This window comes from Lepisosteus oculatus, chromosome 5, assembly GCF_040954835.1.
Source record: "Lepisosteus oculatus isolate fLepOcu1 chromosome 5, fLepOcu1.hap2, whole genome shotgun sequence".
NCBI lineage: Eukaryota > Metazoa > Chordata > Actinopteri > Semionotiformes > Lepisosteidae > Lepisosteus > Lepisosteus oculatus.
The window spans coordinates 52,631,759-52,775,937 of record NC_090700.1 but is presented as its reverse complement, the minus strand read 5'-3'; the positions used below and the strand labels follow the sequence as shown (position 1 = coordinate 52,775,937).

General features: G+C 39.7%; 4 protein-coding genes across 7 annotated transcripts; 2 read left to right on the top strand and 2 right to left on the bottom strand.

Moving 5' to 3' along the window:
• Positions 1–64,610: 64,610 nt before the first annotated feature.
• On the top strand, positions 64,611–68,470 carry LOC102683373 (ras-related and estrogen-regulated growth inhibitor-like protein). Its single transcript, XM_006628864.3, has 4 exons — positions 64,611–64,810; positions 65,034–65,087; positions 65,472–65,548; positions 66,291–68,470. Exons 1-4 carry the CDS (start codon positions 64,678–64,680, stop codon positions 66,714–66,716), a joined length of 690 nt encoding a protein of 229 aa, XP_006628927.2. The 5' UTR covers positions 64,611–64,677; the 3' UTR covers positions 66,717–68,470.
• Positions 68,471–69,005: 535 nt separating this feature from the next.
• On the bottom strand, positions 69,006–104,675 carry plin1 (perilipin 1). 3 transcript variants are annotated; one of them, XM_069190623.1, is made up of 9 exons: positions 104,557–104,675; positions 103,739–103,797; positions 103,136–103,334; positions 98,028–98,110; positions 97,286–97,550; positions 90,756–90,946; positions 85,181–85,324; positions 83,056–83,235; positions 69,006–72,396 (listed from the first exon to the last, which is right to left on the bottom strand). In XM_069190623.1, exons 2-9 carry the CDS (start codon positions 103,781–103,783, stop codon positions 72,028–72,030), a joined length of 1,476 nt encoding a protein of 491 aa, XP_069046724.1. In that variant the 5' UTR covers positions 103,784–103,797; positions 104,557–104,675; the 3' UTR covers positions 69,006–72,027. The 3 variants fall into 3 exon arrangements, with proteins under 3 accessions (XP_069046724.1, XP_069046725.1, XP_069046726.1); XM_069190624.1 differs by lacking the exon at positions 83,056–83,235; XM_069190625.1 differs by lacking the exons at positions 83,056–83,235; positions 85,181–85,324.
• Positions 104,676–106,984: 2,309 nt separating this feature from the next.
• pex11a (peroxisomal biogenesis factor 11 alpha) lies at positions 106,985–111,642 on the bottom strand. The gene is made up of 3 exons (XM_006628863.3): positions 111,262–111,642; positions 109,924–110,039; positions 106,985–109,038 (listed from the first exon to the last, which is right to left on the bottom strand). Exons 1-3 carry the CDS (start codon positions 111,315–111,317, stop codon positions 108,470–108,472), a joined length of 741 nt encoding a protein of 246 aa, XP_006628926.1. The 5' UTR covers positions 111,318–111,642; the 3' UTR covers positions 106,985–108,469.
• A 364-nt stretch (positions 111,643–112,006) lies between these two features.
• wdr93 (WD repeat domain 93) lies at positions 112,007–124,957 on the top strand. Of its 2 annotated transcripts, none has more exons than XM_015343748.2 (17): positions 112,007–112,097; positions 112,415–112,719; positions 113,163–113,364; positions 113,604–113,668; positions 113,924–114,002; positions 114,433–114,524; positions 115,337–115,421; positions 116,080–116,260; positions 116,987–117,060; positions 117,623–117,709; positions 118,312–118,443; positions 119,913–120,123; positions 120,425–120,485; positions 120,591–120,747; positions 122,513–122,693; positions 123,998–124,127; positions 124,751–124,957. In XM_015343748.2, the coding sequence occupies exons 2-17, from the start codon at positions 112,459–112,461 to the stop codon at positions 124,799–124,801; spliced, it is 2,049 nt and encodes a 682-aa protein (XP_015199234.1). In that variant the 5' UTR covers positions 112,007–112,097; positions 112,415–112,458; the 3' UTR covers positions 124,802–124,957. The 2 variants fall into 2 exon arrangements, with proteins under 2 accessions (XP_015199234.1, XP_015199235.1); XM_015343749.2 differs by lacking the exon at positions 112,007–112,097 and adding an exon at positions 112,183–112,283.
• The last annotated feature ends 19,222 nt before the right edge of the window (positions 124,958–144,179 follow it).

Here is a 144,179-nt window from a genome sequence, read left to right as displayed (position 1 = left end):
TTTTATGTTTTGACATCTTAAAAGAAGGAATAACTTGATATTCCTGTTAACCACAGCTTCTTGTTCAAGATTTGAACACAGGATTGAGGGAGAAATATTAGGCACAGACTCTTGCTATTTTTATCTCAGTAATTCGATCCTTCTGTGTTCATTCAGCACATGGAAACACAGCTGAAAAACTTCATAACATACCTTTCACGTAGAGTAGTTTAGATTCCATGAATGCAAGATCATCCCAGTTATTATGCTTGATAAACATTCATATTTTTATTTTTTTAGATTAACATTTTTTAATTGATATGAAGTGAAGTAAGGAAAAAATATTGAAGTCCTTTTCTGAATTCTACTTAATGAGCATTGTCACGTCTCTGTCAAATGATGGAAAGCCACTATCAGTAATTCATGGCATGAGTGACAGAAATCAAGCTCGAGATCCTCAAGTTAGTTTCCTACCTGTCTATCTGCTTCATACACCACCAGCTTGAAATACAGGAGTTGGAACTTCAGGAACGATGCTCCTCTTGCTCTACAAAAAGCGATGCGGTGCTACAATAGATCACAACACATTGATTCTGAAGATGACATCACTGCTCCCATGTGATACCCAGTGTGGTATATGAGTCCCATGTGGGGTGTTTGTCTTGTCACATGCAGATGCTTGAAGGGGTTGGGAGAGAGTGCTGAAACATCCCATTTTAATGATCTGCCACTATCTGGTCGAAGCCGACCTGCAGCTTCTCTCCTGTCGATGTAACGTACAGGCACAAACTGGTGCACTTTACGGCAAATGCAATTAACGTCTCCAGCAATTACAGCTTCCTCTTGATTGCTAATTGACCTGCAGTTTCTCTGGAAAATGGGAAAGGAAAGCTGCCACCTTGTGTTCTTATGTGTCGTTTTTCCTTGTCAGAGCTCCTGGTTCTGTTTTTCTGCCTTTCCTCACAGTCCTGGTCCATGGAGTATGTCTGCAGTTATGAGCAGGCACTGTAAAAGCCAGACATTAAAGTGCTCACTGTGCAAGTGATTTGTCCAGCAGATGTCAGGAGTCTTTGAAACACTTTTGTGCATTTGGCAACAGAAATGTCACCCGAAATAACACGTAGTAAAACTTCAAGAACCTTTTTGTTAATAAATCCTATATTTTTCCAGCAGGGCAACAGGTTCTGATGGCATTTGTCACAGATAAAAACATAGAAAAATGAAAATGCTGAGTAGGAGGAGTTAGCAGTCATGCATGCATGTATTTATCATATTTCAGGTGGTGTGGTGGCCCTGTAGCTAAGGATCTGCACCTGTGGCAGGAAGGTTGCCGGTTTGTATCCCTCCACCAGCAGGGAAATCCTACTCTGTTGGGCCCTTAACCTCAAATGCTCCAGGGGTGCTGTACAATGGCTGACCCTGTGCTCTGACCACAAGCTTCTCTCCCTGTCTGTGTGTCTCATGGAGAGCAAGCTGGGGTCTGCGAAAAGACAAATTCCTAATACAAGAAATTGTATATGGCCAATAAAGTGATCTTATGTCTCTTATCTTATTTTCACCACTGCAGATTCAATATTTACTGCACTATTCTACTGTATCTATATATTTCCATGAACAATATAAGGCAATTAGTTATCTACCGAATGTGGTGCCACACTTACTTGTACACATCTGGGCTTGCTTCATTGCTGTGTATTTGATTGAAGTACTGTATTCTTCGAATCAGGACCATTACACTAGCTGTGAATTTGACTACTCAATCATTAGGCATGCCAGCATCTAGATAATTTGTTTGTTGAGGCTAGTAAAGCACTGTTGCAGAAATCTAACACGCTTTAGATGAAAGACAAAAAAATAAACGACTTGATATAAGAGGGTTCTGAAGGAGTATTTGTTTTAAATCATTTTCACATACAGACGATACACACCTTTAGAGATCCACAACTGTCAATGAGGTCTGTCAATTGGGTCCTTTGGTGGCCTTGTATTTAATAACATACACTGCAACATCATGGGCAAACCCTGAAGTGTTATTTTAAAAAACAAAAAGATCCCATTGAACATAATAGCTTCTATGGTATATACATACAGAAGCTATAAAACCTGCACTGAATAATGATTAATCCTCAACAATGAAGCCCCAAAAACCCCGGAGAGCAGACAATGAGTGAAAGCAAAAATAAAGAGATTTTAAGCTCAACATTTGCAAAAACATCATCCTCTTCATACAGTTCCATATGGCTCGTGCATTTTTTATGCACATTGGCAAAGAAAGCGGTGGGAACCAACCAAAAGGACGAAGAATTGCTTTTGACTCCAGGGTGTCCAAAATCTATCATTATGCTATAAGACAGCCTGGCTTTATAATGGGTTCTGTGTCTTTATATATATGATATACATGTGGGACATAATGATACTTGGCTGCCATTATGTGTGAGTGAATTACAACAACAAAAAATTACCTAAAAACTTACATTGATTTCCACTTTGCTATAGACAGGAAAGACTGTTCTGTCAGTTCTTCGGTAATTTTAGGCAACAAAAATCTGAATTCAATATCCTTACCAAGAATATGGGATTTAGAGGCTCTACACTGATATGTTTCATATAAGATGTAACTGAAAGACATCTCAGCTTAAGAGGAAGTCAAACAAAAGCTTTAAAATTTTTTGTGCAATCAATATTGACTTAAGACAAGAAGTATAACCAAGAGAAAGAGAAATGAAGCTTAAAATGTAATTTATTCAGAGACACATAATATAATACAAATATAATTTTTCAAGCATGCATTTTCAATATCTTCTTAAGCGAAGAATGGTGTTCATCAGCACTTCTTCAGACCCTCTGATGCCCGTTATGACATGACCGCAGAGCCAGCACATAACAGTATCTGAAAATCCAAGCGCTCAGCTGCCCGTCCACTCTCAAACTGTATCCATAGCAACAGCTGTGGGATTAAAGCAGGGCTGAAGAATTAAGAGTGGATGCTGGGATTCTGGGACAGATGAGATAGGGATTATGGAGCATCCGTTTGGTTTCTGTACATATTCGGGGGGGGGTTCAAATCTGGACATATCAGAGCCATGCTGTTTTACCCATCCTTCGATTTCACACATTTTTTGCTATAGAAAAAAAGTATACTCATGCTCGTTCTCAGCAGTTCCACAAAGATTTTTATTTTATGTGTAAAATTATAGGAATTTCACTTACAGTTTAACATTCTCACGGTCCAAACAGTTTTACAATTTGCGTTCACAAATCAAGGAATGGATGCACGATTTCATGAAGGTCCGTATCCTCCGGGCAGCCTCCATGAGAGTTCAGTTCACAAAGCTAGAATGACAAAAGAAAAGAGACAAGTGAGACGAATTTTGTAATTATTTATAAATTATTTGAAGTTTGTTTGAGATTGCCAGAGTGTCTTTTAACCAAGCTCATTTAGAACCTCTGGTTATTCTCTAGTCTGGTCTCCAGACTGGTCTGGCCTCTTTATAATAAGATAATTTCACAAACTCCTAAATAACACTAAAGCAGCAAAGTCCTGATGATCCCTCCATGCTTAATTATGCACTAACGAGTTGCGGTCCCCTGATCAGCAGGAAGCTGAGCTTTCCATTCAATCAGTTGCAGTTACAAAATTCTGTCATAAACCTGCCACAAAAAGAAACTGAAAGAAAAGAGCAAAGTCTGGCTCTGTGAGAGATTTCACAGCACCTTTTTTTACTTTATGATAAAGTTCAATTGGTCTGCATACTACCCATGAAAACACACCAACAGCGTACAGGCGGTCATTGTCAGAGTGCCTGCATTCATATCTCCACTGTTGGTCCAATACCAGTGGTGAGCCAGACTGATGAATCATTAGATTCTGTTGATACAACGGAAATGGAAAAATATTTGGAGGTTCCAAATTTGGGAAAAAAAAAAACAGAATAGCAGTGCCAAGGCCTAGTCCATCCACATCCATGCCACTCATAACTGTCAACTGGCTGACATCATCCCCAACACCCTTCCTTCACTTTACGGGTGCTGAGCCCACAAGACGGCTTCACAGCACCATTTTGCCAGGTTGCATGGATGGGCCGGGCACCAGGGGTGGGTCCCAGTGCTCATCCAGGCAGAGCTCTCTTAGGTTTTAGTCGAACCCTCACGGGAATGTAGTTTGCATCGTTCTTCGTCTGGCTAAGGGTTACCCTACCAGGAGCACAAAAATCCCCGACAACAATGTTTTCTGGGGCACTCAAACCCTTCAACCAGATGAGGCTCTCGGTTTTCCAGTCCATCGCTGTCCCTATCCTCACCTACAGCAGTGCCTGAAACAATGAGATTGTGGGTACAAGCAGTGGAAATGAAGGTTCTCCATAGGGCTGCTGGGCTAACTCTCCGTGACGGGGTGAGAAGCTCGGCGATCTGGAAGGACCTTGCTGTAGAGTCGCGGCTCCTCCAGAAGTTGTTCGGGAATCAACTCTACTGCAAGAGTAGAGGATGGTGAGGATGATCTCTGAGCACCTCCCATTAGAGGGATTATCAGCTCCCAGCTGGCCTGGAAGCATCTGGGATTCCTTCAGGAGGAGCTGGTGAGTGTTGCTGAGGAAAGGGAAGTCTGGTCTGGCCTGCTTAGCCTGTTACCACCATGACCCTCACCAGGAGTAAGCGGTTAGCAATGTTATTTAGCTGATCCCTAAAGACTGATCTGAACAAGACGGTAAGATGGTTCCTGCAGGGACAAAGGGAATACCAAAGGTAAACACAAACTAATTTCTTTTTCCACATCGCTAGCTACAGAGATTAATTAGTTCAACAAGCTGTGAACAGTCTTAATATTCAGGATGCCAATCTCCGCATATATGCATTCAGTCATTCTGTAGGATTTGAGATGACAGCGATTATTTTCTATCAATGACACAGTGCTATTTGATGAGACCCTAAGCGTGGCTAATCTTATCACAAGCTCCTCATGATGAATGAAAATCCAAAATACTGCACATGCTCCCTGGTGCTGGTGTTGTGTTTCTCCTTGGGAGTGTAGGATGGTGTGTGATTTTGTAGAAAATTTGTAGAAATCATGCACAACATTAAATATACACTCTCATTTTTCATACAAAGCATTAAATGGAAGAAAAAAGCTGTCTTGTAAAATCCTTCACACAGAAATATTGTTTGTATAAATAATGGAAAAAGCATATTAAATGAATGCTCAAAACATGGATACCACCCTTACCACAAGCTGAAAAATATAGCAGTCTATTTTCAAAGTGCCTGTTGGTTTCCTGCCCTTTGTTTTCATGTACTTAGAAGAGGAGTCAACTCCACTTAAAGGACACTTTGGAAAATTAATTTGACACATTGCATTTATAGAGGAAATTATTTCAATTATCTTTTTGACGTTAAAGCAAAACTGTTTGGAAACAAATAAGCCAGATTAGTCTAATCAACGTTCACATTCAATTTCACAGATAGCACTGAGTCAGTTTGCAATAGCAAGAGTAATGGATGTGACAGGTATATTGAACGTTTTCTGCAGTAGATAATTTGAGATGGTGGTTATAGCAAAATGTTGATTCAATGATTCAGTTAACACAAGGAGTTTTCACCAATTTCTGAAGCACATTTTAATTATTTTAGACAAAGAAAGCAGAACTTATGTGTTTTGGAGATCAACGAGAGATCCTTGTGTTGTCTTTCATCCTGTTAATCTCTCATCAAAGTGTATTCACTATTGTAGCTTGTGTTTTAAAGGCACAGCAATATGAGACATATAATTGATATTTGCCAAATGTGAGTGTATGGAGGTATTCATATTAAACATTTCCAAGCATCAAAAGAAACATCATTGCACACAATGCACATTGACAAGATCTCTTTTTTGTGATAGTTACGGGTGAGTAGGTAAGAGGCCGCCACTGGAAACATTGCAAGCTGCATCAGAAATCAGGTACCAGCCTGTATACGCTGTGTTGTGAAATTGTGTTCCATTTCTTGTCTCATCAGGAACATCAGCAAACGAAAGCCCAGAATTTGACCAATGCAGTGCTGTAAAGACAAAATGCCATTAATCACTTTGCGTGGAGTTCTGTGATGACTAGATACTCCTACCTAGACCCTGGAGACCTCCCCAAGATTGGCCTGTTGCACACAACAATGATCCGCTATCATTTTGCACATCTGCGCTACGCTCACTTATGCCCAGAAGGGTGGTGGAATCAAAACCTTGATTTCTCTCTAAAGTGGACTTATCTCCTCTGCTGGCGAGTCCGCCATGAGGTGCTGCTCACAAAAGCTCAGTCAATTTCACTGATGGGCATTGGGATCATCGAACTGTAGTCTTTAGGCACTTAAAACCCGTGACCATTTACCAGCTCACTCTTAAACTTCTTACGCAGGGGCTATTGTGACTTTGTGTTTCCGATGCAGTGGAATCGGATGACAAAAGATGCAGGGTGATGAGTCTGTCTTGGTGAGGTGTTGCAACTCAAGATCTGCTAGACTGTGGATGCATCACTGATGGATTTGTTTAGAATGTCTTGCCGGGTCAGGAATTGCAGGCTGTGGGCAGCCCAGACAGGAGGTACTGTAGGGGCACACATGTTCCTAAATAATGAAACCCTCTAACTAGACTGTTGTAAAAATCGGTCAAAGACAAATTTTAAAAAATGCCCTTGTGTGTGGTATTCGCATGCAACATTACGACTAGATCGGGAGAAATATCAAGCCTGTCCAACTTAGCAAGGCTCATCTGATGTAGAAGAAGAAACTGACTGTCAGACTCAAATTCACCATGATTCTGATACTTTCTGACTCGTCAGCAGATTTGTCTCAGTCTCCATCTAAAGCAGTGAGGCTATTGGATGTTTTGTCACCCATCGTGCTTTATTAGCACTCTGGAATAGCTAACAAGGCAATTTCTTGAAAATGGTACGATATTAAAACATACGCTTTCTACAAATTATAAAATGCATTGTAATTAGGTCTGAATTTTATATATCTACAGTATACCATGTTTTAACAACTGTAACAGCTTGTGTATCAGGGCTTTACTGTCCCTTGAAGAAGGAGTATTCTGGTGCACATCCAAATACTGGGGGAAAAAAAGTTAAATACTCAAAATCTCAAGTGCATTCTATTTGTTTTATAAATATAACATTTTTTAAATAATTGGTCAATATTATCTATTGTTGCAATTTACAGTACTCTGTATGGATGGACAGATTCTTACAATATTTATTCTTACCACTGTGGTTACAAACCAATTTGGACAAAGCTTTTAATCTTAGTCTTCCCATGAGACTCAGTCATTGATTCAGACACTGACAATCTGTTGGTTATTTTATTCCAAAACCCTCAAAGCATCAAGCTGAAGTACAAATCATTAACATTAACAAGGTTCCATCATGTATTTTTGATAACTTCATTTTCAAATGCTTAACCTAATGTCTGTATTGTATATGGACTCTACAACTAACTTCATTTTACTTCTCACATTCCCATTTGATGAAAATTTTCTTTACAAAAGTAAACAGTGAATGAGGAGGTCCCAGGACATCTGACACAGTTCTCCCCTCATAGCCTCTCACTCAAAGAACTTCTCACTGACATGCAATTTTCTTTCAACCTCCTTGCTGCAGAGAGCCAGGTGGGACCAGGGATATTGAGTGTGAGTACACCAACTGGTTCAGGTTTTTCCTTGTTTCCTTTTTCCTTGTGTCGTGAGCTGCAATATGACAGCAGTTAACACTCCTTAAGGCAATGCATGAAACACCTCTGTTTCTGAATTAACTGTGGATGGGCCACAGTCTGTAGACTTCATAACAACATGGAAAACGTTATTTTGTTCATCGTGCCATTTTTTTTCAAAGTGTCATTTACTTTTGGGGGATTGTTTGTGCAATCTGCCCAATTGAGTCTACAATAATAGAAAGAAACTGTACATGAACATACAGAACATTGAAAAGATTGGCCTTTACTCTCTTAAAGAAAAGTATAAAGATTGACTGACCCCTAAAGTTTTGTCTTTGCAGGACTCACCCTAAAATATGTGTTGGCTTTGCCAGCACCAGGCAAAAATCTGTATTAAAGTCAACAGAACTGTATTAAAAATGTTTTCCTGTTATAATAATAATAATAATAATAATTGCTTACACTTATATAGCTTTTCTGGACACTCCACTCAAAGTGCATTACAGTTAATGGGGATCCCCTCCAACACCACCAATGTGCAGCCCCACCTGGATGATGCGACAGCAGCCATAGTGCACCAGTACACTCACCGCACACCAGCTATTAGTGCGGAGGAAAGCCGAAAGTAATGACGCCAATTCATAGATTTGGATTATTAGGAGGCCATGATTGGTAAGGGCCAATTTTTGGCCAGGACACCGGGGTTATACCCCTACTCTTTTCGAGAAACGACCTGGGATTTTCAATGACCACAGAGAGTCAGGACCTCGGTTTTACGTCTCATCCGAAGGATGGCGCCTGTTTACAGTATAGCGTCCCCGTCACTATACTGGGGCATTATTACCCACACAGACCACAGGGTGAGCGCCCCTGCTGGCCCCACTAACACCTCTTCCAGTAGTTTTTCCCTGATTAGCTTCAGTAGGTTGTCAGTTGTGAGTTGCAGAGTGATATGGCTGCTGGCCATGAATTTTAAATTAACATTTAACTCTCAATTCTTGGTTATTAGAATGCCTTTTACCAAAAGCAGGTATGTTGACTGTGAAAACTTATTGTCATACTACATGTGAAAATAATAAATAATATGCAAAAGATTTTTAAATATAATTATGTTCAAATTAATTATAATTTTATATTTGATAAATTATTATTGCATGTTGAAAATAGTATGCTAATTGTATTTTTGTTTTTCAGGGTCTTCAATGGCACATGTTGTTGTGTGTAATTGCCAACATCTGACAGCAAACAGGATATATTAATGAAAATGTGGAAAAGCAGACAGGAGTGTCTCTGCTAATGGATCCTTGCAGATGAACTTGGACACTTAATTACACTAATGTGTTGCAGTGTGCCCAAGCTGAATTATATTATTATAAGAGTTACATTCTGTATTCAGGGACAAATGGAACCACATCAGACTCATAACTACAGTCTATAAATATGCATTTAATCAAACAATTAACTTCAAATGAAAGACTCAGCATAATGCTGCAGTTTGTATTAGAAAATTGGTAGCATTATCTGATCAAATTCTCCTTGTTTTAAATCCTCATTTAAAATCTATTTTTTTCCATGGTCACAGACTTTTAGGGAGAACTAAAATTATGGGAAGTATTGATTTGATGTGCTTCAAATCTTGTTATAAGGAAATCTCAGGTATTTTAGCCTTTTTGACATGACATGTTTTTGCACAGAAATACAAGGTTTGAATGCGTACATAAATCAGCTTCTGGAGGAGGATGGAAATCAGATTGACTCGCAGGTCACTTTACCACGCTACAGATTTTTCTAGCCACCTCCTTCGATCTGCAGGGCTGTCTACTGGCCGAAAGGCAGGGTGAGAGAATATCTTGCCTCAGGCCTTTGCCTTGCTTTGCAGGAAAACTGGAATTTTACCTGGAGGGATGAAATCTGTCAACACTCCAGGGCTTGCATCGCGTGTCTATAACTCACTGCAGCACTAGCACAGTGAGCTGGGATCCACAGTATGTTTCCCTGCCCGCCTTTTACAAAATGGTATATGCTGTTGTGATACAGTATATGACCACTTTCAAATGTGATCATAATTTTGTAAAAAATGCCAACAACAATTTCAGTTGTGATTAATGTTAGAATTCTTCATGGAATTACCAATCCAGGGAACAAGCAATCTAGGGCTTTTTATATGTGCCCTAGATATATATTTATTCACAATATTTACATGTATTTAATATGTGCCCTAGATATATATTTATATAGGTATATACTGTATTTATTAATTAATATGTTATTCAATATCACTCGTTTGTGTCTGATAATGTCTTATGTTTTTCCACTCCGTGCAGCTACAGTATTAGGAAGCTCTTCCAATGTGAGTCAAGATAATGTCCGAGTTTTTCCTGCAGCTTTGGAGAGCCTTCGTGTCTCTTTGTGCGATAAGCAGTCAACTGGGAACAGCCAACAGTCCCTCCATCTGTTTTGCTTCCGTACATTATATTATATTATCTGTCCCATTTATCTGCACTATATAAGTCGAGAGACAGGGAACACATAATGACGTTTACTGTCAGATATAGATGCACCAAGCCTGCGTGAGGACAGCAGTAGCTTGTTTAACTTTGATTAGTTGCAAAGTTATATAATTCAAGGCATTTTCATCAAACTACTAATTTCTTAATGCTGATTAATGTGTTCTGAGTGGACTGCGGGTGTCAGGGAATTAAAGCAAAATCCAAATTTTATTTAACAGGGATGGCCGTACAGAGCTGATCTAAAATACGGTTGTTAAAAAATGACTGGAAGCTTTTTTTTTTGTTCTGCAATTGCAGGCAGGCTAAAAATAAACCATGACGACGGCGGTGTGCTAAAAACGGGGCACACTTACAGCGCCTGCTGTCTATTTTAAAGTATTCTCCACTACATGGGCAGCAGGTGATTTTTTAAAAGCTCAATCAACGGCAGAGCCTTCACTCAGTGCTGCAGATCTATAAAAAAGAAGACTTTGATCTTCGTGCTGAAGCAGGGCCTGCCAGTCGAGAGACTCCGGTTATTCCGCTCTGCTCTGGCTCCAGAGTGCAGACCAGCTCTTCAGCAGGTCCAAACAGTTATTTAAGGCTGCTGGCCAAGCCAAAGAATGATCTTTACATCAAGGATAAAGAAATACTTCTGTAACACTTCTGCTCAAAAATGAAACAATTGCACTCCTTTGAAAATGTATCTGTGCTCTGCATTTGGGCCTGTCATCAAAGTCAGAAAAAGGGGAATACCAAAGGTGCTTTTACGGGCAGTAGAGAGCACAAGCCGAACTCTATGATTTGAATGTTGTTTGGTTTGAGCCTGGTCCAAGACACCAGGCCTGGCAGTGTGACCTGGACTCTCCCAGCAAAAGAACAACCAAATCAAATCGATATCTCAGTAACAGCTCTTGCTCTCATCACATGTCAGTGTGCTTTATTAGTTTGGAGAAATTTCCCTGAAGGAGCAGAAAACTGCAGGAAAGCCTTCCCTCCTGATTCCGAAAGGCAGCACGTTCGACCACTTCTCTTTCAATCCCTTTTTTCCCTGGCGAACGGTTAATCCAGTTTAAATGTGTTGAGAATTAATGCAGTGAAGGATTTAATACTGTTCTAGTTGCATTATGGCTCATCTTAAGAACCTGTCAACTCCTTAAATGTTTCTTAAGACAAAAGTAGCAGCAGCAGCGAACAAAATCCAGGCAGCTTATTTTTATTAGAAAATGAATGAACAATACCACCTCTGTGTCTGCTTCTTCAAGCCCCAAAGCGTAACAGTTATAACAACAACAACAACAACAACAACAACAGTAACAATATTTTGAATTTGCATAGTGCTTTTCTTGCAAAGGATCCCAAAGCACATTAACACTGACCCACTTTATGACCCTCTTCATCCACCACTGAAGTACAACACCTACCTGATACCCTGCCCCAGCAGTTCATCTACACTGTGGATCAGGCAGGGTGAAATTGCTCTACCAATCAAATTAAGGGGGACATGTAGGAAGGCCAGATTATACAAACCTAGAATTTATCCAGGATGCTAGTTTACTGCTATGAGTTTGAACAGTCCCAGGAACCATTCATGATCAGATCATCAGGATCTCGGCTTCGTGTCTCATTTGAATAATCTCACGGCATCATGTCCCCAGACATCAGACCGAGGCACTGGTTTGGAATGTCTGGTATGGAAGGAAGAGTAAAACCTACTGGTCCACCAACAAAACTAACAGGAGCAGTGTGGTTTTCCCTGCCAGTGCTAACCAAGCCCAACCTTGTTTAGGTTCTGAGATCTGACGGTATCTGGCATCAAAGGGGTAAGCTTTAAGGCAGCTCAATGAAGGTGGAATCAGCAGATATCTCCAGGGTTTTTTTTTAACAATGTATAGGTGAGAAAACCTATTTCTTGGTATATTTGTTTAGTTTAAAGGACACCACTTTTTTATATAATTGGATCTCACACATTCGCATTTCCTTATATTTAATAATACTGGTTAGGTTGGCTTTTTATTTCGTGAATACATCAGTGTTAATGATGCTTATAATCAGATGCTACATATCCTGTGATTTTAGTAAGTTCCAGGTATCCTCAAGCTTTTTAGTGTGTTGGAGTGTAAAAGCCATTAAAAACACATTATGGAAGTCAGTCTTAGATGAGACAAAGACATTCTCTCATTTTTGTGCTTGACCTTTCCTTAATCAAAACAAGAAAACTGTTTTTGCTTGAGGTAACACAGGGTTTGAACAATAAAAAATACAAACTATAGTATATTGTTTTATTGATGAGATGCATGTAAATAAATAGTAAAAAAATAAGCAGTCAAAAACTGACTGCATTTTAGAAATATGTGCCATTAAAAAAGTTCAGTGCCCTTGCAGTGCCAAGACATTGCCTTAGCAACACAATTCTTCCAAGATTAAACAATGATTAATGTGTATGGATTCTGTAACTATGATAACATTAATGGAAAAATAAGGGATAAGGGGTATGTGAGTGAGTTGCTGACAAACACTGTTGAATAAGCCCCCTCTCAAAGCAAAGGGCACTGATGCAATTCTTCAGCAAGGGCATCAGGGATACAAGGAAAAGTCACATTATTTCAATAATCGGAAAAGGCAAAAAAGCTGTTGAGCCAGGCATAAAGGCACAATATGTTCTAATGGGCAGATGCACACAGAATGACCAGTGAAAACAACGTAAAAAGTGAGCCAGCTGGGATTAACAAAAGCAGATGCTTAATCAGAGTGTGCTGTCAGCTGTTGGAAAGTGTAGTTAACAGCAAGCAAGTGTGGTTAACATCAAGACAGCAGAGTCAAGCAGATAAAAGATAGCACTAGACTGATGGGATAACATCTAATGTACATCAGGGTTCCCTGTCTTCAGCTTGACTCTTAGCTACTTCATAACTGGCTGGATTGTCAAAAGTGCATAAGAATGTAAGAATATACAGTAAGAAAGGCATCAGATGAGAGTAAACCATTAGGAACATCTTGCTCATTTGGTTGTACTGGCTGTTTGACCCAAAGAACTTCATGCAATTATTTCTTGAAGGATCTCCTGCTGATTGTTTCCAAGTCTTTTAGCATTTATGATCCCGTTAGCTACGAGCCCTGTGGTTCTCCCAGGCCTGTACTGCTTGTGTACTGGCAGGCACCATTATGTGGTACACTATACAGTTTACTTTTCTAATCACTGGTGTGTGTGTGATTTGCCAATTGTGTATGACTTATGTGATGCATTAGTTCAGAGTCACAAGCAAAGCAACAGAATTAATTACTTGGATTAGATCATTCTTCCTCAGAAATGTGGATCTTCTTAGTTTGCCCAGGTTCAGCTCTTTTGCCTTCACAGGACGCCATGACTGAAAGGACTCAAAGGTCAAGTCTTGCAGAACACTGCTGTGTTGGGTGGATAAATGATTAGGATGGACATTAGGCTCTGACTGCAGGAACTGCACTTCCTCAAGAAAGATCTTGGATGTACTCCCAGTTTTTCATTTCAACAGACTAATAATCTGTTTCATTAAACACTCCCTACTCTGGCAGGGATGGAACTGGCAGCCTGTATCAAGCAGCAGGCTAATAAATCAAACAATATTTTAAGGACCAAACAAATCTGAAAGAGAACTAAAAAAGCCTCTGTTCTGACTTCAATAAGGATTAATCATCTTTTTTCATGTGTTTGTTTCTTGTTAATTAATATAATAGAAATAGAATAACTGTAATTTCAGGACATATCTCCAATCCTAATTAATGTGACATGGAGACAGAAGCATTGGATGTTTATTTAGTGTAACCTGCTTGGCTAAAGGAACAGCAGCCTGGCTGCAGGTTTGAGGCAGGTCAAATTACCTCACTTTCATGAGGAATGAGCCAGGGCGCAGCTGCAAGGGAAAGGTTGGAATGTAGTAAGGGTTAATTATGTTTATTTTCAGAAAAACAGACTGGCTGAGATTACAATTAGACCTTCTCCTGAACTTCTATTATAAAAATCTCCATTTCATTTAGTGTGCAGTCTTGATTCTCTGATGTCTGAATACAAAATGGATCGTGTTTTGCTGATGTTTTTTTTGCTTTTAAATTTTCCCAGTATGGAAAAGTCTGAAATTTCCAGCTCTAAATCCTTACACTTTGTTGCAATGGAAGAATTACATACCGTATAAGCTTATGCCTTTATTAATCTATTTACAGTATTCATTCATTATTGAATTTGTGTACATTTACAGACATGTACTGTACCTGTACTGTATTATTGATTGGTCAGAAAATCATCTATAGAGAGTTTTATGTTTCATGTAACAGCAGTTTACTTATCTCAGAAGAGGTTACTTCCATTGAACATTATCTGCAAATGAAGAACAGTGAGACACTGTTTCAATGTTGAACATTATAAGAGGATAATGAGAGATTATATTAACTGAGTGTTGAAAAACAGGACAGTGTGGTCACAGCTCCAGAAATGCAATCAGTTATCTGTTGAACAAAGAGGCAACTGGGCTTGAGTGTGGAAATTGCCATGACGATATTTAAAGCTTTTTGTTACTATACAGAATTTTCTCATATTTTTTATTTGCGAGCTAAATCTAGGGAAAACTCCCAAAAGCTTTAGTTCACTTTTGCATGATTCATTTGTCTCGGAAAAAAATATTATTCTGATTTTAGACTTTAAGAAATGTTATGCTGACATTAGACTTTAAGAAGAAACAAATCTGATAAAGGATTATTCCAATTCCTAGTGTATAAATTCCAAAAGTAAGGAGATTTTGACATCTATCAAATCGTATTCTTTCATAACTGAACATGACACTGTCAAAAGCAGAATGAAATATGTGTTCAAAAGTTTTTTTCCCATTTTTACAAATCACAGAAACAGATATAATGGTACAGTACTTACTGTTTGTCTAGTTTTAATGCAGTACTGATCTAGCCATTGAAACAAAGCTGTCCTTGCAAAGTTTTCTTCTCTAAGCCTTCTGGACTGAAAAACTGTTACATAATTAATTGCACCAACCCATCACATGCGGAGCTCCTCCACAGATCAAATTTACACAGAATTTTACTGCAACTTTTTGTAAGGATCCAAGCACATACTGTACACAAAATCAGCATTATTTCCTATTCATGAGGAATAACAGCACTCAACAATTACAGTTATGGAATCAAATGTTAATTGAGTATTTAGGTATACAGAAGTGAGACTGGGTTTAATCCATAGGGCCAGCAGGCTAGGACCCTCATGCAGAGATAGGAGTGACCAAAGGGCAGCTGTACAGGTGAGATGGGGTGGAGAACAGATAAAGGAGAAAAAACTGACATCTAGCCTTTTCAGTTTTTTAATGGAGGAAATGACATCAGGAATGACTACAAGTTAGGACACTGGAGGCAAAATTGAACTTGACTGCTCTCATTCTTCCCAGACAAACTGGAGTACAAACGTACGGTAGTTCAATAAACCCTTCATAAGCTCAGAGATATGAGATCTGGGGAATTGATCAACTCAAATCTGTAAAGGTAAGACAGAATGTAGCATTGCTAATGTCAATTATTTATTATTATTAAAATGATTATGTATTATTTTCCTGAAAATAAACTTGACACCAGGCAGGTGCCGATCAAGAATAATAAAACCGTGTGTAGGGAGAATCCTCAAGGTGAAACTATAAGGTTTGCTCCACTATAAGTGGAGCAGTTCGCTAGCTGCGGCTTTTTCTACCACGAAAGGTTAACCACCACTGTCTGCTTCTGAATTAGGAGACTCAATTCCACGGGCAGCCCTGTGGATCTTGAACACTGATTACACAGCAGCTTTCAGGAACTGAAGGGGCTCCAGCTCATTTTCCTCCCAGCGAGATGAGGGATTTCGCTGCCTCCCAGACACGGTGCAGGCGTCCACTTCGGAAAATGAATGTGACAGGTGCAGGAAAAAGACAACAGGGGCAATTTCTGCCTGCTGAGCTTCCTTGACTTTGACAATTAGACAGATACCTCCCCCCCCCCCCCGAATTGCTTAATCCTTCATTATTGTGGATATTGGAGCTGGGATGGAGGAAAAGTGTAAAACTCTTGAAAACCAGAGTTAAAATACACCAGAATGCTTGAAGGTTTAGAAGCAATTATCCCAGAAGGGGAATAAAAGCAAGTGAAATGGCCTACTGCTGTTTTATATGTATGTATTTCATAGAAGTTTTTCAGACTACTCATAAGTGTCTTTATTTTTTATTAATCGCTTTTGCTTTTTTACGGATAATAGGATTTGTTTTGTCATCACATAGACTCTCATCTGACCAAGTATATGTATAGTATTAAGGAACAAGTAATAGGTTTATTCCATGCTGAAAAAAAGAAGAAAGAGAACACAACGTTTCGGCCGTGGAGCCTTCTTCAGGTGTGAGAGAGACAGGGCAGTAGGCAAAGGTAAAGTAGCAGGAGAACAAAGGTTGGGAGGGAGGAGGAGTGAGAGGCGGGAGCAGGGGACAGAAAGAGAGGCCAATCAAGAGGTGTGAAGTCAGAATGGGTGCAGAGAGGTGTGAAATGAAACTTCCAATGAATGGAGAAAATTTAAAAGAACAGTAATCTGTCGTTAAGGGAAGGGAGAATGTGTGATCCTAACTGCAGAATAATTTTAGTTTCGGTGGTCTTTCTGATGTATGAGTTCGGAAAACCGTCTTTGAGAACACAGACGGAGAGATTAGAGTGGTCGTGGCCGTCAGAGGTCCCCCCGGACCATCAACCCGATCAGGAACTCCCGCCGTGACAACTGCATTCCCTTGGTGCTTCCTTACCACCCTTACACACTTTCTATCCCCAGGACCATTAACCAGAACTTTTCCATCCTACAGGATGATCCCTCCATTGGGGCCCTCTTTTCTGATCGCCCTATCATCTCATATCGCCGACCACCTAATCTGCGTAACCTCCTTGTTCACAGCTCCCTTGACCGCCCTCAACAACCATCCACACCAGGCACTTTCCCTTGCAACAGAGCTCGCTGTATCACCTGCAAGTACACAGCCACCACCACACTCATTCAAGGCCCCTCAGGACAATTCCGGATCACCCAGACAGCATCTTGTACCTCCAGCAACCTTATTTACTGTATCTCTTGGAGCAAATGCCCAGCCATCTACATTGGAGAAACAGGAAGGAGACTCGGAGACCGCTTCAGAGAACACGTCAGGGCTGTGAAGATTAAAGATCTCTCCAAGTCCATTGTTTCTCATTTCACCTCTGACGGCCACGACCACTCTAATCTCTCCGTCTGTGTTCTCAAAGACGGTTTTCCGAACTCATACATCAGAAAGACCACCGAAACTAAAATTATTCTGCAGTTAGGATCACACATTCTCCCTTCCCTTAACGACAGATTACTGTTCTTTTAAATTTTCTCCATTCATTGGAAGTTTCATTTCACACCTCTCTGCACCTATTCTGACTTCACACCTCTTGATTGGCCTCTCTTACTGTCCCCTGCTCCCGCCTCTCACTCCTCCTCCCTCCCAACCTTTGTTCTCCCGCTACTTTACCTTTGCCTACTGCCCTGTCTCTCTCACACCTGAAGAAGGCTCCACGGCCGAAACGTTGTGTTCTCTTTCTTCTTTTTTTCAGCATGGAATAAACCTATTACTTGTTCCTTTGCAGCCTACGCATGCTGACGCAGCTACTCACCTGAACTACTATGTATAGTATTAGCCAAGTATACTGTACATTTAAATGTAGAATATAAATACGTATCTATTTCACTTTATACCTCTTTAATTTGACTCATACTCGTATTACAATCTAGCTCGCCTTAAATCTGCGTTAAAATATAGTACTTCGGGAAAAAAAGCGATTTACGATTGCTTCTACTCATGATGGAAAGAATAACTCTTCAAAACCCGCGGGTGCATTTATCATTTTAATCCCTTCATATCTGCCTGCAAGGCAGCAGGAAAATGTCTTTCTTTTAATAGCTAAAGATGCAGCTTCCCTGGTTTTTAAAAAGTTCTGTGTGCCGGTGAAAGAGAGTTCTCTAGGGGTTCGGAATCATGGCGACAGGGAAGTAGGATGAACCGGCAAGTGGCATCTCTTAATCTGGACTCTCTTTACCTGGAGAAAATCCTCTTCATATCCGTCGCTGTGCTTTACAAAATGCTGACAGGGCTCTCTGTTTTTCTTTCACCAGCTGCTCTCATGCCAAGAGAGAGAGCAAGATAAGTGCCGCCGTCAGAACCACCACTTCTAAATCCATTTGAATGAAATTGTTTGATTAAAAGGCGGGATTGGCAGTGACCATGGAAGCATACATGATCGACTGCCTGTCTGTCCAGCTCTGTGTCCATCTCTACACATTTTCCTTGACAGAGAGGTTCCACAGCATCATCAGACATTACATGAAGTCTGTATACATTACAAAGGAGAGCTTCAGCAGTGATAAAATAAGCTGATTTCTCTTTTGTTTGCTTTAAGCATCTATATTCATCTTTAGAATTTTTATTTAATCAGTTTTATCACCTTGTCTGACACTATTCACAGAAGAATTCTACTTAAAAGGTATCATTTTTTGTGTTTTTTTTAATTGCTCCCAACCTTATATAATTGCTAGTTTCCTAGGTAAGTTAGGTGATTTTAAATGAATAACCATCAATCGTTGTATTTTTTGTTTAAAATTGACACGAACAGGATATAATTTTCTTTTGTAGAGTTTTATCTCTGTCTCTTCACAATGTTACTTAACAAAAAGTGACCAAACTACTACAAACAACATTAGATTAATACTATTGTAACAGAACGCACTTACAGGATAATTACAATTATAAATGGATTTTTTCCCCACAATTATAGACCATGTTTGCAAACTCTCTTTTTAGAATGAAACTAGCAAACCACTCTGTATTACGTATTTCCTATGTTATACACTGCACATTAAAAGACATTTTATTTAAAAGAAAGATCTCTCAGTTTCGGTTGGTGTCAATTTAAGCTGCACTCTAAGAAATGAATAAAGTAAAAATAAATTTTATATATCCATATTTAAAAAAAAACAAAAACATTTCTTTCTGGGCAGACCTGGAATCTCCTCATTTCCTTTAATTGCCCTTTTCTGTTCTAATGGAATCCTTTTAGGATACTTCCTGAGAAGCTCATAATTTACAGGTTCAGAGGTTTGTAAGAACACAAAACATCAAATATTTATGGTATCAGGATTCAAGATTTTCTGGAGACTCTACATGCACACTGCAAGTATCCAGTTCCCAGCTGGAGTAGAACACGGATTGATAAACCCAGCTATTAGTAACACTCAAGACCCTTAAAGGGAGACCATTTAAATTGTCTTTATCTATAATTAAAGAGTTGCAACTCACAAAGGAAAACTCTAAATGTGTATTCCTGTCTAATTCATGTTTATCGTAATCCATCCATTCATCCATCCAGTTTCTAATCACTTCGTCCAATTTAGGGTCGCGGGGGAGTTGGATCCTAAATCGGCAAGCAATGGGGTGTGGCGCCAGTCCATGGCAGGTTTCTTGTAATCACCCTTCTCAATTTTGACTTCAAAACTACTTCAAGCCTCTTCAGCACATTTATTTTAAAGAAAATACTTAACCACATACTAAATAAAATGAGATGAAAAAGTGTTTATTAAAAACACGATATGAGGTAAAATTACACCATACTTAAGTCGTATATTCTCCTCTTGATTGAGATGTTTTAAATTACATTAGTGACACAGCAGAAATGACCAAGACTGAATGTTGATGTATGTTTCTTCAAGAGTTTTTTTTTACTAAGCTTAAACTCAGGATTAATTACAGAATGTTTTTCTGTGCTTCTGTTTTGTGTTTTCGAAATCTGTTCTTCCTCTTGCCTGGGGGGAAAGATATCATGATCCCTTGCTACAGCAGTTCTCCTCACTTCTCAGTAGGGAATACCAGCCTTGCTGGATGATAGGAATAATAATAGATACTGAATGCTATGATAACATTTTCTATAGATAATGAGCCCATTTTTAGCTGTACAATTTAAATATAATTCTTTGCAAAAACATAACTTCAGTACATTGCTTAACGTAACAGAGTATGACATTCCCTTAAACCAATCTTACCATAGTTAATGTAGGGCTGCAATGTCAAAGGTGGGTAACTCAGTGAACAGCACAGCTAGATCCTAAATGGATTCCACACCATTTGCACGCACACAACCTCTGACATTGTACAACACTGAAGAGCATTCTAGAGGTGTGTTGGCAAACAGTCAAGTAAAAATGTGGAGCAGGCATGGCTCATGAAGAGTGCTCATTTTCCCTATTAAAACCTAAATTGGGAAATTTATGTTTAAATGGAAACACCACATGTTAGCTGGGGGGGGGGTTATTTGAGAAGCTACTTCTCGTAATCAATAGTGCTGAGTGTTTTGGAACCACCCAAATCACCCCAGTCTCCAAGTGCCTAGTTTGGAGTACCTCGAGGCTCCCGCTCTCAGAGGTTTCTTCGAGGTGGGTGTGCCCTTTTGAATGGTACCTGAAGGCCTGTCCCACAATGTAACCCATTAACTCAATGATTCTTTACAAAGAAATGAGCCCTTCTAACTAAACCACACTGCCAGGAGGAAGCTCACTTCACAGCACCACAAGAGCATTCTAAACATAGCCATTCCGTCGCCGGGAATAACAATGACCAAGAATAAAATGCACTGGAAAGTGTAACTGAGTGGGTTGGTCATTACAGTACAAGATTCGGCTTAACCCAGCGGGCTGAGGGCCAACGCCCTGGCCATGACACAAAGAGACTGGGATCCCCAGGAAGACTGAGGAGTGAAGCCAGGACATTAGCACAGGTGGAGCAAAAGAGAAACGAGCTCAAGAATGATTACAGCTAAAAGCACCAGAGGTGAGAGTGGAATTGGCTCCTTCTCTTCCTCCCTCTGCACTTAAAACTGAGAATGGGAGGCACCAAAGGATTGTGGGAGTCCCGAATGAGAAACCCTACCGTGTTTTTGCAGCCAGTATCCTCTTCTTCTTTCAAGAAACAACTGTCATCCTCAGGTCAATTCACTACTAATTAACAAACTGTTGATGGACCAAATGACCTCCTCTGATTTCAAACCTGTCTTATGTGCTTATGAGTGTATTTGATGACTTGAATAACCACAGAGTTAACTTCTGCTAATCCACTCTGTGATGTTGATGGTGATGGACAACAGCCACCAATGAAAGGCTAAGGAATGGATTTTTAAAGTTGGCTGAATACCCTCCTGTGGTCCTGCCAGTCATTCGCAGGACCCGACAGGCAGTCTTGTCCCTGTCTTGGTGAAACCCATCCCTATTGCATGTGCAAAATCAATTCCCATTGAGCTCTCCAGTGGGTTCCCACAGTTTTGCCTTTTGCCTTTATGTACTTTACCATGCTGTGATTTCATTGTGCTTCACTGCATCGTTGCCAAAGCATATATATTTATTATAAGAGTAAACAGGCACACCGGGGATACCTTGACCAAACTATATATTAGGACAGCTAACTATGACATGTCACCTAGTTATATGTCCCAAAATTAAGGAATTTTTGGGGTTGGAACACCAACACATTAAAACTCAAAAGTAAAGATTTGAAGCATATATAGTTCTGATCCTTAAGGATGCAAACTGTTTTTTTTTTCATTTGCACATTATACACAATCTGAAGGTAAGTCTAAAGGCTTCAGAATGTGCACACCTGGCCTCCCTCCACCTGACAATTGACAGGTTCAGGCTTTCCGCAGGTCTCCAAGGGAAACACTGACAGTACAATGGATTGGAATAAAATATAAGATAACCACTGGAGGTTTTTCAATGTAACATTTACAACGATTCTGAACTCTGGCTTTCATAAAGCTGCATTGCTCTAAGCCATTATTTCTTCATTTGAAACAAATTGGATGGTTAATCATGCTTAATGTACCTACAATACTTCGTCTTGCAAATAAAATGATACTACGAGGTCTCTCATGAACAGCGGGAAAAAGCTGAGAAGAGCAATTACCCTCTTCCTTTTTTATCTCTTTCAAACCATGAATGCCTAATCATTGTGTTTTACTATTAACAGTTCTGTTCATAACCCTCAGGCTGTTTTCATGAGAATTTAAATAGCCTGATTCAGGAGACTTTAAGTTGAGCTACAGTCCTCTCAGAAATGAAGGGTCAGAAGGGGAAAATGAAGCCTTATTGCATTTGCAAGTGTCTATTAGAGAATTGTGCAAGACAAAACATGCTAAGGACTCTATAGTTTGTGAGGTTTACGACTCAAATGCTGCAGCCACCAAAGATCCAGTTTCAAATGTCATTATTGTTCTGCTGTAGGCAATCTGAAGGTAAAAGCTGCATTGAGCAATGAATGAGCAATTGCCTTTCAGCCATTCTAGAGACCTCTTGGTAAACGCCAAAAACCATCAGTGAAAGAACCTTAATATGAGCATAGATGCGAGTCTGACACAACCTACCCTGAACTGGAACATAATGGATAATCTCAGCCTGAAATAAGATTTGCCGCTGAATGCTCAGTTCGATGTGAGATTATTTAATGATGGAGAAAAAAAATGTACAAGCAACGGTAGACTGATCAGCTCATAAATTCAAGAATCATTCATTCAAAGGAGCTTGCGTATTGTATTGTATTTACAGTACAGCACCAGGCACATTTTAAGCAGAATCAGTTCTAGACTTAGCTTTGATGGAAATGAACGGGCGACAGAACTCTTGAAATAGGCAGGGAGCTAGTTTGGTGGTGGCAAGTGGATTTTTTCTTTTAACAACGTAAAATATTAGAATTCATGGATAACCAGTTCTAACCTTGAGGAGGGTGAGGGAGTGGGGGTAGATTGTCAGCAAGTGTATTCACTCCAGTTCAGCTCTTATTGACCTGAAAGAGCTCACATTGGCTTATTCTGACCAATTTAAGAACTTCTCCAAGCTGGTCACTCACACTACCCATCCAAGACAATGACTGGACACCCGGTTCTGAAACATTTTGGCAAAAAAGTAGGGCAGGATTCTCTATCTATGCTACAACTTTTCTCATGTTTATCCACTTTAAGTGACAGATCAGTCAATGTGCAAGGGTTCAAGGGCACCAAAGATTGTAATTGGCAAATACAGGTTAATTTCATGCATGAAAAATGAAAAAGAGAGACAAAAAATCACCGTGTTTTGTCTATGGAATGTATGTCAGCCATGGTCCAGTCTTCTTTTCAGTGAGGAGTAAACTTCTGTTCATTTCCTTGTGTTTCACATATCGATGCGGCTCCTCAATCAAAACTCTGTAGATTATCAATGTTTACTCAGAGGGGTAACAGCACTGATTTTTTTTTAACAAAGGATGTGGCAAAATTACTAAGCAAGTAAAAGGAGTTGTTAGGCCCTGTCTATGGTTTGCCCACTTTGGCGTTGGTTCAGGGGGAAGTAGAAGAGGGTATCTGAAATCATACATTGAGATGTCACTGTCAGTGAGTGCGAAAATAGGCACCATGCCCATCAACCCTGTTATTGGGAGTAAATAATAATGAACCCATAGCAAGAAGACGAGACCTTGTACAAGTTTACAATTTATTGGGTCTGGTGCAGTGGTTCTGTGGCTAAGGATCTGCGCCTGTGGCTGGAAGGCTGCCGGTTTGTATCCCATGGCTGGCAGAGGAATCCTACTCCACTGGGCCCTGAGCAAGGCCCTTAACCCAACTGCTCCAGGGGCGCCGTATAAATGGCTGACCCTGTGCTCTGACCCCAAGCTTCTCTCCCTGTCTGTGTGTCTCATGGAGAGCAAGCTGGGGAATGTGAAAAGACAAATTCCTAATACAAGAAATTGTATATGGCTAATAAAGTGATCTTATCTTAATCAGCTAGGAAACTTACATAAGGAGCAGAATGACTGAGCAAACGTCTTGAGGGCCCTTTCCATGCATTGTGCATAAACGTTTAGGGAGCATAATGGAGCACTTTAGACATCTGTACCATAAATTATTAACCCTCCCTCTCTCTCAGCAGTGCAGGAAGCTTCTGAAGTCAAGCAAAAATAAAGTCAGCCTGACACTTTGTGAGAAAACATACAATTTGTGGCCACTGGCAGGAGGAAGAAGTCACTGACAGTGCGTACAGTAGATTCATGGCCATTCCTTTTCCCTTTGTGGACTTTCTGATGGTGCTTGTTGGAGGCAAATATATCTTCAGATGCCTGGACTTCTCTGTTTATGAGAATTTCTGAGCTGCTCCATGGTACCTAAGAGAACATATGGAGAGATTTAATTACATCTATTGTGCATTTAAATGTGGAACTTTCACAGACTATTTCACAGCACTGACAAGTTTCCGAGTATGTTAATATAGATTCACATACAGAATGGCTAAACGAGGATTACAGAAAAAAGAAATGTAGAAGACATAAATAATAATAATTAAGTGATAGATTCTTAAAATAAGAAGAAGAAGGAGAAGAAAAATACATTATTTCAACAACACAGACCATGTATAAAATCATTATGGAAAGAAATTGAATCAGACTTAAGGAAAAACACATGTGCTATCCTACTAATAAACAGGTATAGGAAAACAAATGCAGACATTTTAAGTTATTAATCTTGCATCCCAGAAGATGACGTGACTGCTATAAGAGGAGGTTAAAAACCTCTTGGAAGATCACCTTGCTCTGCTTCAGATTGACTAAATTGGCCATTTGAATGATAAGGGAAGTTCACTATGCTGTATCATAGTGCCACAGTCTGCAGCCCTGGTCCCAGGGGGTTGCAGGCCTGTACATTTTTAAGTGAGCCTTAAATGAGCAGAAACCCAGAAAGCATATTAACTCCTCCTAATTACGCAATTGATTGATGAAATGAAATCTTTCAGAACTCAGCCGGAATGAAAACCCAAAGACACTATGCTTGGCGATATGATGAATAGTGTAGCTTACTCTGATTGTCCTTTCTGAAACCACAACAAAACAGGGTCATAATTTAAAGATGTTTTAGCAAACAGAATTATGCAATCTAGGTTAATTAATGATTTACCTACATCTTGAAGTCCAAGTCTGAACATTTATCTATACAGCCACTTGTTCTTAAGCAGTGTTTTAGCCACAGCTGTGGACAACCTCTCTTCCCAAGTTTTCTGAAAGATCTATCATAGGCCTTTGCTCTGTAATAAATCTTTCAGAACATGGTCACGCACCCTGAATAGGTCTATGGTTTAGTTATTCTGTGTGTGTTGAAATATCTTCAGCACAGTTGAAGCCCCATCTACACTAATCTTGCTGGCCATCAGAAGCGCACAGAATCCATCAGGCAAGATGTGGACTCAGCAGTACGATCAGCCATTCTTTTTCCTGAAAGTGAAAAGGAAAGCTCCAAGTGGTGAATGCTTGTTTGGAGCCCATTTTCAGATTTACCAAGCAGGTGGTGTTTATAAGGTAATTTCAGTGTATGAGACACTTTCTCAGGAATATTTCCTTTGTCTAAACAGACTTATTTTATGGTCAGTATTGTATATCAAATTTACTATCTGCACTTCGATATTGTGTGTCCCAGGCTTTTAAAGCATTGAGTTCTGTGCGTAACTTTTTTCATTAAGAAGTACGCAGGTTCCAAGCTCTGGAAGTGTATGTCCCTTTCGACCACAGCAGGTTGTCACGATCGGAACCCCTCCTCTTAAGGGCGCTCCAGCCCTTCCTCGTTTGTATCATTCCTGCCACCTGCTCCTTGTTTCTCCCCTGTTCAGTTCGCCTTTATAAGCTCCGTTATGGTTTTAACTTCCTGCTTCTGTCCTTGTTCCCCCCGCCGGTCCTGACCCAGCACCTGATTTTAATCTCCTGTTCGGACAGAGTTCCCAGCTTTGGACCTTTCGTTTTTGGATTCCCCCTTTTGGATTTATTCTGGACTGTTCGCCTCAGCCACACCTCCCTGGATCACCAGCACCGTATGGACACGCCCCCCTGGTCATCCCTGTTCCTGCATGACTTTTCCCTAGTGTATTCCTTCCTCACTATTCTGGATTGTGTCGTCTGCATAGGGTCAGGATAAAACTGTTCGTTACACAGGTCTTTAATTCGTAGTCTATGCATACCAGTATATGAAACGGCTGCTTGTTGAAGCACTTCCTTCCTGGGAAGGATGACACAAGCAACAGTTTCTTCTTTTGAACTAGAATTGCCTTATTTTCACCAACCTCCTGAATGCAATGAGGGAGTTGTGATCTGAAAGTTTAATACACACGGATGACTCCAAAAATGGGACGAGAATATGTGTTTGCGTCTCTGAGTGGGTGGGTGTGGGCACGTTTATTGCTGTCTGGGAGCTAAATTAGAGAACATGTCCCCAGGAAGATAGTAACTCCTGAAAGAAAATGTAGGACCGCAAATCTTAATAGCTTTTTTGTAAACCAGATGGCACCTTCGCTAAATTGAAAAGTGCCATTTTTTTGTTTTGGTTCGACTTTCATGTTTTTAAAAAAAGGAAATGGGAATTTATGGGAAGTTTCAACTCCTACAGGGATGCAATAAGGGTTGGTGTGTTATTGTATATAAAGTATATGACTTGTCCTACCAAAACCTGGTTTTTCGTGGTTAACACTTAATTCCACATTTTGGATAGGGATGTATTTCCTCATAGACAGACCCTACAAGTCAATAAATGGAAAACCAATACAGATAAAATCTTGGTTTCCTTTAATTTAGAATAGCCAGTAACAAATGGGATGCTATTTTCCACAAGTGGTTTTACCAGAGTCATTGATAGACAATTTAGGGGATTGTGTCTCCACCTCTCTCTTGGGGGCTATAGCGTTAGCAGACCTTCTCTTCCTCGTGGGTTGCCTATCATGGGCAAGTCACTCAACAATCTGTCTACATGAGAAAGGCTGCAAACGAGAGAAGGCCATTCCGTCTAGTCCGTTTGTTAGTTAGCTAATGGATCCCAAGGACCTTCTAGCCTCTATTTGAAAGAAGCCAGGTAATCAATACTCAGCAATATGGCAGAGCAGCTTGTTCCAGATTCTCAGTAGCAAACCAAACCTGCAGACCAAATCAGGGACCTTTAAATGTCACTAATCTATTTCTCTGTCTCTCTGAGTGTGTACAGTATCCATCAGAAACAAGCTTGTAGGTCTTCTGCAGCTTGGTCCACACGCTGCCACTGGCTATAGGTTTTCAGATCTGCCTTTGTCCAGCGGTGCGGTTTCAGTTTGCACCTTTTCCCCCAGTATTTCTTCGCTGCCAAAGAGCCCTTAAAGTGACTTTGTTCAGGCATGTATTTGGATTTACTGCTACACCTTCACTTTACCTTCACCGTTTTTTTATTGCTAATAGCAAACTGCTCTTTTCAGGAAGGTGTTCATTTTGCCTCGGAATGTCAACCTTCAAGAGCCTGGTCTTCTGAAGGACAATATGCAGATATATAGTACAGTGTTTAGTGCTATGGCTCAGGCCAAGCCCAAAGCGTAAATAGTTTGAATTGTTTTTCATTAGCGACATTCACTAAACCGCAGCTTGTATTCAATAATAACTATAGTATCAATACAATGAGAAGTGATATTTTCTGTTCTCCAGAGGGCCCAGAAACATCACAAAGAAAAACAACTGTTGACTAAATATTTGATGTTCTGGTATACAATATTTAGGATATAAAGAATCCATAACCTTATTTCCAGATTTAAAAAATGAATTTCAGACATTATCATGAAATGGGAGGGCAGAGACCCACTGGGGGTCAGAAAGTCTACTTCCTAATTTGTCTTCAGCTTCTAACAGATGACATCACAGGAAATATAACCTACAGTAGGTTTTGGAGACAGTACAACTGATGACCTTCTCACAAGCTCTTCAAACACTCCAATTTCTCTGCTGGCGCTTAGAGACTCTAATTTCAGTCATACGACCCAGGACACATAATCCATGAAATGTAATATTTCACATTTTATCAGGATATGACCTATTTCCTTTAATTCATGTATGTCAACTGGTATGCAATAGCCCTACCTGCATCATAAACATATGTAGGTGTATGTTTATTTATATTTTGGGGAATTCAAAACCTTTCCCTCTAAACAGAGGATCACATTTACTGAGAACTTATTAATGTTTTGAGTGCACATTCCAGACTGGCTCCCTGTCAAGATCTTAAATAACATAGAGGGGGTGTTCGTACCTGAACATGGCATATACAGTACTGTATGAGTTCATTTGTGTTAAAAGATGCAGAAATGAGAGGCCATGATGTCTCATTTGCATTTGAAAGAAGAAGTAATTGTTTTTGAAGGCCTGGTTAGCATTTTTTGGAACCTGCTTCTGAGTGTTCTGCTTTTAACCCCCATTAACCCACAACAGAAGAAAAGTATAATATCTAGACACAAAAGCTTTCCTTCCCTAGGTTTTGGAAAGCCACAGCATAATTAAGATCAGAAAAAAAACATTTTTCGAAATTGTGCTGAAGGACAGGCTCAATGTGACTAACCACATATTTATCCTCCCATGGGTGCCCTAGCTATTTTTACAATTAAAACTGTTTAATTAATGCCGGAACCTTAGCGAAGCTGTACCTTCGTTCAGAGGTTATAATTGGTCATTATCAGATGTGTCTAACATCTAAGGGTCAATAAAGTTTAAATTCATCACATAAGCTGCCTGGGCTAGATTTAATCATGTCAGAATTGCAAAGCTTGGTAATGAGAGCTGAAAAAAGGAAACGAGTTGTGGGATTTTAATATTATCATGAATGATTGAAGTTTGGATGAGATGATGACACGGTGCTTTTACTGTTAACTTTAACAGACACTCCAACCTTTCAGAGATGTATTGTATTTTCTAGGGATTGAGATTGGGCTGTAAGGTCACATAATATTCACAGTCATTTTATTGAATAATCATCTTTATAGATCATTATGTGTGCTTATAAAATCTCAGTATTACATGGTGCCTAAATAATATATAAAAGGTTCACTTTAATCACTTGTGAACCTCTAGAGGGCTGAGATAATGCTATAGAATATCTGACAATACAGTACCTTCCACTTCAGTGCATCAATTTCCTCTGGGTGCTATAGCTACCGATGCTTCTGACAGCTGGGATCTATTACAGACTGAATATAGAAGAGAATCACTGAATGGCATGGACGTATGTAAGATAATACGAGGCTTCTAACTCTCAGCTCTCTTTAAATAAGTCTCTACTGCTGCAGAGATCAGCTGGGGCATTGTACTGGTCAGACTCCTATGGCATGAAACATGGGTCTTGTATGGATACTTTTCATCCAGTCTAGCAAAAGGAATTGCAGGTATACAAACAGACAATCTACTCCAGCACATTTAAAATGAATGTTTATACAAAAAATGTTTAGTAATATACAGAACCAGTGGCCATTTTTAAATCTTTTTTTTCTATTTAGATGAACCCACTTCTTGTTGCGTAGCATTGTTTTGACATGAGAAGGTTTTATATTGCGCAATGTTAAATGCAATAGAAGCAAGAGAAATCGTGCAGGTGTAAGAAAAGCTGTCTTTCATGCTAGAGCTTCCCAAGAAGGTATGTCGAGTATGTCAACATTTCATTTATCAAAAGCAGACAGGAGGGCTGTGCTAGGCTAAGTGATGCTTGCTTACATGTAACTCTGTTGGCACTATTCAGACACTGCACTGTAAATGCTGGCTCTTCATGAATATCTAAAATGTATAAAAGTGACAATAATTTTAGGAAGTAAAGTAAAGACAACAGAAATCTGAAAACAAAACAGAGTATTTTCTTTATCGTGCATAAGAGTGCCTGGCTGGCCCTCTGTGCCTTCTTATTTCATATCCCTGCTTGAGACATTTTAACACTGCGTCAACAGTATTACAGTATGTCGCAGCATAATAAAGATCAGAAAAGGCTCGGTTAACAGCTTATAGCAAGAACTGCAATCCCCTGCCTTGCGGCATTCAGAGGTGCAAAGGATGACTTTAAACATGCCACAGACTGGTTTTGTTCATCTGTAAGATACTGCGTTCCCCAACAGCGGTACAGTACGTCACCATAGTATTGCATTGGATTCCTTCTGATATCACTTGTGTTTTATTTTTCCTATTCAGTCCAATGACAGCAGTTGTGCCATCAGCTAGCTCTGCAGGTCTGTGAGCAAGAATAAAATGTAAAAGCACAAACTCTGTTGGTGTTTTGGCGCCCTGAGACCGACAGTACTCTCCTTGCTCATGGATCGCACCTCAGGACAGATGGAATATGTGCTCTGGTGATGAGGATTACACACTGGTTTATTGCCTTTTACTGTGTGCAGTTTAGGACTTGGCAGCAGTGCGGTGATCTATGTGACAGCCCACAGAGTTTTCTCGGCTGGTGCAAAAAAGTGCAGAGCCAATAATTCAGTATAATGCAGCATCCATAATGTCAGCCTTAAATCAGATTGCGGAGATGAGCTACTTTGCTCTTCAAAGCTCACATTTTTTAAAGAGACAAAGACATCATTACTCCCCTCAACATATCCCCACAAGGTTCTCCAAGCTGCTGAGGAATGTGGCAATTTGCCAAGACAACACAAAAGATTGTAACAACACCCAAAATGTCAACACACGAGAACACACAAGAATGAAAACACCATTCCCTTGGTAGTGAGATGCAATCGTCCTCATAATTCCTTTTAGCTTTAGTCTGTCAAGAAGAACTACTTCTGTAATACTTGGTTACATTTAATAATAGCTGTCATTAACATTGCTCATTGCCTATTTATAACAAAGCTGATTTAGAACACAACTAACACGTAACACAAATGTGTTTAAATCCTACGTGGATTTAAAATGAATTGCTAATGATAAGGAAAATATGAATAATAATGTTATTTTCAATTATAATAAAATAGAAGAGAAGAGCTTATTAGCTTTATATCTCGGAAGAAAATCCCCATCTCATTTTTAGCTAGCACCTAATGAAATGAATCAGCCTAAAAAATGTTAGTTTATTTCAGACACTGGTACCCCATTAATAAGCAACTCTCAGATTTGGTCTGTATTGAAGATTTAGCTTTAAACCACAAAATCGAAATCTGAATGAACTGAAGACATTAATCATCTTGATCTTATTTAATACATGCCATTAAACCTGAAAGGTGTTCTTTGCAATTCAGAAACCTGAAAACATTTTCAAAAGCTTGTATGCTCAGCCTTACAAACTTCCAATAAAACAAATGGACACATAAATACTGAAAATAAATGAATACGATCTTGCAAATCTTCTACAGTAATCTTCAAACTGAGCTGGTGACATTTTTGTCAGATAAGGATCTCCTTGATGCCCTGAAGGTAAAAAAAAACGTTCTGTAAAGTTGGCTGATAGATTCTGAAGAGCTTTTCTGCTTTGCCGAAACAAGTGACCTCTCTCTAATGAGAACACTCTGCCATTGAAATTGCCCTGGTTTGCCTACTTACGGTAGAGGTATTTAGGGACTATAGCAAGATTTTGTTTTTTTTTCTGTGAGTAATTCACAATTGCATAGGTGTGTTTGATGTCTGGTAAAATCTTAAAGTTGCATCAAATCTTCATGCATCGATTAGAGAAGAACATGACATGTACAGTATATCCTTAAAATGCTCATAACACTCACGGTAAATTCCTAAGATATGTTATCCAATCTGTGTGAACTGAAATTAATGAACACCCTTTATAACCCAAAACTTTGTTTGGAAACAATTAAACATTACCAGTTTGTTTACTGTCTAAAACACTCTCATAGGAAGAGGGAAGTCAAGCAGTTCCAAAGAGCATGTCTCTTTCATTACGAAGTGCACTCACCTCCTTAGGGGATTAATGCAACATCGAGGAGGTAAGAGAGCTAATTTTCCGCTATGCGGAAGCATGCCAACTTTTATCGTAAATGTAATTATGGTAGATAAATGAAGTGCAATGAGATAAAGTGCATTTTTTTAGCCCCTGCTGATGATCTTCTTGTATCAGGGAAATTTAAAATGACAGTACAAGGCTTTATACCTTTTCAAAAAATATAAAATTGAAAAATGTGAAAAACATGAAGAGCTTTTTTAAAAGCTTTCTGGTACTAAACAGGAGATACGTGAACAAATTACCCAAAATACCAGGATTTATTTATAATTACCCAGCAAACATGCAATGTTCTGGCAGTGTTACCTATAGGGGGATTTTTTTTTGTGAATGTCCCTAATGAAATGACATTCCCTCAATGCAAAAGAGTGTGGTCCTGTATATATTTAATTTGCATGTTTCTACAAATCAACACTTTAAACAACATCCATGCCATTGATGTTTGCTTTGGTTTGAGGTAGAGTGTCAAAACTTGATCAGGGGTATGAATCCTATTCCATATGTCTAGAGGGCCAAACAGGCAAACCAGAATTAATGTGAATGAAAAGAAGAGGTCATGACTCTGCCTCCCTGACAATGAGACCTTGCAATAACATGGCAATATTCCATCCCAGACTCACTCCCTTTATCTCTCTGCCTGCATTATCTCACACTCAATTGGCTCATAATCTCCTCACAGAAGGAAACAAGCCATTAAGCAGCACTCTCCACATCAGGCTGTATTTAATGACTGCTACATTAATGAATAAGCAGTATTCTGAGTTCTAAAATGTTTCCCTCAACTACATAAAACTCATATAAACCAAATACGACCAGACTTGATTTCTTTGAGGGGCGGAACTAAATGGAGTAGATGGTGCAAGAGTGATTCAAATGTAAACCTTGCCTTTGTGATATCTGAGTTGCAGATCTGTGTTTGCATAGATAATACAGGTCAAAGGGAAACTTTTGATGGTCTATATCAAGTGCCTCATGACAGAATATCTTGGTACTTCAGAGGCAGTTTTACACCGTGTACACTGATGAATCCTGACCATATGCTCACAGACATGCCTAATGCAGCCAATTTCAATGTATCCTCATGACTGCACTCCTGCCAGCAGGGTAAACAGGGTAAAACAGCTGTCAACAGTGTCCATATCCACACCAGTATCCACACTGGAATTTGGACATATCCTAATTTTTCTGCCTTTCTCCATGTGTGACATTCAGTGAGAATTAAAATGAACTGACACATTCATATAACATCTTGCACATCCTGTAGTTCCTGCAGCCAAAGAGCCGCATCCTGCAGTTTCTTGCACCTGAAGAGCTGCATCCTACAGCTTCCAGCTTCCTGCACCTGAAGAGTCACATCCTGCAGCTTCCTGCTCCTGAAGTGTCGTGGTTGTCATCCCTCTTCTAGAGGGCGCTCCAACCTTTTTGTATTTTAGTTTCATTATTACGCGCACCTGTCTCCTTTTTTCCTGTCACTACTTAAGTTTGGTGTCTCCGGGCTTTAGTGCTTGGTATTGGAAGTTGGATGCCACAAGGCCTGCCTATCCCCCGGGCTCACGTGTAGCCCGAAGGCAGGTCTTATTCCCTGAAAACCTGACCATCTGGGTCCGGGGCTCTGAGCACCCTGCTCCATTATGTTTTTAATTTCCTAGTTTCTGATTCCTTGTCCCCGTTTCTGTGTCTGTTTGGATGGATCTCCCAGTAATGGACTTTGGACTGCTTATTGGTTTCCCCTTCAGGGTTGTTTTGGACTTGTTCCCCTACGCCACGCCCCCCGAGCACGGTCACGTCCATCTGTCATTGATCCCGTCCTGATCCTGCCGTGTTTAACTGTTGCCCTTCTCCAGTCTCTTACCGTCTGCATAGGGTCCTAAATATGCACTACACGGGAGTCTGAACCGGCTCCGTTACATGAAGAGTCACATCCTGCATCTCTTGCAGCCAAAGAGCCGCATCCTACACCTGAAGAGCTGCATCCCGCAGCTTCCTGCAGCCAAACAGTGGTCCTTTTCAAAGAGACGTCTGCATAAGAAGAGCTGGATACAGGAGGTGAAAACTGCTGTGATGTTTAATTCCAAAAGATTTGCAGTGTTCAAAACATTCCGCAAAACCACAGCAACAAAAAGCTCTCAATTTTTTGTCAATATATTTTTTCTATAACATCTTTGTTAGTTCAATGGGGATGTCAACTTGTGAAAGGCTGTTTATTTTCTGTTCCTTTATTCTGTCTGATTGATTCAATTACCATACATCTGAGATATAATGAGAGTAAAAAAAGGAAAATGAAACATGTCAAAATGAGATGACATCTCTCATTTAAACAGCTGAATCACAACAAGTGATTATTATTATGGAGGCCTTTAGTGGCAGAAAGTCTAGGCCTGTCAGATTTACAAACCATGGCTGACGTCATCACTTGACAAAGATGTGCATTCATATAAAACAAACAATGCTGAAAGGATCCCTTTTTATAAAAAGACAATAAAACAAACAAAAATGGCTTAATGCTCAACAAATAATGCTCCATGCAATCCCTTGCAAAAGTATTAATCCCCTTCTAATGCTGTTGTATGCCATTGTATTATTACAAATTATGTATCCACATTTCATAAAGACAATAATTCTAATCAAAATCAGAAAGGCTCAGACTGAAAACTTTTATGGACAAAAGCTAAATGTTAGCAAAAACTACAAAAAAAGGAAAACTGACTTGAATATGTCTCTGGCAACTATGTACACCAGGATGGTGCAGTCTTCACCCACTCTTATCTGCAAACTTGCTCAGTTTGGTTGGGGCTCATTGATGAACTGCAGTTTCTCAGGTTTCACACTACAGAAACTGGACAGCTTAAGGATATTCCATGTCTTTTAAGTTAGCCCAGTGTAGCTTCAGTCATGTGCTCTGCATCCTTGTCCCAGTGTAAAGTGACTTTTTTGAGCCAGAGGTAGGTCTATACAGTAGCTGACTGAAGCAGGATTACCTTTAAGGTTTGCCTGCACTTTGCTTCATCCATTTCCCTTTCAGTCTTGAAAAGATTTTTAGTCCCTGTTAATGAGGTTCCGTCCCATGACTTGGTATTTGTCCCATGACTTGACTTAATCTTTGCTTGAAACTCACTCCCTGACTGAGGTGAAGTCCTGTCAAATCCTGTGAACCGCTATTATTGCACATAAACAGAGGCCATTCCACTGTGTGACTGCCATAGCAAAGGGGGTGAATATGTATGCAAGGAATATATTTTAATTTTCTTTGCAGGTTTAAACTTTCTCACCAAAAAGAACGTTTAGTTTGAGCATTCAGGTTTTGATGAAGAATATTAAAAAATTTCCATATATAATTTGTAATTCAATAATTTGGGAACGTCATTATAAAGGGTTGAATACTTTGAAAGTCACTGTATGTACAGTATAGCACATATACTATGTATACTTTACACTGCATGTAGTCTCCTCTTCACATGCGGGCATTATAATTAATGCAACTGTACATGTGGGGGCGTTATAAAAGGACTGGGGCATAGGAGAGAATGCACAAATCTTGTTTTTTTTTAAGATATAGCTGGACAAAGGCTGTAAAGTGATGAAAATTCTCATTATTCAAAAATAATATTCTCTGTATAAACCTTACTGGAGAAGCTAAAAGGGAAGATTCAGAACTGCTGAATTTCAGTATAAGTCATATTGTATATCCATACAAATCTCAAGGGAAAAAGAGAGAGGCTTGGAATCTGAGGGTTAAGGGAGCAGGAAAGGAGGTTTATGACTTATTGTGCTGATAAAGTCAATGATAGATTTGCCTGTTCGTTCTGCTGCCATACAGTAGGTGTTTCTTCTGCTAGAACCCTTGAAATTGCAGCCCAGTCGCTGGCCAAGAGCAGGTTTCATTTCACATCAAGGTTATTAAGAATTCCCATCTAAAAGGCTTTTTCTTTCACAGAAGAGCATTATTATGACTTTAAAAATATGACTGCTGTCAGATGAGAGAAATGAGAATCAATAGGAGGGATGTTTTCCTAACAAGCCAGAGGGTTCCGATTTCCTTGAGATACTACGGTATATCCATGAATTGATGTCCTGGGAATGTAAAACGAGAAACGGAATAAAGAGCTATTAATAACTTGCATCCTCTCAACGTCATCCAGCAAGGTGGGAAATAGGAATGGTACATACCTCTGTCCGCTGTGTGTAATTGTTCAATCATTATTGTGATGTTTCCCCTGCTGTTTGTACACACAGCAGCCACCCAGCCTTCTGTACACAGAGAAGAAACGAGTCTGAACTAATCAGAACTGCAGGGCTGTTGAGTTTTTCACTCCTGTCCCTGTTAGCCTTAGCATTTTGTTTCTCAATTTTTCCAATACTGATTTGCAAAAGTCAGGCGCATAAACCTGGCCTCCTTATGTCCATGTCCATTGGAAAATCCCGCTCAGGTATTCTATCACCGAACATGCAGTTCAAGAAGGGAGCTGCATCAGCATGCATAGGCTGCAAAGGAACACCTGAAGAGGGCCCCACAGCTGAAAAGTTGTCTCTTTCCTTTTCAGCTTGGAATAAACCTTTATTTGTTCTTATGCAATTTACTTGGACTATCAACAGCCCTGGTAAAAATTGCCTCAATTGCAAACAACACAAATCTAACAAAGAGCTGACTGATGATGTTATGATCTTGCCATTCAGTTGCTCAGAAATCTGGTGAGATGACTTTGACGTATTGCCAACTGTAATGATGATGTACAGATAGTATTTAACTGAGTAAAACCACTATCCTTACATCATGGTCCATCTTTTTCAATTCCAAAACAGAAAGGAAATCAGTCTATAAATAACCAACAACTGAAAAAATAGGATTATGTGAACTAAGCCTTTGCTTAGCTTTTTTAAGATCTCATTTTGTAACAGTGAAAACTGGATGACATGGATAAAGGCACTGAATTTCATTGAATTTCACTATTTACATGCTGATTACACATTAGCAGAAATCAAAGAGGTGAGAAAAACATTTTCCTTTGCTGCAGGTGATCCTCTGAAGTAAGTGACCTCAAAGAAAAGGTTATCAAATTAAATCTGCACCTGACTGTCCAACCACCCCTCCTTCACTGCAGCCCTTAAAGTGATCACAGACAAATACTATACAGTAAGAAATACAAACAGCCACATAAACCCGTACAAACCAATGATTAAACAAAGCAATTTCATAGTTTTATAGCCTTCTTTCTGCAAAGAAGCTCTGTTGAATTGCATTTAGCTTATGTCTTACTTGAACAGGCCTCTTGTTCCTGTCTCCTCTGCAGTGCCACAAAGGCAAGGATGCAAAATTCAAAGTAGTGTGACAAAAAATATAATTAAAATATGGCATGATGTTTAACTCTTGACTCCAAATGCGTATGAAACAAATCTGCCGATCTGTTCACATACTGTAGTTATCTAATTCATACATGAAATTGTCTCTTCATATCAGCACTATAAAACTGCAGAAAAGAGAACAATTATAAGATATAAACCATTCTTAGCTTGGCATGATATTACCAAGGGAATGCACTTTGAGAGAAGTACTGCCCGAGGTTCAAACAATGTTTTTTTTAGAAATGCTGTGCATGCCAAGGAAAGATAACTGAAAGATTATGAACTCTGAATTTAAAGCAGAATTATCTGCGCTTTATCTCATTTGTCATTATGCCATTATGAAAAGCTCTTTAAAGAAACTATTCACACAATGACTAGTCTTAATGCATTGTACTGTAACCTACAGTAGGCACAAATCTGGAAATGAAACTCAGAATCTGGATCTGCTATTCAGATCTCAATCTGGCAACCATCTGCACCATAACCAGGAGTAACCGCCTGGTTACTCTGCTGAGGGCTCTCAGTAAACATCCTACTGGTCACTTTGCCATCAAAGTCCTCTGAGATACTACAGTCTTGGTCAAAAATACTTCATCCCAGAGGAACGGCTGCTGTACCCTTGAGCCAAGTACGTCACTCAGGCTCCTCTGGGAAAATAAATGGGTAGAAATGTTAGTTGCTTTTACTAAACATGTCAGCCAAAATAAATGAATAGAAAATGGTCATTTGTCACATGTATTTTTTTCTGTAAAGTCTTCCTCGTAAAAATTCCCAGATATATAAAAAAATGTTATTTTCCCATGAGAATACATGTTGAACCTACAGGAAAATGCAGTAAACTAAAATCATGGAAAAAAGTAAACAGTTCCCAAAGAACAATTTGCTGTTGTGATGATGCAGCAGTTTGGTAGGCAATGACATTGACAATTTACAGTATCTCACACTGATATCATTTTGCGTGCTGGTCAGCAGTAGGGCTGCTTTGGAACTATGACTGATTCCAGCTGTCCAGTTATTCCAGCATTGTTGAAAACCAACAGCAACATTTAAAAAAAATGAAAATGGTGATAGAATGCAGAGCTCTGTTCAGCATTTGATTGTTAATTCTCTTAAGATTGATCTGGAAGTCAGCAAACTTCTCATTCCACACAGTGCGTCATAGATGTACTATTGGGAAAAAAAAACATTTAAAACATTAAGTGTACACTTTTACAACAGCCTTCGGTCATACTGTTTCAGCAGAACACAGATTTCCTTGTTAAATAAAAAAGGAAACTGAATCGGTGTGCCTGTATAGTTCAATATAATAAACTTTGCATTTCTTTTCAGCGTTTTAATAAGTAAAAAGAAAACAAAATCAAATAGTAAATTCCTTTGCTTTATAAAGGATACATTTGTCAAATACTTAAAGCCATCTTATTTCCATCTCACAGCCTACAGCTGTCCTTTCCGATAGGGGAAATTACATAAGCAAGCAGCTAACAATCTGTGTGGTAGATAGAATTTCATTCCCCTTCTTCTGGCTTTGAGCTCATAGAAGAAAAGCCTTTCACAATGCCTGACATTTATTGTCCATTCACTGTTGTCCAAAAACAGAATTCAAAAGAATGGGAAGTATTCCATTTTTAACACATTTTTGAGTGAAATGTATTTTATATCCATAGCTCACTAGGAATGACAACACCCATGATGAAAGCATCATGGAGCGAAATTGTGGCTTAACACGCTTGGCTGAGGGCTGGCCTCCTGGCCAGAGGACAAGGAGACCAGGACCCCCCTGCAGGGTGACCAAGGGACAGCTGCAGAGGTGGAGATGAGGTGGAGGTGGGATGCAAAAGACATGCAAGAGAGAGAGATAGGGATCCCGTAGGTATTTTTTAGCGTTTGGGAGAGGAATGGATTGTCAGTAGCGATTGCTAATTACTGACAGTTGAGTCTGATTGAGCTGGTTGTTGTCATCCCTCCCGAACTTTTTTTATAAACTCCATTCACAATTGCAGTCCAGTATATTAATTTTTACCATTACAGCTAGTTTTTATATATGGTGTATATGCAGTCACACCCCTTTTGTCTGTTTTTGTTTCAAAACAAACAAAATGATCCTGTTTGTTGCCAAAAAGAAATTGCTGTTTCATTCACATGATATTCTCTTCTGCAATGGAAACGTGTTGGACATTTCAGCAGTGAAACAGTAAACTCCACAACACAAACCGGGCAGGCACAATTGGAAACGAAACGAAGGGGCATGAACATCTCAGCTGGATAAGATCTCAGCTACCAAATGGGTTGCACGGGACGAATGGTTCCACTGGTTGTTTTTTTTTCTGCAGTCTGTTTTGAAAAGATGTGTCGCGAATGTTGTTAAGAGACATGTTGATCAAGGATAAGTAGCATCACAACTGTGCGATATCTGTAAGTCGGACAGAAATCTGCATGATTGCCAGAGTAGACATCTGAAGAGAAAAAATATTACTAAATTCACTAGGAATAACAACAGCCAAGAATTAAATGTACCGAAAGCATTATGGAGTGTTTCGGTGTTTTACAATGAGTGAAGAGAGACCAAGGGGCAGCTGCAGAGGTGGACATGGGATGGAGGAGGGATTTGGAGTATGAATGTGAGGGAAAGAAGCGAATAACATATAGTATTTATAATGATTGCACATTTCTGGCATTATAAACTCCATCTATCGTGAGCACTATATGTTTCCTGCAGCAGAGCTTGTCCATAACAAGCTAGAAAGGAGCTTCCTAAAAAATGATGCCCTTTCACAAGGAATGACAGGAGCTGAAGATTGTGTAACAGTAGAATCGTTTATTGAAAAGTTTGGCTGAAGCCGCTGAGCTGAGGGCCGACCTCTTCTTTTCAAACCTTCACCTGCTCCTTTGCAGCCTACGCATGCTGACGCAGCTCCCTACTTGAAAGTCTTCAGTCAATTACAGCTGTGACGCACTGTGCCTTCCACTAAAACGTTCTCAAGATCTCTTCATCTTTCCCTCTCCTCCTCCCTGGGACCCTTTCCCCCTTCTCTCGCTAAACGGGCTTTAAGACCAGACTTTCTAAACACCTCCTATTCCTCTGCTGACATTATCGTAATAATACCAGTCCTAAAGGTTTTCATCTGAAATTCAGCACCTTTTCCTTTGGCTCAGATACCACCCAGGGTAACGCTCAGAGACGTCTTCACCTATTTTCCCAGAAACTAGTGCGTTCAACCTTTTCCCCTCAAACAACAGATTACTCTTTCTGACAACAAAAAAAATGACCCCTATAAAAGGCTCCACAGCCAAAATATAGTTTCCTTTCTATTATTTACCTTTCAGAAATAGAGTGAAAATTTTCCCGTTCCTAAAAAAATAACTATGTGTAGATAGATTAAATGCACTATATACTATTAGGGAGACATACTGTACATCTCCTTGCACATATTTCATGAACATTGTGCAGAGGTTTAACTAATTATCTGGGAGCACAGAATTTATGCACAAAAATTCTTAAGATGCCTGACATATCTTAAAATTCACAGCTCCTCTCCTGCTATTTAAAGAAAGGATGAACAGGATTTTTCACAGGCATGGTCAGCACCAGCAGACATAAATTCTCATGATTTATGCAATGTGCTGGAGCGTGTTCTACACTGAACATGTGTTGTATAAATTAAAATGAAAACAAATAAAGGGGCAAAACCAGAATCAATATGCTGTGCTGATGAATTAATTGAATTGGCCTTGAGTGCATATACTGTACTGTAGATAGATGGAGAGAAACAACCTTTCCTGCCATTAAAAGAGCACAGAGATTAGGATGCTGTGATGACACTGTTATGGGAAATATATGTTTTATATCATCTGCAAGAGAGTACAAGTACTCTCTTTGCTGACTTCAAAAGTACAAATGTCTACATACTGTGAGCCTTATTGTAGGCTTCCTCGACACCATTCTGTGAAGCCAATTGTGCTGCAAAATTTTATTGCAACCAGCTTGTTATTTTCTATTTGAATTGTTGTTTAATTCAAATACAGTATGCAGTAATGATAATGATAATAATTGTGAGAGGCTTGTTAAAAGATTGTAACCTGAGCCCAGTTTTATGCTACACAACAGAACAAAGACACAGGTGAAAATTAAAAGGGTATTAGACTCACAATAGGGGGAACTTTTTATGCAAAGTATAAGATAAGATCACTTTGTTAGCTATATACAATTTCTTGCATTAGGAATTTTTCTTTTCACATACCCCAACAGACAGAGAAAGAAGCTTGGGGTCAGAGTGCAGGGTCAGCCATTTACTGTATATGGCACCCCTGGAGCTGTTGGGGTTAAGGGCCTTGCTCAGGGGCCCAGCGGAGTAGGATTCCTCTGTCAGCCGTGGGATTTGAACCAGCAACCCTACAGCCACAGACCCTTAGCCACAGAGCCACCGCTCCGCCCATGGTGGGTGGAGCCCTGAAACATGCTGATGAAAGTTCTCTGAGAACCTTTAATGAATGGTCAGGTGAGATCTCTATATCAGTGAACTACTGCTCAGTGGGTCAATATGTTGAATGGCCTACTTCTGTTTTTAACCATCTTTCATTCTTCTGTAATGCTGCACATGGTTTAGCATGAGGCTGAGAATTCTGTCACGCACGGTGTTTGTTTCACATTTCCTGCATCCTTTCAAATACACATACACAAGTGTAATTATTAATATGGTAACAGATTATGTTGATATGTTGAATGTGTCTTCAGGGCTGTCTTGTCAAGCAACATATCTGTATTGTTTTAAATCCTGTGGAGTTTCTGAAGTAAAGCATTAAATAATTTTTGTGTTGTGCTTTAATATTATTAAGTTAAATTGTTTTCACTCTGTTATTTATAAGCTTTTTAGTAATGGTTATACACAGATGAAAAATGCTATTCAGATGTTAATAATGTTCCCTTTTTTAAACAAAAGCATGCAGGTAACTCAGACCCTCAATTTTTTACACTCTATTTATTTTTAATTATTTTTTAAGATTAATTTAATCAATAATATTATTGATTTAAGTAAATAACTGCACAGTCTTTTATCACTCAAAAGCCACAAAGAGAATAAAAGTATTACGTTTAAGCTACATCTCAAACACTTCAGTTTTAACTCTCTTAAAAGAAATTACCGCCTTTGATATGGAGTGTGCTATAGACTACTTAAAGGCAGTTGATTACAGCTTTAAAGTTAGCTAATCAGGCAAAAAATGAAGAGAATATAGCAACATCATTTTGAAAAAAGGAACATTTGTGTGTGGTTAATTGGGGAAAGAAGTTCATTAAGCAGGGAAATGTTCGGTTTGACTTATCAAGGACACTCAGAGAGGTTCCCCTCAATCATACACAGACAGCTGAGGACAATACATTTGAAGCCACAGCTGTATTTTCTGTGCTAATATATTTGTGCACTAGATTAATTTATGCTGTCATTTGTAATGTCAAAAATGGCAGACATTTTTCCGAGATAAGAATAACTTTACTGAAACAAGTCCAGTGCAGTTTTTCACCCCTTAAGACTTTCACATATTTGAAACCTAAAAAATCTCATTAGATTTTAATTGAATATATTAAATGAACCTTATGTATATGACACTCTTTCAACATCTATTTATCCTGAAAGGATACAATATTCAATACCCATTTGTAACAAAGCATGTGAGCCTTTGATTCAGTAACTGTTGGCTCCTCTTGAGCAGCAATGACTGAGGCTAATCATTTCCTGTAACCTCAGATCAGAATCTCACAGCGGTCTTGAAGAATTCTTCCCTTTCCTCCTCACAGATCTCCTTCAGCTCTGTGAGATTTAAGGGCTGCCGTGCAGGGACAGCACGCTTCGTGTCCTGCAACAACATCTCGATGGGCTTTAGGTCCGGGCTTTGACCAGTGAAAACAAGGACTTTCTTCTTATGTGGCCATTTTGTTGTAGATCTGCTTGCACTGTATGTTTAGGATCATTGTCTCACTGTGAGACCCACTTTCAATTCAACTTCAGGTCAGTGATGGTTGGCCTAACGTTCCCTTCCAGAACACAGTGAAGTATTCCTGTTTGTGTGAATAATGGCAGACCTTCCAGGTCCTGAGGCAGCAAAGCAGCCCTGAACCATCAAACAGCTTGACAGCTGTGGTGAGGCTCTTGTGTTGAGTTTTCTCCAAACATAGTGTCTCTCATTGAAGCCAAAGAATTCTACCTTTGACAGATCATGTCCAGAGAATAATCTGTAACCGTTTCCAGACTGATGAATACCAGGGACTCGTTTCTTGAGGTCCACAGAGATTTCCAGAGATCGTGGCATGACTCGATTCCACACACCTGGGTGACGACCAAACTCACAACATTTTTTATCTTTACTATATAAGGTGGGACCCTCCAAACTCAACCCCAACCTTTTCTCAGCACTGTAGCTGACTTCTTTACCTTCACTATTCTATATTATTATATGGGCAAGCGAGCAGATGGTGTCCAAGAATATGTTTGTTTATACAGTCTACAGCAGTGGTTCTCAAACTGTGGTACGCGTACCGGCAGTGGTACGTGGAGTGCCTCCAGGTGGTAGCCAAATGACCCTGGAACTGTGTGGTGTGCGCTGAAAAGTCGGGACGGGTTTTCATATTTTGTATTTTAATACGTGTTGAATACGCAGCCTACGTACTACGATACAGTGCGCGCTAATACTTCAGTGGACACAAGAGATACTCTGTAATTCTATACCACTCTATAGGAATGCCTGCTACGGATGCAGATGACTAATTGTATTTAAAAAGAGCTACTGTATCTCCAGCAAAGGAGAAAGGAGAATGTGCGTGATTTTGGAACAATGTCAACGTTGTAAACACAGGAATGCATAGAAATGCGTGCTACGAACGCAGGTCATCTTGTGAGCACACGGAAGCGTGATAACAGAAAACTATTTAAGAACTGTTCTAATTTGAGAAAAATACACCGAGCGTCTCTGTTTCGCTCCCACGCGCATGAAATAAAAACTTTAAATAAATACGGAAATAAAAACGGAAACGCGGAAAAATGCAGGCTTGCGGATTGCTAAAGCAGGTAAGCTACACTATTTTTGAAGAACCTTATTTACCGTTGGCAAAAGAGCTGACACGTATTATGTGTGGAGAAAAAGCTGCTAAACAGCTCGACCTGCTGCCCCCCTCCCCGTGAAAGACACAGTCATTCATAGAATTATTTAAATGAAGGGTTATATCAAAAGTACAATCATAGAGCGCGTTAAGATGAGCAGATGTTTTTCACTGCAATTAGATGAGTCTGTAGTCGATTTGGTCAATTTGCTCGTTTACGTTAGATACGAGTTTGAGGGTATGTCCCATGAAGACTTTCTGTTCTGTAAACCGCTACCAACAGGAACTACAGGAGAGCACGTATTTCAGCTTCTGAATGAATTTATTGGAGAGAATGGCCTCGACTGGATAAAATGCGTCTGAGTTGTACAGACGGTGCTAGAGCAACGACAAGCCAACATAACGGTGTAGTTGCACGAATTAGAGAGGTTGCTCCAGAAATGAATGTACGCATTACAACATCCACCGCGAGACCTTTGCCGTCAAGAAAATGCCTGACGATTTAATTTCTGTTAGACTCTGTTGTGAATTGTATCAAGGCTCGAAAAATTAATTCACCTATGCTTTGTTCAACTACACAGGCTCACCCCTCTCACTGAAATGGTGCTTTTTTATTAGTTGTAGTTAATGTATTTTTTCTGTAAAACACTTTGAGAAGCCACCTTTAAAGGCGCTATATCAAATAAAGTTTATTATTATAATATTTATTATATGTATGTGTGAGTGTGTGTGCACGCGCGCTCATGCTGGTCATTGAGAATTTCTGGGGTTCCTATGAGATGATGACTTGTAGGTGGTACTTGGATGCTTTGGTTGGATTAGGGGTGGTACTTGGTCCAAAAAGTTTGAGAACCACTGGTCTACAGTATGTGTGAATCCATGATACATGTGGATTCGGTCTGCTGTAGGAAAGCTTGATTTGCACCTCATTTGATAACATTCATCTTCTCCACAAGTCACTACTACTCAATGCATAAAAGATTGTTAAAAGATTGTAACCTGAAGATTGTGAAAGTGGCACACAATCTTCATATAACAGTTAATGGTGTTTCACAATCTTAATTGTTGTGTTGTGTTAATATTTGTTTACAAAGAAAATGACTGGGTTTTTGGTTAGTGGAGAAACAAAATTAAAACCCAGCACTTCTCTAGAAAGTTTTCTGATTGAATGTGCTACATTGGGCTCAAGTACCATAAGTAGCAAATAATGTAATGTGTATTGATACTGCAAAAACTTAGCAAGCTAATGAAACATCAAAAAATGACTTATTTTGGGAAGAAATACTTTGCATGACTAAATCGTTAGTGATAAATGAAGTTCTTCCACAGAAGATTAGAAATCATCTTTATGCCAAAGTAATTGCTTTATTAAGGTATGAAAAAATGTTTTCTACTGTTCATTGACCTCCCCTAGAATTGTATATGCACATACTGTATTTGTAGAGAACGTGCTGTATGATTACAAACATTTACATTAGGAAATAATATATTACCAGCTGTAAAAGCAAAAGTAGAAATTAAGAGGTCAAACATTTTAATTTACAGCCAGCAGTTTTGTCTTTTCAATTGACAGTGTTGATAAAATAACTAATTATCATTATTTATTTACAATTTGAACTGATGCTTTTGTTTGCAGTGTTTTACAGAGAATAGTTGGCAAACTGTGCTTCAGTACCACTTGTTTCAGAGTCCTGTAGTGCAGGCCTTATAGCTTTCTAGTAAGCTGTTCTTTCCTTTGGCTACATACAGTATAGTACACCAGCTAACCAAGCGACAAGGAAAGTGCTCCCTGTTCAGACATCCTGGGGAAGGCCTAGTCAGACCTACAGGGCTCTAGTGATATTATATTACCTTTTTTATGTGTTATTTTAAACACAGTTTACACTGGGAAAATACAATAGTCAGTTTCTGGGCTGGCATATTACTATTCAAAGAGGGTCACATATTTGAAATTGCACAGTTAGACACCAGTGTGTCTATCGTCTCCCTGTCTATTTCTTTCATTTAAAGCAAGGTCAATTCTTTTAAATTGCCCTGCAGTAAACATGGGTGTTTCATCCTGATCAGGCTTCAGGTAAAACTTTGAAATCCTGTTACTAGCAACTAGATACTAAGAAGGGATTGGTGCACTTCCACACATATTACTTATATTATGCAGTTTTATTTTTTGAGAAGTCAGAGCAAATATTCATAATCTAACCCTGTTCAGTTATATTACTGCCATTTCACGTCTGTTTAATCAGCAGTGCTGAAGGTACGCACACAGGGTAATACTATAGCTGGACAGACAATCTGAAAGATTATGGTTTGGGAGATAACAGAAGCATGAGAAGCATGAGAACAATTTTAGCATTTTGAAACTGAAATACAGCAGCCTAGAAAAGAATTGCAGACAGCTCAGTAATGTGTTTTGCAAAACATTGAACAGTGAAATATGAGTGAACAGTGAAACACAAACCAGAAGGCACAGGTGAAAACTGCAAGGAAATTTGTTAACAACCAAGAAAAGGAGGCACGTCATTACACAAAGGGTTGTGGGAGTATGTAACAACTCAGCCTTGTTGCTTAAGTCGATATCCTGGGTTCTTTCCAAAAATAGCTAGATAAAATCCTTGGATAAATTAGCTACTAACTGCCAAGTGGGCTAGATGTTTTAAGACATATAGCTCAGTTACTTACCCATGTCAAATAACAAAAGAGAAGACAAGCTAGCCCTATATGGCTTCCTCTCGATTGTAAACTTTCTTGAAGTTATTATGTTCTAGCAGTTCAGGAGCATTGCTAAAATTGCATGCATACAGACAAGCATCTATCTAACCTGTCTAATCTCAAACAGCATGAGGTACTGTATTTCTGTTTTGGACCTCAAGATTTTAAAAAGGGCAAAGCAATGATTAATTTAAAGATACAATGAAACTGGACTCCGACATTAAATGTTTGACTTGTTCTATATAAATGACAATAATGAAACATTTTTTTCCTCTGTCATGGAATACAGTATCTACCACTGAAGCTGGTTTAGTTAATTAAGCTAACAACATCATCAGCTTTATCATGGCACCTGATAAACCATGATCAAGTCTCGCTCCTCTGCAGCCTGCAGTTTGTATCCCTTCACATTCCTGCTGACGTCCCTGTAATCTGACTTGCTGATGTATTATTGTCTATTACTGAGTCAAATTATTTTCCTTCTCCAGTTCCTGAGGGAGCCCAGAAACCTGTTAACTTGGCTTTTGTTTGGATTTAAAGCATTATTTATAAGCATAAATTCAATAAAGTTAAACACATACGTGCACTCCTCATTTTCCACTCTGCCACTTCTGTAATGCATGGCCTTAATTTTTCATTCATTCTGCCCAACAACTCAGGCTGCAATCATTTCTATTTGCTTTTGTTTATATATTTTTTTCAGAGGGTGGTCAACCACTTACAGTACTGTCAGCTGACGCTGGCATTTGCATTTTTATGTTTTTAGTGGTCTATAGTGGGGAGTTTCAGAGAGGCATGGATTTGGGGGAAATTGACAAAATTTTAAAATCCACACAGTTTTTTACAAGAAGATTATAAAACCAAAAATGAATAAATAAGGACTAAAGACAAAAAGCCTCCAATTAATTTTATTGATATTTTCTAAGCACCATATCTAATTATTTGCCCCCAATTTAATAGCATGACATGGTGTTTGATCTTCAGTGTTTCGGAGACAAAAAGCCTGGAACATTTCTAATTCTTTCTCCTTTGCTGAGCAATTATGATGTTAGCATGAATTACAGCCACTGTAATTAATTAGTGCAATGGCAGTTCAACTTTTGCCACCAAAGGCACCTTTCAGAAGCAATTTCTGCGTGACTTTTTAGAAACACAGAAAAGGTTGCCACTGGAAGGTCACTGAAGCAAGAGGCGAAAGGCTAACATAGCTGCCTAATTAATTTGACATCATTGAGCATAATAAATACCTTTTCAAAGTATGAGATGCACTAGCTATTCCGAGAACCTTCTGAGATGGTTTGTTTTCTTTTACAATAGGTCAGATGAAGCACTTATGTATGCAGTTATAGAGAGCACGATGTGCAGTGTTGTATCTGCCCTCATAAATACGTTTCTGTTTATCATCTACAAGTGAGAGAGGGAGCCAAGGGAAAGCGCTGGTCCCAAACAAATGAGGAACTCGATAGGGCCAGAGACCAGAAGTGGAAATCTGGTTGCGCTGACCACACGTTTCAGAAAATTTCATCCGGAACCCCGAAGCAGGCGTTGCCCACCGCAAGGGAAGAGAAGCAGGACAGCTGCTGTGGGAGTGGAGAGGCAAAGTGCAGCTTGGGGAAGCTGGAGAAAGAAGAGGTACAAAATAAGAAAGGTGAGAAAGGTGAAGTGGCCTGTTTATCTCTAGTAGCCAATTGATCTAAGAATCTTGTAGGAGGATTTTCATGATTAAAGGGTCGAGATCAATTTATTGACTTTGTACTTTTCCTTTCTGCAGAGTGTCCTGCCCTGGACATTAATGTTCAGCAGAAGTTTTATTATGTGAATGCGTTGTGCTTCACTACTTTTTGGTCTCTGAAGAAGAAGCAGAGATATCTTAGGAGCATAACTGTTGGGCTACGTGTGGAATTCAAACATAGCAAAGATACAGTACAAAGTACACAGGAATGTCTTGTTGGTCTGCATAGCAGCACTGACAAGTTTGTCCAGCCTGGTTCTGGTATGATCTTACCCATACAAAGTCTTCCCCCAGAGCAGTTTATAAGAAAAACTGAAAGAAGATTTATTGAGAACAGCTTTAGATATATCTGCTGTCGCCGGTGTGCTGTATTCCTTTAAATTTCTGCTTCAATTGACTGAACCGTCCAGACACTTTTGCTGCCTTTACATCTTATTCAGCCATTTTTACAAGAGACCAGTACAGCAGCTTCAACCATATGGCTTGGTGGCTTGTTCCATAAACACCTCCAAGTGGAATGGAACAGCAGTATTTTAGTACTGTACGTGGTGACCAAAACTGAACCCAGTATTCTAAATGAGATCTTAGTAGTGGATTGTATCATTTTAAGATACTATCCCTTGATTAAAGCACTACTGTTACAACCTTGTTTACTTCTTATTGTTTTCATTACTTCATGCATTGACATAAACACCCAAGTCATTTCCACAGGTTTCTTCAAGGTCAGTGTTTCTCATCTTATATTTATAGTTTTTTTGTCGACATGGATGCCATGTCTTTTCGAATGTGCTTTGCAGCTCATACAGTGTTTGCTGATCCTTCGTATTTTGGTTGCTTCTTTGAACCTCTAATTAATCTAACTGAATTGTCAAAAATGTAAAACTGTCCCTAAAAATGTCACTGTGCAGTGCACCACAAGAGGCTTGGCAAAAAGAAATAAAAGCTCAACAGCACTTAACTTTATTATAACCATATTAACATTTGTTTACTACATTTTACAGCCAGTCCATACTATATTTACATCTGGAAAATTGATTAGTTTATCAAAGAATGATTATTATATTCTCTCATGTTGCCTAAGCATCTTGAAATTGTATGTGCTCTATTCTTCTTCTAAATTGCTGTGAAACTGAAAATTCCTTCCTAAAACCTCTTCAAAGCTTGTGACATTCCAGTATTAGAAGAGTAATCAGCACACAGTGTAATGTCATCAATTAACTGCTACAGATACAACTGCTTTACTTGTATCTGTTGCTAAAGTATCCCCCAGGAGGTTCAACTGACAGGGAGCATATCCTGTGTAGAATGGACACCTTTTGCTATTTGCAGAGCTTGTGAGAATATGGCTGCTAGAGCTCTTGTATAGTCTATAAAGCCTCTGGGAACCTTGTACAATTGGTACAGTCCCCAGTGCTCCAATATTCTTAATACAATCCCATGATCTTCTGTACTGTTGATACAACATGCCAGGAATCCTTAACTGTCCACAGAGACCCTATTACTGTGACCCTATTATTTTTTCTCACAGTTCCTGGGTCTTTCAGCTGATTCTCTGGGGCACTCATACTATAAATAGCCTTAAATTACCTATTTCGGGTTTTTGGAGGCATTTCTATAAAAACAGTAAATAAACATGCAGTAATCTTGTCTTGTACCGCCAACCACCTAATATATATCCATGGCCTTCTTGTCCACTTAACCAACTACAGCCATCCACTCCAGGCAGTTCCAGTATACTCCCACACCCACACCCACAAGAGACTCAGCAACGTTGGTGTTTTTCCTCTACGTTTCAGTGTAGATTTAACGTTAACTTGTCCCTTAATAGTAAAAGTGCAAAACATTGTCAGTAACGTCATTCCAAAGGCATTTTGGAAGGAAGTGCAAACATCCCATTTTAATTATTGTTTAACTACAATCAACATGAATATTTTTCAATGCATTTGCAGTAGAATATGTTTATAGTGACTTGGGAAGATGCTGTTCGCTACATGTCCGATGGGGCAGCCTGAGCCAGAGGCACAGAGGAGAGGCAATAATGTGAGAAAAAGGCTTTTGGTTCCGAGATTTAGGTATTACCTTGCAAGGAAGACATACACAATTCCCATGAAACACTCTTAAACCTTCACCAGGCCCTATAATTAATTAGCAATTAGTGTGACTGCTAAATAAATGTGTTGTCACAAACACACAGCCAATGTGCAAAAGCCTTCCCTCTATCCTATACTTTATTATACACAAAGCAGAAATGGATCTTCAGGAGCTCTTCTCACCTCACAGCTGTTCAGTTCAATTCAAAACCCTTCATCCCCAATGGGATCATTTTCTGGGAGACGCGAACTGAGTAACAATTGATTGTTTGTAATACTAACTTACAGCTCTTCACCAGCCAAAAACAGAACAGCTCTTCCCCGGCTCAGTTTAATTCTGTCATTGCTGGAGTGCGCACAATCCCGAAGGCGGAGGACAATGGGGAAGAATTTACTGCGAGGCAACATCAGTCTCCATGTTGAGACGCTGGTCCACGTGAAGCTTAAAGCAAAGTGGATTACAGAGGAACCGGGCCAACGTCCAGCAGTTTCAGTGTGCGGCTCATCCCAGCCACGAAAGGGAAGTGTCGAAAGTTCAAGACAGGTCTCCAAACGTCAGTAAGATTGCCATGGCTTGCAAACAAGAAACATATAAATTGGGCCTCTGTGTTACAAAGATTGAATTATGCTGTGATGAAGAAAACACAATATGAATGAAAAGAATTATTATTTAATTGTCGTAATCTTTATATAGCTCCCTTCATGATAAGGCACCTCTAGCTACGTTACAATAAAGCAAAAGTTAAATCAGCACAAACAGGAATGTTCAATTTAACACAATTATACCAAATTAAAAGCTGTAGAAAAGATTAAAAAACTAATTTTAAGACATGATTGAAAAGTGCAATATCTGGAAAGGGCTGATATTCAAGGGAATGTTATTTTATATTGTTCTGTTGCGTTGCACAGCCATGAAGCAACAGAACAAAATCATATTCCCCTGAGACAGGGAATTCTCTTCTCTGGATTGCTTCCAGGTGATTCTTTGTTGTATCTTGGTGGCAAAAACTGCATAAAACAACCCAAGTGAGGTCTAACTAGTGCATTGCACAGCTTTAACCTAACATTGCCCTGTTTTAATATTACATTTTAAGCTCTGTATCCTATCATCCTGTTTGCTTTTCTATTGCTTCCCCACATTTCACATCACAAAACCGAAAATAATGTCACAACAGTCCAGAGTCCAAAGAACTCAAGCAATGTGAATGAGGAAAGCAGAGGTTTTCACTTGTTTAAAATGGAGCATCAGGCCAACCTGATAAAGATGCATCTCTGTTCATTTAATGATGTACAGTAAAAGACCTGTGATTTTCACACAACAAAAGAGAAAGAAGAAACTAAATATATGAAATTTTGACTTATCTTTTAAGCTAAAATAAACAGCAAAAATGTTGCATTCATACTGCCAGGGAATCAACTCTCCAGTAAAAAAAACGGTTTAATTTACGAGATCTTAAGAGTCCAATTTGATGTGGGCATTTACACTGGTAGTGCAGTGTCTAATAAACAAGGTATGACAATAAATGACAATCTGTAATTTCTTCTTGAAAGATTGTACACTGTGATGTAAAAATGCATGGGCAAATTATTTATCAGACTAGACATCTGATGAATGATCGTCTGTCCAAGGGAACAGCAGTAGCTGTTCAGAGGAAGGCAACTAATCTAGGGGAAATGGAAAAAAGGGAGACATTTATTTAATCTTTATTGAGGCTCTAGCAAAATATGACAAACGTTAAAAATCAAACCCTATGTTAATATTTCTCCTTCCATGGCAAGCAACTTGAATGTCAGACTAATCCTCTTAGAGCAAATGTGTAATCTGAAAGGAAAGTGAAAGGTCAAAGGCATGGTGGATACATGTGTCTTGAATCTAAATCACTTTCGGCTTGGATGATAGCATCAGTCATCATACTCTATTTGGTGACTCTCATTGATGTCTTTATCAGTAGTTATTAGACGGGGCAGATGGACAAGAGGTAGAAGATGTATAATCTTTTGCATTTCCATCAGGATTTTCTTCCAGGTTCCCAGGCCTTGTTCTGGCACTGCTTCTTCCACAGACTCTGAAGTTTCCTACAGATCCTGTAGAATGTGTGTATTCAGAGTGAAATATTTAAGCAAATCCATCTGAGGATAACCCTGTGCAATACAGGATAAACATGGTCAGTTCATTGCAATGCCTTTTTTGCACTGATGGCAACATTATCCTGCATTTCCTGCAAATACCTTGAAAGTCACCATAGAAGAAGGACCTTCCCAATGACCTGTGTCAGAACTGTAGTAAACTGTAGTAAAGCACTTCAAATGAATGAGGCTGTCATTGGAAACTGAGCTAATATCTGGCCTGAGTCATTATGTAATCAAGCTAGGGAGGGCATACTCTTAGTTCTATATACACACAGAAATCAAGATAGTCTTTCATTTCTTAGCTGAAGTGGGAAGCATTGTAAAACAACCAGCAGCTGGGAAACAAGTGAACAATATGGAGTAAACCTCAGAATTAGACATCCATTGATCTACAAAAACTTCCATTAAATTAGAGGAGGCAAGTTGTATGGGACCTCATCTGAGCCATAATGCATTTCTGTAAAGGCAGAGCACTTGAAAGAAAAATCAATTGAAATATAAATTAAATTTTAATTTGATTAAATGCTGCCAAATCCTGATGGGGATTGCTTTCTAAAGCAATGCTATCTACTAAATCACAAGTCTATTTTATTACAATAAGCCTACGCTCAGAGCTGTTTTGCAGGAATAACAGTGGCTGGAATTTCCATGCTGGCCAAGCAAAGTGCCGACTCAGGTATGGCAGATAGGTAAACTAATCAATAATTGCTTCCTCCTGCTTATGAATGTATTTCTGATGCGCTGGTAAAGCAAATCTCTTCTACATGCATGTGATTTGTTCTTTTTGTTATACTTTGATTTCCTTCCATTCAGCAGTTTTGTCGTGCAATGAATGAACGTCGGCAAAAAAACGTTCTTTTTCAGGAAGGGAACTGAGGGAGCGAATGAGAAAATGATACATTTCTGACGTGAAAAAGCCCAAGCCGAACAAAAAAAAATAATCAAGTGCTGTATACTTCACCTTCCAGCACCAGTAGATCAGCAGCATGTGCACAAAATCATGGAACACAGTAATCATTAGGGACCAGGACTGAAGACGCCATTAATGTATTTCATACACAGGACTTGAACTCTCTTTTCTCTGTGTCAGTATCTGAAGCAGATTTGGCCGCATGTCTTGATAGCGTATTTTGCTAGCTGAAATTCACTGGGTGGCCATAAACATTCTGTATAATGCTGTCATTCAGTTGTTTGGTATTTAACTAATGAATGCGATAGAGAGACAGAACATGTACTGTATAAAGTGTTTGGCCTGGTTTGCCTACCTGAGGGAAAGGCAGCCTGGCCGTAGGATATCCAAGGACAGGCTGCCCAGACCCCCCTCACTATTGTGAGGAATGAGCCAGGGTGCAGCTGCAAGGGTGTAGATGGGGATGAGGGGGGGTGGTGAGAGAGACGTGAAGGGAAGTCCTGGGTGAGAGACTTATATACAGTGTACACAGGCAAGCAGAAGTGTGAGAGATTAGGATCTAACCTTCCTCCTCAACTTCTGCTATCACCATTAAATACAAAGCCAGTCATGTATGTTATAAAGTGATATCACTATTTTTCCAAAGTTTCACCAATAAGGTTTCCTGTGGAAAACTGCACTGACCTCAGACCTTAAACTTTCCCAACCATCTGCGTACCTGCATATTTAATGGTCTTGAAATAAAAACCCCATCCAAATTAGAACATTCAGTGATATACGGGTTTTATTATAGTAATTGCTTGTTTAAAACAGAATTCGTGTTTTATCCCCTTTGAAACTACCCAGGCTTGTAGACCAAGGGCCAGTTTGTACAGCTTATTTCAGCATGAGGAAGAGAGGGAGATCCTGCAGAAGGGTATGGTAGACTGGTCTTGCTGTCTTTGCTAGGGTCATGGCCACAGGGGAAGAAATAATGGGAAAATGTGTCTTTTTACAGTATTTCCCCTGTACACATGAAAGCGCTGAAAAAAAATAAAGCAATTTCAGTTGCAAAACACCCTCTTGATCTGGCCCATTCACACTAAAATCTGCCTCTCAGACATTTTTCCTCCCACAGAGAATATTAAAGCGAGTAATATATATATATAAAATAACAGCACTGTGGGAGCTGATGATGTTATTTAACATCTTTTGAAATGAATGGCCAGTTTAAGGTATTCTGCCATTCTTATTCTTATTCTATTAATAATATACAGTAGGGCAGCAAGGTGGTGTGCTGGCCCGTGCTGCATTTTCACAGATCCAGGACCGCAGCTTGAAACCCAGCTGTCAGTGTCTGTCTGTGTGGAGTCTGCATGTTGCTCCTGGGTCTATGCAGGTACTGCTGGTGCCTCAGCCACACAGCTCTGGTTTTCATGGGCTGCTTCACGTTGTCCCTCCGCAGTCCCCATGAAGAAGGGAACCTGGCGCCTCTCTGAATCTCTCTGCCCGGTTGAGAGAGACTGCTTCCTCTCAGTCCCACTGTGTGCTTGGAGCAGCATACGGGTTTCACGGATATATTAAGATTTAAGATCTGCAGTTCACTTTCATTTTCCAGCTCAATATTCAGTACAACTGCAATTAGCATTTTACAAGATGAATAGCTTTTTAAGAACAAATTAAAAACACCTTCCTTTTTAATGTACTGTAAATTTTAACGCATTACCTCGGGCATTGTTTTTTTATTGTTTCAAATGAGGCATTTCCACATTTTACCACTTTTCTTACATTTAGTTCTAAAGTTGTTCTTTTTCGTGGGGGTGGGGGTGTGGTTAGATTATCACCTTCGTCAAGAGAAAGACAAGATGCATGTACGAATGCTGATTATAGTGTAACGCTTACGGCCGACAAGCACTGTGTGTAAGAGCCGGCGTACCAGAGCGGGTGACGTCACCGCCCTTCCCTGTGATAGCAGGAACAGCTACTGGGCTGTGGAGAGATCTCTCTTTAGCTCACGGGGATAGGTCGCTGCAGAGAGACGCGGAAGTCCCGGGTTCGAGCCCCGGACGGTGCAGGGGCCGAACAGATGCGGCAAGGGCGCCCGCCTGAGCCCCCGTTGCGTTACAATAGTTTGGGGCATGTCTCTTAAACGGACAATGCGACCGTTTCCAGCCTGAGCCAGTGCTGACGCTTTTAACCTGTTTATACTGTAGTTTCACCGCTGGGAGGCGGTCCGCTCACGCGATTGTCCGGTAACTGCGTGCGGCTCCAGGTGTTGTCCCGAGAGCCCCTTCAAAGGACGAAGAATGGGCCTCGAGCGGCAGTCCTGCGACTTCCCTGCTGCAATCCGGGGCTTTCAATTATTATCCAAAGGCATCTATCTTCTCTAAAGCATACACCAACAGGATATAGTGAGGGGAATTAAAATCGCAACCAATTTATTCATTCCAATAGTCATTTGTTGCGTTTTCAATTTATGACTTTTTGTTTTCTTTTAGCTGTTTGTTGAATTTACGTGCCAATAATCTTGCGTGGAGGTTTACAAAGTTAGTACAACACTGATCAAATAATTATAAAAATAATTAAAGATGCAAATAAACCCCACTTTAGATATGAGGTCATCGCCGTTTCCTCACGGTCCTCCTCCAATGTCGAATATGACAGAAAGGATGTGCTTGTGTACAAAATTAAGAGCCCAGTGGGATTACATTAAAAGCGCATCGAGGCACAGGGTAGTATAGGAAAGTAGAGCTATCCGAGCGCTCCTCTCCCATTTCCTAGACTGCCGTTCTATGGGGATGGAGTTATTATATTATAATGCAAAAAGCATTTTCCTTTGTGCGAGTCTCTTAAGCGTATTAGCTGTTATGAGTTGGAAACCTCAAATTGCCCGGCATTAAAACCGCATTTTTCTTGTTCAGCAAAATAGCAGCGTGTGCATTTTTAATAGAACCTATTATCAGGGACAAATACCATGAAATTGTCAGGTTATCGGTACTGTTTCGGAAGCAAATTGCATGAACTGCGGTTCTTAGCACTGCCCTTCTGTGTGACCTCTCAATATCAGACTAATTAGTCATTTTCATCACTCCAGTGTCATTACCAGGGAAAGCTATAAACTTCCAGGAGGGAAATGCAGAAATGTTTTAGTTGCTATTATTTTTCCTCTTTTTTAATGATTTAAAGGTCAATAATGTTTAACAGTGTTAAAGGGCAACTGTTTTAACAGTGTTTTGTCATGCTTCACCCACACGATTTTCTCTTAAAAACGAGAACAGCTGAAATCCAAGTGATTTATACACGTCACTCACACACATTGTACTCAGAATCGTCCTACTACTGCTGAAGTGACTACATTTAAAGGTGTAGGACAATGGATCATGGATTTATAGAACAGCATACTGTGCGTTAAAGCAAAAAAAAAAATCCAAATGTAACGACCAAATGGATGAATTAAAGATTTCTTCATATTTACCAATAATGACCAAAATAACGTGTTTTCGAAAAGAAGAAGCTTTTTCGAAATGTTTCATATGAGTGGGGGGGGAGCTGCTTTTTTATGTCGGTGTGAATTATTCTGTTTAAACTCCGGAAACGGGACGATACAAGCTGACCAGCCAGCGTTTTGCTCACTACTCCTTTCCCCTTTCGGGGGCACTGGTCGATTTCAGGTCGTTAACTTCATAATCCGGCATTAATGAGTTCATCCTTGGCCCGTGTTAGAAAGGCCTTCTCAGACTGAGTAAATATCCACGGCAAAGACATCACATGGCCCTGAATCAGGGCGGAAACTATCTTGGCATACTTTTCAATTGCATAGATTTTTTTTTTTCTATTTGAAATTGCTATTGTTCTCCTGACGACGAGGTGACACTGTGGCTTCCTCGTCCTTTTTGTAAGTGCTCGTCTCGGAGAAGATGACAATGCTGGCGATAGGGTGTCCTGGATGAGAGGGGGGGCCGGACCCTGCGCGATCTATTGGGCTCCACCAGAGGGCGACAAAAACAGCTCTAAGTAGTTCACCGATTTTGAAAAGGGGATGAATGTTGATTGCAAAGGGCAGTCAGCATGTTCACGTGAACTTCGGTGTCTACAAAGGTGTGTCGGCTTCACAGAGTGCGTGGATGGTGCCTGCTTGTTAAAAGCTTGGTGTTTAGATGAGAGGGTGCTGGTGTGTAGCCATCTCTAGGCTCTTTGTGTCTAATTCAGTGTCAGAGGGGTTAATGTGCAAACATCTTCCTGAATACCTGGTCCTGAGGATACACAGTCCAGCATTTCCTTCTGGTTTACCCTGTAATCATCAGATTGGTGTAAAGACCTAGAATGCATGTGTTTTGTTTGATGTCAAACCTTGGGAATGACCAGCTAAGGTCCTTAAGAGCTATATATTTCTGCTTAATGGCACAAATCATGTGCCTAAGTGGACAAAATAAAATTGTTCTGAGTGTTTGGAAATTTCTGATTAAAGCCTGAACTTTATATCTGCTGGGTCTTGGCTCACCCAGATAAGGTTTGACCACTACTGATGCAGTGTATACGTACAGGTATATTACCACAAAATAGATCAATTTCACCACAACATCTACTGGACATTTTAACTATTCAGGGGAGAAGCCAGCTTCGTTCTCTTCTTATTTAGTTTGAAAGGTTCATTTGTGTTATTAAAGTATATAAGATGAGATCAATTTATTGGTCATATTCAGTTTCGTGTATTAGGAATTTGTCTTTTCGCATACCCCAGTTTGCTCTCCTTGAGGCACACAGACGAGGAGAGATGCTTGGGGTCAGAACGCAGGGTCAGCCGTTTATACAGCACCCCTGGAGCAGCTGGGGTTAAGGGCCTTGCTCAGGGACCCAATGGAACATGCAGGTAGAACAAAATGGGGGGGGGGGGAGTTTTATCATGATTATAGATATACTGTACCTGCCTGTACAGAAGAGAGGGTGAGAATGTTACATCGATAATAAAAAATGAACAATTTTTAAACCCTTTCCCATGCTCACTACTGTCTTTGTTAGGTTCCGCTTTAAAGGAGAACACCCCACAGGCTGTTGGGATACAAACCCATAAACCTCACAATCTTTCATTCCAACTTGCAGTCAGTTTTCTTAATTGAGGCTAAAGCAAATGGATTGCTAGAGAACATACTAATGACCATATCCATTCTTTAATCCAGTGCAACTCCTGAAATTTGGAATTATTGAGCTTTATTAATGTTTAAAAAGTCAGGATTCATTACAATGTTCTTGCAATCATAAATACATTACTAGTTTCCCCCAATTTCTCTAAATTTCAAAACTAGTCTTTTGTCCCTTGCAAATAAGCAAGGACTATTTAATACGTAATCTTCAATGTTCACATTTGAATGCCCTCTTGTGGCTGACGTTTGTAAATGACGGCACTACCCTCGTCTCTCCTGCGGATTCTGAACGAAAACAGATTTTCTGAATCTTCAATAGGGAAATGTGCATTAGTTTAAAAATTAAAAATTGCCAAACCCTCTGAGCAGCTGAGTGTCCCTTATTTCTGTTATGCTTGCTGCATCCAACTTTACCTCACGGAACATCTTGATAGGAATCCCACATAATTATTTTGAAGACATTTTGTTATGAAATGTTTGTTCAAAGTGTTCCTTCCATCCGAAGTGCATCAGAAAGCACATGTCTCTAAAAAATTGATAGCAATGCCACTAGGCCACAGGCATTCCCTCTGTCTGCATTTGTCCTTGAAAAAAGTTTGCTGACATGTTTTTGCATTAGGGCAGCAGGGGGAGTCTCTGTGCACCCAGCTCAGTCAGCACAGCTAATAACACCAGCTTCAGGAATGTCCCAAAGAACCGATAGCATAAAGAATTGCAGGCGTAACGTGATCAAAGAATTCATATTTTGATATGGCTGATACCTTTTCTTTGATTGGTTTTTCCACTCCAAGTTGTCAAACATTGGTTATCTTGTGTGTCCTCCCTCCAAAGTAAGCTTATCAGTTATATAAAAAGCAAAAGAGCGCTATGCTCTCTTTCTCCTGACATTCGTAGCTGTGCGTCGGTTTTTGGTTTTGTCTGGGTGGCAGCATAGCCTATTGATCGCACCGCATGGAAGGAGGGGAGACAGCAGAACAGCCAGAGTGGAAGTGAAGGGAGACAGAGTTTTGGGGGAGAAACACAGCATGTGTTTGCTGTTTTGTCTGAGAGTGTTATTTTACTTTTTATTCGCAGAAAACATGTCAATCAATCAATCAAAGTTTATTTATCAAATACACAACAATACAGTGTGCAGCAGTAGTTGCTGGCAATGAAATGTCTTTTCCACGAGCTCAATGGGGGGCGATAAAAATCACAAAATTAAAGTGACAAAATGAGGTTACACAATAATAGATAATAGTGCAATAGAAACTGAATAAAATAAACTCAGACAAAACTCAATATAAATGTGAAAATGGAGCCCTTGATCTAAACTTGCTTCACCTCAAAGATTCTGCAAATTATAAGGGGCCGTGTCCTCACTTGGTCTTGAGACAGTGTCATGCATATCTCTGCTGTCCCAGTAGTGCTGTCCCTGCCTTCGCCACTCCTGATGAGACGGAAAGGTTCTCCCCATTCTGGATGGATAATTCTTTTATGCAATGAATGTAAGTGAAAAGACAACAAATCATTCTTGTGTAATTGTTTTTAAATGGGTGTTAATCCTTGCTGGATTACAGTAAAATTAACACCCAGTAAAATACAGTAAGATTAACACAATCCACAATACAAGACTACAAGACTTAAGACTTTTAACATTTGAAATCATCTGTGCAAAACCCACTGGTGTCATGTTGGTCACACCCATTGTAAGTAATTGATATATAAAAAGACAGAATATAGGCTTTGTTGTCAAATTCTGTGGCTGGCTGTGTCTCTGCCAAGGCCACCGAATGAGGATTTGAGATTTCCCAAACAAACAGGTGTTCGTTCCTGGAATGCACAACCCTTGAGTATTTTAGCAGTCGTTGCATGACGATAAAATCCACCCTTCTGTGCCTTTCCCATCTGCTGCCCTTCCTCCTGGCATCCCCAGTGCTCTCATGCTGCTGAACACAAGCCCACCTACCGTGTACAAGGATTTCCCAGGACTACGTGTGGCAGAAACTCCACTCAGGTCTCGCTTTTCAAGGCTGATTAAACACATCAAGCTCCCTATAGAGACTTAATACACTTTGTATGATTTAATTTGGAACTGCAATTCTGAGATGTCGGAAGGATAGGATTTTCCCTATATATGAAAATATCTCACAGGTGAAGTTCTTTAAAAATTAAATAAAAAGGTCTAATATATGCTAAAATGGCATTTCTCTAGGGAGACATGCTTGAGCAATAATAACCGAGATGAGAGTATTTCTTGCATCCACTGATAGCTCTATTAACCCTCATCCTTTCTATGGGATCAAACAGAAAATATCTACTTTTTGCTGCCTCTTTGTAAAGGCCACATGGCCTGCGTTAGGTGACTTAAAGAGGGCCTGCCCCTGTCTTTCACAGGTCTGGCACAATGGTGAGGACAGCCTGAGAGAGGAGCCTGGGCTCCTCCTGGGAGGCCGTGTTTGTCTCCAGCCGGCTCCTGTCCTCCCAGAGAAGCAGACAGGGAAGCTGAAAACTCCTGAGCTTGGATACCTAATGGGCTCAATCCACACCATCTGCTGTAAAACTGGAGTCTAGGAGGGACTGCCTGCAGTAAAAGGGACACTAAACAGGCTTCCACCAAGCTACCAAAAGCAGAATAAGTGCATGACTGGCCCCCTTCTTTCATCTTGGGATCCCAGTACTGTGAAGTGATCATATCAGTATCCGCGTGCAGAAGGGTTATATAATACAACTTGTTTCAGCCCTACAATTTCCACATCATTTCATTTTTGGAAGTGAGCTCACCTCCTAACTGCAGCCTTCCTTACTGCTGCAAAACCCTTCTTCAGAAATCCTGTTCCAACACCGCAAAGATAAGCATCGATGCAGCACTGAAATACGGGAGTAATGCATTATTTGGCATTTGACAGCAATGTGTCTCATTTGGTTTAATTAAATCAGAGGTACTCAACCCTGGTACACATACTGGAGGTCTCCAATCCTGGTCCTGAAAAGGCACTTAATATCCTAAATCAGCACATTTTTAGCTTGGCCAGACCATAAATTGTGCATTGAGCATTGTGAGAGTTATGTTCTTTGACTTCTCCAGTGCCTTTAACACCATCCATCCACCTTTACTGAGAGATAAGCTAAGGGTGGTGCAGGTGGACACTCCCCTGGTGTCCTGGACTATAGACTATCTGACCTGCAGGCCACAGTATCTACGGCTATAGAGCTGTGTGTCCAACAGGTTGTTAGCAGTACTGGGGCTCCACAGGGGACTGTCCTTACTCCATTTCTGTTCACCTTTTACACCTCTGACTTCAGGTACAACTCTGAGGTATGTCACCTGCAGAAATTTTTGGATGACTCTGCAACTGTGGGGTGTATTAGAGAGGGGAGGGAGGAGGAATATAGGAGCTTGATTACCAACTTTGTGGAGTGGTGTCATCTTAACCATCTCCAGCTTAACACCAGCAAGACCAAAGAAATGGTCATGGACTTTCTAAGGAATAAGTCTCCGCTGAACCCTGTTTCTATCCAGGGTGAGGACATACTGTAGAGGGGGTGCAGTCCTACAAGTATTTAGGGGTACACCTGGATGATAAACTGGAGTGGTCTGGTAACACTGACGCCCTGTACAAGAAAGGTCAGAGCCGACTCTATTTTCTTAGAAGGCTCAGGTCCTTTGGTGTGTGTGGAACACTGCTACACATTTTTTATGAATCAGTGTTCAAGGGAACGTTTCCGCAGGTCTTTCCTCCCGGTGGCTATCAGGGTGTATAACACTGCCCTAGGCTAGGACTGTTAGCCCTTCATTTGCTCGTCTATGGACAGAATGTTGCTCCATTGTACTTTTTTTGGACACTCAATCTATATATATATCTATGCACATTTTGCACATATTTTATTGTTTTTACAGTGACTATGATCATATTTTGCACACACCTATGTATTTATTTTTATTTATTTTATATTTATCCTGTATTACTGTACATATTTTAATTTTTCATCTATTCTAATGTCTGTTTTTTTGCTTGTCTTGGGCTTCTGTAACACATCGATTTCCCTTCGGGATTTCCAAGGTTTACAAGTGCTTCTCTTTCCATTGTCTTGTACCATGTGAGAGGAGAAACGTGTACTAAGTTGCTCAAATAAAGTATACAGTAAATACTTTGTTTCCATCTACACATTATGTTAATCTTCATATTCTGTGTGTCCTGAGTCCACAGTCCAAAAACATGCTGGTAGGTTAATTGGCATGTGTAACAACCGTCTCTGGTGTGAGTGAGTGTGTTTCCCTGCGATGGACTGCTGTCCTGTCCAGGGCAATACCCTGCCTTGTGCCTGTTTCTGGCCAGGTTAGGCTCTGATTACCCCCACATTTCTGTACTGGATAAAGCAGCTTCAAAAACGGGTGGATGATATTGTACATAAAATAACGCAATGGATTATCTCTGGCGTTTTCACTACACTTCCTTGAAAAGAAAATTACTTCTCACTCTCATTGCTGTAATTAGCTTTGTGCAGTAACTAAACATCTTTCTTCAAATGCTGGCAAATTGTGTAGTTTTTGGAAATTGTATCCAGTTTTCCTAGTTTTTCCATAATTGTATCATGGACTAATTTTTAGTTCTAATTTTGACTGTTTTCCGACTTTCTTTACGTACTAGACCTCTCTGTGATTTGTTTGATCATTCACAGTAGTGCATTAGCGAATCACCATTTCACCGTTTTGCTACATTTTATTTTCCCTTTATCACAGTATCAAGCAATAATTTATAGATGACGTCAGGACCCACAAATACGTTTTAAGATCGGTTTTCTTGATAAGGTTCTTATGCTCATATTGCCGCCTAGTGGTATGTTTATTTTGCACCTGAACAGGACGAAACTTCAACATTTTCCTTCGTTTTTCTGAAGCGAAAGCATGATAACCTTACTCGAAAACACGAGGTCCTATAAATAGGTGTTTGCGAGTAAACGTTATTTAGATAGAACTGCCTTATCGTATTAGAATAGTAGTATTCTCGAATTCAGTTCTTGTGTATTGATATCTTCACTGAGTGGAATTAGGATCTAGGTGGAAATAATTCTGGTAAGCAGCTCGTATCATCCTAAAAGTAAAAAAAAATGCAATAGTTGAATTTAACTATCATCATTATTTGTTTTTTGTGTGCGCGTTATTGTATATTAGGGGTTCAAATTCCCTTCACAGCACACGGAGTTCCAGAAATGAGATGAATGTTTTTCTGTTTTGCCAGTTTCTGTCAACACCTCCCTCGTCCTCACCTTCTGTATCTGCATATACAGAGCACATGGGGCAAGTGTTTTCAGGCCTTTGGGAGATACCATTCTGTGTTTAAAACATGCTGAAGAAATAGAACAGTGCCATTCAGCTTTGATGTATAATATCAATATCTTAATTATAGATATATAGGTTTTAAGAATTTTGCCTTTTCTTGAATTTCTCTAGAGGTTTGGAGCTATACTTAGAAACTCACCCCCCGTCTGTACCCGATAGTGGCACATTCCTAAGGGTGCTCTTATACACCAGTCGCTGCAGTCGGTCTCAGAAGTGGCAGCGTGGGTTGTAATTGATTAAGTTTATCGGGTAGTAAAAACTTAAGTTTGCAAATGGTTCTAAGCCTGTCTCCCTCCAAAGCAAACTTTTCGGGATCTAGGCTCACACCAGACATGACCGGACTTCATGCTTTAAAGATGGATACGAACGTAGTGGTTTTAGGGACAGATAACGTTGGGAAATCTGGTAAGTTAAGATAATCAAAATAATTAATTAATCATGTGCACTTATTTGTAGGCAGTTCAAGAAATATAATCTTTATCCCTTAGTGTGTGGTTGCAGGTCTGAAAACAATAGGAACCTAATTGCCACCTCTGGGTTAGCTGATCCACGTTACCTACTTGTACTGTTGGTTTATCATTAAGTAATGTCTGGTAAATAATTAAGCTCTTTTTTTGTCCCGTTGCAGCTCTGACAGTCCGCTTTCTAACGCGCAGATTCATCGGGGAGTACGGAGATATCGGTAATTTCGCCTTTATCTGATACAGTGCCTTACATAAAAAATGCTTTGCTCTAAATTAAAGAGTCTTATACCTCTTATAGTTTCTTATAGGCTTTGTTTCCATAGGATAGGCTTCATAGTCTATATTTTTAGGATGCAAAGCCTCTATACTGTATGTAATGAAATGTTACTTTCATGGCTGCACCTCTAAGTGTAGTCCCGGTTTTGAGGTCCAGTACAACCGCAGTGAGCCAGTAGTCTAGTTGCGAAACAGAATAGTTTTGACGCAGAATAGATGCGATCGTTTTGGAAAGATCGGAGTTACTTTTTATACTGCATTGGCATGAAATGGTGTTGTTACTGTAGTCTTTGAACAATAATCTTTATTTACTTTTTCCCCCCCAGAATCAATTTACAGCCATAATGTTATCGTAGACGGCAGAGAGATTTCTTTCAATATCTGGGATTCTCCTTATTCACAGGTACTGTATGTGTAAGGGGAAAAAATGATTAAAACATTTGTAGAGATCTTCTACATGTATTTCTGACGGAAAAATAACTGTAAAAATACATCACTGGAATTTTGAATTTTATTTTCACTGTTTTGTTTTTATACATACAGTAAAATACGTGAAGAACATTAAATAAACAAAAAACATAGCTCAATAGAAAATGTACGTACTTATGTTTATCAGATGTGCCATATACAGTAGCTGTGTGCTTTCATATAGCCATTGTTCCTGCTGCAGTGTAAAACTGGATCTATGGTTTACTGCTGAAAAATGAGTTGCTCCAAAATCAGTCCGTGTGCAAACGTATTGATTAGCCTGAAGCTGAGGTGGTTGTTTTCTGAATTGACTAGAACTCTCGGAGTACCAAGTTAGAAACAGTCTACTTTTGAGCTTGGTAATGGGAACTTTGTGTGTCCTGGGCTGTAATAAAGAGTGTGTTTTGCTGGGTGTTTCAGAGTTTCTTTTTCCAGTATTTATTTAAACCCCATTTTGTCAGTCATTAGAGACAGAACCATAACCAGCTCATATCATTGAATCCCAGAGTGATCCTAAGTGCTCTTAAGTCTAATAAATCCCCAGTCTTTAAAACACTTCCAGCTCTTCGCTTAAGAAAACTGATTGCATTTCATAGTGGAAGATATTCATTCTGGAAACTTGGCTCTGAGACCAGACTGAAACCTCTGTGTCCTCCCCCCCCCTCCTGCCACACTAGGAACTCCTGAGCGAGAGCTCCGCGTGTGAGAAGAGAATTCACTGGGCGGACGGGTTTGTGCTGGTCTACAGCATCTGCGACAGGGCCAGCTTCAACAGCGTCTCCAAGCAGGTGCAGAGCATCAAGGCGCAGAAGGATTACCTGGGGGTGGAGAAGGTGCCTATCGTGATCGTGGGCAACAAGAGAGACCTGCACCACCGCAGGACGGTGTCCAGCGAGGAGGGCCGGCTGCTGGCGCTGTCCACAGACTGCGCCTTCTATGAGGTGTCCGCCGCCGAGAACTACCACAGCGTGCTGCTGGTGTTCCACGGGCTCGTGGAGCGGATCCGCGAGGCCAAGACGTCCTTGAAGAAGCCGGCCGGGATCAAGAGCATCGTCAAGAGCATGTCTGCGGTGTTCGCCAGGAAACGGACCGACTCCCTCTGAGAGCCGCGGTGCACGGAGAGGAAGTGGAAGATACCCAGACGACACACGGGGCCCAAGTTACTCCTCCGCCCTCGGCACGCGACGGGAAGGCTCTCCAGTTCACGTTATGGAGTGCTGGGAGGAAATATTTAAAAGGCAGGCTTGCTGGGATTCCTGGGCTTGCACCAGCTCAGTGGGAAGGTGGGTTTTAATCAAGAGTAATCCTTTAAGGATTTCCCAGGGAGCCCGGACTCCCTTGGCGGTTGTCGAGTGGTATAAAGTGCCGCAGCAGCAGCAGACTGACTGCATCGGAAAAGGGGGCCAGAGCACACGTTTCAGCTTCGAAAAACATTTCTACTGTAATCTGCATAGCAAATACAAAAAGCGGCATTTAAGTTCGAAACGTTAGATTTGAATCACTCCAGGTGATTGGTTTTTAAATGCTTAAATCGCAAAGCTTGTATGTATCCCGAGGAGCTGCACTTCTGTCATGTGCAAGCAGATGCTGTGAAGCGCAAACGACATCAAAGTTCAGGTCAGGACTTGGACTCCTGGAGAGCTGTAGGGAAGAGGTCTGAGATTGAGAGAAGAATTAGCAACTGGCTAATCCAGGTGGAGCTGTCCTGTATTTGAGTGACCCAGAAAAGCTAACACACAGCTGGAGAGCGGTGTGGTGCAGATAAAGGAAGATTACTTTTGCCACTATTTATGATTTACAGTGCAAAGCATCAATGCTGGGTGTATGACTGACATCACTTGTGCAAAAATGCCCCAAACTATTTTGTCATTATATATAATCATTTCAATGTGTTCTTTTCTGAAATAGTATGGCTTGTGGCAACATTTTCTTCTTTATGTCTAATGGCTACTCATTTTTTTCTTCCTGGGTTGAATTCCCTTCCTTATCGGGAGACTGCCATTTAACCTGTAGCCTTTCCAGGAAGCACAGAGAGCCAGTCGGGATTTCACCCTGAAAGGGTGGCAGTCCCTCACAGGGGGTACACACGCACACACTCATCACCTAATCCTCTTCTGCATGTCTCAACAACAAGCAAGGCAAATGTGTGGGGAACAAGGAAACTCCACAGAGATAGTGCGCCAGTGTAGAATCAAACCCGGGACCCAAGAGCAGAACCGATAGCAACAACTGTCATGCTACTGTTCCACCAGCCAGTTCACATCTGCTTGTCCTTTTTTTATAACCTCCGGTCAGGTTATATTTGTATTCACAATCTGCTCCCGTTTGTCTACACTGGTGGTACTAAGAGCCCTCTGTGCTTTCCTGAAATACATTTTATAATGGCTTGCTAGCGTATTGGTTCATGTCTGTTTCGCAATACCTGGAAGATCTGGGATTTGCATCCAGTGAGATGTTTGCAAAGAATCTTCTGATGTCTGCGTTGCGCTTTGTACGTTTCAAGTACTTCTTTTTTTAAAAAGAGTCATTCTCAGTTTTCAGCTTAAATTAACAATAATGATGCCTGTAAACTATCAAGATCCTTGAAGTAGAAACTCTAAATAAAATATAGGCCAATAAGTCTGCTGAATGTTTTGCAAAGTAATATTGAAAGTAAGCACTTTTGTGGATTTGTTCAGTAAAGGAGGTTAAAGGACTTCATCTGAGATTTAATTCTTGATGTGCAGTTTGTCAAAATTGTATGAACATTTTGAAATAATGTGAAAATATGTAAATATGAATAAATTAAACAATTGAATATAATTCTATTTTGTGCAGGTGATCAACTACAAAATAAAAAATGATAATCTTGCTTTTATATTGTATTGTATGCTTTTTTTTCCATGTCTTTCTGACACGTTTACAATATTTACAAGCAAAACCCCTCTTCAGACATTTACTAGGGTTTCCACAGCTCCCTGCTCCTGACCAGCACAAACAGGCACCTTGTGCTGCTGTGTCACCTGCTCCACTGGTTTGACAAAGTTCACATTATGTGCAGAAGACGTTGGGGATTCTTCCCCCCACAAAACCGTGAAACTTCCCCAAAACGGAAAGCAGATTTTGTCCTTTTTTAATGCCAGGTCTCCATAATGAGCACAGCCTGGTTGGCACGGAAACAAGCAGCCCTGTGTTCCTTCCCCAGAAAAACTCTGGATGAATCATCCAGTCAGTGGTGCTCTGGGCAACTTTTCTGAATGTGATTTTTATATTTTTTTTTAATTTCTTCCTAAATGGGTAGTTTATTTTGTCTGCACATGCTGGAAATCTTAAGAAAACAGACTGCTGACACTCTATCCCCTCCCACCCCAATTGCCAGTAGTTGAAAAAATAAAGCACGCTTGAAATGGAGAGGCTTTCTAAAGGTTTATTGCTGGAGTTTAGATATAATGTAAGGAGTATTTCCTTAGGCTACACATCAGAACATAAAAGGAACATTAACACTGAGAAGCTTTGTAAATTCTGTTACAGGAAATGCAAAATAAAGGTTTTAATACTGCAATAAAGTTACCGTGGGGCTAATAATCACGTTCTAGATGAAAGAACCAATTCATGTTTAAACATAATATCCCTTTCAATTTCCAAATCTGCTTTAAGATCTCAGTCCGTTTAGAAAAGTTCTAAATTCAAAGGCTGTGATAATTATAAGAATTATTACTTGACTTTTTTTAAACACCATAGCTGAATAGCATATCTCAGTTTGGCAGTAGCAAAGCTGATCTTAAAATAATCTGAATCTTGCATAAGAAATATATGATTTCACAAAATAAAAGAATGGGCTTATTTTGAACAAAGGTTTATTACACTAAAATTAAACTGCAAATCGAATTAAGACACTAATTGACTTTCACACAAAATTGAATATGAACTATACTTTCAGAATGCAAATAAGACATTCTGAACACCTCTAAATTTGTCATAAGGAGACATTTACAAGTACACCTCTGTAATGAACGCTGGATAAATAATCCTTCGGAAATTAAACCTTGTGTATGGTACAATTTTGCCAGTACAATGCTTCTTATACACAAAATTGTGTTCAAAAGCACACAATTTCCCAGACTCGACTTTTTAGCTTACAATTGTCAAGAAACATTGTGAATCAAGTAAGAAATGTTAAATATTTTTATTTATTTTTGTTATTAAGAATTGCACTCACCACCTGTTCCAGAAAGAGTGTTCTAAAAATGTTTCTGGTGTCCTAATTTCTTGCTGTCCTTGGGTGGTTTTCCTCTGACAACTGTTACACAGTTAAAAAAAGATGGGTGGGTGGGATCTCCATCAGCACACAGGGCGAGTTGGACATGTGAAAATAATCAGGACTTGCAGAAAAAAGCTGACAATTTTCCAACATCTTATTACCGAGTTCTTACACAAAGTCAGCAGTAGAGACCATGGAAGGATTAAGCATAGATTGAATGATTAAAGAGGAATGTTGCTGTAAAATATAATTAATTGCATTGAGCATATTCAGTCTCATAAAGCAAAGCAATACGAATGAGCAGAAAAGGAAAGGATTTACTAGTACATCTGATTCACAAATATTCAGTACTGAAAATGCTTAGTGTATGTATATTACGTTCAATATTTTATCATGTTTTCTGAGTAAAAGTTGAACTTTAAAGCAGTACCACAAGTACAGTGCTTGAGAAAACTTACATTTAATCTTTGATTAGATATCTGTTCATAACATTTTCACTTTGTAGGGAAAATAAATTTAATTGTGGCTTGTAACAAAAACAACAAAAAAGACCATCTGTAGCAATTAATGTGCTGAAAAACACTCTTATTTCACAACACTGCTTATTACATTAAATTAACTGCTTGTTATTAAATACATTTCATTTAAAAATACAGAGACTGGAAACAGCAAATCAATTTGGCAAAAGTACTTTCCAGTGAACACACACCAGACTAGAGAAACTAAGGGGATGGTCAATACTGCCTGATGCCATACATGATCTGATGCAAGGCAGCGACTTGAAGACACAGTGCTGATCTGTGAGATTGTGGCCTATTCCCAACACAAAACCCTCTAACAGAGTCATGGGAAGTGGTGTTATTGTGACAATTCCACAGGGAACTCTCGAGAATATCCCACACCTGCTCAACCTGTGGGCACGCAAGGTTAGGTCATGCTGGAGTTGTGAAGCCCTGGGTCTCTTGGTATGGGATGTAATGTGAGCCCCAGGACTGTCACTGTCAGTGTTCTGTGAAGGAATGTTATAATCAAGATATCAGGATTCTCCTGGAGACACTGTCTGTCCATGTGAGAGGCTGCCTGGCGTTTTAAGGTAATGACCCAATTCACACTGTTCTTGCAAGGCAAGAGTTTCTACACTGTATATGATAGGTTTGCTACAAACTCTTTCTTGCAAAGATAAACTCACTTGAGTCTATTTAATTATGTCTCCTCTCCCCACTGAGCCATCCACAAAGGTTTTTAAACAGAGAATATCCGTTTTTGTAAGACTGATCGCGTCAGGGGAAGTGGGTATGGGACACACTGTCATGTTGTTGTACTGTACACTAATGGTGCACAGTTCTTCTGTACCTGCATTAAACGCAAACATGCTAATATCTGGAAAGCTCACACTTGAAAGTCTGAAAAACACCACGAATTCAAAAGAAAACTGGATATTAATGTAAACACTTGCAGTGATGGTATTACTAACAATGACATTTAAATATTAATGTTAAGCACAGAGTTCACAGCATTTCTCTCAGCATACATTTTTAATCTACAAAAATATCTAGGACAGACTGCCATAAAGAGGTGTCAAACTGACAAAAATCCATAGAACCTATAGCTATTTAAATATATTTCTACTGATTTTTAGAGCTCTTCTATTTATCCCCACTCTCTTTTCCATACTCCAAAGAATTCAGCTTTTCCCTATACTCCAGTAAATCATGACAAGGTGGCTCTGTCCTCATATTTCTAAAGCCTTCTAAATATTGTTCCTCCTGCTCCCTGCCACTCTTAATACCCACTCCCACTTCCCATGGCTTTTTCTATCCTGTTTTGAAGGCTTATGATAACATAACCATTGCCATCAGACGACATACAGATGACTGAAAACCTACAGCTGCACTATAAACTGTGACACATACGGTACGCGCTCTTCTAAACACAGACCTTTCGTTTTCGCAGAGTCTCTGTCCCTACTCACAGTACGACAGATCACACAGGCACCTGGTATCCAAAATGAAGCTAAAAACATTGAGCTGCAAGAAGCAGGACATGGACAGATTGAACATAGACGTGGGCGCTCTTAGCTGGATAAGCCTTGGGGATAGATCAGAGAAAACGCAGCTAACTCTCTCTAAGACAGGCTGCTCCTTCAGAGGACTGAACCTCCTGCACATAGACAGTCAGTCCTTCTTGGTGGTGGGGTGTGTGCTGGTGTGCACTGTGCGTGGGTAGGTGGGACTGGGAGACTTGGGGGCACTCTCTCCCCTCCTGCTCTCACTGTGGGACGAGTACCTGGTCCCCGGCCCCCCCAGAAGGATCCTCTGCTGGACTGGGATCTGCTCCAGGACCTTCTGCTGCAGCAGCTGGGCTGCCACGGTGTCGCTGGGGCGCTGGGCTCCCTCTCCCCGCCCCGGGGCCGCCGGGGTCTGGGGTGACCCGCTAGCGGGTGGGATGCTCTTCGGCTGGTCCTCACCCTGCGCGGGCTCTGCGCCGCTGTCTCCGCTCACACGGCTGGGCCGCGCGTCTTCCTTCCCCGCTACTCCGGACAGCTGTGAAGGACATCACACATGAGCACAGTCCCGCCAACAGAAATGTTCAGCAAACACGAGGAAAAAGCCTGAGCTCTGCATGCACATTAGACCCATATTGGTTGATAAGCAAAGAAAAGAATTTCAACAGACAATCTCATTAATAATGCCTACATTCTGTGCACCTTGTGCGTGTTTTTAGACACAGCACTCTCCAGTTGCCACACCTTGCATTTTTTTGCTCATTCTTATTCCAGATGTTGGACTTTTTTTACCATCAGATATATATCCCCCCCCCCCCCCCAAAAGGCAGCTTCTGTAGTTTCAGTACATTTCAAACTCATTATTTCCAGGCTAGTGAGCTGGCTTTTGTTGCGTCAATGGCGAGGTTAAGAAGAATTATTAGAGTTCCAGTTTTTCTCAGAAAAGGCAAATTCCAAGATGCAGCCAAGAGACGGCGCTCCTGAAAAATCTCTGCAATCTGCCGGAGACATGCCGATGTGTTTCTGAACTTGGGCTGACCTTCAGAAACCCAAGAACGTCCAAGGGCTTGATCCTGTTTTGTTCATTCGTAGCCTTGTGCTTCCCTCAATGTGTCATTCTGGAATGTCCAGACTGGTAGACACCAGACTGGGATCTTCGCAGGTTGGCTGGTGCCAGACCTCTTGGAGACAAACTATCTGTCTGGATGCTTTCGAGGATCTCAACGGGAACAAGCCAGGGGTTAATGAAGAAGGAGGGGCAGGGCGATAAAAAGAGTCCAGTCAGCCTGCAGCCCAAACGGCTCTTTGTCAGAATCCCTGACCTCCCCTGAAGGACAAGAAGGCCAGCCGCTGGCCATTCCACAGCGGGGCTCCGGCACTGCACACCAATCTGACCGCAACGCTTTTCCTGCCACACACCTCCACGCCTTACGAGCAAGGGGTGATACTGTGCTTTCTTCTCCCAGAAATTCTAACCGTAAATCTCTTACCATTTATTACATGTCTTCATGGCCAATTACAGTGTCCTTCACTTTCAGGCTGTTGTCAGCATTAACATTGCAGCTGTAGAGCTGTAGCTCCAAAGATCATTCTCAAAGTTTGACAGCAATGATCAAGCATGGGTCAATTTAAGTGGTCTGCAAGTGGAAGTCAGTGGGTTTAAAAAGCTTCTATGTAAAAAGACATTGGATCTAAAGAACACAAATTGATAAGGCAGCGGTGCTTCTGCAAAACCACTGGCTACATTCAGACAGAAATATTATCCAATTTCTGTATTAATAACTGCCTAACTTTATCCAGAACAAAAAACATTCAACATCCATAACAGATGCTCTATTTCAATGTTTATTAAGTATTATGATATATCCTTATTAAAATAAAATGAAGTACATTTCAAAAAAGGTAATGGAAGATTAAGATTGACGCAAACTATCGTGATACTTAAAGCTACCTTTTACATTTCCAAATCTCAATTTCGAAATCTGACGATAGCATTCTGCACAGTTACATTAAGCAATGCAGGTGAATGAAACATTGCAAAATCAGGCTCACACATTTTCAGTATTTTTCCAGAAATACTGTAAAGTAAAAAAAAGTCAGTAAGGCGAATGAGGACTCATAAAGCAGTTAAACTCCCAATTTGCAGCCTGACCATTCTTATCTGTAGGTAACTTTCACCATGTTCGTGTAAAGGAAAGTAAGCTTTGTGCTTCGTCAGAGTTTACACCTGCAAGTAGCAGCACACAAAGAGATTTCACTGATCTGCCGTTCCACATCACTGCTTCTCTGGAGCCCTTTGTTGTTTCAATGCATGCAGGCTTTTACAAGCTCTTCTGCCACTGGGACCTTAATCGGCTGTGCGCCATTGCAAAGATACAGAATCCCTTCTTGGATCGAGGAGAAACAGAGTTTCAAGTCAAAACAAAAGATGTAGGTCACAAAGTTAAGATCCATCATAACTGGGCATTCTGCTTTGAAATATAGACATTTGCCACCTTATAAGAGACTGTGATCATACTATATCACCTCCTTTGGAGCACAAAAGACTGGAATTCTTGCATTATACCTTGAAATACCTTGAACCTAAAAGTTAATTGGAGAAAGTTTGGATGGCAACTTAGTGCATTTTGTCCTCTGTAGTTTTCACTAATTGCATTACCCCGTGTGCATAACGCTTTTCTACTGCTCTACCATACCTGTGTATCACCACACTAGACCACCTTTTTTAGCACTAGATCACTTTTTTTAGCAACTTCAAAAAGTTGTGGAGAGGAAAAAAACATTAAACTCACTGCCACAGTTTTCAGTTTTTTGAACATACAGTTCTAGAACACTTAAGCATCATTCCCTCATGGACAAAGATTAAAGATGTGTGGACCCTGTCTGACAAAATGCAGTAATAAAAATATTAAAATGCAAAACAAGTGAATAAAATTCCCCAAGACTTCATACTGCTTTTCCTTAAGGTGTTCAAAGATTCAAAAACAAAGCTTTACCTGTTTTACAATCAGCAGGTATATAAACAAAATAATACTTCAGCATTTCCTAACTGATAGGAACCTTCTCAGCCAGTTGAATAAAATTTAAGTGCAATAAACTTACATAACACAGGAAAACAAGTTTTTATGATCAAAATTATAACCTCTCATTAGAAACTATAAACCTTAAGTGTTGCTTTAACCACTCTTGCTCAGTAATACAAACACATACAACAGAGTATTACCTTTCTTGTTACAAAAGCAAATACCTCCAAGATGACTAAGATCCAAGGAAAACACATGACAACATGCAATAACTTTATTTTTAGGTGCTAGTCTGGACTGTTTGCATCACAGATCCTGGTTACGCTTCAGTCCAAACAAATGGAGAGGTACTGACAGAAAAAAGTAGCATGATACACCTCAAAGGGCTGGATGAAACAGAGGGTGTGGTGACACTGAGACAACTGTTTTCTGAGGCTGGAGGTAAACATGTAATTTTGCTGAATCCCAATTTGTAAGTTCACACACACTGAACTTCATGTAATGTCTTCTTTCAACACAGAAGAAAATCAGCAACCCGTCTCAGGCAGAAGAAGGCTAAAGTCTAGTATTAAATAGTATTATTTACAAGAGGCAAGAAATGTTTAAGGCACTAGAAACATTCAACATAAATATCCTACCAATTGCACTCAAGCAAACAAGAGATGCAATACATACAGTAATTCACTGTCACAAAAGTCACTCCAAATGGGGTACTGTTAATGTGGTGCTCATAAATAAGTGAAAAATTGAACCAATAATTATAAACCAAAGAGTATGATTTCTATTACATGGAAGGTTAGAAACAATTATTACATATAAATTAGATGAACTTATGGAAATCAGCTACTAAAGTACAGTCAACATGGATTTAGAAAGAAGGAGGTCCTGCTTAACCAGTTTGTTAGGATTTTTTGAACAAACAAGAAGATAAATCAATATGCAAATTGGTTTTAAGGATTGATACCTCGTTTATAAACAGAACACAGATATTCAAAGTGGGGTAATGTAGTCAGCGGAGTACAACAGGGATCTGTACTAGGGCCACTGCTTTTCCAAATTTATATAAATGAACTAAATCCTGGTACTGTTAGTAAACCGAGTTTGCAGATGAAAAAAAGTGCATGAGGCTTAGCAAACCGTAGAAGCAGCAAATCAAATTCAGAAAGATCAAAATAATATTCAAGACTAGGAAAACATGCCAGTTGAGGTATAATGTTGACAAGTTCAGGGTTTTGCATGAAGGTCGGAAAACTAATCTACAAATCCAAAATCTTAAACACTGAGCTAAAATAGACTACTTTCTAAAAAGGCTTAGGTTTTTATAACGTATCATTTACATTTTCTAGAAACATGGGAAAGTAAAGAGAAAGGTAAGCAAATATATATGTTACTATATATAGTTAACAGCATAGAATTTAAATCAAGAGAACACTGCAAGAAGATCTTTGAAAATATTTGTATAGAAGTATACAAAGTCAGCCAAGCAGACATCTTCATAGGGAACAGGAAAACAAGAATCAGAAGTTAATCGAAAGCTGAGAACAGGAGGCACCTCTGTACCCAGAGTGGCATGTGCGTGGGAAGTGCTACCTAGCCAAATACTGAATACGTTGGATCATTGAGCCACTCACTAGCCAACGGGCTAGATGGGCTGGATGACATTGTCCCGTTTGTAACCCTTCTGTTACCCCTGAAGGCTGGTGAGGGGACTAGAAACAGACAGCAGAGTGAGGCAAAACACAGGCAGGGCCTCCCTGGAAAACTGCCCCTCGGCATACCTGCTCTATTTTACAAACACCCGTCAAACAACTTGACTACATTCAAGAATGAAACGTAACAAGATATGATTAATAATAGAAGAATTAAGAATGTAACAACACATTCCATGTTAAAACTGAGGAAGCACCTATAAATATGACACCGGAATGAAAACAGAAACAAGACAGCAAAATAGAATTATATGTCATTTGTCAATTTATCTTATTTCTGTCTTGTAACAGTTCTTCCACCAAGCTCAGGAAGCCCTGCTTCAGACCAGCTCTAAATCAGCGCTGGCGGGGAAACAAGGCAAAGTAAACAAGCCGCTTCACAGACTTCGCTTCAACAGGATTCGAATTTAATGGACAAAATCTGCTAAATGGAATTATGTCTGTAAAATCAGACATAATACTGAGGTTTCCTGGCAAGAACGATGAAAACAATAAAACAATGAGAATTTTATACAGTATTTTTAAAAATAAAAAAATAAAGAGCTTGTATATTTATGATAAAAGGCACAGGTACAATTTTCATTGACTGTGTTGATTGCAATTGTTGAAATATAAGTCAGAGAATTGAGTCAATATGCAGTATGTATGCATGTACATCTTTCTCATGAAATAGTGTGTTTCTGGGCTGAAGAAACATAATTCAGCTATAACAGACACCCCTTCCACCCCATTATTCTATTAAACTGAGAGTTTATCCTATTACGATGCAATGTCCTTGCAAGCACATTCTGCCAAAGCACTGTTTCAGGGGCCACATGTTTAGCTGTCCTTATTCCACCGACGCTGTAACCTCAGGGTTTTTAGTCTGTCCTGGCGAAGAGCGCTGGCAGGTCACTGTGCACGGAGTATGAGCCACGTGTCCCGAAGACAGCTGTTTACTTGTTTACATTGTGGCCTCAGCTGACTGATTCCCGCTGGGACGGTTATTTCCTCTTCCTTATTCAATTTAAGCAGCCCTAATTTGGTTACTTTGAAACAACTATTTGATGTAATTATACTGTGTGAAAAATTGTTCTATGGGGGGGTGGGGAGCAGGAGTTTAACACAAGCAAGTGTCACAAACCCAGACGTCCTGTAGATTCTGTCAGTCCGAGTCTTGGGACATGTTTTCTTTCGCAATATTGCCATTGTCATCATGTCAAATTTGCAGAGCACAATTTTAAAAAGCACTGCATTTTCCAGCATTGGTCCCTGTGTGCCTGCTTTATTTTTTATCGCTTTGGCCATTAAGTTTTTATGCTTGACTTGTATTTCTAACTATTTTGAAATGTTGTTATCACTGATTTAAAATAAACTTTAGAACTAACTAACATGTCGTAGGCATTTGAGGCAACATATTTCATGTTCTCGAGTATCTTCAGTTTTAACATAAAACCACTGTCCATCAGTCACTGACCATGGTGCCCCAAAAGGTCGTGTGTCCCGTTCGACGGGTTGCCATGGCAACACAAGACCTTGGGAATTTCTCTACCGGTTAAATTCCTTCTCTGGTCCCTTTAGTACACCTTGGCATGAAGGATTCCACAGTCACAAATGCAATAAATGGTTTATTTAAAAATCTTTGCCTTCTTGGAACTCAGTAGATCATTTTAAAAAACCCACTGGAACACATTTCTAGTAGTGATGCCTCACAACGCGGGGGTCAGTCACGCGAAGGCCTCAGGTATTAACGTGTAATTAACTAAATGAAAGCCCCCTCCAATGCATATACTCTCAGAATGCATGAAATTCGTTAAACCATTCCCCGTCTGCCCCTGACGTCCAACATTAAAACAATGAAAGGCTCCCCGAAACCGACCCTCTCGAAAGGGACTTTCAGCCTTGAAGTAAAGGATTTGCCATGGTCCGCAGGGGGGCTGGAATGCAGAAACTGTAAAACCACTGGACAAAATGTACTTTTTGACAAATAACCAAATAGAAAAAAAAAACAATTAGAAATTCCCGTCATTTAATATCCTTCTCTCCTTTCCAATTCCTTTTCCTCCCCAGTAGCCCAAGGCCCTCCCCCAGTCCTGGCCCCCCGCAGAGCGAGTGCCCTCTGCTCCCACTCGGCGAGCGCACTCCTCGGAGCCACCTTGCTCCCTCCCCCCGAACGCAGACCGGATTCTTGGCATGAGCCCCCACTGCTAATGAACTTGATTAATCGCCTGCTTCTGCATAGTTACTGTATCTCCTAATTTAGCTCACTGAAACAGTTGCTTATGAAAGAGGTCACTTCGGGAAAGGCCTTTTTGAGCCGAGTACAAGTGACGCTGCACAGTGAGTCTTCAGAGTGACCAGCTGACCTGTGGAGGTACAGTTAATGTCTGGGTACAGTGGTGGTTAGCCGCTGTGGGAAAGGAAAAAAACTGCTCCTAAGAGCTATCACAGTAGCGCTCGGCAGTCATTCAGACCTTTTAGTCTTATAATGAACACAGACACATGAGTGACTGTTTCACTATGTGCAAACTTTGTATATAGCCCTCTTGAGAAAAACATTTGTTGTATGGGTCATTCATTTTACACAACCAAGGGATTGAGCTCACTAGAATCACAGCTAATGTCTTGTTTCAGAAGATGCAGGCTATTCCCCAGCAAGCAATGCATCTGCTTTGATGAAATGAAGACCACTTGCCACCGTTCAAAGAATGCCTGACCTTAACCCTCTTGGGCCGACAGACTTTAGCTTGACTTTGTGGACAAGGCATTCAGAGCCTCCCTGTAAAACAAGCCCGAGGTGCTGCTGAATTGGCGAAGGGACTGATGCAGATCCCGAATTTACATCCTTTCGTGCAGGTGATTTGCCAAGGGTACTATCGGCTTTTATCAGTGTGGTTGAGAAATGAACTAAGTTGTTCATGTTTTCTGTGGTAAGGTATCCTGCAAGCATATCTAGGAAAGGTGTCAAGAGTATTAAAGAACAAGACAACTTATAATAGGAAACTGGGCGTGTGAGCCGGAAATGGAAAAAGCTAAATTAAAATCAACACTGCATAGACCCAGAAACATAAATGTCAAAAACACATTATTTTACACATACTGGAGCAGTTATACCATATGTCCTTCACATAAAAAAACTGAAATCAGATTGAAAAGGCAAATGTCACACCTTCAGACAGTGTCTCCAATTAAAATCCACTTTGAGCGATTTCTTTTGACACAACATAACCGTAAACAGCTCTCCGCACGCAAACTTGCCTAAGCCAACCATGGATACCTGCATGTAACCAGGTGTTATCACAGCGTTGCTCAGTGAACTGCACCCAGAGACATGCTCCTACCTGAATCAACAGATACACTCTCCCAGGGATGAGGACTTCTGGGAAATTAGCTGCAGGATTCATTTGTTTACTGTGGTTTAGAATTAGATTAAATACATTGTTTTTACTTTAAGAAATCCAAAAAAGATTTAAGAGGTAAAACATATTTAATTTTCCTATACATTAATACATTATTTATATTAAAATGTTACTTTATTTCAATATGAAGCATTTTACACTCTTTCTAAAAGGACTGAAGGACCTTACAGGTCATTTCTATGCTGTCATTTCTTAGACTAAAGTTCTTCTAATAACCCCACCACAACAGGACAACAGCAGCTTGCTTGTTTTCCTGGTTAATGAGTAACAGCAGTAAGTCGTTACTCAAGCTCTCAGCTGTGCATAGTGGGATTTCTACATCATTCACCACAGTGGTGAATTATTATTTATGACAGTTAAAACAGGTTACCTTTGTTTTGCTTTATTTATTCTATGACGAATACCACTGGCAAACAATGTCTGCTTCTGTGGCTGTTGGTCTTTGAAATGTTTTTCCATTTTCCCTCAACTTTGACAGTAATTTCAGTGCTTTGATTTTGAAATTGGTTAATTACAAACATATTTCCTGGGAGGGGGGATGGCCTACACATTCAACATTTTCTTGATCCTTTAATATGCTTTTTTTGACAGACATAAGTCAAGCTTTTCAACAAACCCTGAGGAATGTAACATCACTACGGAGCAAAATAGTGTGTATTCACTACTCATTTTTACAATGAAAGAAAAAGTCAATTACACTGAGCCTGTGTAATCTGAAGCCCTTTTTTAAATTAGCTCTGGAATCCAGCCCGATTTCAAAGGCCATCATCCCCTGTTAAATTATTTGTCAACGCAGTGTATGAGCACTGTAAATGATAAATCCATAGGCTTCCTCTTACGGTCAGTTCTATAATGAGGGCTGTTATTGAGACAACAGTAAATACAGTGAGGTCGGTGCTCTGCTTCTGTCAGAAAATCCAGCAGGATTAAATGTAGCCCTCGGAAATCAAGAGGAACATGTCAAATACTGTTCGGTCTGTATTTGTCTTTTTCCCCCCCCATCAATGATATTCTGCCAAAATGTCAGCCTTTCCTCTTGTGTTGATAATTGGAAATGCTAGGCAGGCTCTTAGTGGATTGTGGCAGCACAACGGAAAACTCTCAAGGAAGAAAGCCTGGGCAGGGTTTATAAAATATTTTTGTTTCCATTCCTAGTCTGTGTTTGACACAAAGCAAAAATAATTCTAACTGCTATTGCAAGCATCCACATACAGTATCTCTCTTTACTGTTTAGAATTCGCTGTGGTATCTTCTCCACTTTTTGCAAAACTTTCTCATAGAAATATTGTTTCTAAGGGGCTGGCGTGTCTGCAGGTTTTCGTTCTTACAGAGCTCTAAATGACCTTAATCAGCTTGTTATTAGCTTAATTGAATGAATTTAACCACTTCTTCCAGAACCTCAAACGCTGCTTCTTTAAGAAGAATCTTTAGAGAATCTGCAGAGTCCTGCAGCACTAGCATTGGATATCCTTGGTTTCAACTAATGCCAATATTCATGGTAATATTGCAGCAAATATAACATAAGGGGAAAGTATACTGCCTCTCTCTGAAACCGTAAAGAATGAATTTGAAGCCGCCAGGCTCTTTTTGTTCTGCAGGCACATCCAGAGGAACTGTCCTGTGTTTGGAACAGAACATTTAATAGCTCGTATTGCTGAATTCCTGCTGTACTGCATTTTTTTATATTCCCTGAGATTTTAATATTGCTAGGAGTCTTTTAAACTATATAAAAGCTACTAAATAGAACCAAATTATGAAGCAATATAATAAGTGTGTCCCCAGCTGTAGAAAGTACTGTAGCAAGTTATATACAGACATCTCTTAACAATGCTTGTTAGTCAGTTTCTTGTATGCTATGAAAAATTAAAAGTACAACGCGTACCAAAAAAAATTGCATGCAGCCCAACATCAGCCTAATATACAGTATTTGCCTAAATTCCCCATAAGGTAAAAGCGACTGTGTACAGCATTTGGCAGCTGCTAACTTCTAAAGCAAAGCAATTTACATGGCTGTATTTTAAATTAGGTTAAAAAAAAGTAAAATTCTAATGTCTCTGCCCTGGAGTGCTGGAATGAAAATGAAGTGTTTATGGGTTCTAAATGGTTTATTTTTATATTCCACTCAGACAATTCAAAGCAAATTCATTCAAGAAAAATATCTGGAGATTTGGCTGTTTCTCCTGAGTGCACGTCCTAGACATGATGTCAGTGGGAAGGATCACTCACGCAGCAGCACTATTCCCTGTCAGACATATGGTACCCATTGACTTTCTGGGCCACTGAAACCTCTTTCACTAGGTTACAGCCAAAGGCTTGTGCCTTTGAAACACAAGGAAAAGTAACAGAACACTCTGACTTTCCAAGTCCCACACACACAGTTTTGCGTGCTTTTATCAGGAATAACAGTACCAGAACACTAAATGCCAATGGCTTGCGATTTTGTCATGTCCAACAAAAGCTGAGGAAATTTGACTGCTTTGAAAATGGTTCTTTTAAAATTTAAAAGAGCAATGTGGCTACATACACACATTAAAGCACATACATTACTTTATACCACTACCATTGCGTAAATCAAAAGATCCACTACAGGAGCTTTTCAAGCTGATGTACTGTACCCCTACATGATCGTATTGAACATCTCACCAAGAGAGTTATAACAAAAATCCCAGAGCAGAAACATATGCTTCAGACTTGGGCCTTTTCTCAGGCTGTTTTTACACAACAACCAAGACTGCCATTCTACCATCCTAACACATAGGTCAGAAAGAGCTTCAGCAGTCCATAGTTGATAGCAAACTTTGCTGCTGCTGCAAATTGCTCAGCCATTTAGTGTAAAGGCCTTTAAATTACATTTTTTAAAGTCAAAACACAGATATCAGATTATCCAAGATGAGCCAGCGAGGAAGCTGGCAAAAGGTCGAGAGAGAGAGAGAGGTATGATTCAGCACGTGAGGAGCGAACACAGCCACCCAGATCCTGTATAAACAGGATGCCAGACAGATCAATGCCTTTAATCCAAAATAATGGAATTATCAAAGGCAGCAGGGGGCCTCTGGAAGTGACTCACCGGGATGTAGTGAGAGACATTTTTCAGCACTGAACTCCAGGTTTCTATCAGAGCACCGGCTGTGTCTTTGGCCAGGGCCACAGTGACTTCTGGTGCACTCCTCACACTGGACACCACTGACGTGTAGGCATTCTGCAACTGATGTCCCAGACTGGAGACAAGGCCCTGAACTTCATCACTCTACAAAATACATAGGGTCATATTGTAATGGCTTGCTATACAGACCGGGTGTGTCTAAAGACTGTCAGTCAATTCTGTCATGGAAACTGTGCCCAGCAGAGCAATGTAACGTAGCACACATACATATGGGACCAGTGGGAACACAATCCAATGACCAACAGCCTTACACACACGGCGACTCAATCTCACCACCAGTCATATCCATGGAATCTTGTATGCATGGAAGAACATGGGGATGCATTCCACATGAAAAAACATGGGCATAAATTCCAAAATTACAAACATGTACCAAAGTTAATTCCTCTACAGTGTGCACTTGTCACAATGCAGTTTGTGTAGGTCAGCTAACCTAAACACCAGTGTGTATACGATAGGAATCACAGGAGCTTACTGGCCACCCCATGATGCACTGCGTTTTCTACGGGCTTCAGATATACAGTAATAGAGGGCTAAAGCATTAACATCCAGCCAGCCAGAATGTCTGACTTCACTTTCCACAGATACACAAGCTGACACACTCCACCCAGGTACTTTGCATTTTTTGACAAGGTAAGGAAACAGTCGCCAGTTTTGAGCAGCTGACACATTCCCATTATTCCTCAAACCCTGCATGGATGCTGGAGCTGTGGGGGGTGGAGGGGAATGTTCTGAATGCCAGGAATGTAGCTAATTACATTTTCTTAAATACCGTCAAAAGGCAAATAAAGACTGGCCTCTGGCTGATCAACACCTCAGGTCCAAATGCTTTAAATGCACGCTTGATTATGTCAAATGGGGGTCAACAATGAAAGTCAAGGAATTCTGCAGCCATGCCTTGACCAGTGAACAGGAACTGTCTCATGGCCATGCCAGCAATGTCAAGCAAATTCATAAACTGCTGAACTGACACCAGTCACCACCGTGGGCCCTGTTATTGGTAAACTGCAGCTTCAGAAGGTTGTAATTTCTCCTCTCTGGAATATTGCTCAATCTGCACTAGCTCAGCAAGTCTTCATAAATAACAACATTTATTCTCTGCAGCAGATGGCTAATACCCTTTGGCATAAGGCATTGAATGTGCACCATAAAAAAGTAATTTAATTCCTGGTTCATGAATTTATTATGGAGAACTAAGTAATAGCTGTCCCCTAGTTCCATGTGTTGTATTGAAGTGATACAAATGGCTAAAAAGTTCCGTTTTATAGAAAAACTGTCCATTTTTCTTTTTCATAAAAGCATGGGTAGATGTCTACAAAATATTTCACTGTTTTTAGATAGCATACACTTATACCCATACAAGCATGTGGCAAGCATTTTTAATGACCCACTGGTGTTTCTTTGAACCACACCAATACTTTTGAACACTAAAAACTGCAGCTTCAAAGCTACTTGACTCAGGTTGCTGAGCAACATACTGGACGCACATTTATACAATAAAATAAATTCATAAAATAACAAATAAAGAGCAAAAACTGACAACAACAACATAAGATCTTTTAAATGTGGTCCCAGGAGGCCACACTGCTCAGACTTATTTACCTAATTAGCTGGACGAACTTCAAAGGTCTCCTCTAGCCCCAGAACAGTATTTATCTTGAGTCATCAGCACTTTTTAGGCTGTCAACTATAAATGTAAATAACACAAAACTCTTAAATGTGAAGAGATTGTGGGGCAGTCTGTGGCTAAGGATCTGCGCCCTGTGGCTGGAAGGTTGCCGGTTCGTATCCCACGTCCTGCAGAGGAATCCTACTCCGTTGGGCCCCTGAGCAAGGCCCTTAATCCCAACTGCTCCAGGGGTGCCATATAAATGGCTGACCCTGCATTCTGACCCTAAGTTTATCTCCCTGTCTGTGTGTCTCATGGAGAGTCATTTGGGATATGTGAAAAGACAAATTCCTAATACAAGAAATTGTATATGACCAATAAGGTGATCATAGAGTCCAGCTCTGTGTGGTCATTCCTTACCTGTAGAAGCTCTCCTTCCTTCTTCTTTTTCTTCTCTTTGTCTTTCTGCTCCTCCGTTCCACCAAACAGCAGCCCTGACACTGAGCTTGGGACAGCCAGGAGAACTCCACCCGCAAACTCCAAGTTCTTTTTGGCCAAACTGGTCTGTTAAAATCAGATTGCAGGTTGTATTGTGAAAGCTAAGGAGAGCGCAATGAGACACATCCTATCCTTCTCAGAGACTCAATGCCTGTAAGAGCATTCATTAGAATATATACTAATTTAACTGCTTTCCAACAGCTCATATTGTTACTTACGAAAGTGGTTACATGCAAGAGTTCCCAAGTTCTTGTGGCCCAGAAAAAAGCGGGATGTCAAATTCTACATCAACAGCTTAAGGTCATACAGAAGAGCTAAACTGATCCAGTTAAACCTTAATTGGATTAATTTTACCATTCTCCCAGGCAGTAAGCTTAGAAGAAGTTGAATTGTTTTTCTTTAAAACAGATTTCTTTTTCATTACTTGTGCTGCTTTCTTTCTTGTTGCTATTACTCTTCAAATTGAAAAGATCCACAAGCACAGCTACTGTAATTATTAACTTTCTCACTCCTCGATTCTACATGTCCTAAGGCAGTAACGCTGAGGCTGTGTATTAAACATCTTTACACCACTTTCAGTGCCAACCTTTTCACAGCAAACAGCAGCAGACTGGAAGAGAGGCTATAAAGATTCAGAGGTGACATCACAGCTGACCAAATACTGTGGCAACATTCCGAAACCTTTACATCATAGTACATTAACAATGGGTCATTGCAAATTTGTAGATTCCAGGGGATGTTGGCCCAATGTAATATAAAAACATTCTCCACAATGCCGTTGTCGCAAGCTTTACACAACCTTAATACATGACTGTGCCATGTTCACCCATCGGTTTGGGATGCGGTCTCTAACAATTTGTGAGCACATAGTATCCACAGATCCACTCTCACAGACAATAGTGGAATATAGCTCTGCATCTGTTGGGTGCAAGGCTCCCACAAAGTAACCAGAAGTTATCTTCACTCAAGTCGGAAAGACTTTGTATTCATTAGCTGACGTCAAATCTTATCCGCGCCAAGGACACTGAGACACTCAAACAACCTCCAGCTCTGTGTTTCTATTATGAGCAGTAACAATATTTCCATGCCTTGGTGATGGAAGAACCTCTATAAATAAACGCAAATGACAAACAGTTGTTCATAAACTGATACAATATTAGCACTGTGTGCTAATATTGAAAATATGACTTAGGTCAGGGATATAATTTCGAAGCTAAGAATGAGGCGTTTGTCACTCTATAACACCTTAAAGCAAACAACTGGACCAGTTATATTGTAATTCAGGAAATTATATAATTGGGTTAAGACTTCTACATGCATAATCACGAATCTTAGAATATTGATAAATTCTATATAATTTTTCATTAATTAATTCATATTTTTAGGCTAAGAAAAAAATCAAATTTTGTAAACAGTATAACAATTATGAGTTGTCAAACTTTAAACTGATCAGAATTAAACATGTAAAACAATTCACTAAATACAAAAACAAACTACTTCAGTGCAGGACGGTGAATCATGTCCTTTTTATATAACAGATGTCCAGTGCACAGGTTTATATCATTTTATCTAAGTGAATTATTTGCAGCACACCTACATGTGAAATGTAACACTTTCGCATTCTGAGGTTTGCAGTGCAATGCTGCTATCCTATTAAGAGACTCGTAGGGGGTGGCCTGAGGTTTTTGCACATATAATTCCATGTAACCTTCTGGTGTGCTCCCAGCACATGAGGAGAGTGTTTCCTAAACCTGAAAATGAGTAAGACTCAGCTAAATGTGTGATAATGAGAGAGCAGTGATAAGAGAGAATACAGCTGCAAATAAAAAGCATGCCATTAAACCTGTACCGAACTAAAGCAAGAAGGATTATTTGTTTTTATCCTTCGTTGCCTCCTAACATGACCTTTAACAAACATCCCAAACAGCTGCGGGTCAGATATCAGTGTGGGCAGGATGAGGTGAAAAGTAGAGGGACACAGCTTCTGCAACAGCTTGCATTGATGGCCCACTGCTGACCTCAGGAGAGCTGAAAAAGTCAGCCATCTCCAACAGAGACGACACGCTGAACACGGCGGAAGATAGCTGTTTGATTTTCAACATTTGCTTTACAAATGGTAAAAGAACCCTCCAGTGTCCTTGCTTGGTTTCTAAGATGCCAGAGAAATACGCTCTGATCAGCCTGGAATCTTTTGATGCGTTTCCATGCCCAGCAAAAGAAGACACTGAACACCCCCGCTCCCCCTTTGATTTCACGCTAATTTGTCTTAACAGCTTGTCCCCCGTGACGGTGATGAGAAGAAGACATTCAGACCCCTGTATAAATGCTTTGAAGTGGAGAGCCCTTCATAAAGCATGGTAACAACTCACAGCACACCCTGGAATCTGCTCACTCTGATTGGTCGCGACCCTTACTTCCTCATTGTGTAAGGTAGGAGTGGGACAGTGCGACACCTATCCATCCGTTTTCTAACCGCTTTATCAAGTACAGGGCCCTGGGGAGCCACAGCCTATCCCATCAAGCAACAGGTACAAGGCAGAGTACACCCTGGACGGGGCACCAGTCCATTGCAGGACACACATGGGAACAAACACAGATGCACACAGATTCACCAGGGCCAAATCCCAGAAGCCAGGTCACCTCTCTATGTATTTGGACTGTTGAAAGAAACCAGAGCATCTAGAGGTAACCCACGTGAACATGGGGAGAACATACAAACTCCACGCAGACAGCACCCCAGGAATGGAACATAGGACCCCAGCACTGAGAGGCAGCAATGCCAGCCCAGTACGTGGCACCTGTCCTTATATAAAATGGGGAATTTAACCGAAGCTAAGCTCTGGGGGTTGGCATGTGGGTGTGGATCATGCAGATCACACTTCTGCCTTACAGCTCTTGAGTCCCGGGTTCAATTCCCGGGTGCCTTCTGAGGCGTGTTTGCATGTTTCTCCTATAAGCGTGTTTTAGGGGGGGCTCTGTTTTTAGAACGATTTCTAAAGACCTGCCAACTATGTTGACTGGTGTCAAAATCATCTCTGCAGGCTTAGTGGGCATGCCTGTGATGGACTGACACCCCGTCTGGGGTGTAGGTTTTCTTTTAAAATACTAATTCACAACTACATACTGTACTAATAGGTACGTAAAAACATATATAAATTTATATATAGAACCAACATTGTGACCCATCTACTAATATTGTAAAATCTAGAATGCTGACAACATGTGATGGAAGTCCAAAGAAAATGTTCATGTTTCTTGTGTGGAAACGTTTGCCAAAAGAGCTCAGCATTTGTTGTCAGACACAGCTAAAACCACATCCTTGTGTTTATATAGCAAAGAGTCGCAGCACAGTATTGCCTTTGTCAGCTCTCCACACTCACTGAGGTCATAGTCAAGCTGTGACTTTACCATTCTGGAATATAAACTGCTACACTATGTCTCTCTCACTGCACACACTGAGACAAAACGGCAAAAAAATGCATACAAGAGATATATTTTTCTTAAATGTGGGAAGCAGGCCACCTTTTTCCTGTATTGAAAAACAGTGATTTTTCTGTGCTGGTTAAGGAAAGCAAGTCCTGGAGGTCAGATTGACTTGGGGACTATGCCAGTTCCTTGTTCCTAAAAGTGCGCCAACTACTCTATTTTGGTTTAATTATCAAGTCAAACAAACCTAAAAGAAACAAGTGAAGGGGGATATATTTCTTGCTCCGATTTATTTTAGCGGGGTACATAAATGGTGTAGACGACACATAAGCTCAGCACAGAGATAGAGATAAGACAGCATCAGTTGTGCCCCAAGTAAAATGATCTCAGAACCAAATTTACAGGGGTTTGACAAACTAATGGAAACACCCAACCAAGATGGACTTAGTGAAGTAACTAAAACACAAGATAAAAGGATTCTACACTTGTGTTTCATATGAATTTCAATACTATGTTTCATCTATAAAAGATGTTTAAAATCATACTTTTAATATGTGAGCTTCTAAAGAAACATGAGATCTAACAGATATTGAAAGAAGTCAGCTAGCTGGTTCTTCAGTCACAGAAATAGCCAAATGATTTGACATTTCAAGGTGAACAGTGTCCCCTACGCCAAACAAGGGAAAAGAGCACCAGTAAACAGAAACTGTGATTGCAAGTCAAAGGCATAGACACTTAGCAAGACAGTTATTAAAACCCACAAAAAAGAGCCTCAGAAATTCCCACCGGACCTCCGTGATGCAGTCTGAACAAAAACTTTTACTTTGTAAGTTTCATAGAGCTGATTATTTATGGTACAGCTGCCATTCGGATACCTCCAGTAACCAAGGCCAATGCACAGCAATGCATAACCTGGTGTGGTAAGCACAAATCTTGGACTATTGAACAGTGGAAGAAAGTAATATGATCTGATAAGTAGTAATTTAATCTTTTTCCTACATCTGAAAGGATTTTGTTTGGAGAAAGCCTTAACACATACTGGCTGTTCCCAACTGTTAAACAAAGCATCTCTCGGGGGCCATTGAGTCCGATTACTACTCTGCGTGGTTGAGGCAAGCAGGCGCATGTATTGTGCAAACATTGGCTCATTGGCTCATTGTGCTCATTTGCGAACCAGATGATGTCCCCATGCACGCGGCTCAAAAGATTCAAGAGTGGCCTCATGAACCCCCATGATTTCAAACACCTTGCATGGCCTCTTCCAACCACTGGATCTCAACATCACTGAACCTTTAAGTGAAGCACTGGAACAGAGACTGGGGAGTAGACTTCCACCTCCTTCATCTCTCAAAGGACTGGAGGCCGTCCTTCTTGAACAGTGGTCCAATATCGCACTAGGAATAGTTGTATAACAGTATTCTAAGGAGAACTGAAGCTGTTCTGAAGGCACAGGGTGGCCTGACTCCTTATCAGTTAATACATATTCACATATTGCTTTGTGTTTCCATTATTTTGTCCATCCCCCGTACACTTCTATATCGAAAGTATCTGCTCCCCATCAGCGGCTTTGTGAAAAATGATGATAAACTCAGTCACAGCAAGACTACAGAGAAGACAAGAAATAAAAGGCTCCCAGACTGCAAATTACTACACAGATAAGGCAAGAGACTGATAAGAAACAAATCTTGCAAAATTTTACACGCCCAAGCATTCGTCAGATCAAACAAAATGTATGATTTCTGAAGTCGTTTCTTCTAGTATATTTGAATATCAAATTTGCCCCCTACATGCGAAACTGTGCATTTGTCCCAGATTAGCGCTGTTTTAATTAGTTATGCACGTGGCATGCTTGTTGATGCTTTGAAATCCTTTCAGCTTCCATTTGCTTATATGTTCCACGTCTTCAAATGATGCACTCATAAGAATGATGGTGCAGCTCCTACGTGCTGCGCTGGGAGATAAATGCGACCACAAACATTTTAGTATAAATAAGAGCTGTGCTTGTCCCATTTTAACATTCTGCATAATTGCACATAGGAAACCCAACACAAACAAACAGAAGAAACCCTACCAATGGGGCTACTCCAGGCACCCACATGACCAGCTCCTGCCCTTGGCTCTTGGTGCGCTGCAGCTGGGTGGCTGTCTGATCGTAGGCACGTCTCCAGACGGTGCTGGCCAGGGCTTCTAACCTCCTGTAGCTGCCTGGCTGCTGACCAGGGGGATAGACATCAGCTCCTTGGCTCTGCAACACGTCTTTGTCTGGACAAAAAGAAGACAATGATTTCTGGAGCGATGGGAAAATGACCCATTGTGCTCTGCAGGCCACTTGCTTCACGTATGCGTCCGCACTCTGGGGCTCGGGGTTTCTTCCCACATCTGTTTGCAGGCATCCAGATGGAGCCCAACATTGGCTTAATTAGGTAGGACTAAAGCAATCCTGCATCAGTGACTGAAAATGCCTGCAACACCCGTATGATAGCTAGGGCCGGAGTGATGAAAGATCTCTAGGTGCAACTATCAGTCAGCTCTCAACATGAATTCACAAAATTCCCATTCACATTTACACCATTTAACTTCCTATCTTGCTCTCTCCCAGTACTCTGCCATGCTCCCAGGCCAAGACAGCCGAAACATTCTCTGTGCTACATCTCAGGGCTTCATTCAAGGGTCTCAGAGGCTCAAAAGCAGACAAAAGGGAGCTGATTAAAAACATCTACAATCCTGGATGTCCGGAACATTTCCCAGTGACAGGCAATGAGATCGCTACTAGACTGCTCTGCTTGGACACATTAAGGAATAGCTCATTTAACCAGGCACCAGTATCGATTGCTCTATGATGGAAGGAGAGCACAAATTCATTCACAGGAAATGTAATAAAGACAAATGACTTCAATGGATCTTATTGCTTGTTTCCTGGAGAGCTATCCATTTATTCTAATGCCTGGGCTTCAAATGAAATTTCAGCGTAAGGCCACATTGATGATTTCAATTTGATTTGTGAGCCAGTACATAAGAACCTCTGTTATTGCCTGTACATTTTCTATTTAAACATGCAATGGGGCTGTTAGACACTTGTTCAGTAATGACAATGCACATTATGCGAGTTGTAATGCAGGTGGTATGGTGTAGGGAAAAGGCAGAGGAACGAACGGAAAGAATGAGTTTGACAAAATAGGGTGATTTGCCTCTTCACGGGCAAATTCCCTCCCCTTTTCTGAAAGTAAGTTTTAAAAGTACAAACTAGAGGCATGTTAGCACAGGAATGAGTATATAAATATTTGCCGATACATGAAAGAGCTTTGTAAATTTGGAAACTAGGCATGGAATGGAACACTGTAAATACTGTAAGTGGGAGTTTAAGAATATCCCCATCAGTCGTATGATGAACAGAATTATCCCATGAATCCACTGTTACAGCTTTTGATTGATGGGAGTTTGGGGATCAGCGGAGCTCCCTGCAGAAAAGACATTGTGTGTGTTAGATGGGCTGATGGGATTTTTATTTCAGTCTTTTAGCAAGATTGTTTGCTAGATCTGAAAACGGAGAGGACGTTGGTATTTTTGGATGAGATTTAATATAACCCTTGCCCCCCCATAACACTCATCTTAAAATTATAGATATCTCCTCAAAATACCTTACAACCCACTAAACACCTTTTTCTTTACACCAGGGCTTTGAAAGACGTGCGCAGTTTTAGTTTTAGTTTTTGCTTTTAAGTGACCACATCTTTTGCGCAACCCAGCCGGATTCTGTGTAAACACCACTTGCTGCTATTTATCTGTTCATCCCCTTTGGAAACACAGTGTTCTTTTCCACAGCAGCCTGCCTGGTTCAGTACATGGATGCCTTATATGCGGCATCTGGTTAGGGTTATGGTGTGGATTAACCTCCTTCTGGGCCTTTCAGAACAGTTGTTTTGTCCTTTGCCAAAGTGGAGATGTCCTGTAGCAGAGAAAGCTGGAAGTGATCAATGAGGGGGGGGGGTTTCCTTGTCCGATGCTGTTGACCCCTAACATCATATAATAAACAGCAAAGCATTTGTTCCCTTGCTGGGCTGAAGGGTTCATCTTAGCCATGTAAAAAAATAGTTTTAACAAATCTGCAAACACTGTCAACACCTTATTTTAGATAATAATGTAGTGTAACTGTTAGTTCTTTATGAGTGACATACACTTAGCACGTGATGGATGGCTTGCTACCTTTAGCTCATTATAGGTGCCTAGCGTAGACGTTGTAAGCAGCAAATACAAACTCCCATCAATAAGTTGTTCTTACTAAGGACGTAATGCATTTCATACAGGGCACACTTTGAATAAAGCATTACCAAAACACCCACCATCCATAAAGGCTAGTTTTTTTCTTCTCTCTGCCCTTAGCAAAACATTTCATAAATTTTTATTAAGTCTGATCAATAAGGAAAAAAAAGGCTTCTGATTAGTAGATCTACAGTAAGTCTTCTGCATGCTCTGCTGCAAGAAAGGAGATAAATTATCCAAACCCCTCTAGAGAATTCTAGCTGTATTCATTCATAAATGTCTCATTGCCAACCACATTATTTCATTAACACAGGAAATTTCTCTTTCCTTTTGGAGAAAATATTTTTCCCCCCACACATGAGAGCTGTTTTTCCTGTGAAAAGAAAGGTCGTTGTTTTTTATTTCAAAAATGCTATTTTTAATTGGGAGTATTTTTAGAGGACATGTTTAGCTCACTGTAAAGGGAAAGATACAAAACAAAAATATATCAGAAGGTCTTACTTTTTTCTAGGTTTACCAGATTCCAAACCAATATGATGTAACAAATGCAAAGGGAACATGCACTGAAAAAAAAATAATGAGACAGTGAACAGCTGTTGATTGTGAAAGACCATGACAGTGGGTGTTTCTAGCCTTTCATTGTATCATTAAATACAGTATCATTTAAAATGGAAAAAATATCATTTATTTAAACCTTTCACCCTTAATATCGTGTTAAGCTTTACAAGGTATTATCATTGTGTATACTAGTTCATGGACACATTATCTATTCATTGTTTTATTCAAAGCATGTTGCTATAGTTTCTTACCTTTTAGACAAAATACGTTTGTTATCACTATAATCTAAGCCTCTCAGCTATGGCAACACAGAGCACTGAAACAACAATTTTTTTATGAACCACTGTAAAGCACACCAAGGAATAAAGAGCTATGAAAATGGCTCATACTGTATGTCCAGAATCCTCAACCATTTATTGCAAAATGCCTTTGTTGTTCAGGTATTGTCAATATTTCCAGAATCATGTTATAGTGTTACAACACTTATAAATATGTCCCTTGCGATATTTCTTAATAAGATCAAGTACACAATGAGAACAATAAAAAAGAAACTATTACTACTTGCTTCCTTTATATATAGTACAGTACATTAGCCTGGTCATATGGATGAGATATATGGGACACCCTTTTAAAACAAGATAAAATGTACAAGGTGGGGGTAGGGAGCTGATCATTTTGGATGGCTTGAGAAGACGGAAAGGAAGGTCTGGCGTCCTGTATTCATAAGAATGAGACAGGATAACTGAGGCAGGAATAGTTAAACAATTGAACACAGACCTGGAACAGCAAGTGTTAATTAATAATTCCTTACAGTTATATAGACCTTCCCTGGACACACCACTCAAAGCACTTTACAGGTAATGGGGACTCCCCTCCACCACCAATGTGCTGCATCCACCTAGATGATGTGACAGCAGCCAAAGTGTACCAGAAAGCTCTCCACACATGACCTCTCAGGAGAAGCACAGGAGGACTGCACCTTTTTTACAGTACAAGTGGCATCAGGACCCACACAGACAACAGTGTGAGCACCCCCTACTGGTCTCATTAACAGCTCTTCCTGCAGCAACCTTAGCTTTCCCAGGAGGTCTCTCATCCAGGTACTGGCCAGGCTCATAGCTGGAGACAAGCTCACAATTAGAGACAAGCTGCAATTAGAACTGAAAAATAGGAGGCACTGTTGCATGTGAAAGGATGTGGACATTCAGAATAAAAGTCAACAACCAGGGTGGTCAAAGGCAGCACTCTGAAGCCCATCACAAAGTGTGATTAGGCTCTAGAAATCAGACCAGTGAGACAGTCTCAGGTACTGAGCTACAGAGAAATCAGAGAGGAGTGCAGGTACAAACTTGAAACGTACAATAAGACAGGCAGCTTCAGGGAGATCAAAGTGTTGTTTTTTTATTTTGGCCATGGTTAACTATTTTGTTCAATTCTGTTCACTTGAGAAAGTTAACACCGGGAACTTCTGATCGAGAAGGAATATTGCAGCCTACTGTTCTGGCTGATCTAGTATTTTCATCTGATACTAGTTCAGTGGCTTCCCTCCATCCAGACACGAACCAGGCACAATCTCCCTGAGCCTCGGAGATCTGAAATATTGAGACCAGCCTTCAGACAGGTCTGGCTGCTGAGAGACAGAGTCAACCTCGATTCTCCTCTTGACTGCAACACAGCAGACGTTCTTCTCCAGCACAACACATAAAACAGCCCGACTGCCACAAAGGCCAAGTGAAATAGCTTCTTTAGCTTTCTCAATCTCTGAGAAAATTTCCAAGTACCTCACACTTTTTTTCCAGAGAGAATCACATCAGCCAGCGAGATGACAGGAAGCGTGCCAGCTGAAGGAGATGGATGCTGCAGCTCCTGCAATAACTTGCTTTCCCGAAGCTGCCATCAAAGCGGACTCATTTTTAAAAATTTAATAAAAATAAATACGTCAGTCTAATGAAAGGAATGCCAGGAGTATTTTCATTTTTTGGCAGTTCTAAAGAGATTGCTCAGAATAATTCATGTTTATTCAGAAGCTCCGTCTTTGTGCGTTTATATCCTCACCACTGTTGCTTATTAATTATGCTGGGGTGGGGGGGGAGAGGCCACAGGAATAATAATTGTGTCGGTGTAGTCAGATTCTGCGGGCAGAGTCTATGTGCCTTGTCTTTATGAGTCACACTTTTCTGCTTGTTAGAAAAAAGCAGAGGAGAAAGTCTTGGAATGGTTGCATCAGTGGATCAAGCCATATAATCTAACAGCTAGGACCCATGATCAGCTTGATGTAAAACAACTGATACAAAATGAAACCAGGGCTTAGTTCAATTCCTTGCATTTTCATAGGGCCTAAAATTGAAACTCACTGATGTTGCGTTTTATAGTTGCAGGTGCATTATAAGTGAATTAATAATTGAATTTGTAAATGTAATTTACATCCTGTTGGATCCCAAAGCGCTTCACAGATGGAAGAGGACCTGCTTTTGAAGTTCAGCCCCCACATGCTTACACAGCAAGTGGAAAAGTAAGACGTTACTTCAGCAGTAGAATTAAGCCAGAATTTTGGAGGAACTAGATTGTGCATAATCTCATTATTCCTTGTAAAACTTTATAATCGTGGTCACAATACTGTAAACGGTGATCCCCATTTTCATCTTACAAAAACAACAGGATTTGTCTTTAGAATATTTGTTTTACTCTAAGCAAAACAATGAATTGTTAAATGCACTACATTTTATTGTACGACAGCCACATCTAGTGGAGGTTTCAGTTTATTTAACAGGTTGAGTTTAAATTTAGCAAGTCTCTTGTACATGGAGATAATAGGGCCAGACTGCCCTCTAGTGATGAACCTGGCATTACAACAGTGTTTAAGACAAGCTAATAGGCATATACTAAAGAAAGGAAGTTTTATACTGTACAATCACTAATATCAAATTTTCTTTTACATCCTATGAAAAACCTTATAAATGGATTTTTAGCACTGTAGGAACTGAAGTGACTGACGTGTTGGCATTTTTTCTGTTTATGCTTTGAACATTGCTGTGTGATGAACAACCTGAATTTTACATTTTTGTCATTTTCAGGTTTGGCTAGTCTATTTTCTGTTAATGTACTGGTTCTGTGATCCATGCACCTACTTTTGCCAAGCTGAGAGCACAGTGACTTTTGGGAATATCTACCTCTGTAAAAATATATTTGTATTGATCTTCACACAGACTTTAAATTGATTTTAGATTTTTTTAGAAGAAGCCTGTGATTGGCTTCCCTCCTTGGCACCGCTTTAGAAATGTCTTTGTAAAAACCTTTATCATCTAAAACAACACTACCATCCAGCATACCTAAAAGCGTGCAATGAGTTTTGTTTTAACACGCTTGAAACATTCTTCTGTTCTACATGCCCTTCCCAGAACACCACTTTGCTGATCAAAGGGGCATCTGTCATTGCCAAGGGAGAGGAGCCAAATGATTTGCCTTGGAAACACTTTGCAAGAGACTCACTATTAAAGAAAAACAGAAAGTCAACAGTAATGCCAAAACAGTGTACACACAGAGCTGTGCTACCTTAACACAAAAGGCAGGGCGACAGGTATAATTTGGAGGCTACATCAAGCGCAAAATGTGCTTCTCAGCACTGACCCTCAGCGAGGGCTGACACTGCTCATGAGGAAAGAAGGAGGATTTCTACCATGGCTACTCTCTATAGCAGAAAGACCAGCTACGAACTCATGCACTGGACCCAAGCTGTACCACAGCCCTGCTCCATCAAAGACGCCGCGTAGCATCACTGCTGACCTTTCTCGTCCTGCGCCGGGGGGAGGATGTAGTCGACCAGGTTCTCCGTCACGCTTATGAACACGTCCACGCCTTCCGCGGCCAGCTGGGCGGGCCTGCTGCTGAGGAGGTAGTCCACAGTGTCGCCCAGGGCGCTCCTGGTCAGCTGGTAGCTGTCCAGCGCCACGCTGAGCACCCGGTCCGAGGTGCGGGCGATGGGGCTGGTGATGCTGTCCTTTGCCACCGTTACTGTGGATGAGATCACTTCCGCGATGCTGGACGCGAGCTGTGGGAGAGGCCGGGAAAGGTGGGCTGTTTGCAGGGGAACAGGCTTGAGCACAAGGCTTGTGCTCTGAACCCAGGGCAAAGCCTGAGGGACACATCTTTTAGAAGATTACACCACACAAATAACCACAGACCATGCAATACCACCCCTCGGCCTACTTTCACCAATTTCATAGACTTACGCAGAGCAGCTGTAATGAGAGGAGTGTCTCGGATCACAGCAACATTGTGAAATCCCTGGCGTTAATCAAAGATTGCCTTTTCATTTATATCTGGACAGAAGACTTTAAAGTGCACGCGCCTCGGAATGGTCTGAGCAAAGTTCATAAATGATGAACACAAAGCCAAAACCTAGCACAGCAGGAAATGCGAATTGACATTTAATTTACCACCCATTAATTGCACCTCAGCTCTGAAGGACCGTCTTCACTCTGATGGAAAAGTCAACAAATACAATAATGCACGGCTGGATCCTTACCTTGTCTGGGGGATACTGCAGGGCAGGGATGTTCTCTTCCAGCCGGTCCAATCCCTTACAGGCCAGTTTGTTTACAGCTACAACTAAAACCAGAAAACCACGTCACCAGACAGCATTCAGCCTGGGAAACGTTACAGTGGTCCACTTTATTTAAGGTGGGGAGCTGCGTCAGCATGCGTAGGCTGCAAAGGAACAAGTAATAGGTTTATTCCATGCTGAAAAAAAGAAGAAAGAGAACACAACGTTTCGGCCGTGGAGCCTTCTTCAGACCTTCAGCCTTCTTCACACCTGAAGAAGGCTCCACGGCCGAAACGTTGTGTTCTCTTTCTTCTTTTTTTCAGCATGGAATAAACCTATTACTTGTTCCTTTGCACTTTATTTAAGTCAGAGTGAACTGCAGTCGAAGCTCAGTAAAGCACAGAGGTGTGGAAAGGCACACTATAATCCACTGGGAATCCACAGGGAATTAAAGCATAGAACAAACATTATGAAGCTATAGGAAAATTCTGAAAACATGAAAATATACCATAACACCAAACCTTATACTGCAGTCCCAAGTTATGGCTTCATGAGTTATTTGCATATTTTTTTACTTAAGTAGAATTTCAGCAGTTCAGTAGATTAGATCTTAATAAGGACAGGCTGCCCAAATCCCCCTCAATATTGTGAGGAAAGAGCCAGGGAGCGGCTGCAAGGGTGTAGATGGGGAGGCGGGGGGGGGGGGGTGGCTTTTGAGTCAGATACATGAAAACTTATATACGTAGGTAAGTGGAAGTGTGCGAGATTGGGATCTAACCTTCCTCCTGATCTTCTGTTAGAAACTCCATTCATAAACTGGATATATCACATCTGATATGCCAAGTAGGTCAGGATCCATGTCTTTGGGTGTAAGAAGCTAATGTTGACAGTCTTATATTTTAAAAGGGTCACATACTGAAAGTAGGACAATAAGAGCCTCAGAAGTGTTGTACACAAAAGGATGCCAGATGAGTTATCCTGCTTATTTTTTTCTGGTAACTAATGAACCTTAGAATATCATCCACTCACATCTGAAGTCTCACAATGAGGCAGATCCAGCTTCTATAAACTACTTTGCCATCTGTAGCTCTGTTGATCACAGCAAATGTCACAAGATGTTTGATGCAACAATATAAGAAGCATAAGTGTAAAATTCAGCTGTTCAATGTGGACTTTAGATCTTAGGTAAAATTACTCAATCCGAAACTGCCCCTGTGTACAACATCACATACATTATGCTCCTGATATTCTTCAAGTTCTCCCTACAGTAAGTTGTTGGTTACGGTATGTGCTACAAAAATATATAGACATGGAGCTTTAAGAAAACTTAAATTACCATTAAAATGGAACAAATTTGCTCTGATGTCTTTTATTCAGGGCCATTAAGGAGAAGCTGAAAGTTCTAAGTGCCTAAATCTCTCTTTCTCTGTTCTTTTCTTTCAAAAGCTTCCAGAGGCACGTTTGTACAAGCTGGCAAAGACTTATTGAAATCAGGGAATCAGGGAAGCAGCACAAAAAGGACACAGGGGGAGAAAAAGCACATCACCACACAGGTCGCTAAATATTAACTTCTTATTTTGCAAAACAAGCAAAGAAAATTTAAATTTTCATGTTGCAACTATATGCTTGATCAGTTCTGAAAGCATTTGGATGTGTCCTTATGTGTTATTATTTTATTTTTTTACAATATTAAAATAAGATATTAAAAAACAATATTAAAATCTGAGGTGCAAAAATAATTTGAGGAATTCTATAATGTAAATTGTATGCAAATAAACCTCTTAAAAAAATAATACATTTTCACCTTTAACAATTTCTGAGCAGGTCCGGTAAAAATAGATTTCATACATCTGTACAAACTTTTCAACCTTCTGTAAGTTGCAAAGCTTGAACATAGACCAAACCATTTTGAAACTACAGATTTGTCCTATTCTCGTGTCTTTCTGGTTTGTCCCGTTTATTTGACAGGTGATCAGGTCTATTTGTGTGCCAGCTTGGACCGGTTGAAATCAGTCCAGGTTGGTAGCCTGTTTCCAGATTCTCTTTTGTACATAGATCTGAAGATAAACTGAAATAACAGATTTCCACTGCTTTGTCTATCTGATCAGTTCTGATGTGGTCCAATCAAGGGTTAGGTTAGGGCAAAATAACCAATTATTTTCAATTTCCTTTAGTAATCAAAGCTCTCTATCCACAACCTTCCACATCATCACAGGCTCTCAGACAACGCCCGTCTCTCCCCTAGGCTTACCCTGACCTTGAGTCTTAGTGCCCTGCTGCCTGGAACTGAATCCTGAGAGAAGTGCATCTCATGTATTTACTGTCACACGCAGTTGCAGTAAGTCTTGGGTAGCCTAGGCGGTTCTGTCTAGACATTGGCAATGATCAGCCAAGGCAAAATAAAATGGAAAAGAAAACAATGCACTTTTATTGAGTAATAGTGTAACCAGTCTGGGATTTTACTTAAGCAAGACAGAATGGAAAATTAATAAATGCTTACGCACATGTTTAGATCAATGTGTCATTCAAAGTCAATAGTAATGCCAAAATGGTGTACACAGAGCTGTGCCCGGGTACATTTCAACAAAAAGTTGGGTGATGTGTAAAAAGAAGAGCTGTAAAACTTTAAATATGAAAAGCATTGTAAATGTTTGGCCGTGTTGGTCTGTAACCAACTGAAACTTTATTTTTTTCTAAAGTGGGGGTCTTTTGCATCCACAAATGAATAATAACACTGACATTTATCCCATTCCTGTGCAGAGCTGCTGCTGCTCTATGAATGGTAGGTTTATTAGCACACTGGCAGGAGCACATGTTATTCCACGATCACAAAGTCGGTAATGCTAGAGATGCTCAGGCCAGGCAGAGCTTATCCCACTAACACAAGGGCACTAGGCAGAACTGAGTAGACAAGAGGCATTCTCCAGACAGGTGGACAGTCTCCCCCCGTCTCCTCTGGTCCTCTGATCACAGGACCAGAGGGTGAGGGACCAGTAATAACAGCCAATCACAACTAATCAAGTGGAAGGAAATTTGAGGACCTGTTAATAATCCACACAAACAAAGAGAGAACTCAGAAATAGCATGATCCAAGAGACGGCAGCACAAGTCAACAGACTACTGTGTGGGCCGTTGCTGACATGGAAACTTCCAAAACAAAATTTTTACTGAAAACAAAAAACACTAATGCTACTTTCAAACTTAAAAAAGTGTAAATATCATGTTGAGAAACTCATTCTAAGTTTATTTTTTAAATTCATTTCTTTCACAGCGTGTTTTTCAGCTTTCTAAAATTACTTAGCTTTACCTTTCAGCTTTCTAAAATCAACAGAACTGGAGCTCTGAAAGCAGGGCTGTTAACATTTTCAGCTGGTACTGGCTCACTGTATGCCACAAAACTTGCACGGAAAGATGGAAAAATTGAGAAATAAAATAGAAATGGAGAAAAAAAGGTGTTGACATTACTGAGAAGAACAGCACAACTTGGTATAATACAATTAACAGCAGTGTCAGGTCTCAAAGGACAACCTGGAAATGTCTGAATGACAGAGATATCAGAGGATAGCCACATTACCAAGAACCTCCTTATTCTCTTGTGTGTGTGGGGTGTACATATGTATATCTTTGATATTTCAATTATTACACTAAACATAGTTTGGCACCTCACCTAAGGCAGAGATTTTTTCTGAGTAAGCTTAGCTACTTAAAGTGGGAGTATTTCAGAGCTTTGCTCTAAATCTTTTACAGAATGCATCTTATACAATATGTGCTGTTTTTCCTCTTGGTTTGTTAGTATCAGTACTGCAAACCGTAATGGGTTCGGGGAAAATAGCGAACATAAACAGCAGAATCACTGGGGTAAATCAGATTGGTCTAAATGCACTCTACGAGCTCAGGGGTCTATTGAAGGCTAGCAGGCGTCTGGATCAGGCCCTCCACCGGATAACAGCTGATAATCTAAAACTAACCAGGTGGAAGGGACCTGAAGTACCCACCCACACTCCCTGAAAACACCAAGAGAGCATAACAGCTCCACACAGACACAGAGATCCAGACAGTGCTGATCTCACTTCCATCTGGAAGACGCCTCTGTGCACAGAAATGTACAGTATCTGCGTAACTGTTGCTCCCCTCTGCAATTACACTTTAAAATAATGTATAAAAATATGAATTTTAATCACAGCTTTCACAGGACATGTTCCTGACATTTTGTTTTGTCCTGACCTCTTTTTTTGGTGGTGATGGTCATGTTGTGTTGGACAAATCTCCCCTGGTGTCATTAATAAAGCTTGAATTAACTCTCTGGAATCCCAGCACAGACCAATAACCTGCGCAGTGGCTGTCTGACTGTGTGCTTGTAGCCTTGAATACACACTTCACACCTCTACAATTGTTTCATATGGCAACAAAAACAAGGAAGAAAGGCACTGCCCTTATAAATACAGACTACTGCCCTGCAACTAATTCACTAGGAATAACAGCAGCCAGGAATTCAGTATACTGAAAGGTTTATGGATTGCACCGGTCACAATAAAATTTGTCTTAACCCCTTGGCTGAGGGCTGACCTCCTGGCCTGACGAGGAGGCTGGAAGCGAGAGGAGAGACCAAGGGCAGCTGCAGAGGTGGCGACGAGCTGAAGGAGGGATGCGATAGACTTATGCGAGGGAGAGAAGGGGATTACATCATTTTTAATGTTTAAGTGAAGAAGTTACATCAGAACTGATGGCGAATTACTGACAGCTGAGGCTGATCGAACTCGGCTGTGTCCTCCATCCTGAACGTTCATTATAAACTGCATTTACCGTAGCTCAAGTGGGCAGCTGCCTCAGCAGCCGTAGGCCGCAATGGAACAAGTAAAGGTTTATTCCATGCTGAAAAGAGAAGGAAAGAAACAAAGGTTCAGCTGTGGAGCCTTCTTCAGGGGTGCTTCTTCTACACCCGAAGAAGGCTCCACACCTGAAACGTTGGGTTTCTTTTCCTCTCTTTTCAGCATGGAATAAACCTTTACTTGTTCCATTGCACTTATCGTAGTCTAGCGTAGCGGGCGCACAGTGGAAACTGGAGATCCACGGGGCGAAGGCGTACTCACTCTGCGGCTCCAGTCTGTGGATGGCAGGCTGGATGCTCAGCACGGCCAGGCTGGTGGCCACCTTGGCGCCCGTCTCGTACACTTCGCAGACGGAGCAGACGACAGGGTGCACGTGCTTGGTGCTGCTGTAGGCCCTCTCGATGACAGCGAACGTGCCGTCGACCACCGGCAGGGCCAGGAGCCGGGCCAGCACGCTCTCCTGCGAGGGGGGTCAGAGCCAGCAGTCACTGCCCTGAACAGTTTCCCTTTTCCCCTTTTCCTTTCGTATTGTTTTCATCATCCAAGCAGATGAATTTAGAAGTTACCTCCTTGGCACACGAAAATCAATTTCTCCTTTAAACATTTTAATTTCATGTGTGCTTTTTAACAGGCAGCAGTGCTCCTTAAAGGACTTCATAGGAAGCTAACAAGCAACCCTAACTTTTCACAAACGGACCATTACTTTTGTGAAGGAGAAGTTAGGAAGATCTGGCAGTATTTGTACTTGCTGTATTTGTAAAGTATTTGCATTCAGTCATCATTCCAAAGGCAGTCATTGTTTTAGTATTTTTGGTGTATTCTGTGAAAACAAAAAAACGATTTTTTCAGAATGCTTTTCTGTACCTCTGTGCTCTCAGGTGGAGCAGGCACTGTCTTCTCTGTAGCCATTGTGGAAGTTCAGCCTGTCAATAGAAACAGAAACTGGGATTCTCCAGTGAACAGTCAAGAGATAAACTGTCAGGAGGTGGCGGATAACAATCAAGGTATCTGCCAGATCGTCTCCGAAAATGAGTTCCCAGAGTGAAGTTTCCCAGATTAACCGTTTCAAATAGAATAGCCCACAAACTAACACACGCAACCAACAACTTCGTATCAGTCATATTCCAGGCAAGCGGGTCAAGAAAAGCAAACAACTGAAAGAAGACTTTAATTTGGAAAACAGAGCCGTGCCACATCTAATATCATGAATGAAAAGAATTACAAAAAGCATCAGAAAAATACAAATAATCTCATACTAACACTGCACCGCTCATGAAGCTAGGATACCCGTATGATACACACGGCTTGCATTAACAGATTTTGTTTCAGTCCGTAGTCGAAAAAAACGTATAAATATGCTACAATTAAGATATTTTTCTTCATTGTACCCCTCCTGCTGAGTGCTGTAAAAACGCCGTTTTGCGTGGCTCCGAATTTCGACCAGTTTCACTGGTGTTGCAACTACGTAAAACTTATAAACCAAACCCGCAGTAAACACTTGCGAAATCAAGCACCATAACTACGCATTTTTAAGTGGCGAACTTGGTGGCACATGGAAGGGCTTGGCATCAGCTTCATTTGTGCCCTCTTGTCTTCTGAGCCCTCGGAATCCCGAAAACGTTATCTGTCACAACAGCGGTGCAGTCCTGATGCTTCCCGGCCGGTGCTATAGTAATACTCACTCTAGCCTGAAGGCGCAGCGCTCACTGTGTCCGCCACTCGGCTCCTCTGGGGAAAGGACTGAGCGGAGGGGCCTCGGGCAAATAGATACCAGCTGTCATTCCCCGCCCACATCGGTCCAGACCTGTCCAGCACTTCCTCCGCGCTGGAAAGCAGGGGTTTTTAAAGGCTCGTAGAGATGTAATGACTTAATGTGTGATGCTCAAATAACTCATGCATTAAGGATATCACGTTTTTTTTCCCTCTTCTCTAGAACATTTTCCTAAAACCCTTAGCTTACTTAGGATTTGGGACAGTGTCTCTGCGATTCAGTGGCTATGATGCCAAAACTGTACAACTCGGAATGTCATTTCTAAATAGTGATTAAAGTTTTTATTACATATACATACGACTGCAAATCGCAGTGATACCAGGATTAAACACCTAAAACCCAGAGTTATGGTTAATGCTCACTACGACAAGTGGGACACCGGGGAAAACGTAAATACAGTTAATTAATGGTATAATAGAAACCATAGGAAAACCGCGAAAATACTATTCAAATTTGACATGGTATACTCAGTTCGTGAAGCACTGATAGTGCACTGTGCTTTCTAATTAAAACATAATTGCACATTCCTGATCACGCGTTTAGAAGAGCCTAGTGTTCGGAGTGGCTCTACAATCTAACATTTGGGCTACGACTAAAGTTTTCGGTAAGGTTTTTACAAGTGTTTTATGATGTAGTTTAGGCCCAAGTAAGACTTTTTGCTACACACAAGGTATGAATTAGGGACAAAAAATGTTGTTTTTCGCGTTGGCTCTACTACGGCTCAGTTTAGTCAATAGTGTATAGTAAATAGTGAGTGCTCGAAGTCAGGGGAAAATTGGCTATAAGACCTAGCTGTTCAAGCAAAGTGTATGTTGGGTTATTGTTGGGTAATAAATTAAGAGAAAAGGATTACAATAGTAATAACAAATTAATTAAATTTAGCATAACAGAATGATAAAGACTTAATGTATTTGAAGCAGGTTTTGTTAGTCTAACAAGAACTTAACCCACTGGTCAAAATCTTAGTAATTCCCACCCAATAATGTTTTGAGCCACTGTTATCCAAACCTATCAATTTGTCTATCTGGATCCTCTTCACGAAGGCAATGGCCTACAGCAGGAGTTTGTGGACCTCCAGAGATCTCCGGAGACTGTTCAGGTGTCCCCGGAAACAAAGGGAGACTTCTCACCTTCGGGCTAAAATAGCTCTTACCAAGAGTGATTTCTCAACAAAAAGAGACCACCATCCAGTGTGGGAAATTCCTATGTTTGGGTTCGAACTGCATTGCTCCACCATTTTTCACTTTGTAACGGGTTTATTCCATGCTGAAAAGAAAAGAAAAGGAAACAACGTTTCGGCTTCAGAGCCTTCTTCAGGTGTGGCTCACCCTTCTTTTCAGCATGGAATAAACCTGTTACCTGTTCCTTTGCAGCTTACGCATGCTGATGCAGCCACCTACTTGAACTATTTTCAATTTAATTGAGATGGAGGGATTCTTCAGGCTAGGCAAGATTCTGGAAATATTTTTCATGCTCCTCAAGCCAGCTGTGGATTGCCTGTTATAGTCTCTCCATTTTAATACGGATTCATAGTATTTTGGCCAATTAATGTATGTTGGCAGAAAAACAATAGGTTCATGACCAGTGCAGTTACAACTATGTCAAATTACAGTGTTAGTCTTTGTTCTTCAATAAGCCCCAGATTTCTCTCTACTCATGTAGTCTGTGAGCAAATCCTAACAATCTGGGTGAAAGGTGATTTTTTGTGCAATCCTGAAGGATCATTTTGAAATCCTGAATCCGAGTCAAACATTCGTACAAGCTCGGTGTCACAGAGGACATTCTGTCTGCAACTCGGGATTGACCAGTCCCCTAACAACGAAGCTGGGTACAGTATCTACAACAAACAGCTTCTTCTTTCTGTGTCTGGACTTGAATCAAGTGGAACTGACTTTGAAACTGCTCTCCTCCTTCATTTGCATCCTCCACAGCATCGGTTTCAAAAGATGTAAATGTATCCATAAAGCAGCTTATTTCTTATTTTAGTTAGAATAGCTGCAATTCTAAAACTCCAAAAAGATATGCTATATAAAGATGATACAATATCACAGAGTATATAGTAGCTTTTAAAATGAGGATCTGCTGTCTTTAAACCAAAGTTCATCTCTGTTAAGGGTCACAGCTGTTTAAACAGAAATCGAACAAAACAGAATTGTTGATCCATCCATTTTCATTTGGCAAATATCTTTCTCTATTCTGATTAAAGAAACATTTAAATATTTTCAACCTGGTGAAATTAAAAAAAGTAATTGTTTATTTCAAAAGGGTCTGTTGTACAGTAGAATTAAAGTGTACCATTTCTATTAATATAGAAAGATAAAAAACAGCATAGAAACAAGTGCCATCATGAACATTTAATACATTTGTAGCCCTATGTATTTATTACATGTGCGTGTGCAGTTTACTTTTGTCATCGTATGACATACAGCACTTCCCAATACACATAATTATACTTTGTAATTTTTATAAAGGCTAAGGGTTGATTCTAACACTTCCTTGTTTTAAGGGATGCCTCGACTCTACATTTTTCAAAAACGGGAGCTTCAAGACTGTTTGCAGAGAACTTACAAAAAGTTCTCAGAACTACAAAATCTCAATTGTTACAATAAAAAGGAAGGCTTTATATGTTATTTTGAAGGTAAATCTTTTTCATTCTCATTGTTAATTTTGTTAAACACAACCATATACAAATCAATGGTATCTGCTTGCTAGATCTCAATATAATTTAGTTGAACATACTCTATATACTGTAACGCATACGGCCAACATTACAGGTTGTGCAAGCCGGTTGCCAGCGCAGTGATGTCACCGCCCTTCCCTGTGAATAGCAGGGACCTCAGCCGCTGAGCTGAGGGGAGATCTCCCTTTAGCTAAGCCGGCTGGGTCCCTGTTGAGTGACTCCAGAGGCCCAGGTTCGAGCCCCCAGCGGTGGGGGGCCGACTTGAGGCGTCAGCGGCGAGGATGCATACCCACGTGAACCCGAAAGCGCTACAATATTATTAATCAAGAACAGTTTTTCTATTGGTTAACATAATTTGTAGGAATGACTAGAAAGAAATAATTTAACTAGAGAACAAGTTCTGGTACCAAATGGGTGTGAGGTAGGAATAGTACTAACAGCTGGCAGTAGAAGCAGGTGTGTGCATTCAATATCTACCTCATTAACACAGACAAGTCTCTGTAAGTAGGTAGAAAAAATACAGTGCTTCCTTGATTTAGCCAACATCATACCAGGTAGTGGATTGAAAGATATTTGCTTTATGGAATAATCATATTTTCAAGAAAATATTGTCATTAAACTTAATCTTTGAATTCTTTCTTTCACTTATGAATGTGATGTTGTTTCAATTAAGCAGACAGCAGAATTTTCAACAGCACAGAGTAGATAGTTCTTCTCCTCATACTAAGTGAAGTGTTCTGTCGCTCTGTGGTCCTCTCATTACAATCTCCCAGACGTGCATCCCTTTCAAAAATTATAAATAATAAGAAACTGAAATTAGGTTGACATTAGTATTCTTTTCCAGATTGAATTCTTAATCCTCTCTTTTTATGATTAACCCCCTTTATATAAGGGAAAACCCCACACTTGCACTGGCAGCACGGTTTCCTCTTGCGAACAGGTGCTAATTTGCTCCCTGCCAGTGAAGGAGTAATACCCCCTATGGAGCAAGATCAGCACCCCCCGACTACAGAAAGTCAGCAAACAGCATTAGGATTGTTAGTGATCACTACCCATAAACCTCTGCAGCTCAAGCCGCAGCACCAAAGCGCTCAGCAATCTCTCTCGCACCACCAGCCACCTTGTCCCCTCCGCCGGCGCACAGCTACGGTTTCACTTTCAAGCTTGGCTGCAGGACTGAGAGTATTCCCAAAACCGAGGAGGCCAGCCCACAAAACCCCACCACCCCCGGGTTGGTCTTGTATATGCGGAGGCTGTCCATTGGGATGAAGAGGTCGCAGACGTTCTTCACCGTGTCCAGGAGCAGGGGGGGGTGGCTCCGGAGGCTCTCGCAGAGGAGCAGCAGAAAGGCGTCGAGCTTCGGGACCACCATGCACGCCACGTCCCCGTTGCTGCCGAGGTGCCGGCTGATTTTCTCCTGGACCTGCTTATCCCGGGCTCTGCGTCCCATGATGCGGGAGATCTGGTACAGGTCCCGCGCCAGGTTCAGGAGCAGGGAGACGAGGTAGAAGCGCGAGGCGAGCAGGCCCCAGCGCTCCTTGTCGAGGTGCTGGAGGAACCCGAGGCTCCTGGCCCACAGCAGGTTATCGCAGATGAAGTACAGCGCGCGGCTCAGGTGGGCCGCGGCCAGGCAGGCGCGCAGGACGGGATCGGAGAGCTGCAGAGTCCGCCTGGCTGCATGCACAGAGCTCACGGTGTTCCCCAGCCTGAACACTGCAGGAGGAAGCAGGCACAGGCACAACTCTGAGGGTTCTGTGAGAAACGGCTCCTTTCCCGTTGTCTTGCTCAGGAAAAGAAGGCGAACCCCGATTAAAATGGAACGTTCACTTTTTCAGTTATGACACAAGACAGTCGTGCGTCCAAGCTATGCAGCGTTGCAGTGGTCAGCATTGCTGCCTTGCAGCTCTGGGGTGTTGGGTTCAATTCTGGACTTGGGGCACTATCTGCATGGAGTTTGCATGTTCTGCCAGTGTTTGCAATTCCCTCCCCCCCCCCACAAACACGCTGGTAATTTAACTGGCCTCTGGAAGAACTGAACCCAGTGTGAGTGGGTCCATGTCTGTGTCTGTGATCGAAGGGCAGCTCGTCAAGGGTATACAATACCCTGCCCTGCTGCTTGCTGGGACAGACTGGGGCTCCCCCGCCATGCTGGACTGGGAGAAGCAGTTAGAAATCGGTCCTCCAGTGTGGACAGCGAGTCACAGCTCTAAAACACCAGCCACCTGCTACTGGTGGAGGTTCCTTGATTATGCAGAGATGTGAAGGTTCAAGAAGCCAGAAGGAAGACACTGCTCAAAGACAGATTAAAGACAAACCCCCCTCCACCCCTCCAAGATTAGGGGTATCCTTTATCGCGGTAGTCTTTGAACACTGCCTGGTATGTGGGGCGACAGGAAGACTCCAATCCCCGGTGCTGTATGTGCAACTCCTTTGAGAAGCACACAATGGAAGAGCACACAGCACCCCAACACAATGGAAATATATGATCCACATGCAAAGTAAATCAGTCAGAACCTGCAACCCCCCTTTGTAATTATAGCTGCTTTATTCAGAAGCACTTGACTGCTGGGTGTGTTTGTCACAGGAGCAGGTACTTACATTTCCTCCCTGCGCTCATATTCTTTTCCAGGTTGTCCAGCTTTCTTGCTAATTCTGCCCTTGCGGCCTTATTTCGTATCAAATACTTCAGCAAGGCGCATGCGTACTGCGTAGCTCTGAAAGGAAGCACATACTGCACTTTCAAGAGCGTCTTCCAGCAGGAGTACTGAAACAGAGTTTGATATTATTTTCTATTTTGTTAGACCTGATTGGGATAAAGTATTTGTTTTTATTATTTAGCTGCTCATTATTTTGGCGAAATACTTCATCCACAAAAGTAAATGGTCTAATACTGCTCCCTCTATTAATGCTTATAAGATAGAATTCCTTTTTTTATTTGAATTCTATTAGACATTTAAAGAATCAAAAGGCAAGACATATAATGGAAATATGTAAAAACCTTAATCTTCAGCTTTTATCCTTGTGAATTCCTCTGGCTGTGAAGCGTCTATTTCTGTAACTGTTTTAATATTGTCTCCTTTTTTGTATTTCTGATGTTTAAATATATTTTTTTAAAGTATTGAAACAGGCTTAGATCGTGTAGATATTAATTCTTTATGAGCTGAAATTTACAACAAGCGGCAAAATGTGCTCTATAAGATGGGAAATGAAAATACAATACAAATTTAAACCTCCAAGTAACATCATCTTGTTCTTGCTATTGTTACACCAGTCTTTTTATTGGGGATTCTGAAAAAGAAAACTTTTATCCAATGCTAGATTTCTTAGTAAAAAAGAGAAAGAAACTACATCTTTATGCACCTGCGTTCATGCGGGAAAAATAAACGCTGAATTGGTCAACCACCAATACACACAGTGATTAAAAATAAACTAAAACATGGTGATAATATTGTGGAGCACGCCGATTGTCGATCATCTCTCTCCGTTTGAATTTGAAGGAATAGGAATTCTAGATCATCCTACTCCTAGTGGGAAAGTCGGGCGAGATCGCATTTCTGTAAATGATTTAAATCGACTACGTAACTTAAAAACTATTTCACCAATCCCTTAAGCGAAAGAATCTTTGACAAAGATCACATTTTTTTATTTTGCACGCTCTTATTTGATTTGATTTTGCTTTATTCAGTTCGACAACAGGTGTCATACCAACTCGTTCCACTTAAATATGATATTAAACACGTCTTTTAATAACAGCCAGGCAAAAGGACATTCTGTTCACCGTTTATGAAACACACGCTTTAATTCTACATTATAATTAATATGCGATCTTACTACTTTGAGTGTCTGTTTGGGGACATATGTCACTTCAGTTCGTCAACAAGACACTGCAGGTTGTAACACAACTACAGGTAGTAATACTATAATCGAACAACTTACCTGAAAATCCGGTCCCTTCCCTGGCTTTGGTTAGTGAAGTTTATGAAATGTTCCATTATAAATGTTTCTCAAGATTAATAAATTGAACCTGTAAGGCACCGCTAATGGAACGAGGTACTTTTGTTTTACAATATGGTCGTGTGATGTAACATTCAGCAGAGCCTGCAAGTCCAGGAAAACGGACGGCAGCGGTAACTTTTATTTAACGCCTGCCGGGTTTAACGAAGGAGCCCGTTTTTTTTCTCTTATACAAAACTGAAGAAGCTACACAGCTGAAGTAAGCGCTGCCAGACCTTTATTTATGGAGCCCCACTGACGTGAGGAGATCCTAGGCTCCCTTTCACACAGACCCGTGGGAAACAAAGGTCATTGTGCATCAGCCACGCTCGTCCGCAAACACGGCTCGTGTAATAATACAGAGCACAGCAGCGCGATGAGCTGTGGTACCAGATAACCCCGAAACGAGTTCTCCATTTATGCAGAGAGATTGATCTTTTAGTGCAATTAATTTGGTTGCAATTGCTTCGCATTCAAAGCCAGACGTTCAGCTAATCTTTAGTAGCCCTTTCTTTTCTAGTTTGGAGCATAAAGGTTTCGCTTTGTTCTGCTTTCTATAGTTAAGGGTTTAGGAACTATACTTTAAAGAGATGTGTAAATACATACATAATGCAACACTATATTGAGGACCAAATGGAAACGTGATCAGCCTGTTACGTGTTAAATAACAAGTCCCAGATGCCACAGGGAGCATTTTTCTAGGCGGACAGGTGCCGGTACTTCCTGTAGGGGGTACCATGGCAACCAGATACAACTGCTGATGCGGACGAAGAGAACTGGTGAGCTGAACTCGTTATTTCTTAAAACTTTTTGTAGGTTATTGTAATTTCACATGAATATCGATGGCAATCGTGGCTTAGTCCCGTTTTCTTTGCCTGTGAACTGCGAGACCGTCGCCGCATGTAGGCCCTTATGTGGGGTTTTACATGCATTATTATGCTTTAATACTGTACATGGAAAACGTGGTAGGCACATTTGCTTTCTTTGCATTTAAGCTGTAACATGTTAGATAATAATAACATCTTGGATTTCTGTCGACCCCTCTCGCCCATAACCTAATGTTTGAATGATTTTTTCCAATTATTTATAACACCAGACATACAGGACTGTGTTTCTCCTGGGCGATGAAAAGCCGCGAGGATGCCTGTGTACATTAGAAAGAACCCAGCAGAGATCCCAGCTCCTTCAGAGCGAGGCGGCAGTGAGGATGAGGAGGAGATGTACTTGAAGGACCCGGACCAACTGAAGGATACGCTGCCCCAGCCCTTTCGCATGATCGACAAAGTCTTGAACAGCCTGATCGACCAAGCGTGGGACCGCATTTCCGAGAGAGAGGCGCTCAGAGCTGCTGAGCAGGCAAAGAAAAATGTTCCCGTGTGGGAAGCAAGTGGAGAAATTAAGGTAAACGTTAACACCGCCCAACTCCTCTTCTTTTCTGAAAAAGAACTCGGATACTCATCCCTGTACAACATATCTACAATAATCTGGTGAACAGTTATATCGTAATATATCGGGGTTTACTGTGCAAAGATCCTTAATACAGTGTGTGTGTATGTGGCTCGCCGTGATAATAGTAGAACTGAAACATGGTATTCCGTGGATTAAAGCAGTGAATTATACATGTACTGTACCATTATCTACGGTTATCATTTACCAAAATCTGATTCATATTGTGCTGTGGCTTGCTCTGACAAATATATCTCAGTATTTACAACAGTAAACACAGAACTCACCTTCTCCTTTTCTTGTGTACTACCACATGTATTGAAGATCATACTGTCTTCAAGAAAGCGTCGTGTGTACTGCAGACTGCCAGCGCTTGTGTGTTTGCTTTTTTTACACAGCTTTCTACAAGAGTCAACTGTCTTGTGAGCTCTGGGGATGGGAAGTATGTCTTCCTCGGCCATTCCAAGGGGCTTTCTGTCATCAGCGTTTCCACTTTCTCCACTGTCTCAGCCTGGGAGGAGGAGGAGGTGGAGATAACGTCTGTCTGCGCTACAGTCCTTGGGGAACAGGTGTATCTCCTTGGGACTGTGGATGACATGGGTAAACTATTGGTTATCCTCGTGTGTGTTAATAAAAGTTATTAGTATAGTTTTCGACCCCTAAAAGTAAAAACTTATTAAGATACTGGAGATTTCTTCTCTCGGAAAGAGTGAGGGTATGTAGAAGCTGAAACATCCTTACACATTTTACATTTTCTTATTCTTGTGTATGGCTTTTCTGCCTCTTCGTCAATAAATAAATTGCTTGCCTTTACTAAATTGCAGTTTTGCTTTTTCTAGGTCTTTCACGGCTCTTTGTCTGTTTTGCTGACTGCATCCTGTTAATCAAAGTCATCAATGAAACTGTAAGTTTTATCTAGAGCTGTATGTGTAACAGCAGTTGTTTTAAACCTCACAGGACACTAACGTACATAATGGTAACATTGAATCTTCCCTTTGTTTTAAATTGAAATCAACAAGAATGAAATTTAAAAAGCATGCAAATATTTTAGCTCCATAGGAAATCATGTGTACTACAATGTAGACTGTATAGATGTTTTTCTCCTCTTACTGATTTGTGCAACATTTTGCATTGTTTTTTAAACTTTATTAAAATACAGGATGATGTCAGCAGAAGGAACATCTGTACAAAATTTGAACTGTCCGAAGGGGGTGATTTTGCTGGGATAGTGTTAGAATGTAAGTTTTTGTTTATTATTTAGTTTATTTGTACATATCAGTAAATTTCACAATAGAATACCATTGATCTACAGTATTTAAAGCATGTGTTCCATGAACAGATTGTACATATTCACATTTAAGCCAGCCTGATACCATACCTGCAGAAGTTCAGCCTTTTAAGTTTTGGATCTGTGAATTTTATAGATGTTTACTGTAGGGAATGGAGTTTAATAAAGGTCAAGGGTGTTTCTGCAGTACACAAAGACTAGACTGCGTAATGGTACTGCAATCAAAATGTCAATGACTCACTTCTAGTTTTCCTTGCTCCAGATGAATCACAGTGTCTGGCTCATACAATATCTGTGGGCATTTCTCTGAAACACATTTCCCCTAATTTTAATTGCTCAGTTGCTCAACGTGACTGTTAGGATGTTTTCTCCTCTTGCAGGCAATGGAGACTCCTGGCTCGAGGTCTATCGATTTCCAAAAGATTCCTGGCTGAGGGAGCTGGAGATCACACAGGCTGCAACACAGAAGCAGGTGGCAGTGACGTCTGTGCTGGCATTCCAATACAATGCTTTTTCACACAATTACAAGCACTGAACCCTTGCCTGCACTGGGGCCTTTCACAGACTCATTTTCTTCTCAAAATCACATGGAGGTTTGTTTGTAACACAGGTAGAATAAAGTGTCTTACCCATATCCACACCCTGTTTCTGTTAACCACAAAGTTAAGAAATTCCATTTATTGTGTTTACCCATTTTTAAAAATATTACAGCTACCTTCAGTTGTATGTAGTTCCTGTTTAATGTAAAATCATAAAAATCTTTAATATAATTCCAGCAGCCTTTAAATTAATTATGCCATTTTATCCATCCATTCATTTTCTAACTGCTTCATTCAGGGTCGTCCCAGCAATCAACAGGGACAAAGCAGGATACACCCAGGATAGGATGCCAGTCCATCACGGGGCTCAGACACAGACACACACACTCACACACTCACACACTCACACAAGGGCCAGTTTTCCCAGAAGCCCATTAACCTACACGTATGTCTTTGGATTGTGGTGCTATCTTATGAAACTTAGAACATTTTATAATAGTTTCAGGATAAACATGTTTTCACTGAAAATATTTGGGATTTATTTTTGCAACAATAACAAGGGTACTGACAACTTACTTAACGTATTGTTGAGTGCTGTGTGTGAAACAATGTGATTAGACGTTTTATCAAAGGACATTTTAACAATGTAAATGTTTTGAGCATGTTATGATAAACATTCAGTAAGTACATGCAGTTTGAATGAACAATGAAGTACAAACAGTACTGTATGGCTCTGTCTTTATAGGCAACTCACATGACTAGTCATGCAGATGTAAAGCTTTCTTCTTTCACAATGATAATGAAAATCAAGCCTCCAAAAGTACTTTCAGGTAATATGTTTAAAGTTATGGAATGCTTATCAGATGTTTCTTTTAATACCGAGTAAAACATTATAATGTAGTTCACGTAGGTAGCTACTGTACATCAGCATGCATACACTGTAAAGGAACAACTAAAGGTTTATTCGATGCTGAAAAGAGAAGAAAAGAAACACAATGTTTTGGCTGCTGAGCTGAGACATTGTTTTTCTTTTCTTCTCTTTCCAGCAGGGAATAAACCTTTACTTGTTCCTTTGTATTTTAATGTAGTTGGTCTGTTCACAGCTTAAACCCTATAGTTTATTAGAAACAAAGATGTAGCATAAAATGAATTTTATGTATATTGCATTATAAAGTCATTTAAGGTTGCAAATATAGTATTTTTTTATCAGTCAGGTGGGTATGATGATAGTTTTAATGTATAAGCATAGATATCGAGTGTGGGTGATATAATGCTATGGTATGGAATGTAAGATTTTAAAATTAGTGACAGGTTTGAGATATTTAGAAGCCATCAACCTATTAATATAAAAAATGGCTTACATTACAGCTTAATCTTTGAATTGTGTTTTGGTGCTCACAAAATGTTTTGCTTGTGTTAATCTGTTGCTCTGCATCCATACAGAATGTTCTAACTCCTGTGGAGTAAAAAACTATCTTCATTTTTTAGGGACATCACTGAAAAGCCCCTTTGAAGTTCTACAGAAGACGGAAGATGGTTCTGTAATTGGTTCTGGCCAAAACCACATGATCAGCTTGCAACAGTGGGAAAAACAAGAGGCAGCATTTAATTCTGTATACAAAAAATACCTAGAAACAGCTGAACCCAAGAGAGACGAAGAAAGACCAAGGTGAACAAGAAAAGGAAGGCATATACAGTAGTTATATCCTGAAGAAGGCTCCACAGCCGAAATGTGTTTCCTTTCTTCTCTTTTCAGCATGGAATAAACCTTACTTGTTCCATATACAGTAGTTGTTTATCAGAATCCACTGTTCAGGGTGGAGGTTCGGGTTACAATAATTCAATACAGGCAAGTGTAATAGTTATATAGTGGTACAGTTTAAATACAATAAGTCTATACAACAATACAATGCTGATGTGGTCAAATTAGTCCTGCACATTTTACAGACCTCTGCTTATTTGTTTTATGTCATTTCCTAATTTTGTTAATGGGTCAATTGATTTACATCCTTCGACAGAGTTACATGTTTTTTGTAATATTGCATTGGGCAATTCTATATTTGTACTGAATTTAAAAATTCCCCCAAAATATTAAATTAAAGGACATCTGGGAAAGAGAAGAATAAATTAAATCTGATCTCTCTGGAATAAATAAATGGCCAATTTCTCCTTTGAATAAGAATGTTTATTGTTATATTTGATTTAAATTTCTGATAATGAAAAGAGAAAAAAGGGCTTTACTGTTTGAGCATAAATATGGATAAAAATACTTTTCTGATATCTTTTTTACTTTCTACTTCCTAACAAGCTATTTTTATTCACCCTTGAAGATCTATAACAAATACAGCAGGTTGTACAATTGCTCATATTTTATGTGTTTTACATTATTTTGTAGTCAATGCACCTTTCACTTTCACCTACCTGGTGGATTGTCTCCAATTTTTGGAGAATCAAAAGGTCATCAGAGAGGTATGTTATTATGTTTTTTACAAGTCGCTTAAACCAATTTAACCAGTTTTAACCAATTAAACCAGTTTTCCTTGTGAACAAACTATAAGCAACTATTGCACTAGTGCATATGACAATAAACTGAACTGGACTGATTGATATGATTTGTTTTGGATTTGGAAGTTTGACCAGAAGATTGGGCGAATAAAGTTGCAATGTAATACTTAGAATGATAATTGGGGAGTATTTCACATTTTTAGGTACTAATTTCTTTAGCATGTCATACTTATATACAGTATGTTGTCTCTTGGACTTTGTCATATTTAATACCATTACACATTTCAGTGAAGTCACGCAACAGCATTAATTGACACTAATTTCCCATGTTTACAATCTGAAAGCAAGTCAGTTGAGGAGTGATTTATGGGAGTGATATCTCTGAAAGTATTCTTAAAACTTAAAAATATGATCTAAAAACAATGAATTGAATTTGCATATAACTGATTTCCTATGCAATGTTTTGAGTATTGTGAAGATTTTCTTACAGATTATAACAGTCATAGTCATGCTTTTTTATTCCTAGGGCTGCCTGTAGGTATCAGTGTGTGGTGGAGTGGAAATCATAATCTTTTTCAATATCTGCTCCTGAGACCCTCAAAGGACAAAGCAGGTAGCAGACTGTTAAAGGTTTTGTTCTTTCATTAATCTTTTTAATAATTATTCCCAACTTATTCAATATTACAGTTCTATACATACATTATATGGCCCTTATTTTTGGGAAGAAAGTGTACTACGTTTTGATCCTGTAATGTGATAATGAGTCAAATGTAAACATCGCTCTTAGTTAGACAGAAGCCATTATATACCAAACCATACAGAGAGTCCTGCCTGCCTTATGAGTATGATTTTATTAACTTGCAGTAGGAATAATTGTGCTTTAGAAGGAATGGATTTATAAATTCATAGCAAACATGATGTGCAACGCTAGGCGTACTACAGTTGACAGTTGACATATGGTACTACATTGAAACAAAAGTGTAGTGATAATTTTTTAGCACTAGGTGGCAGTCTTCTTTTGTATTACAGTTGTAATACAATAAACTGAAGGAGAGAAGGATAGAATCTCCTGACATTTTAATGTAGCTGTTCTTTGTGTTTGTTTTACATTTTCTATTCCTTGAAAATAAACTTTTTTTGTCTTGCACTATTGTATTCAAATCTGTAGGTAATGTGAGTGAATGTAATGAATTAGTTGTAATTTTTATAAACTAGATAATGAGCCGAAACCGGATGTTGTTTGGCCGAACGCCCGCCCAATTGTCTGCTCAACGATCAGCAGATGCACTCAGTGCATAGCTCTGGGGTTTACTGGTGGCCTGCTCGCAGTATGGAACCAGTATTTAGGTGAGTATTGACTGTACTTGGAAGAGCATGTTCTGTTCATTAAAATCTCAAGGAAACAGAAGTCAAACCCCCTATTAGTGCCTCCCTGCCCTGTCATTCTTAATAGTTTCACCTGTTTTTCGTCATCTTTTTGTTATGTTTCTATAGGAGTTACTGCAGCTGAACAGAATAAATGCAACACTCTGATCTATTGGATTTTAAAGGTTAACTACGAATATAAAAACACTTAGAGTGAACAAAAATACTAGAAGAAATACAACTCAGGGCAGTAGAAAAAAACCAGGCAAGGCAAGTCTGCAGCATTGAAGTTGTGCCATTGTAATCCTAGCCCTGTGTACGTAGTTATGCAATTTCCTGTTGGAAAATAGACTCTTCCAGATTGGCTTGCTGGAAGACTCACATGCTGTACCCACCATAGTCTGGAAAAGGTTACACAGATGGATCAGATGAGTGCCTGGACAGGTCTTGTTGACTGGCCTGTCCCACACAGAGCTGGTTTCCAGGTTTCTTTGACTAGTTTGCTGCTTTCTGAAGAATATCATCTCATTCCCCGGGCTGCTTCTCTCACAGAACACTATCTTCAATCATGTCATTGGTAATGAGGCTTCACTACTCAGGCAGAGTGTGGTTCTATTTTTATTGTTTTGTGTTAATTAAAATCATGCCTTTTTGAATGACTATACAGATACATACCGAACACATTTTTGCTATTTTAAATTCTATATCAAGAACTTAACACCTGGTAGATTTAGTTATCCTAAAAAAAACTACTATGAAAATCAACAAACTATTGATCTTAAAGTGGTGGAATCCAAGCTAAATATATAAAATGCAAATAACATCATGTATGTGCCTAGAGAACTATAGATTTAAAACCTATTGATATTGAATATCAATATAAAATATGTTTAATTTCTCATTAATTTATTAATTTATTAGATTAATTTATTCTGTAGCCAGCTGAGCTTTTTAAGTCCTTAGCTTTGATCTTAATTTTAATGTGAGAAATATTTCTTACGTGCAGTGGTTAATTTAGTACAAAGAAAAACCTTGGGTGGATATAATTGTTTGTTTTTGTAGTCCCTTTTTTAATCTCATTTTCACATACATTATTATGTGAAATTGTTTTGTGACATTTTTACTTCTATATATATCCTGCATAAAGTCTTTGATCTTTGACTTCAATATTTGAAGTTCTGTTGCTGTAAAAATCTAAGTTTGTTGAAATTCTTTATAATTGAGGAAAATCATTACAAGATACAGCCAGGCTTTTACTAGTGAAGCAGTTTGAAAATGTTGGGAGAAACTGCAACTGGCCACAGAGAGGCATGTGAACACAATCCATTTTAGAATAAATACTAGATAAATGCTCACATGCAAAATCGTCTAGTTTTGGTCTACTAGTTTGTGTTAATTTCCTCTGTGTGTTAGTTCTGATATCCTAAATAATGACTTGTTTTGCTCCACAGGGCTTCCACTGTCCGTTCTCACGGTTCCAGGGGGCAGTGATTTCAGCAGCATGCGGTTCATGTACTGCCGGCCTGCTTGTACAGGGGATTTCCCTAGTGTGACCTCTTTTCATCTGAATATTCAGCTCCTCGTGGTGTGCAAGGATGGGACTTCTCGCATAGTTACAGCTGGGAGAGGGAAAGAGATCACTGTGACAAAGTTAACAGAAAGGTGATATGTTCCGTGGACTAAAGTCATCGCAGTTTTAAATACTTTGTTCAATGCATTTAGATCATATGCTGTTTAATTTTAATCTTTTGTGATACTGTATAATTATACATGTTGGAAAGGCAAATTATAATACATTATCATAAATAATGTATAATCTGAGACTTTAATTTGTATATTTTATGGGTACGTGTATGGTTCTTTTTTTATCCTCATTTCATAAAGCAAAGAAAAATTTAGTGTCAGCAGATTTTATTAATGAGATGTGAGTGTGCCTATTCATTCTATAATGTGTTTTTAATAGACCAGAAAATCAGGACTGCCTGACTACTGCAATGGTTATCGTACCATTTCTGCAGAATGTGGTAAGTCCTGTTGTGCCAGGGGAGAGTCATTTCTTACTGTGTGTTGATGAACTGAATCAGAATGAGCACTGATGGATAATAATGTTCTTCTGATTCTGCTGCCAGGCTCTTCAAATCCTTAGAAATAGCACGACTGTCCTGCAGGATATCACTACTGGGACGATCATCTGCAGCTTAGGCCTCCCAGCGTTTTACAACTTCGCATCACCCTGGAACCCAGTATACCTGCTGGATCCAGAAAGCCACACTCTGTTTCTTAGAGGTACTAAAATATTTCCTCCTCTAGATAAGTGCTGCAATTGTATCGTGACAGTATTCAGGGATTGGAGTGCCTGGTTTTATTTTAATATATTGTTGCATTATATAGTGTAATTCTGTCTCTGGTTCTTTGTAGTTGCTCATAGTGTAGTGGCTATGCTTCTTGCTTTGGACTGTGGAATGGGGGCTCTGTTTGACTAGAATGAGGGTATTCATTTTCTATAGGTTATTTATGAGCTGTCTGCTCATGTATGACCGTAACTATCTGTCCAGTTATGTACCTGTCTTTGATCCTCCCCGTTGTGCAGTGAAGACAGTGGCTTGCAAGGGGAGTCTGTACCTCCAGGAGTGGGGAGAGACCACTGGGAGCACTGTGGGAGCGTGCAAGTAAGGGGGGATTAGAGTTTCCTGTGGACTGTGTGAACTGCCACTGAGAAGAACTGAAACACTGGCATGCTAATAAAACTGCAATGAGACTCAAGTCCATGCCTTAACTCTTCTGAGCTTTGCCAAGTGTTTGTAAGGATTGTGCTAAGAATTATTTTCCTCCAGAAAGCCTTGCTTCCCAAGCACCTCACGGGCCGTGAGACATCAAGATGTGAGGCACACCACCCATTTACCCATTTTACTGAAGTCTGTTCTTGATGCCTTCGTGGAGTCCGCACACTTCGAATTTCATCAGCAAAATATTAAAATAGGTGCTACACCATGCATTACCATGAGGTGGCAGCTGTTATCTGCTTCTGGGGGCTTCAACATTATTTCTGTTTTTTGCAGAGAAAAGTAAAGTATTTCCCAGGGTTTATATCCTGAAATTAATACAGATACTGTATATGCAGATATCTCTATATGTATCTCTGTTATTTGAAAATATTTGTTCAATTACACAAACTATCGAAGATGCAAAAACAGAAAAAAGTCACTGTTCAATATTCAGGGTTGACAAAGGAAAAAACAAAGCTTTCAAATATGAGGTGTTGTGTGTACTCACCAGTATGACAAAAACAGTTACAACGGTAGAACATTTTGAAATACAATTTGATAATGACCACCCTTTTCTTAATTTTTTAGACTTTTTTCAATGTAGTTTGATTCAATTATTCTGTTTTACATTTCCATGTTGATCTTTTTATATTCTATGACTATATATTGAACCAATTGATTACTGGTAAAATAGGAATATAAAATAAATATAATAAATTGTTTTAAAAATGCTTAACACTGGTTGAAGCACTTTGTATTAACATTGCTGTTGACAGTTGTTTGACAATAATTTAAGCTGCTTAGTCTAAATTTAGTTGATTAGATGTTACAAAATTAATTGCTTACTTAATTTATTATCCAAGTAATCACCATTTAGACATATCTGGTTTTATTTTTGTTTCAAATACACTAAGCTTAAAAATAACTTCTTAATGCTTTCATATTTCCATTTGTTCATGGATGCAATGTATTGAATGTGTATGTGGTTGGAATAAAGATGTACGTATGTATTATTTAACACTACAGTTTTATTTTATGTCATTGTAAACAGAAATGCTAGTGACACTTCATATGTCATTTATGGTCATAGCTAAAATAATTTTTGCTTAGGAAGAAAATCACTGTTAATCACAAAATACTACAGACTTAGTAAGGTCCAAGCTCTTAATTTCATTATCATTGAAAATGTTACAGTATGTATGAGTGCAGTATTCCTTTTTAGAATCTACTCAGAGTAGAAATGAATGGAGTGATATAAATAACACATTCTTCTTTTTTTTGCTTAGGGGACAAGAAAACCTCTCCAGATGAAATACTGGAAAGGAAAGAATTGGAAAGCATGCTGTTTGTTTTCAGCTTCCATGAGTGTGTATTAATTGAGCCATACAAAGAAGCTCTCCCTAGTCCCTCAATTACAAAAAGCTCTACAAGCCTGGAGGAGAGATGTGAGATGTACTTGCAAGCAAGGTTAGCGAGTCTGACATTTGGTAGTGGATTTTATTTCATGTTAGGGAAAAAAATAGGATTTTAATGAAATATTTGAAGCAGAAAACCATCCCTGAAGTTAAGGAAAGCCCTGTTCTTCCTTCTGCACCAGATATTGTTTTATAAAAAAGACATTAAATTGTTTTCATCCACTGACTTTATTGGCTTAAAGTCAATTTCTTATTTCTTTAAATGGGATATCCAATGTGAAACAAAAACTAAACAAAACTATACCAAGCTGTATTGTGCAGGTGAGATGTATAGGATCATTGTCATTGTATCTTAACTACAAGCTCCAAACCTTCTCCATAATGCCACCAAATTTGTTCCTCTCATGCAGCTTTTTTAACCATATGAAGATGCCTTCCATTAGGACCTTCCAGTTTTTGTAACCCTCTTGTTCATCCTTCCAGTATTTGTTTCCTCTCTGCTTTGTTATTCAGACATTGAATGTTTTCTTTATTTTTTCTGTATTTGCTCCTTATCCTCATAAGGGTTGAGGCGAGGCTAGCACGGAACAAGCAGCTTTACACGTTTTAACAATCCTGCACAGCGGACTGAATGAGGAATATTGCTAATTAGTGAAGTATGAGGCTGTTCTTGCCCTAAAGATGCTGTTTGTGCCAGTGATGTCAATGCAAGTGCTGTAACAGCCATCAGTATGTGGCATTCAGAAGACATGTGTCCAGTTGTCATAATATAATGGTCTGGTACTGTACATCCTGAACTGCAGTTAGGTATAGTTTATGTTTGATTTTTATTTTGCATTAGATGTTCCCTTTAACAAATTTAAAATCTTCCTTAAGGGAGTTCAACAGATCTCGCATGGGAGAACAATTAATATTAATACCAATAATAGTAATAATAATAGTAATACCAATTATTAACAGTTGACTTGACTAATACAGTATATTTGTTACCTCTTAGGTGAATTACTGTGTACCACTAACACATCCTCATAAAATTAGTACAAAACATGCCAAAATCATGAAACTGGCATTGTATATTCTAAGTTAATAAAAATAATGTGTTTGGAAGGTGAGCATACTGCAAATATAGCCCTATATTTACTATTGACAACATTAAAACAACATTTTAAGAAATGTTCTGCAGTTGCTCTAAGTTAACATGGGTTTCATCTTTTCATCACAGAGGTTTTGCAGCCATATATCTCTTTGAGATGAAATGTCGTTTCTGCCAGCTGAGTTTCAAGTGTTTCCGTGTATGGGTGAGCGGTTTCTGTACCAACTGGAGCCATTAAAAGCTTTCATCTGCTCTGTGCACAGGTTGCTTTCTTTGCAGGACAGAAACAAAGCCCTGACGAGGAGCTGGAGCCAGCTGCAGCAGCACGCAGCTTCGCTTCAGATGATGAAACAGAAAAAAATAAGTCAGGCGGCTGTTACCCACAGGTCCCAGGTAAGAAGCAGCACTTTGGTTTGGGTGCTTCTGAAATCACAATACAACAATCGGTGAGCAGGCATATCACTCTGCAACTCACAACTGGCAGCCCACTGAAGCCAAGCAGGTGTGAGCCTGGTCAGTACCTGGATGGGAGACCTCCTGGGAAAAACTAAGGTTGCTGCTGGAAGAGGTGTTAGTGGGGCCAGCAGGGGGCGCTCACCCTGCAGCCTGTGTGCATCCTAAGGCCCCAGTATAATGACGGGAACACTATACTGTAAAAAGGCTCTGTCCTTCAGATTAGATGTAAAACCGAGGTCCTGACTCTCTGTGGTCATTAACAATCCCAGGGTAGTTTCTCGAAAACAATAGGGGTTTTACCCCAGCATCCTGGCCATATTTCCCATTAGCCCTTACCAGTCAGGGCCTCCCAATGATCATTGGCTTCATCACTCTGCTCTCCTCCCCGCTGTTAGCTATGAGTGTGCACTATCACTGCCATTGCATCATGCAGATGAGGCTGCACACTTGTGGTGGTGGAGGGGATCCCCATTACCTGTAAAGTGCTTTGAGTGTAGCACGCTATATAACTGTAAGAATTATTACTATTATTGTTGTTATTTTTATTTTTATTAACACAGAAAGGCAAAATAAGGGAAGACAACGCTACTGTTCAGCAGCAAGAAATCTAACTTCAAGAAACCTTTTGACTCTTGAAATGAGTGTCCTTGGGAATTTTCTGTGTTTAGATTAAGATCCATTATGCTGGATAATGTGCACAAATGTGTGACCTGCTGTCAGAAGTTAATGCTTCATGAAAAATTAAAACCTTGTGCAGACTTTTTGGATATTTCTACATTTTTCATTATTTATATACAGTATATGGAGGAAGGAAATCTGCTGGAACAAATTCAAAACAGTAATCTCATTCATTAACAAGAGTGAAAACACCAGACCAGGTTACATATGTTTTTATTATGCTTTTACATCTGTACCTATGTTTGTATATACAGATTATTATACAAACAGGTACAGTATATAAATATATACATATGTGTAGCACCTGTACACACTCCTGATTTTATTATTCCTTGATATGCTTCAGACAGGTGTATTCCTGCCGTGTGGGTGGTAAGTTCATAATGTAAAATTGCACCAAGAGTGGAATTGTAAAGTGTAATTGAGTCTTCAGTACTATTTGGCTGAGAGCCACAAGCAGAAAAATTAATTTAAATGAATAGATGTAATATTCTAAAATAGCATTATGTAATAGAATCACATTTTAAAACAAAGAACACATTAAAAAAATAGGCATACAATAAAATATTTTTTTAAAACACGCCGTTTAGCATTTTTAATAGATCTTGCTTGGAATCACATTTATTAGACTATGCTTGTAGCTTAGATTTCACCCTGGTGTGAAGCTTTAGGAGCTTAGCAACAAACTTATTAAATAGCATTTAGAACATCAGACCTCTGAAGACCTCTGTAATCCTGCAGTGAGAGTGTGTACGTGTAAACTCTGTTTCATCATGGTGGTTGTGATGCAGGAAAATTGAAGGATTACTCAGGCTAGAAAGATTTTACTCTGGCAGAGCTGGCCGATTTGGGTAATGGGTGGGAATTTGCCTGAGAATACCAAGAACTCCAAAGCTCCCCTGCATGCTCTTTCACAGATATGTTTTATGGTGACTTTCTATGAAGCCAAGTATTGATGTGTTGTTTAATTGCATGCATGAGAGTGTGTGTGCTTATGTTTACATGCTCATTTCTGTGGAGGAAGGCTAGAAACATATCCCTGAGAGTGAGGACCCATCTTCCAGGGGTCAACAGGTTTCAGTTTTAGTTTTTTCCCTTAATGTGATCCCAGATGTTAACAATAAGAAATCAGGTAATGATACCTTTACTGAATTGAACATGCTAGTCTGAAAAATGCCTGAGGCACCTGCAGTTTCCTTTATTCTTGAGGCAGTCCCTTTGGAGATTTGACAGGGATGGGATTTTGACAGGAAGGATCAATCATTTGAACAAGCTCACTTTGACAAAAGGTAGAAAAAAAGCTTTTAAAAACCTCTATAAAAACTCTCGTTTGTTAAATCAAGACACAGGATGCAGCAGTAATCGTTGACACAGCAAGGCTCCACCTCAAGCCTACTTCAAAAGGGAGTTTTCATTTTTATTCTTAAAAAATAATACAAGAGTGTTGTTTTCTTTCTGTTCTAGATTCAAACTCGAAGAAAGCAGCAAGGAGTGGCAGTTTAATGTTGTATATTTGACAGGTTCTCCTTTTCTTGCCATAGTTTTGCAGCACATGTGCAGAACTGAATATTGATGTGCAGGTTCCTAACAGCTTTTGCCAATGGATAGGATGCTGATACTCTGGTGTTTCCCTCCTTTCAAATTCTCTACAGCTGCTGTGGGATAGCTTTGTGATCATCTACCAAAACACCACTAATTTTGACAAGCTGTATGTGAATGAATTTTTACTGTCAAAAAGCAGGTTCATAAAATCATTCGAATTGTATGTACTGTATACACACTGAGAGGCATTAAATTCACAACAAGATGAGCATTGAAACTCGTAGCATCTATTAAATTTTTAATGCCTCTTATTATTTTTACACAGAAATGTATAAAACATGAAGCATGTTACTGTTATGGCATTCATGTAATGAGAACTGAAAAGATTCTTGAGGGAAAGAAATTGTGATGAGGAATGCAGAATGCAGTATGCAGGAGGCCTTTTCATTGCTTTTACAGAGAAACACTGAAAATAAGCATTAATCATTTCTATAATTGAATGTAACAGTATTGATTTACAGATGGGTTCAGATCGTTTTCAGCAATATTTCCAGATGGCAGGCAAATCTTTTGCCTACTATACTTTTTAAGATATACAGTACTTATGGGGAATAACCAGATAATTTTGTGACACAACTACATATCGCCATTTCCTTAAATAATTTCATTTTTATTATGACTGTTGAGATTTCAGAAAATTTAATCACTTTTGTAATAATTATCCAGATTTATTCAATGTTAATTATTTGACTAGATTTGTTTTTATTCAAAGGGACTTGCCTTTATACCCATCCAATGTACATGTACTGTATACACCTGAGTATTTTACTGGAGCGGTCTGACTTTGCACAAAGCTACAACAGCTGTGGACCTACAACTTAGTAGTTACAAATCAAGAGCCTCAAACTTCTACACTGTCTCTTGTTCAAGTGTTGCATAAGAAAAAATATAGCAATTAACTGTAAACATCATCAAACAAAGGCTTTAAAATCAGGTTTCTGAAAGAAGCCATGAGCTTAGTTTTTCTCATGTTCTAAAATTCAGCGCTCAAGAACTATAACTGATTAATTTTGCTGATGGTATGGTACAGTAAGTGTTTGATCTCATCTTGAATACAATTATAGCATTGAACAAAGAATCCTCTTCCAGTTGTGAAAGTAATAAAGGAAATGCAAATGATAAAAGAACAAATGCATGCTTCTTTAGATATTTTGTGGATGGTTTTCACCTTAGTGTTGTCTTGCCTGTGTTATGTTTCATTACTCAAGCCAAAATAAAACAATAAGATAATTGTGTCTTGATTTTCTCATGTTTTCTTCTGATCACATTAACATTCTAAAGTTATTCAATAAAGTGATGTACTATTCATATATATATCCAACTTCTAACAAGCTGTAGAGCTCCTGTTGTCTTTTCATCTTCTGTGACCATAAATTAAGCCATGGCATAAAATGTAATCTTCAAAACCATTCATGCTATGAATAGCCCAAAAGAGTGCTGTCTTTTGCACTGTTGTGGCAGGGAAATGCTGTAAATGTTCATCATTTATGACAGAAAATGTGTTTCATTTAGAAGCTGTATATATACAAACATATACATTTATGGTACTTTTCCTATCAAAAGAATTACTCCTGATTGTCAAAAGAAACATATTCCTTCAATATATAAGAAATTCACAAGGCTTTTATCAGTAAAATGTCTTTTTTTAGCAGGAACACTGACATTTCATTGAACAGATAAGCTTTAGGTAAATTCATTATATAGATTAACATTTGCAGTCAACAAGTGTGATTCAACTGGGTGTGTACTGTGAATTTACAGGCTAGTAACATGCATCACCATTGTTGGAAGCAATGGAAAAATGCATGAAATCTTCAATGCTTTGCATCAAGTTACAGATGCTGTCTTGTTGAATTTGCCCTGGAAAGATCATGGCCTGGACAAGCATGTGTCTTTTCACTGGTCGCTGAACCCTGGATGCCATCTCTGCTTGTCCCACAGGTGATCAATGGGGCTGTTAAACTATCAGCCTGAGGATGGTGTTGAGGTCCTGGAATGCTGTCGCATCAAGATTAATCTGCAGTATGGGCAGGTCCTACAGCTTCATTATTATAGCACAATGTATTACTGTAACCCCTGTTGACCCAAGCAGCCAATATGCTCCAATTTGCCTTTATATTTCTATTTGGTCTGTTTGATAAAGCCCCTTTTGTTACTTTGGTGTCAGTCACGTTACACAAGCTGTGTAACCTTTGTAGTTATTGTGTTTGCATGCGTGCTGTACAGAAGTGGGTGTTTACTTTTCAGTGACCATATCACGGGCGTTCAGTTGCCATCCAGGTGACCGTGACAGAGCACAAAATGGTGATATTGATCCTTTTAAAACCTGTACAGGTCGTCCTCCTGCACCTGATATCCAAACATGCTGTATATGTAGACCGAGACCTTGTTATACAGTAGTCTTGTTTTCAGGCACAGCTGGGTTGAGCTAGTTTTCTACTCTCCTGAAATGATACTCCACTTATCTTCAAGGTAGATCACTGTGTGTGCAGTACAAGTGCATGGAATGCTCGTAATTTAAACAGATACATAATCTATAAATAATATAATATCCTAAATGATTAAATGTTTCTCATCCTAATTGTCCAGTGTAGGCATCCTCTCACGAGGCACCAATAAATGTAGGGGTTTTGTGCATTTACTGGGACAGTTATTAATTGTAGCAGTAAGTCACAAAATGATTCTTTGATGGCTATTAGAAGACCGACCCAGCGGGATACTCAGCAACGCACACACACGGGTACTAATACACGAGAATACATTTATTAATACATAAAATGTGCATATAAACATAACAGATCTTATCGTGAGGGTTAGCAGAATACAAAAGGGTATACAATCACGAAGAGTTACAAACCAAGAGGGACATACATTCAGTATACCACTCATTTATACCGTTTCGTAAATGAACTTGGATTACAACTTCTACACTAGATACTCAAAAGCAAGTATGTCACTCATAGGAATTAAATTGATATCAACTGGGGTTGAGGTAACAATTGAATTCTCGAGCTGTAATGCAGAATGTTGAATAATCATCCAATCTGGGTGGATTCAGATCTCCCGCGGACACAAAGATGCAGTGTCAGGCTGTTGGTGTGTCCAATCAGTGCTCTCTGGCCCTTTGCTAGGCAGTGCTGATTCGACGTGCGACGTGGGAGAAGGAGGGAGAGATTTCTGCTGCGGTGCGCTGCTGATGCTCTCTGAAGACCGGCTAGTTAGTGTTAGCTGAAACTAGTTTGTGCACTAGAAACAGTTTGTGCACATGAGAAAAGTGACTGCGGGTCCAAGCAGGTCACACTCTTTAGACAGGAAGAAGACCGGTTCGTTTCTCGATGGAGCTCTAGTCCTGAATCCTGAGATTCAGCTGTCCACAGTTGCGACCGTAGTTCATTTGTTGATCAGGTGAGCATTCGCGGTGGGTTCACGAGGCTTGCTGCTGGGCTAACCTCGGGTGGATCCTTTGGTTACGCCCTGCGACCTCGGTTCTCGACTCTTAGAACAAAGAGGCATCAGAGACTCACGTGGGGTTAACCTGGCCTACCAGTTCCTGATTGGCTGAGGATGAGTAAAAATGCACTCTGACCTTAGGGTTGTAAACAACTTGGGATGAGACTCTCCCTTGGAATCTCCCAGACAGTAAGGCACCAGAGATGACCATTCATTAGGGTGGCTGATGTGTCTCAGCTTTGGGAGTTGTTCCTTATCAGGACACTCTATCAGCTAGAAAAACACCTTAATTGTGAACCAAATGGAATGGCCTCTCTGTATCCAGCACCACTGAGATGAAGGAGAGAGAGACTGGCAAGGGAGCAGCAAACTTAATTCCTGTATTTTAATAAGCCTTGCCGCTACACCAGAATACCCTGATGATCAATTTAGAGGTTTATTATTTCGTCTAGAATGACACACAGTGTGTGAATTTAAATGGTCCAGTGTTGAGTCAGCTGTATTCCTATCATTCAAGAGTGGTGTAGTTAAAACGTTTAAGAGGCCGTTGTGAAAAATATAGCATTTTCTCATAAGCATTTGTTAGTAAATTAAAATCAAGGCCAAATCTACAATATTGACAGCAAATATACTGTTTCAAACAGACCTTCATCTTTTACTTTTCCTTGAAATGTTTATTTATATTCAATATTTTTGTTCTTAATTCTTAAAGTGGTTAAATTTTTAAATAGTTTACCTTTATAGAGATTTACAACAGCTCACTTTCAAATACATGACAAATGAAAAAAGCATATGCAGACACTATATACAGTATATATATATAAGCTTCTTTTCTTATCACTGCTTCCCAAAAAAATATCATTTTAAACCTGATTTTACCATTTTTTAGCTCAAAACGGTCATTTATAAGTAAATGTTTTTTTTTATCATGAGTGCAAATTGTTTCTTATTGTGGAACTGTAGCAGACCAACTCATTAATTTTGTGCCTTTGCACAAAGTGGAACATGATTTTAGAAAGATGTGAGGAATAAGAAATTTCTTCTGTTCCATAGAACATGCGAAATGTCTATACTGAGACTCAGGAACAAAATACATCTGCGCAGACAGGATTATATTATGCAAGATATTTTAAGGCCAGTCCACCTATGTTTGCATTTTCTTTCACTGACTTTCTTTCTATACTCCAAATCAAGCTTTTCTATTTGTTGTTCTCATAAGTGCAATATGCAAATTACCTGCTGACTGTTTGGCTTATTAAAGTTTTATTTCTATGAATCTCACCAGTTTTAAAGTCATTCACTGGGAATTGTGTCCCAGGAATAGAGGCTGGAACCAGACTCCGATAGTTATAATAGTGGAGGAAATATATTCCTTTCTTATGGTCTTTATCCATACTTCATAAATTCTGAATATAATTTAAATAAATACCCATACTGTACTACATAAAATTGTTAGGTCTTATTGTGCATTCTACAAAAATGATAGAAAGAAGTAAAAGAGGATTCTTCTTTGTAGAAAAATAATCTTCAGTATGTTATCCTCTTAAATGTGATAATTAGTACTGTAGCTGTGTTGGTTTATACACTTCAGATGAACATCAGTATGTTCATATAACATTTTACAGATGTCATGTTATTTTATTATATGTATATAAAGTGCATATGCATATGCACATACATCTACTGTATATGAATAAAATATAGGTTAAGTGGATAATAAAAAGTAAAAATAAAAATGGATATTATAGCATGTTATTCATTAAATTGGTTTAAAGGGATGAGTTACCAGGAACATATTACATCACTTTTATGTAATAAAGTAATAAATACATGCAATATTCAAACATATTTATATTAGAACAGCTGTGATTTACACCTGAAAAAGGTCTAGAACCGTAAAAAGTAAACATCAACATGTTTCAACATATAAATTTGCCAAAGGCCATACTAGCTCTAATAAACTCATTATTAAACTCATTATTTCAGAGAGTGTTCTGTTTCCTAATGGTAAAGACACACACTACCATTTGAATGAAAGACCTGATGCAAAATGCTTCAAACACAGATACATTGGAGAAATTAAACCACTTTAATCTTATTTAATTATAGTACAGAACATAACAAATAATCATGGGTTTCTAATTAAAAGTGTATCATGTTCACAGCTAATCTATTGGGATTAATTTAGAAATCAGGAGGTTGATGGCAGGCTTTACATTTTTACCCTACTGTAATTATGCTAAAAGAGACCAACCTTAGCAGTCAATAATTTTATATGATGGCACATGTCACAACACATCTGTCACCCTTGTCCTCTTCCCCCTCTTGGAAAAGGACTTTGTAACGGAACAGTTCTTTCCAGACCCTATGTGGACGACACAATCCAGGGAAGTGAGGAAACACTGGGGAGAAAAGTCATGCAGGAATCGGGAATTAATACGGGGAGGGCGTGTCCAAAGTGCGCAGGTGACCAGGGGGGTGAGTCCGGGGCAAACAATCCAAAGAAGAAGTCTAAAGGAGAATCCAGAACAGCGCAAAAGTCCATGGCCAGGTGATCCATCCAAAACAAAGGATTAAAAACTGGAACCGGGCGGGAGGGGAACGGGAACAAAACACTCACCAGATACATCTTCAAAAGACACAAACAGTAAACATTTTATTCCAGCCGGCCTAGTTAGGGTTGAAAAAAGATATAAGACGTGAAGAAGGGGTTAACTGAGTTCTTTCTGCATGAGGACTGGACTTCGAAGTAACAGACTTAGAGTTATGGCAGGGAAGGGGGATAACTGATAAGGATTCCAGATGCCAGCTAGGAAACCCCCAGGGCAGGAAACCTAACACTTAAGAGTGACCAAAGTCTGTGAACTGGCCGAACACCATGACCTTCCCCCATAACCATGGTAACGAGCTATGTCAGAAGCGGCAGAAAAGGGCTATATAAACTGTACATCGAACAATACTTCGGTTATTTGTTCCTTGCATGCAATAAAACTCATCTGTTTAAACTTCATCTCGGGATCCAGAACTTATTTGTCTGTTACAACAGGGTTTTAGAAAAAGAGGATGTCTTTTCAGTGGTACAGTCTAATTGGGTTTGATTGCTCAAGGTTAGTTTCAGGTCTGTGTGTTTTGTTCCTTTTTTTCTCAGCTCTGTGTCTTTGAGCTCTTTGAATATCTGCCTGTGCGTTTGGCCTACACTGACCTTGGGAAATGTACTGTCTGGTTTGTCTGAAGTTATCACTGTTTTTCTTTTTGGTACAAGGCTGGTACAAGGCTGATGTCAGTTTCATTTGCAGAAGTAATAATTATTGCTTGAGTCCCTTTTCAAATGAAAACAACAAAGACTTTCACCTGCTCGTACAGGATAGCAATTCTGTTTTGAATACTGTATATAGTGTGGCACTGAACAGCACATGTCTTAAAGAAATTAAACTGAAGGTAGTTTGTGACCTTTGAATTGCCATTGGACTCATACAGTCACGTTGCTGTAACAGCCAGTGAAAATTTAAGACTATGAATGGAAATCGAGATGTGGATTTTGACATTTTTTATTCATTATTGTTTGAAATAAATTCTCCTTCATTGATGAATCAAGCTAAAGAAAGCACTTTAATTTGTAAGCATTTCAACTCCCAATCTTTATGTGTCTTTTTCAAAGCTAGGGTTTACAGATTAAACTGGGTCCTGTAATGTTCTGTTGTGCCTTGAACACTTTGAGTGGAAAAAAAGAACCATCCACAAGACAGACTTGTTGCAGTATCTGATTTGGAGCACAGAGAAAATGAGTAAAAATGAAATGAGCTGCACACGTTTCATTATAGTACAGATTTATTTGGAGTCTTGGGTAATTGTTGTGAGTTGGTGATAAAGCAAGTACTTTCTTGTACATGACCGCTTAATACACCATTAAGGCATACTGATGCTACTGTGGTTTAAAACATAATACAGTCTAATTATCTGGCTATAAATGCACTCATTATGACACAGAAAGTATGCTACCTGCTCTACAGCAAGAACAAAAGAGTACAAATAAATGCAGTTTTAATCATAGTAGCCCTGCAAGGAATTAAACTAGAAGAAAGCTCTAAGCATGAATGTTAATTATAATCAGCATAAAATGAAGTCAATACTAACCTCAAATACAGTAATTTGCATTCAAAATCATGACCTTGCACATGAAATAATCACACCCTGTCCCACCCCCCACACTCAAATCAAAGACCAACAATTATAGTATGTTCACAGATACAATGCAGCAGTATCAGTGTTAAAGAATGCCTTTTCACTGGGGTACAGAAACAGCTGCATAGTTCATTTTAAACTGGATTACTGTTAGCAAGTTGATAATGCACCATCTGAATGAAAACTAATGTGAATTAAAAATGAGTTGCAAGGAGCACTCACAGTGGAATGGGTACCTTGGAGTGTAATGTGAATCTGTTTATGTCAGCTGTTACTGAGTTGCGCATTTCATAAGGATTTAAACTACTCAGTCATAAAATATTATCCAGTTCTTAGAATAGTATAAGATCACTTGAAATGGACAGCTGGAATCTGAAATGACACAGCTTTGGCTACATTGAGCTTTCTCTTGTGTCCTTTTGGTTAAGTTGTTAGAATATTAATTTAGTGGAGAATCTTCACTCTGGTATTTCAGTTTTGTTTTGGGGTATATTTTTCACATATACTGCATATACTGTATATGTCTGTTGTATTGTCTTACCTGCTTTTATTTTTATTGATTAACAAGTCTTGCAGACAGTGCAAGCCTTTGACACTGCACTCCAGGAACACTGCTGGAGCTTTTTGTGACCTTTGTGGTTGTGTGTCTGTGCATTGATGCCCTGGTTTGATCACCTACTGTAGGTATTTCACAGGAGGTCTTTCATTTCAGTGGGATTTCTTTTTATTCTCTTCATCCTCAGCAAGTGCACTGGCTCAGAATTTCTAGTTAACTATATTCATCCCATTGATTGACTGTCTCTTATGAGTGCTATGGTTTTCATATAAGTACTCAGAAAGATAATTATTCTCAATACCTGGAGTGTATCAATTCTGCTAGATCCCATAATTAATTTCACATATATGGTTTCTTTTTATACCATACCTCCAGAGATCATATTCCACAAGTTATAACCTTCCTTCTTTTGGTGGAAGTATAGAGGTGCTATATAATTCTACAAAACAAACAAACAATTCAATTGTGCCCCACCGTATTCATGAACCAAAGGTAATGTTGAGAACATTTTTGTCTGGTCTTCTGGCTGGCCTGTTTGCAAAGCATTGAGTTCAGTTAAGAGCAGCAGGATTTCTAGACTGCAGACTAGTTTCTGTTTGATACCTTACGGTAGTCTCTTTTATTTCTTTGTGTTTTTGTTTATTATTTTTTGCTCAATGTGACCTCCATTTCAATCACCGGAGGATGGCAAACAGGAGCTGACGTGAACAGTGACTGACTGAAGCAGAGTGCTGGAATAACATCCTGGGTTCCGTCTGCTCCGCCAGGAGAGGATTCTCATCAGCCACCTTTCAATTTCATTTTCTGAAAGGATCTCTTTTCCAGGAGCGTAAATAATTTGTCAGGAAGGTATAATGTCCAAAATACCATTTTAACAGGTACAGTTGACAGTATAGAAAAATTGTACATATTTCGAGTTAGGCCCCAAATCGTGAACTTTGTAAAAGTACTCTAAGCACCTGTTGCAAACCCCTGGTCTCACCACGGGCGAGAGAGAGAGTTCCCAGACATTGCGATGTGAAACGGCCCTTCCTGCTCACTAGTTACTGCAATGACTAATGCGATGTTCAAGCAAATAAGTACAGGTTGTGCAGCTGACATTTCACTGCAGGAATGTTCCCATGTGATGTGCAATCAGAAGTAACGAGTAAGTTGGAATTGTCAGCAAAACCACCTCGAAGTCGAGAGCAGTATTTCTACTGGAGATAAAAGATATGTATTCACAAGCCTGCCTGTTCACAATGTCATAGGGCAGCACACGTCACCGGATTGTTCTGCTGCCTTGTTCTGAAACATGGAATATATCCCGGCGCATACCTGGAAATGTAATCTATTTTGTGATGTCAATTGGTGGTTTTACATATTACCAATACATTTTACTTTCATTGTAGTTTGAAATGCACTCATCAATGTTGATTCTTTCTAACCCCAAAATATAAAAATAGTGTTGCAGTTCCCCTTTGGCATCTGTATTTCTGCACCCCTGCGTGTAAGAGGGAGCCCTGTGATGGACTGGTGTTGAGCCACTTACAGGACCAGATTTCCAGGCATGGGATTACCATAGCCAGAAATACAGAATATCGAGAGGAGATGATTAGTTCTTTCATTGCCCCATATTTATTTTAACTGTATTGTATGACTAAGGATTACATAAAAATAAAATAACATCCTTTGGCACAAGCAACTGTATTTGTAATTGAAACTTTATACAATTAACGTACACAAATCAAAAGCAAAATTGCTATCATACGTGTAGAGATTGTTTTTTTCTCTGAGCAGGTTTTCTTCTGAAAAAAGTGTAAGAAATGATCATATTCATCTTGATTTTTTAAAATCATGTTTTTTTTACGTAAGCCTGTAAATCTCCTGCAGTTACATTCAATGTGTATAGGCAGGTGCACAATCTTGGAGAGGGGGAGATATATGTATTTTCTTCATACTGCATTAAAAGCTGAAGATTGAACATTGTGCCATTTAATCCTGACATCTAAAATAAAAATGCCGGAGACCCGGACACAAGAGCTAGATGTATTCAAGCAAATGCGATATTTTTGTTATGCTCAACACATGCCAGAAGGCTGATAACATTTTACACTTTGATAACATCAAATAGTTATTATATTACAGGCTGCAAATTTGAGAATATTCTGCTGTAACTTAATCCACAGGAACAGGTGGACACAATAAAAATCTGAAATGATCAGAATTCTCCACAGGGCCGGATACTCAAGGTGTTCTTGACCAGAAGTTTGGGTGGAAGTTAGACTCAGTTCTCGCACTTCCTCTTCCCAGCATACTACACTACACATATCTCTCTAGTGCCCCTCCCTCCGCCCCAGCTTCACTGTTGCTGCATTTGCTTGCTGGCTCATTCCTGAGCCTTAGCCTGGGCCTGGTTCATAAAGCTCAAGGGTTGTGAATACAACATAAAAATGATCAATCCTGGATGGTACTGGAGACTCTTGATTGCAGAGAACTTGCAGATAATACAACAACATCCTACTAAGCTGCTTCTCCAGGTTAGTATCTACTCCCCCAACCCTCCTTCAATAGCATAAGGTCCTTTGTGTGTATATACCCACACTAATTGGCCCACCTGTGGCAAGGTGGAATTATTCAACATCAATAATAAAGCTCATTACCTAATCACCCAGTGTGTCTATTTACAATCAACAGTGAAGCTCATTACATAATCACCCAGTGTGTCTATTTACAGTTAACATAGGACTTCTAGTAGCAGATCAGTTGTTAAACTGTCCCATCCAAAACATCACTGCCTCAGCAATCATTTGCACATTTAGTCATGCTTATCTATGCTAGTACTTTCCATAATCGTAATAAGGGGCATTCACCTTAGTGTATATCACTTTACTCATAGTTACAATGTGCATGTTATGGCATGGTGGTAATACATATCTTACTTTTAAGCAACTCTAATAAATAATGTCCTTAATACAATAAGTCATTTCACGTTGTATATTGAATGACGTTCACCGAAAATGATATGTACGTGATCACAGTGATTAATTGCCCTGGACGTCAGTGCATTATAACAAACAATTGTGTTTCAATTGAAATAAAATTAAATTTTATCTGGGAAAAAAGGTTTAGATCATGCTGAATATTATTCTGCTTCGTTTTGTGTAGGAAAAAAACATGCAGCCCTATTACTGAAAAGAATGTAGCTGCTCAAGAATAATGGAACAGCCAGGTAAATGGGAGGAAAGTACAGAACTATGTTTATTAATGTGACACAAAGAGAATATGAGGTTGGCATATATACATTCATTTAATGTAGATCTAGGCAAATAGGCATATTGACTTTTTGAGACTTTCTATGACTAATTCCTCTGAGCTGCATCTAATCTAACTGTAGGATGGAATTTGAAACAAACGTTGTGGAGAAGATCCAACCTAATCTTGCCCTCTTCCATTTCCACATGCTCGCACCCCTTTCTCCACCCCACCTCCAGCTTTGCAGGAGCTCGCTTTTCAAGGGGGGGGGGGTTTCTAACAGACCGGCTGGTTGACATTCTCCTCAGCCAGGTGAGTTATGGCCGATAAAGCTCACTATTTGAATCACGCCTCTTCTTCGTCTTCATTATGGGCGGCTTTAACAAATGAGTTATGGAAAAAAGTACATCTATTTTTTTTTATTGATAAAATTCACTGATTGATTTGGAGCCTATCACGAAAATATACACAGATTTTGAATGCATGCATGTGCAGCTATTTCAGTGCTCTGGTACCTCTCAGGACAGAAGTAATTTAGCGATCTGAACATCAAAATTCCTTATTCATTAAACTGTGTTTCTTGCCTGTAATCAGAACTCAATCAAGAACACCACCAGAAAACAGCCAAGTGAGGTCCACATTCCAGCAGCTTTGTGAGGTCTCATTAAATCACCAACAGATCAAGACCTGTAATGAAGTGTTACACTGATCTTCCTGAGCCTCTGGTCTTACTTAAGCTGCTGCCAATTGCAGACAATCCATGAAGACAGAAGAGCATAATTAAATCAATTACAGTGCACACTTCCCAGTTTGTAGGGAAAGAGGGAGAAGAGTGGAAAACGTGCTTGCAAGAGCACTTTAAGGGTCAACACATTATCTTGGATTCCTAGAAATTGGGAAATAGACTGCCTTTTAATATCAACCAGGTAGAACTTTATTATTGGTGTTTTGTAGAAGACCAATCTGTAAGGACTTTGTCCAGTTGCTCCATTCAAAGTTTTAAATTTGCTTAGTATGGAATGTATGTCTCTCTGGTGTTCAATATCTTATACTGTATATACTGTAATTTTTCAAAACTAAAGAATAATCTGAATCTGTGGTAATTAAGGGGAACTGTTTTAAAATGAACAAAGGAATATCAGAGGTTTGGTCTACAAGGTATCCGATGTTGGAAAACATAACTGAAGTTAAATTTTGAATAACTGGGGAACCCCGCTGCTCTGCGCAGGTGCAGGCAAGTCAGTTGAGTGAAGAAAACTTGTTCCGTGTGAGGAAAGGAAGCGGGAATTTGCAAGTGCTAATCCCTGGAGGTAGCTGTCCCTCAAGTTTTGACTCAGCCGAATCTGTAGTGTTATCTGCCTTTTTTGAGCTTGTCATACATGCAGGGAAAGAAGTCTTCAGTTTTGCAGACCATCAAGAAGTTGCTAAATAAAAGATCATGTGGGTTTTATCTTACATTAAAGGATTCACAAACGTATTCTTGCAGCGTGGGTGTTTGATTTTAATCATGCCTGAAGGCCAATGGACAAGCATGCAGATACTCTGATGCTGAAACAAGTCGCCAGGTAATTAATAACAAGAATTATCATCAAACCTCTTCTTATTTCTCTTTCTCGCTACTGTGTTCATTACAGTCACCAAAAATACAACCATAGATGATTTTAAATTGTTCTTTCTAACGCTACTAGGAAATGCATTTTAAGTTAAATCATAGAGATGGAAACAGATCAAATGAATGATTTAGTTTAGTGGTGTCATCAGCAAGAAATACTGTATGTCTGAAATTACTGCTGTATTGCTTCTACAATCAGGATTAGGGCTGATTAATTTAAAATAGGATCTATTCTAAACACCTGGTGTGACGAAATATATATTTTTATGCCAATGGCTACAAACTGCAGTCCAAAAAACACAGTTTTCAGGTGTCCTGTTACTTTTGCTTTTTCTTATCTGGTCTTCTAATCCTTAAGAATAATCCTATGTTAATTTCATCCTAACATTAATTTGTGAGCAATACATCATAAACCCATTGCTTGATACTTTAGTTACACAATAATTTTTCAAAAGAGCTAATCCAATTCAACTGAAATGTTATGGATGAAAAGAAAACTGTAAAGCTGTAAATTGTTTAAAAACATATTTAATTCATTATATTTTAATGTAGGTTTTTGTCTTTTGCTGTTCACATAAACATTTGTGGGGTAAGATGTGAAAAATTAGTTTGTCATGAATATTTAATTATAACGGTAGGAATTTATTGTCAGTGCTGGACTATATATGAAGAAGGAGGATTAAAGAATTGAGCAAATGTTGAAATATAAATATTGACAAGCCTGACACTTCTTTTTCTATAATACATGTTTTATCTCCTAAGCATCATGTTTTGTTTTTGTCTCGCTAAATGTGAGGAGGTTAATGATAGTCTTTCTTCGCACAAATTCTGTACTGTATGTGATAAGAAAATGGAGAAAATGTAATTTTGGGCAACAAATACAACAGGGAATAAAGAAATTACGGTTCATGTTGCTTAGGTTGAGATTTATTTTAAAGTATGAAGCTCAAGATGAACCTACATCAGTCTGGACAGGGGATTAACACTGCAGAGAGAAGTGTATTTAAGAGAATCACCACCAAAGGGAATTCAGGCTGACTTATTACAAATGTGATTTGTAGGTCTGAGATGCCTTTGACCCCCTACAGGAGACTATAACTCTCCAAGGACAGAAAGAGCAGATGACTATTGCCATGATTTGTTGACACACAGTTGACAAGAAAGTCTGTGCTGGTCTAGATAAGACTCATTTCACTCACTTCTCATTTTGTGTAGGAGAGCATTCATTGTTAAGATTAGTGTACATCAGACTACGGCTTTCCACGGGCGGGTAGAAACTTCAAAATATTATTAGGAAACTTTACTGACTGATATACAGTATATATATACAGTATAAACTTCTGTGGATTTGGTAAGGGAAATTGTTTCGGTCTCCTACAATCCTTTGCATACAATGCACTCCCTTTTGTGTCATCTGTTTCATGGTGCACTGCTGGCCCTGAAGAAGTCCACTGGTCAAGTCTGTCAGTATCTTTCAGGACTCTTTCAGGAATAATTGTGCACTTGTATACAAGTATAAGGTCCCTCACAACATTCTCTTTCCCAGAATAAAGAGGTTCAGACCCTTTCATCTGTTTGTTTTGGACATTCCTTCAGTCCTGGGAAGTAATCTGGCCACTCTACCTAATATGTATTACAATTATGCATACCCTGGTAATCAAACTACTGACATTTTTTCACTATATTCAGAAATTCAGTATATTTCTTTTTAAACAAAGTTTTAGGCACGTTATTTTTAGTTTCCAAAAGTCTTCAAACCTCTGCTATGTTTCAGACATATATACACAAAGTTTCATTAAGGAATCTCAGTGTGTACTGTTGAGGAATTGCTCAGTCTGTGATCTGCAGAATCACAAGCACAAGAGGACATTACGTCAGCATGACAATATCTTCACAGGTCGTCTGTACGGAGATTACGTAACGACAGCCTCAGGTGGAAACGGGTCAGTGTTTATGAAAGGATATACATGTACAAAGAAATGTTAAAAAGACTGGATGTTATTTGAAAATTGTATAGTCTGTAAACAAGTGGAGTTGCAGGAATTTCTGAACAAGCTGTCTTCTAGATTAGGTCATGTTGCTAAAAATAAAGGTGGATGCAGTGCATCTCTGCTTGTGTTTCATCTACACAAAGACATTGCAGGTTTTATTATGACTTGGAGAATGAAATGAGGCTCATGCTCAGTATACCAGGCTGTATATGGGGTAGACCAGTAAGACACTATACTGTACTTTATTTAAAAAATTAAAGCAGATAAATCCTAAAAGTGACTTAAGCCTCATTTTGATGTTAACTGGAATCTATTTCTTGGCTTTTTTTTACGGAGGGATCAGGCTATAATCATTTTTGTTCTTATATGGGGAACAAAGGTGTCTTGAACACAGACTACTTCTTTGTATATTAGCAGAGCAAATAACCTGTAACCTGCATGAAAACGTCTCTTCCAATTAAACCCAGAAGCTAATGAGATGCTCAGAACACAGTCATGAGGAACAGTGTTTTCTTTGTATTTCCAAACCTCACCCCCAAGGAAAAAACATGACACAATGTCTTTAATTATACACATGGTGAGTTTGGGAACAGAAATCAATAACATTTTCTTTATTATTGAAGTTAGCAGGCAATACAAAAGGGGCTGTTATACAAATGGCACAAACTCTGGCTTTTAAGGTGTGTTTCCAAAAACAAAAAGTAAAAATACATCATCAGTAATCACACACATTTGTGCAACACCCATTGTAACAAAACACATGCAAGGTCTGCAGTTTAACCTAGGACGTTGGTTAGTTGAAGGAGGGCAAAAGTGGGGTATGGTTACTAAACTCACACCAGAGCTTCCATCTGAATACACAGGTTTTCTCATATCATGTTTTCCATTTATAACATCACTTTATTAACCCTTTACAATTTCTTGCATTAGGAATTGTCTTTTCGCATACCCAGCTTGCTCTCCATGAGACACACAGACAGGGAGAGAGAAGCTTGGGGTCAGAGCGCAGGGTCAGCCATTTATACAGCGCCCCTGGAGCAGTTGGAGTTAAGGGCCTTGCTCAGGAGCCCAACAGAGTAGGATTCCTCTGCCAGCTGCGGGATTTGAACCAGCAACATTAGAGCCACAGGCGCAGACCCTTAGCCACAGAGCCACCGCTCCGCCCCGAAGAGCCTGTTTCCACCCAGTCTCAAACCGGGGAACTTTTGCGTGTTAGGCAAACGTGATAATCGCTACACTATGGAAACCTCAGGTCTGTTTTAAGCGCAGCATAGAACTTCATGTCAGGGAATCTCTGTGGTTCCTCATACTGTATGTTACTTGCAATAATGCAGTATTGAAATCGATTTTTTCAGAAAATCTTTTAGATCTTTTAGATCTGATTTAGATATGTGCTGTATGCTTTGCAGAAAAGCAGTGTAGCTATCTGGCATTGTGAACAGGTAAGAAAGCAAGCAGTATTTTCTTGTCTATGTTCTCATGGCTTCACTGTGAAATTAAGGAAGAAGCTGTATGTCTAGTTTTCAGCATTGAACAAACCCGTCTGCTAATTTGCAGTTTGCATGTTGACAGCCTCCCACTCTTGCTGTTCTGCTTTGTGCAGGATGGATGTTCTTCTAGATTGATAAACCTACTGTATACCTGTTACATTTGCAGCTAGTTTTAATCTGGCAAGGCAACAGGAAGTTTAAAACATACCACAGCACTTTCCAGACCAGACCTAGATTTAGTTTATAATTACAAGCAATATGGTACTCTGCTGGTATTACATTTTTGACGAAGCGATGGCTCTGTGGCTCAGGATCTGTGATTGTGGCTGGAAGGTTGCCGGTTTGTATCCCGCGGCCGGCAGAGAAATCCTGCTCCGTTGGATCCCTGAGCAAGGCCCTTAACCCCAGCTGCTCCAGGGATGCCGTATACATGGCTGACCCTGCGCTCTGACCCCAAGCATCTCTCTTCCCATCTGTGTGTCTCATGGAGAGAAAGCTGGGGTATGCAAACAGACAAATTCCTAATACAAGAAATTGTATATGGCTAATTAAGTGATCTTATCTAACTTAAAGGTTTTTTGGTGGTCATTGTGCATTTCTTCTCTCTTTGCTTAAGGCTGTGGGTGTTTGCAGGATCCATTATCTCCTCTCTATAGTCCTTTTAAAACAATTCCTTTAAACACTCTTCTCCTTTCTTGTCCTTAGTTGAGATCTGGCAAAGACACAGGCTGTACTTGAGATTAAGAGCTGAAACCTAGAGGCACTTTTTAAATATTGGGCTTTGAGTACTGCAGAAAGTATTCCATTGGCAGAAAAGGTCATTTGCAATCAGAATTCATTAAAAAGGCAATTGGAAGGAGGAAACAGGCCAAAGTGCGTGTGTGTGACCCCAAGCAGTGCTATCATCATTCAGTCATCAGTCAGATCCCACTTTGCATAGGAATAAAAAAAGAATCAAACTTCTTCAAAGACGGGCAGTTATATTCAGAGCCTTCATTGATTAATAGCCAAAGGTTAATGTACTGATTACATTATGGGTAAAACATAGTAATTATGTTTTAACTTGGGTTAGTTAGACTAACTGACTTGAATACAATAATGGGACTAAAACTAAGTCTAGTTAGTAGTCAGCTTGCTAGAATTAAATAATAATAATAATTATAATTATTGCTTACACTTACATAGCACTTTTCT

Excerpts from the sequence above, each read along its gene's own strand:
- LOC102683373 (XM_006628864.3), top strand. The coding sequence starts at position 64,678 with ATGGTTCTAAGCCTGTCTCCCTCCAAAGCAAACTTTTCGGGATCTAGG. Across the intron at positions 65,088-65,471 it reads CGGGGAGTACGGAGATATCG|AATCAATTTACAGCCATAAT; the intron begins GTAATTTCGCCT and ends TTTCCCCCCCAG. Across the intron at positions 65,549-66,290 it reads GGGATTCTCCTTATTCACAG|GAACTCCTGAGCGAGAGCTC; the intron begins GTACTGTATGTG and ends CTGCCACACTAG.
- plin1 (XM_069190623.1), bottom strand. The coding sequence starts at position 103,783 with ATGGCTACAGAGAAGACAGTGCCTGCTCCACCTGAGAGCACAGAG. Across the intron at positions 98,111-103,135 it reads CCACAGACTGGAGCCGCAGA|TTGTAGCTGTAAACAAACTG; the intron begins GTGAGTACGCCT and ends TTCTGGTTTTAG. Across the intron at positions 97,551-98,027 it reads TGCAGTATCCCCCAGACAAG|CTCGCGTCCAGCATCGCGGA; the intron begins GTAAGGATCCAG and ends CCTCTCCCACAG.
- pex11a (XM_006628863.3), bottom strand. The coding sequence starts at position 111,317 with ATGGAACATTTCATAAACTTCACTAACCAAAGCCAGGGAAGGGACCGG. Across the intron at positions 110,040-111,261 it reads GGAAGGGACCGGATTTTCAG|AGCTACGCAGTACGCATGCG; the intron begins GTAAGTTGTTCG and ends GCTTCCTTTCAG. Across the intron at positions 109,039-109,923 it reads TATGAGCGCAGGGAGGAAAT|TGTTCAGGCTGGGGAACACC; the intron begins GTAAGTACCTGC and ends TTCCTCCTGCAG.
- wdr93 (XM_015343748.2), top strand. The coding sequence starts at position 112,459 with ATGCCTGTGTACATTAGAAAGAACCCAGCAGAGATCCCAGCTCCTTCA. Across the intron at positions 112,720-113,162 it reads AAGCAAGTGGAGAAATTAAG|CTTTCTACAAGAGTCAACTG; the intron begins GTAAACGTTAAC and ends TTTTTTACACAG. Across the intron at positions 120,486-120,590 it reads TACCATTTCTGCAGAATGTG|GCTCTTCAAATCCTTAGAAA; the intron begins GTAAGTCCTGTT and ends TTCTGCTGCCAG.